At 42.7% G+C, this 144,179-nt stretch overlaps 3 protein-coding genes and 1 long non-coding RNA gene across 7 annotated transcripts in view; all 4 read right to left on the bottom strand.

Annotated features, from left to right (window-relative positions):
- Positions 1 to 7,841, bottom strand: part of ABCD3 (ATP binding cassette subfamily D member 3) — a 73,915-nt gene extending 66,074 nt beyond the window's left edge. The window contains exons 1-2 of one of the 2 annotated variants that reach the window (XM_068110464.2): positions 7,510 to 7,841; positions 1,608 to 1,644 (exon numbers count right to left, since the gene is read on the bottom strand). In XM_068110464.2, the coding sequence (XP_067966565.2) occupies positions 1,608 to 1,644; positions 7,510 to 7,649 (177 nt within the window). In that variant the 5' untranslated portion in view covers positions 7,650 to 7,841. The remainder of the gene's footprint in view (positions 1 to 1,607; positions 1,645 to 7,509) is intronic. The other variant, XM_068110474.2, reaches the window with a different exon arrangement.
- Positions 7,842 to 18,801: 10,960 nt separating this feature from the next.
- Positions 18,802 to 22,282, bottom strand: LOC144890449 (uncharacterized). The gene is made up of 2 exons (XR_013622316.1): positions 22,250 to 22,282; positions 18,802 to 22,121 (listed from the first exon to the last, which is right to left on the bottom strand). It is a non-coding gene; the product is annotated as an uncharacterized LOC144890449 (long non-coding RNA).
- Positions 22,283 to 29,005: 6,723 nt separating this feature from the next.
- On the bottom strand, positions 29,006 to 87,183 carry LOC137423356 (tissue factor). The gene is made up of 8 exons (XM_068110413.2): positions 87,171 to 87,183; positions 77,345 to 77,508; positions 72,577 to 72,670; positions 45,394 to 45,502; positions 40,279 to 40,460; positions 35,463 to 35,638; positions 31,676 to 31,829; positions 29,006 to 29,309 (listed from the first exon to the last, which is right to left on the bottom strand). Exons 1-8 carry the CDS (start codon positions 87,181 to 87,183, stop codon positions 29,152 to 29,154), a joined length of 1,050 nt encoding a protein of 349 aa, XP_067966514.2. The 3' UTR covers positions 29,006 to 29,151.
- A 29,773-nt stretch (positions 87,184 to 116,956) lies between these two features.
- Positions 116,957 to 142,693, bottom strand: CACTIN (cactin, spliceosome C complex subunit). Of its 3 annotated transcripts, none has more exons than XM_078771151.1 (10): positions 141,661 to 142,659; positions 140,584 to 141,597; positions 139,438 to 139,533; positions 139,194 to 139,339; positions 137,366 to 137,528; positions 137,083 to 137,200; positions 121,086 to 121,275; positions 119,419 to 119,541; positions 119,026 to 119,327; positions 116,957 to 118,350 (listed from the first exon to the last, which is right to left on the bottom strand). In XM_078771151.1, exons 1-10 carry the CDS (start codon positions 142,399 to 142,401, stop codon positions 117,860 to 117,862), a joined length of 3,384 nt encoding a protein of 1,127 aa, XP_078627277.1. In that variant the 5' UTR covers positions 142,402 to 142,659; the 3' UTR covers positions 116,957 to 117,859. The 3 variants fall into 3 exon arrangements, with proteins under 3 accessions (XP_078627277.1, XP_078627279.1, XP_067966500.2); XM_078771153.1 differs by having other exon boundaries at positions 140,584 to 141,649; positions 141,713 to 142,547; XM_068110399.2 differs by having other exon boundaries at positions 140,584 to 142,693.
- Positions 142,694 to 144,179: the final 1,486 nt, after the last annotated feature.

Here is a 144,179-nt window from a genome sequence, read left to right as displayed (position 1 = left end):
AAGCCACGTAATATGTAATGGACTTTGAACTTGGATTCCAGCATCAAGAACTTTGGGTTGAAATAATGCAAAACAGGCCAACCCTCGATTAAAGTTGGGGGTGTTTGGCATACTTGGCACACTTGCCAAGCGCGGGTAAGTCAGCAGCCATTGGATTCAACCCCACACCAGTCAATTGGGAAGGGGAGAAGTACTTTGTTTTACCATGACAAAACAGCCAGCTCTGATAGCAGCAATGCTGAATTAGCAAGTAAACGATTTATTTGACATCCTAGTTCAAGGTCCAAGCACAAATAAATGTGAAGAAGTGATAACAAGTGATCAAACCTATTTCAACCATCACAGCAAGCAAGTATCGAAAGGAAATTGAAGGTAATTTAACAAAATTGCCATTTACGTAACCACACTCAAATGTAATATTGGACTTGTGGTTCACTACAAACAGCTGCGACAGTTAAAAGCTAGCTTGGGCCCAACTTGGCCAGGTGTTCCACCCTATACTTAAACTCATTTGGAAATGTAACATTCTGCTCGCATCGGCCTACTTTTATGATTTCAAAGGTCCCCATTAATCCCGCCTGACTGTCGGCTTGGCCAACAGGGAAATTCGGCCCAAGAATTTCATGAAGCGGCTGGCCAGGCCTGACTGTTGACTGAAGGTGGCAGGAATGTGCAATTTGTTCTGGGTGCTGTTGATAACCTGCTTTATAATCGCAAGTTATCATTGATCATCACTGGCAACGGTACCCACCCTATGGGCGAGGCTTCAATTGGGAAGCCCCAATGAAAAGGAAAAATATCAGAAATTGGAGGCTTTTTTATTTTAAACGATTCATATAAACATCCGTTGAATCATATCACGTGCAAATCATCAAAATCTAAACAGTACATGGCGCCCAATTTGAAAAAAGATTGAATTCTGCAAAACGGAAGCGGCCGCTACACGTCTTTCTCAGTCGCACGTTTATGTGTGAAGAGTGCGCGCCGAATCTGTAACACGGAAGCGGCCGCTACACCTGTTTCTCAGTCGCTTTGCACACGCTGCCGTGTTACTTCGGAGCCGCACGTTCATATAGGAAGAGTTCGTCAGGAGTAGATCTACTCTCTCCTGGTACGTAGAATAAACAGTATTTGTAGAATTTCAACAAAAGCCACATCACTGTTCATATCGGTAAATATTATTCCCTCGTGTTTGGAAAAACTGGAAAATTGGAAAACTTGGAAAAACAATAAAGCCTATTTTACTCCCAGGAGTCCCAGGAATACCCACCCAAAATATTGTTGCGATCGGTTGAGCCGTTTTTGCGGTACCTTCGAACGGACGGACGGACATTTGGTGAATTATAGTAAGATTATGAGCACTGTAGCCATTCCGCAGATATAGCATCCGACGTTAATATGATCTACCTGCTTGCACCTGCAAGCTCAGTGGTCATGACGATGTGTCGGGCCTGTATCACTATAAAATCATCTGCTAGGTCAAACGGTGCAAAAAAAAGTGCGATAACACCACAAGTCAGATTCTGAAGTTACATTGTTCATGTTATTATGTTATTATGTTATTCTCATAAATAAGAAGGCAAGCTCAAAAAAGGCATCATACTGACCAACAGAGGTAACGAAGGGTTTGCATCTTTTGTTTTCCTGAGGGGTGAGAGAGGGGTTAAGGGGAGGGATATTAAAGCAGATTCCATGATATCACAGCCTCCATATTAATCATTCATTCAATAACTAAAGAAGAATCTTTATTTCACATTATGAAAAGGAAAGGACCTTTCGGACGACTTCCCCTCCCCCCCCCCCCCCCCCCTTCTACGATGTCTATGGTTTTCAGAAAGAGAATTGGGGATTTTGTTATCACCTGTAATACCACCTGGCCTTGTGTTGGCTTAGTGGTTAGGGTGTCGGCTTGGGATCCTAGGATACTGGGTTTGAATCCCGGTCGATCGCTGAATTAACGCCAGGCGGGTTGACTCAGCCTGTCATCCTTCTGAGGTCGGCAAATTGAGTACCAATTCACTGGTAAGTCCCTGTGTGTCGCAAGAGGCGACTAACAGGGTTGGCGGCAGGAAGGGCATCTGGCCATAAAAATTGCCTCAAAAAGGGGACCACGGTGCGCGAAAAAGGCCAACCCCTGCTCTGCGGGGAAAAATGGCTTCTAAAGGTGGTTCTTGTAATACCACCTCAAATCAAGAGCAACGCCATATGACGTCACATAGTTCTTCCCCCTACCCTGAACTTCCGGGGCAATGAATTACTTTACCGTCTAAAACCTTCCCGGACACACCCGGAGAACAACCAGTAGCTTTCAACTCATTCCTGGGCTCCTGTTTGGGCCTATGCAGATTGAGGATTTGCCCACGCTTTTGACATGGCGGTCATCATTCACTTAAGGCTCCTGTTTGGGCCTATGCAGATTGAGGATTTGCCCACGCTTTTGACATGGCGGTCATCATTAACTTAAGCTTGCGACAATAAGACTACAGACAGTTAGAATTCCTTCTCGGATGCTCCAGGAAGTAAGAAACTCCTTGCCTGTTGATCACCTGGCTTGTTTAGAAAATCGTAGTGGTTAACAACCTGTACAGGATGACCCAGTAATGCCATGGCTTTTATGATCAGGCCGCAGGCTTGTGACCTCTCCCATCCACCTCCTGCGTATAACATGAGCAAAGTCCCTGGTGCATTTGGGCTCCAGACTTCCATTGCAATATTTATGATTTCCTGATGGATGTTGCTCCTGTAATGCATTGGAAACTTTTATGCATACGTGCAATGCCCGCGCCTTCAACCACTTTTTTCCTGGGTAAGAATCTATTGTTACGGACATGTTCGAGGGGGGTAAAATGGGGAATAGATTAGGATAGGTATTTTATAGTGCGTGTTATAATAAGTATGATGTAATTCCTGTGACAGATATTGTGTCGAGAATGAGTTTGGAGAATCGTCATCTCCACTGCCCCATAGTTTGTGGCCGAGCCCCGCGTTTTCCCCTTCACTGCAATCTTAAACCCTTGCCCCGATGTACATCTGTCCCTTTGTGTACCTTTCCAATCTGAGCAGCTTTCAGCAATCAACGGCCAACAATGTGGGCTAAAAGTCCCGATAGGCTGCGGACATGACCGTATATGGACATCTGGCACACACAAGGCCAACTGACCATGTGGGTATGGACTTTCCCTGGCTTACCAGCCAATCAGTGCAGTCCATCAATCAGAGCGTCATTGGCCATGTCAGCCAATGGGTGTGTGCCACCCGCGGGACTTTATAAAAGAGCGTACACATTGGTGCGTGTGGTTTGCAGTTACTTCACGATCCCTGCTGCTTGTGGTTGGTTGGTTGCTCCTCCCTACTGCTTTTTGGTACCTGCCAGTTTCGTCAAATAATCTCTCTGTCACATGTGCCCCAAGTGAGTGGACAAGATTAGTTGTTTTTGTCCATCGAGGTTCCGAAGCGCGCTGGGTGGGTGTATTTATAATGTATTCCTTCGTTACAGTCGTGATTGCTGCTCTGAGGCCATGCTGTTCTTCCTCCTCATGCTGTTCTCTCCCCTTTCTTATTGGAGGACCCATCGGCATTGGCCCAGGATCACTGCAGCTGATTACACTTCATTGGCTATCTAAAACAGTTATTTCCCTCTTCTTCCTCTTCATCTTCTTTACCCATTTTCAGTGCTACGCCACAGAATATGGTAGAGACGGATACCACAAATATAATGAACTAGCCGAAACCCGTGGAACATCCACGGAAGGGAGGATGTGGTGTATGGATAGAGTGTACCATTATGGATGGCATAGGGGATTTGCTTGTCCGAGTAAGAGTTAGGAAGAAAGATGAGAATGAAGAGTGCGTATATGAACAACGATCGCCGACACCGGCACAAATGCATGCTCTGGATTGTCCAATCAGCGGACGGCTTGCTTCGCCTTCGCCCAACAGACGCCAATACGATGGCGTCGTAAGATGGCGTCGTATCGGCAGTTAATCGGATGCTTTTGGGCCCCAACGTCGGCTAATTCAGATTTTTCGAGTATGGCTGTATGTGATAAACAAAGAGCGCGGTTCGTAGATCGTAAATCCATTAGTGCCGTGGGCATCGGGTCACTGGGTGCGGCGTAAAAGGGATAACAAAGTCGAGTCCTTACGCTATTATTATATAGATGATATTTTTGAGCTTCCTGCTAACTTGTGTGTGGTCGGCGGGAACGGGAACCATTGGACTATGAGCATCGGCTTATTAACACATTAGACAGACAATATTTGAGTTCGCGCACTACGTCACGGCATTCAGTGAATTGTTGACAAGCTCGCTCGGCTATTCCTGTCGACGGATTCGCTACGGTCGTGTGTCCATAAACGCCGATTCACCACAAATTAACCTGGCGGACATGGAGACCTTTCCACCCCCCTACCCACGGGTGGTGCGACCGTCACACTGGTAGTGAGGAATGAAATTCAGATTATGGTTCGAATCCCAACACCATTACATTTCAAGGATCATTTCTCTCCAGCACATTTATATTTTCGGACATCCTGTCTGAAAGATAAGAAGGTCATGGGACCTTCTAATAAATTTTATTTCGGCCCCTGCAAAGCTGGCAATTTATAAAGCAAGGAAGACAAATATTGACAATATAGAGTTACAAGGTAGTTCTACATACCTGAAAGCTTTGTTACGCTCACATATAATTTCTGAGTTTAACTCTGGAAATATTCAGAGATTCATGCCAATTTGGACTCTTAAATGACACACTTTGTCGTTTTTATCCTCATGGCACTTTGCTTTTGTCAACTTGGTCCTTGTATTTACCTCCGCCACTGAAGGTAGACAGAGGTTATGTTTTCACCCCTATTTTGTCTGTCTGATTGTGAGCAGGACATCTCAAAAAGCTCCAGATGGATTAGGACAAAGCTTGGTGTACACTGTACAGGTTGGGTATGTGACAAGGATGAATTGATTTAATTTTGGTGAAGATCTGGATCCTAATACTACGATTACCTCCGCCACTGAAGGTGGGCGGAGGTTATGTTTTCACCCCCGTCTGTCTGTCTGTCTGTCTGTCTGTCTGTCTGTGAGCAGAATATCTCAAAAGGCTATGGACGTATTCGAACGAAGCTTGGTGGACAGGTTGTGTGTGTGTGTGTGACAAGGACGGATCAATTTGATATTGGTGAAGATCCGAATACAGATTCAGGATACGAGAATTATTTAATTTTGAAGTGATCCTTCACCATTGAGTGATAGGGCCAAAAACGATATATAGAACAATATTTCAAAAAGTTATGGTGGAGCAGTTGGTGGAGCAGTTGGTGGAGCAACAAGAACAAGCCGATTAGATTTTGTCTGGGATACAAAACATAAACCGTTTAGCCTGGCAGAGGTATTCGCTCTACCGAGTTGTCAACTGCAGTTGTGACTATGCACTGGCAGTAGATGAGAAATATTTTAAAAAGCGACACTAAACAGACAGTTTCTGTCTTGCTGAGGTTTCTTGTGTCCTGAGCACCAACCTCTGCAGTCACGTACCTTCTAACAGAACTACTACTACCACTACTACTGCAGCCCAATTATTCCCACCTCGTTGTGTGGTTGGAGCTGATTCAGGCCGAAATTTGCAATTTGTTCAGGGTGCTGATGATAACTTGCTTAGTCTTCTAAGACCAACATTGCTGCCCTAGAGAGGGTTCAGCATACGACTACTAGATTGATTCCGGGCCTAGCTAGCCAAAGTTATGGGGAGCGGCTGAAGGGGACAGGACTTTATAAATTAGAAAGGAGGTGCTTATGAGATCTGATGTGAAGGTTATAGAGGGAATAAGTGTAGAAGTTTTTCAGCAGAATAGACACTGATAGGACCACCGGCCATGGGATCAAGGTAAAGAAGAGGAGACTTCGGACAACATTAAGGCGGAGAGTAGTTAATGCATGCAATGGTGTGGTTGATTATGTTTTCGGGTTGTCCATCCGTCCGTGCGGGCTAAACCTCGTTTTTCTCAGCAACCATATGTCCGATTGAGACGAAACTCTCAGGGTAGGAGTGACACCCATGCAGAATGTTTTTATGATAATTGTGACGTCATAGGGCACGTGGTATGGCAGCCATCTTGGATTAAAACCAAACAACTGAAAAATTATTTCTCGGGAGCCGCTGAATGGAAAAATTCGAAACTTGGCACATTGTCAAGTACTCCCAATGGGGGAACAAAAACATGTTAATGATGACATCATAGGTGAAGTGGTATACCAGGCAAAAATGTATTAATCGAATTCCTTATACTAAAAATCTGAAATTGCATGCACATGATCTCTGACCCGTTTGTATTGAAATATTAAATTTATGACATCATAGGTCACATGGTTTGGCAGCCATATTGGATTGAAGGAAAATATTAAATAATTATATCTCTGAAACCGCTCACCCAATCGATGCGAAATTTTACAAATATCATCTAACAGCACTGTTGCATATAGTTTGAAAATAATGATGTCATACTTCACGTGGTTTGGCAGCCATCTTGGATAGAAAAACGAACCTTATCCGATCAACACGAAACTTCACAAACGTGATCCCCTACCCATACATATGCAGGGTGATGGCGTCTACCCATTGTGGGACTATGCGGAGGCATATTGGCGACACAGTCGCATTGTTCTAGTTTCATATGGAGCCTATGGCTGCTGGTTCCATCATCTTCTGGCAGCGCGGATGTGCCGCTGATGCAGTGCCCCTGTTACCATGGAGCTGGTACTCATTTTGCCGACCTCGGAAGCATGACAGACTGAGTCAACCCACCTGGTGTTATTCATCGGAACAACAGGGGCTTGAACTCCAGGACCTAAGATCTTAAGCCAGCTACCTTAACCGTTAAGGTAAAACCAGGCTTGCAGGTATGGTGTGGATAGGTGATGGTAACTAGTGTTGGTGTAGCACAGGCATGATGGGCCGCATGGCCTCCTCCTAGTTATAAGATACAGTGGGATATTTAACTAATACAAGCAGTCGGGATAACCAGCTTAACGTGCCACGTTGCCTTTTGCGATGCACTCACCCCTTGTTAAGCACCAATGTGATAGTTCATACTCGGGTCGGGAATCTAACCTCGACTGGACAGCTCAAAGGTAAGTAACCTGTATGCACTACCCCGTCCCTTTAATTTCACACTGAACACCAAATAACTTTCTTTTAAGGTGTTGGAGTATTATCGCAGCCTCTAAAATTGTAAGATACAATAAACCTGTCAGAGTCCACCAGGTATGAAACGTGGCGATCAGGTGAGGCAGAGCCCGAGCGGATCGTCCCGTTATGACGTCATCACGAGTTTTGCGAAATCCTTTTGGTTCTTTATACGATGAATGGAGACGTTTAACCCACTGAAAATGGCTTCATGTGCAGCACTACGAGAGTCCGTGCGCGGGATAGTGATTTCGGGACGGGTGGACAACGGGGAACGCGGAAGATCAAGGGATCTCGGCGTTCGACGTGCTCAAGACCCGCGTGTTGTCCTTACCTGTCCCTGTGGCGGCGCCTCGCGCGGACAGCGATGAGGAGCGCGGCGGCGGCGGGAAGAGCAGCCAGAACGGTGACAGGAACCAGCCTGGGGTACAACAAGGGAGAAGGAGGGAAGAGCAGGCGGCTTAGAATCGCCATTGTGGAAGGGAAAGGGAACCGAGGCGAGATAAAGAGTGCACGAGATGATGGGGAGATGAGGAGGAGGAGGGGCTGGCGGCGGGTGAGTCGAGGATAAAAAGGATATGGCGGCGGAAAGAGCTGCAGCGATTGAAAAAATAAGAGAGAGAAATCAAAATGAAGAAAAAACGAGAGAATAATGACAGAAGAAAATTATTCGAAGAAGAATAAACAAAAGAAGATGAAGACGCTCGTAACGAGGGGTGGGCGTGTCATGGGGGCGGAGCCACATCAGCTTCACGTGACCATTCGACCCTGCCGTTCAATGCGATGCTTAAATATATAATTATATAGGCCGATAATTTTCACTCCAATGGTGCTCGTTTCAAAACGGAGTTTTTTGTTCGTCACCAAGCATAACTTTTCGCGACTTATAGTACATTTTCTACTCAAATGAGCTCTGAATACGACAAGAGTTACTAACTACAAGTTAGTTGTAGTTAGTTCAGTTACAAGTTAGTTCAGTTGTATTATCTGATAAAATTATCGATCCGAGCTGTTGTTTTGGGCCTTGGTCGAACGTGTCATGATGTACTCGACCCAAGCGGTGCAAGTTTAATAATTATTAAAGTTCACTGAAATATCGCACGTAAATGCTCAGTGATGTTCAGTAAGTAAAAACGTGGCCAGCAGGTGGTGTGTTCACCGTTGGTTAAGTGGAAGGACACGAACACGGTCGTAAGAACCACCGGGACGCCACACCGTTCACTGCAAGCAGCTTACAAGACGAAACTAGAAAGCATCTGAAAAAGTAGAGCCTGTCCACGTCCGTTTGTACTCAGACGTCTTCTTCTTCCATATGCTCAAAATAACGAAAAGAGCAAAAAAAAAATTACAAGATTTAAGTTCATGATTTTATGCAACCTTGACCTTTGACCTTTTGATGTAAAAAAAAAATTTAAACAATCAGCTTTTCTCCATGCTCATCGCGGTACACACTGACACAAAACAGCAGAATGGCTCCTTTTCTCTAATCAAACAGGTTGAATGAGTGATTTCTTTTAATGCAGGCACCTGGAACTCACCACAGGTGAGTTCGATTTAAAAGTAAAGGAGAATCACCTGCTTGAAATCTAATTATTTCTAACAACTTCAAAAACGTGCCAACAATATTGTCCGGGCCATTTTAGGATTTCTGTGTGGAATGAGCTAAGATTTAGTAATTTTTTCAGCTTTTTTTGTTTTTTTTCCCTCTGCAAACCAAAGAAATACAGGTGTGGATACCAAAATATGTTTTAATTTCAACAATTTTCTGGAAGAAATGGTGCGTTATTTGAAAAAAGCACAAGGGTGCCAATATTTATGGCCACGACTGTCTGCAGGTATTCTGCGAACACAGTAATCAATTTCCCAGACGCAGTTCAATTTGATCAGAAATAGAAGATATTTTGGAATGGGAAAGAATAACAGGTATGGTGCACGATATAATACAAGGGGCAGCCCGAAAAGGTGACATGGGAAAAGGTACTGGTTATTTACAGAATTACACCAGGTGTAGACAGTCAGGTAGCATCGTTTCAGAAAGCCAGAGGAAACGTAAGGAGGATTTCAATGTGTATTAAGAGTGGGATTGTTTCTGGATGAAGAGTTGGTGTTTAAAGGAGTTTAAAAAATGCAGGGAGGGGTTTCCAGTTTCAAAATGGCTTTCCTTGAGGAAAGTGGTAGTTGGGACAATCAATACTTTAAATAGCATTGGATCGGGACTTAAAAACCTAAGGGGGAGAGAGGTACAGGTACGTCGAGAGGTACAGGTACGTCGTTAGAAGGGCTGAAGTTGAGACTGGTTATTGTGACCTGTAAGTATTTTGTGAATTGAAAATGAAATGATACAAATGTCATTTTACATCAAGTGTTGTGAAGGATAATATCTCATGTGTTTCTGGAATCCTTCCTCTCCACCCAATCATTCCACACCCCTCTTCCCATTCCTTCTCCCTCCTCTATAGGTCTGTGTGTTTCTCACCCTCACTCCCACCCCTTCCATGAATTGGTTACTTTATTTAGATTCACTTGCAGGGTTTTGGACAACATCGAGGCATGATGGGCCAAGTTGCCTCCTCTAGTGTGTGTGTGTGTGTGTGTGTGTGTGTGTGTGTGTGTGTGTGTGTGTGTGTGTGTGTGTGTGTGTGTGTGTGTGTGTGTGTGTGTGTGTGTGTGTGTGTGTGTGTGTGTGTGTGTGTCTCCATCATAACCAATTAATGTTAAAGTACCAGGCCGAAGGGAAATAGATATGGCAATGCACGAAAAAAAGTCTCAACTTGAAAATCATATCCTTCCTTCACCACTCATTGAATTTCCAACATGAGGAGAAAGAATCATCATGGGAACAATATGAGATTTATTATTATTACTATTATTATTACTTATTTCGACAGATGAAGTACAATTAAGAGGTGAGTGATTAAAATATCCATTTTGTGTTTAAAACATGAAAGTGGATGATGATACACCTTTATCTTTTCTACACCTGTTAAACCACCCCACCCTCAAACATTTGTTTATGTATCGATCTTGCCCACCCCCTGCGTTCTCCCCTACCCCTCATCGTTACCTGCATCCCTGGTTTGACCGTCTCAGTCTACTTTCTCCCTCCACCCTGCTATTGGTATTTTCCCTTTCTTCTGCTGTTCCCTTTATGTTATGTTCTGCTTTGTTCTGTGTCCTAGCTCTTCCACGAGCCTAGACCTTGTGTGTGTGTGTATGTATATATATATTGTTGCAGTTTTGTAAATAAAGGCAACCTCCCCCCCATAGTTAGTCACACCACAACATGTAGCCTCCCATAGTTAGTTATTTCTTATTAAATGTGAAGTATAGTCTCCTTCCCAGTGTTAGTATGCGTTGAGGCAGGCAGGATAATGGTAGGCCTCATTGCAGCCTAAAGTGCCTCATGGGCCTAGGCCAGGCCTTGCAGGCCCGAGGGAGGAGCTGGAGGGCGTGACCGGTGAGCAGCAAACAGCCAATGGGAGCTGAAGGGAGTGGCCGAGGGTGATCAATAAGGGGCTGTCACGACACGTGACCCCAGGCGGCCAATGGAGGCCCGTGGAACGTTTGAGTGGGGGGTGTCGGGGGGGCTATAAAACCCGGTCCGGACTCCCCGCGCTCTCTCACTGACTCGCGCCAGGCTCCTGCATATAGACTCTCTGGCAGGCTAACGTTCTCTTGCAGATGCTGGCTGACACTCGCTCTGCCCCGCTCTCTCTGCCTCGCTCTCTCTGCCTCGCTCTGACTCGTGCCAGGCTCCTGCATATAGACTCTCTGGCAGGCTGACGTTCTCTTGCAGATGCTGGCTGACACTCTCTTGCTGGGCTCCTGAGATACACTGTTCTTCTTGTCGGGTTCCTGCTACGTGCACGTCCTTGATCAACGCCCCTGCCGCGAACATCTCCGGCTGTGCTGTCCCGGGTTGGAGCGATCCTTGGGGGTTTCCGTCCAACGAGCCCGTCCAGGCAAGCTGCACGAAGCGGCCGCACTTTGTGCGCATTACCCTCTTCCTTCCCTTCCCCGGACGAATCTGGGGGCCTTTGTCTGGGAACCTAGGTAAGGCCGCTAAGATTCTCTGCTTTGTCCCTTTTCTGTGAATACTGTACATTGTGAATAAATCCTGTGGTTTGGTTTCCAACCTGGCCGTCATCGTCCTTTCCACATTGGCCTAGCATCGCCCCGAATTAAAACCGCTCAATCGGGTTCAATAGTGTTAACGGCACGAGTTGCGCGACGCACAACCGCTCGGGCGTCCAGTATCAGCGTGACTCGTGCGGGGTTCAGTCCCCGTTCTCACAGCTGCGTGTGTCGAAGGTACTCGGGTCATGACCGTTAACCCTTCCGTGCGTAGCTGCAGGCTCGGCGGCTGGAATTGCTTCGCAATCCGTCCACCACGAGTGTAGTGTGGTTGGCGGCCTCGTGGACTCGGAGTTTGAGGGGGAGCAGGGCTTAACCCCCCCTTATTACGTTGACGAACCCGAGATCCGCAACAAAATTGGTGTCAGGAGTGGAATAGAACCCTGGGAAAAAAAATTGGTGTCCGGGAGTGGGATAATTGGACCTGGAGTGCGCTTCACATACTCAAAATTACGAGCGAGTGGAAATTTAGTTTAAAAAAAAAAAAATTGAATTCGAGCAATGGCAGGCCAAGATGACCAGGTGCCGGTGGGAATAGAAAATGTGGACGAATTAATGACCCAGGACCAGCAGGAACAATTGTTAGAAAGGGGAGTTGAGGGTGCAGCAGGAGGAGGAGAAAATGGCAGCGCTTTGCACGCGGCAGCGGAGGCCGAGCCCGCTGTGCAGGCCGGGTTTAACATTGAATTATTCTTAATTCAAATGAAAGCATCCCTGGAGGTGCAAATAGAAGAGTCGAGATGTGAAATGAATAAAAAGAGCGAGGAAATAAACTGCAACATGAAAAAGATGAGGGAGGAATCCAGGTGCAACATGGAAAAGATGAGGGAGGAATCCAGGTGCAACATGGAAAAGATGAGGGAGGAATCCAGGTGCAACATGGAAAAGATGGGGGAGGACATTGAGCGTCAGATGAGCAGGGAGGCAGCAGTGGTACGTGACGCGGTGCGAGGAACACGTAGAAGAGAAAATAGTATTAGTAGGGGTGCACCGGGAAATAAAGGAGGGAGAAGAAGGAATAGTGGAAATTAAAAAACACACAAGGAGACACGGAGTGAATCAAGGGAGGAAGTTATGGAATGTGTACAAGGTTTGTGTTCGCACCGGGATGACATGCTTGCTGACCAAATGGAAAGTTTGCAGGTGCTGGCAGAGACACGGGGGAAGGAGAGCCCCGAGGTGAGTTGCAATATCGGGAATGTGTTTGGTGCGAACGGGTGCTCAGCGAGCTTGGGAGAGAGGCGAGACCCGGGCGGTCGTGAAGGGCCCATTGTGAGGGGTGAGACTGACACGGAGTGCTTGGAGAGAGAGAGTGCACACCGGAGTGTGTGGAGAGAGAGTGTACACTTTAAAACTTTAAATTGGCACCCCTTTATCCAGCTCCAGAGCTCCAGAGCATTACTTGGTTCCTCCTCAGAACACAAGGGTAGTCCAGCATGCACACGAGATTTTTTGAATGCCCCTTATTTTGTATTGCTTGGAATTTTCTACAAGCTATGGAATGTCCCTTATTTTCTATACTTTGCCACATGGCACATACCCTTATATAAAGGGGCCTTTTCTATGCCTCTGGCATTTTACCCAAGAATACCCATCAAGCCTGTTGTCATTAATTTTATTAAAATGTCGAATTTATGTTTCATTTACCTGACTTTACCTTTAAATGCATCCACAATGCAGAAGTAATGCCATAAATGAGTTAGGTGAGCTCAAATTAGTTGGGGAAACATGTCATAATAGTTTCTATGACAAATGCTTCCTGTGATATGGGTCAGCCATGTTTTCCAAGATGGCCGATGGCAGCCATCTTGGAATTTAAGATACAACTTGTGCCTTTGGATAATTTTCTTTTTCGGGCACTAAGGAACTTTTATGCCAAAGGGGACCTTTGCATCATGACTTGAAGTTAACACCCTATTTTTAGCACTTAACATGTCCACTATTTATCAAAATGAACATCATTCCAGAATCCCGATCAACGGACATCTCCGATCGATGTTCGAGTTCAGAAAGTTCAATTTGGAGCCGGAACTGAACTCATTCGGGAGAATGGTCTTAAAAATGTGTTTAAATTCAACCCTGGACGGCTGCACTCCTGGCGGTTCACAGGCAGGTGATTCATCCATGTGTTCATCTTCATCTTCGTCCCTCGGATGGACATTAAGCCGGTCATCCTATGTGCTGCCATTAGTTGGTGAACGTTAAAGAACCCACGGTGTCCTTCGCGAAGAGTAGGCAAGCTGTCATCGGCATTCTGAACAAATTACACATTCCTGCTGAATCCCACGTGGCACTCCTGTAAATAAGGTAAAGCTAAAGGTACGACGAGCATGTGTTGGATTATCGGGACCACGTGACACCAGGATAGTTCCACCGACGTATTACGTCATCGTACACATACAAACGTGATAAAACGTCATCACGACATGGAGTATTAAAGTGTGATTGAAAAGCCTGATCCACACCCAGATAACCCAGTTAATAACGTGTGTCCCATCATTTCTGAGTTGATTCTTCCAGTGAAGTGAATCACGTTTAAAGACCATTGTTGGATACCTGGTTTAAACGTGTACACTGGACACTGGCTGTTGGATACCTCTCCAAGTCCCAATTCCCTCTCCTTGTACAACTCCATCATGTTCGATCGAACGAAGCGGATTTGGTTTTATCTGAATCCCATAAAACTGCATGGACCAACCAAGGGATGACAACTCAAAATGTTAATTTTTGTAGCTACGTCACCGAGCTAAACAATCTCTTTTTCAAATGTAAATATTGGTAATACTTGTTTTAGAAAAAGATAATACTTGTTACCACGCTTATTTCTTGTGTAGAAATTATGTGTGTGAATTTCTACTCAGGTGTGGTCATACGGTGGTTAGATGTTTGCTGACAATCTTCCGTCTCCGTTACGCTCGACTAGCGTAGCGAAACAGGAGTAAAGATGGATGTTCCACCGAGATGCAGCCAATGCCCCCCAGAAGCTGATCGAAGGTCTCGGTGGGTAAACCCGTTGTGCAATGTTGACTTTCAGGAGATGAAAATACCAATGCTTCGAGGAGATAAGAGCGGTGGTTAAAACAAACTAAATATTCCACCCACAAAAGCAATTTAAAATGGCGGGAAAAACCCCCCCCCCAGGAAGTAAGAAAAGTTTGGAGGGTTTTCGTGAACAGCAAGCGGGTGATGAAGTAGAGCTCTGCTGATAGGCCCAAGGGAAACCCAAGAACAGTGAAGTACAGTATTTACCCGCTCCACGTCATCACGCCTTTTAGCTCCAAGCCCCCCGATAGAGTCCGCATAAAACAAACCCCCTTCTTCTTCTCCCTCGTGCTTCGTTCTCTCGTACTGAAAGAGTTGATTGGTTGTTCCTGGTTTTAAACCACGCCCCACTAACCGATCGTTTTCTGGCAGAACATCAGTTTGTGAGGAACGAGCTTTGTGAATTGGGTCCATCTGCACCGTCTGTCCATGTAGAAAATGAAAAATATTTGTGAATTGATTCTGTCTGCACCGTCTGTTCATGTAGAAAATGAAAAGTCTTTGTGAATTGATTCCGTCTGCAGTCTGTTCATGTCGAAAATGATTCATGCAAAACTAGAAGTCACTACACTTACACTTGATTTCCAAACATTTTAAACCATGTCCAAAATTGCTACTATTAGACCTACATTTCCCAGAATGCCTTGCGTGGAACAATTAATCTCGCCGCAACATCCTCTGCGTCAAATAAAAGGCGATCGAAACACGATAAATGAAATGTAGTCAGGGGCAGCAAAAGCAGAAAAAGTTATCCCTCTGGAGGAATAGAGGCTCACGCTTTCCGGTATGGCATCTGCGAAAGCTCCTGGACTACATGGCATCCCTCGTGAATTTTACAAAACTTTTTGGGACATTATTGGACCTGATATTTGTAAGTGCTCCAGAAAAGTTTTCAAGCTGGGAAGCTTCCCCCAAGTTGTAGACAACTGGTGGTCTCCTTACTGCTGAAGGAGACACCCAGCTACTCCATAATTGGCGTCCTCTCTACTATCCTCCAACTCAAAGATATTCTCCAAAGTCTCTCTCCTCTATTAAAATCGGTCGTTCACTCGCTGGTCCACCCTGATCAAACTTTTGTGCCTGGAGGATCGATATCCGACAATATCGGTGATATTCGTGACATTTCTGACGGGTGGGATTTCTGTACAAAACTACGAACCTATTCCTTATGGACCAATAACATGCCTTCGATGGTGTAGAATCGTAGATCATAAATATTTATTTGCTGTTTTTAAGAGTTTTGGTTTTGGTAAATGAGCCCCTCCACGCATGCGCTGTGTGCGTTTTCAATGACGCGCGTCTGCTAGCACAGGCACTTTTAACCTGCCATTGCTGGGGAGAAATGTGTACTTTAAATAGTCTTAACATAATTAAGCATTTAAACGAGTAGCAATTTAAAAAATGGTTTAAGCCGTAATTGCTGTGTTCCAGGATGCAAATCGGACTTGCACAATAAATGTGTGGATAAGACAAAAGTGTTAAGTTCCTATCATTTCCTGTTAATACAAGCCAGTGGCTGCAGTGGATATATAAAACACAAACAAAACAAACTGCAGTGGATACAGGACAGGGGAGGGGTAGAGTAAGATGAGGAAGAGGAAGGGGAGGTAGGGAGAGCTGTTGATAGTGTGTCAGATTTCAGAAGAGCTAGGAGAAAGGGAAGGATGAGGACAAAAGGTTTGATGGTGATTGGGTGTGGTACAGCTGAATACCTTGTGTCCCAAACCCATCTCTCTCTGTACCCACCGCACCCAGTTGCTCCTGGACTGTGTATTTCTCTCCTGACAAGGTGGAGAAGTTTATGTCAATCCTCAACTGATTCTGCAACTGGCCCAGACGGCATCAGCCACGGGTCCTAAAATCCTGCTCTTCCGCTCTTTCACTCCCTCTCTCTTCTCTTCACCCTCTTTTGCTCAAGGGCATCTGCCTTCAGTTTGGAAATCAGCCAACATTACCTCTGTACACAAAAAAAGTGCAAAACAGATTCTTGCAACAACAGACCAATCAGCCTGCTCCCAATTATCAGTACAGTCATGGAATCCATCATTGCTTCGGATATCAAATCCTTCCTCTTCTCCAATGGCTTGATATCTGATCAATTTGGTTTCAGACCTGGTCACTCTACTCTGGACATGCTGCTTCTGCTGTCTCAACAATGAATGGAGGTCCTCAATGTCAAACAGGAAATTAGAGCTGTCTCCCTTGACATATCACGTGCCTTCGATACGGTCTGGCATCCCGCTCTGCTCACCAAGCTCTCCTCCTATGGTATCTATGGAAATTTCCATGCATGGCTTGCGGACTTCCTCTCTGGTCGCAGTCAACGTGGGGCCCTGAATGGATTTCTCTCATCTCCCCTTCCTGTTCAGGCTGGAGTTCCCCAAGGCAGTGTTCTGGGCCCTGTGCTTTATCTGGTCTTAATAAATGATCTCTCCGACTCTCTGGAAAATCATCTCAATCACTTCGCTGATGACCACTCTCGGCCGCTCAATACCTCATCCCTCAGATCGGCATTCTGAAGCCTCCTCACTCTCTGCAGACCTGAACAAAATCACAGACTGGTCAAACAGGTGGAACATGTCTTTCAATCCTGACAAATCTCACACTCTCACTTTGTCTCTCCGAAAAAACTGTCTGGACAACCCTCCCATCTACTTTCTCAACAATCCTCTCCAAGAAGTTCTGTCACTCAAGCTCTTGGGTCTCACTATCCGCCATTATCCTTCCTGGGAAAACCACATTTCCAAGCTGGCCTCCAAAGCTAGTCACCGACTGGGCATCCTCCATCGTGTGAAATCCTTCCTTGGCGCACCTGAGCTCCTCACCACATAAAAGGCTTTCATCTGCAGCTCAATGGAATACTGCTCTCCCCTCTGGGCTGGTGCTCCTGCCTCACACCTAGCTCGGCTTCACACTGTTGAAACCAAAGCTTTCAGAATCATTGGAATCTCCCGCAATGAAGCTGATTGTGAGGGCCTTTCACCCACTGACCGCAGGCAGATTGGTGGTTTTTGTCTTTTACCGACTCCTCTCCGGCCTAGCTCCCGCAGCTCTGTCCCCCAAATATTCCTACAGGTCGCACAAGATCTGCCAGCAGCCCTTTTCTGGTGAAACTGCCAAAATCAAGACTCTGCTCACCTTCACTCTTTCATTCCTCTTTTCTCCCGCTTCTGGAACAAACTCCCTCACTCTCGTCAATCCCACTCCTACCTCCAAGACTTTAAAACAGCTGTTCACAACCATCTCTTATCTTCCCACATCCAAAACCTTCATCTTTTCTACCCCAGATCCACTTTTCTGAAATGCCGACTTCTTTCCTGGAAGTCCTAGCTGCGTCCATGTGTTTTATACTTCTCCCACCCCCACCACCCCCTTCCCACGCCTGCTCCCCCCAAACCCTCTCCCTCCCACAGTCCTCCCGATGTCCCTGCTCTCAAATGTTGTACTTGTGTGCTTCCCCCTCTCTCCCCATCTTGTCTCCCGCTCCCTTTATTTTATGTTTCATATGTCGGTTTGTCTTTCTGTGTGATTAATGTTCGCTCTTACGCGAGCCTTGATCTTGTATACAAAAAAAAACAAAAAAAAAAACCTGGCTTGGAGGTGGATTGTGTGAGACTGGGGAGGTCTCTGTTCCACCTCCTGAAACCCCAATATGGAGATAACCAATAGATGCGAAAATGTAGTCCAATCCCTTGTGGGCCCAAAAACCAAACATACAATATATTTATAACAGCCCTCAGCTTCCAACATGATTAATAGTAAATGTAATTTTAAACTTTACCATGTGCATTCACAAGCCCCAAATGTGTCCTTCACATCAGTGTACAGAAGCGCACAAACCAGATACATCATCTTCCTATTTTCCTGGTGCAAAGTGTCCTTTGACAGAGATGGTAACTCTTATTTGGTAATGACGCGCAGCATTGCCTTTCCAATTGCTGATGTACATTAAATAAATGACCTCAAGCTTGACATGTTCACAGGAAGTCCGACAAATGGTCGAGAACTGTCGGGGGTTTGTCTAGCACAAGTTCCTCCACAAACCTGCACGGTTGGGAATTTGGAGTAGGAGCAGTTGTCCGTTCGGCCAGCAGAGAATGTTCTCCAAGTCTTTCGTTGTGCAGAGGCACGGCCCTTTCTCTCAACTTTTCAAGTATTTTCGGCTTCTTTGTGAGCCATTTCAGGAAATAATCCTCATCTCATTCACATGTCTCACACAATGGTGCCCAGAACGTTTGAGGGGGTTTCGGCACGTGTGCAGAGCATTCTGGGGCGAATCACTTCATTTCAAAAAGGTCACATTATACTTACTCAACACCCTTGATTTCGGACAAATAATGAATGTGTCAAGGTGATCTATATCATGGATAGTGCATATCATTCTTCCAGCAGGAAAAAAAATTAAAATATAAAGTTGCACAAAGTACTAAAGTGACTACAGCACAATCACTTGAAAGAAAATAATAAAATGAGTTTATTAATTCACGTTACTACTAATTCAGTGGTGAAAACTGTTTCTGGAATAACGTTTCACCGATGACCACAGAAGCAAATAAAATGTGATATTTAGACACCGTCACCATTATAAACATCAAATATTCAGACAAAAGGGATAATACATTCACATCCAGCACAAACCAATATAAAGCACAAAAAAGATCCCACTCTCCAAGCTCCAGGTAATACAGGATATTTAATTAATCAGATTTAAATAAAATCTTTGAATTAGAATAATGGGTGACGTATGGTGCAGACGTATGAAAAATTTGACACCGACACCAAAATAATGGAAAATACATCACAAAAATTAATTTTATCAATATTATTGTACATGTAGACATATATATATATATACATATATATATATATACATATATATATATATACACACACACACTAATGGAGCCTACCTGTCATTTCGCTGACAGACGAACTAGTCGTTCTGTTTGCCAAAATGAACTTACCCGTGCGAAGAGTGCTTTAACCTCAACGATGCTCAGGTAAACGAAGGAATTTTAATACCCTCTTCCACCACTAGGTGGCACTACACATTTACATAGAGAATTTACACCCCTCCCCTCCACCCAAATCCCCATTCACATCGCCTATGTATTTTCTAACTTTCATTTTTAAGAGCCACCCTAAATTGAAGGACAGTTTATAGCTGGGTCAGGATTCAAATCCAGGCAAGACAGCACCTTGGTGAGGCCAACCTGCCACCCCAGCTGGCTCCATGATGAACAAACTTCAGGTTGAGTGAGCTCTTTAACGTTTTCATTTCTTACTTCACATCATTAACGTCAATGGTGAAAATCACAACGGCACACATCAACAGAGCTAAAATATATATATATATAAACACCAATATATGGACCTCCAGTGCATTACCACAAATGATAATCCCAACTGTTCACCTGCCAAACAGAAAAACCTGGGGCACATAAAGGGAGGAAACCAAAGCAACTTCCCTTCAACTATTTTACTCTGTTTTCACATTCTGTTACAAAAAGAAAAACTTGCAAAAATAACATTCAACATTCACGATAAAGGCCTAAAACCCAGCTATCAAACAGCAAGTTTTTTGTTTTTTTTCAAAAGAAAACGTCTAATAGTTTTCAGCTCCACAGGTGCCCCCAATTCCCAGCACAAACAGCAACCCAAACAAAAATGTAATGCCACTAGAATACTGTACTCGCATTTCTCCAGCCTAACACCACATTATACACACACACACACACACACACACACACACACACACACACACACACACACACACACACACACACACACACACACACACACACACACACCGGAGTGATCAACAGAATGGCACTCAGGAGAGCATCCTTTTGACCTCAAAAATAATTGGTGGTTGAATTCGGTTACCTGAAATGCAGATCGTCTTCAAATTTTAAAGTTATTCTAATGAAAATTGACAATTTTAGAAATGTGGCCTATGTTGACCTTTTGGCCTATGTTGACCTTTTGGCCTATGTTGACCTCAAAAATTGTTGGTGGTTGGTTTCAGTAAGCTGATATGCAAATCCTATTCAGATTTCAAGTCAATGGGATGAAAATTGAGGATTTTAGATATTCCAAAACAAGTGGTTGACCTTTGGCCGAACACGAGAAACAGAAAAATTAAAAACACCTCAAAACCACAAAACACGAAAATAAAAACATTTAGCCACAAAACACGGAATTAAAAACACTTCACAGCCACAAAACACGACATTAAAAACACTTCACAGCCACAAAACACGGAATTAAAAACACTTCACAGCCACAAAACACGGATTTAAAAACACTTCACAGCCACAAAACACGGATTTAAAAACACTTCACAGCCACAAAACACGAAATTAAAAACACTTCACAGCCACAAAACACGACATTAAAAACACTTCACAGCCACAAAACACGAAATTAAAAACACCTCAGCCACAAAACATGCAATTAAAAACACTTCACAGCCACAAAACACGGATTTAAAAACACTTCACAGCCACAAAACACGGAATTAAAAACACTTCACAGCCACAAAACACGACATTAAAAACACTTCACAGCCACAAAACACGACATTAAAAACACCTCAGCCACAAAACATGCAATTAAAAACACTTCACAGCCACAAAACACGAAATTAAAAACACCTCACAGCCACAAAACATGAAATTAAAAACACTTCACAGCCACAAAACACGACATTAAAAACACTTCACAGCCACAAAACACGACATTAAAAACACTTCACAGCCACAAAACACGGAATTAAAAACACTTCACAGCCACAAAACACGGATTTAAAAACACTTCACAGCCACAAAACACGGATTTAAAAACACTTCACAGCCACAAAACACGAAATTAAAAACACTTCACAGCCACAAAACACGAAATTAAAAACACCTCAGCCACAAAACATGCAATTAAAAACACTTCACAGCCACAAAACACGGATTTAAAAACACTTCACAGCCACAAAACACGGAATTAAAAACACTTCACAGCCACAAAACACGACATTAAAAACACTTCACAGCCACAAAACACGACATTAAAAACACCTCAGCCACAAAACATGCAATTAAAAACACTTCACAGCCACAAAACACGAAATTAAAAACACCTCACAGCCACAAAACATGAAATTAAAAACACTTCACAGCCACAAAACACGAAATTAAAAACACCTCACAGCCACAAAACACGACATTAAAAACACTTCACAGCCACAAAACACGAAATTAAAAACACTTCACAGCCACAAAACACGACATTAAAAACACTTCACAGCCACAAAACATGAAATTAAAAACACTTCACAGCCACAAAACATGAAATTAAAAACACTTCACAGCCACAAAACACGGATTTAAAAACACTTCACAGCCACAAAACACGGAATTAAAAACACTTCACAGCCACAAAACACGACATTAAAAACACTTCACAGCCACAAAACACGAAATTAAAAACACTTCACAGCCACAAAACACGACATTAAAAACACTTCACAGCCACAAAACATGAAATTAAAAACACTTCACAGCCACAAAACATGAAATTAAAAACACTTCACAGCCACAAAACACGGATTTAAAAACACTTCACAGCCACAAAACACGGAATTAAAAACACTTCACAGCCACAAAACACGACATTAAAAACACTTCACAGCCACAAAACACGACATTAAAAACACCTCAGCCACAAAACATGCAATTAAAAACACTTCACAGCCACAAAACACGAAATTAAAAACACCTCACAGCCACAAAACATGAAATTAAAAACACTTCACAGCCACAAAACACGAAATTAAAAACACCTCACAGCCACAAAACACGACATTAAAAACACTTCACAGCCACAAAACACGAAATTAAAAACACTTCACAGCCACAAAACACGACATTAAAAACACTTCACAGCCACAAAACACGACATTAAAAACACTTCACAGCCACAAAACACGAAATTAAAAACACTTCACAACCACAAAACACGGAATTAAAAACACCGCAGCCATAAAACACGAAATTAAAAACACCTCAGCCACAAAACACGAAATTAAAAACACTTCACAGCCACAAAACACGAAATTAAAAACACCTCAGCCACAAAACATGCAATTGAAAACACCTCACAGCCACAAAACACGGAATTAAAAACACCTCACAGCCACAAAACACGAAATTAAAAACACCTCAGCCACAAAACATGCAATTAAAAACACTTCACAGCCACAAAACACGAAATTAAAAACACCTCACAGCCACAAAACACGGGATTAAAAACACCTCGCAGCCACAAAACACGAAATTAAAAACACCTCACAGCCACAAAACACGAAATTAAAAACACCTCACAGCCACAAAACATGCAATTAAAAACACCTCAGCCATGAAACACGAAATTAAAAACACCTCACAGCCACAAAACACGAAATTAAAAAACACCTCACAGCCACAAAACACGAAATTAAAAAACACCTCACAGCCACAAAACACGAAATTAAAAACACCTCACAGCCACAAAACACGAAATTAAAAACACTTCACAGCCACAAAACACGGAATTAAAAACACTTCACAGCCACAAAACACGGAATTAAAAACACTTCACAGCCACAAAACATGGAATTAAAAACACTTCACAGCCACAAAACACGGAATTAAAAACACTTCACAGCCACAAAACACGAAATTAAAAACACTTCACAGCCACAAAACACGAAATTAAAAACACTTCACAGCCACAAAACACGAAATTAAAAACACCTCACAGCCACAAAACACGAAATTAAAAACACTTCACAGCCACAAAACACGAAATTAAAAACACTTCACAGCCACAAAACACGGAATTAAAAACACTTCACAGCCACAAAACACGGAATTAAAAACACTTCACAGCCACAAAACATGGAATTAAAAACACTTCACAGCCACAAAACACGGAATTAAAAACACTTCACAGCCACAAAACACGGAATTAAAAACACTTCACAGCCACAAAACACGAAATTAAAAACACTTCACAGCCACAAAACACGAAATTAAAAACACCTCACAGCCACAAAACACGAAATTAAAAACACTTCACAGCCACAAAACACGAAATTAAAAACACTTCACAGCCACAAAACACGGAATTAAAAACACTTCACAGCCACAAAACACGGAATTAAAAACACTTCACAGCCACAAAACACGGAATTAAAAACACTTCACAGCCACAAAACACGGAATTAAAAACACTTCACAGCCACAAAACACGAAATTAAAAACACTTCACAGCCACAAAACACGGAATTAAAAACACTTCACAGCCACAAAACACGAAATTAAAAACACCTCACAGCCACAAAACACAAAATTAAAAACACTTCACAGCCACAAAACACGAAATTAAAAACACCTCACAGCCACAAAACATGAAATTAAAAACACTTCACAGCCACAAAACATGAAATTAAAAACACTTCACAGCCACAAAACATGAAATTAAAAACACTTCACAGCCACAAAACACGAAATTAAAAAAACTTCACAGCCACAAAACACGACATTAAAAACACTTCACATCCACAAAACATGAAATTAAAAACACTTCACAGCCACAAAACATGAAATTAAAAACACCTCACAGCCACAAAACACGAAATTAAAAACACTTCACAGCCACAAAACACGAAATTAAAAACACTTCACAGCCACAAAACACGGAATTAAAAACACCTCACAGCCACAAAACATGAAATTAAAAACACTTCACAGCCACAAAACACGAAATTAAAAACACTTCACAGCCACAAAACACGAAATTAAAAACACTTCACAGCCACAAAACACGGAATTAAAAACACCTCACAGCCACAAAACACGAAATTAAAAACACCTCACAGCCACAAAACACGAAATTAAAAACACCTCACAGCCACAAAACACGAGATTAAAAACACTTGACAGCCACAAAACACGGAATTAAAAACACCTCACAGCCACAAAACATGAAATTAAAAACACTTCACAGCCACAAAACACGAAATTAAAAACACTTCACAACCACAAAACACGGAATTAAAAACACTTCACAGCCACAAAACACGAGATTAAAAACACTTCACAGCCACAAAACATGAAATTAAAAACACTTCACAGCCACAAAACATGAAATTAAAAACACTTCACAGCCACAAAACACGAAATTAAAAACACTTCACAGCCACAAAACACGAGATTAAAAACACTTCACAGCCACAAAACACGAGATTAAAAACACTTCACAGCCACGAAACACGACATTAAAAACACTTCACAGCCACGAAACACGACATTAAAAACACTTCACAGCCACGAAACACGAAATTAAAAACACCTCAGCCACAAAACACGAAATTAAAAACACCTCACAGCCACGTGATTTAAAAACCTCACCACCACATAATTCAAAATACCTCACCACCATGGGATTCAAAACCACCACCACGTTATTAAAAACACTTCACAACCACGGAAATAAAAGTTTCAGGGAGTAGTTCAGTGACAACACACTGCCCAGATATGTAGATACATAGATAAATAAACCTGAAAATCGCAGAACCAGAATTATTTTTTTGGTCTGGGAAGCTCATGCGAGGTTTCTTCTTCTTCAGCCTCACAACCCTGGGTGAATATGCGATATTTTTTTTTTTAAGTTCGAATTTTGCCAAATTTGTTTTATTCGTTTGTTAATATACCTCAGCCATTGACAAATCTGGAATTATAATTTTATTTGAGGTTCAAATTAACCCAGGACATTGTGTCAAACGATGCCTGCAAGTCTGTACATGTGATAAATAATTAATCGTCCACAGTCGAAGACTTCTTCTTCACACAATAACAACTTCCAACTTCCAGACCGTACATGCAATCATCTTCAAATTTTGCACACTTGTTACTCTTCATGACTTCTACTACAGTATGAAGTTTCACGTCGGTCAATGAAGTGGTTCAAGGGATATAAATGTTTTTATTATTTGCATTTAATTAACGATATCTGCCAAACCACGTGACCTATCGCAAATTCCAGAAAGGCATTTTAGTAGACTGATATGCTGAACAAATTTGTGAAGTTTCCCCTCGATTGGATAACAAATGAGGGAGGAGCTAGGTTTTAAATGTTTGTGCTTTAAAAAATCATAACTCTGAAACCATGTGATGCATGACGTCATGCTCGCTGACTTTTTTTGTTCGTCATGGGTATGCGATTCTGCCTGCAAAGTTTGGCCTCGATCTGTTCAGGCGTTTTGGAGAAAATTGGATTTTAGTGTTTTTCACTCAAAACAATATGGAGGCCGAACCGTGACCGGTGACGTCATAATTACCATTAAAATATTCTGCAGACTGAGTGCCTCCTATGGTAAAAATTTGCTCTCAATCGGTCCAATTATTGCAAAGAAAATGGTTTTTGAAGGAAAACAGAAAAAAAAATTCCCCAAAAAACTTCCTGGATCCCGAATAATTTCCTGAGCTTCACCAAAAACTAATCAATTCTTCCTTATCCCAAATGCAATCATCCCACCAACTTTCATCCAAATCCGTTCAGAACTTTTCCAGATATCTTGTACACACACACACACACACACACACACACACACACACACACACACACACACACACACACACACACACACACACACACACACACACACACACACACACACACTACTCCCTGGTGGGAGTAATTAATTCATGATATTGAAGTAAATCACATGCATTTTTATTGTTTGTTTTTTTTACTGATTTTTTTTTATTTTTTTGCAGGCAGAACACTTAAGTAACCATGTGGAACTGATTGGGTGAAGAACGCGCTTTCGATATCAAAGCTTTTTACAAGAATAATGATAGTGCAACTGCTGCACAACATCAATTCAAACTCCATTTCAATGTTCAACGTCCTGGAAATGTGCTGTCTGTTCGTGCTATCAAGTTATGGGTTCAGAAGTTTGAGAGGACCAGTTCAAGTTTAAAAGAAAAACCGCCAGGAGCACCCAAATCAGTAAGAACGGCACAAAACATTGAGCGTGTGAGGGAGTCAGTTTTGAGAAGCCCGCATCGCTCCAGCCGAAAGCATGAATCATCCTGAAGAATTTCTCACACGTCACTATGCCGCATATTGCATAGGATTTAAACTTTTATTCCGATAAAATTCAAACTGTCCAGGAATTAAGCCAAGATGATGATTGCCCACAATAATTTTTGTGAGGGAATGCTTTAATTTATGGATGGAAATGAAAACCAAAACATTGCTAACAATTTGTTCATGTCTGATGAAGCACATTTTCATCTGTGTGGCTATATCAACAAGCAAAATACTCGTTTTTGGGCAGCCGAAACCCCAAGATAAATGCACACTAAACCATTACACAGTCCCAAAGTCACAGTGTGGTGTGCACTTTCGTCGTTCCGCATCATAGGGCCTTACTTCTTTCAGAACAATAACGGAAATGCTGTCACTGTAGCTCGATATACAGATATGGTTTATAACTTCCTCTCCAGAGAATTAAACAGTTTTGCAGAACTGAGCCCAAAGACGTGCTTTCAGCAAGATGGTGCAACCTCCCACACTGCCAGAGTGTCCATGACTACTGTAAGGGTGCTCGTTCCAAAGCATGTCATTTCCAGAAACGGCGATATTCCATGGCCAGCGAGGTCACCCGATTTGACTGCATGTGATTATTTCTTGCAGTCATATCGAAAGGACAAAGTGTATGTTAACCGTCCACAAACTCATGAACTTAAGGAAAACATCAGCTGCAAAATCAATGATATTAAAGTGGCCATGGTGCAGAACGTCATGAATTAATTGGCGTCCAAGATTGGAGGAATGTGTCAGACGAAATGGTGCGCATCTCCTAGATGTTCCTTTACATAAATAAATGGCATGTTTTGTACTGCGCTTTCTAGTAATAATTTGTTTTGAAATAAAACTTTTTGACCTTTACACGAGTGTTAAAAATAACCACATTTGTGACACCCTGTGTGTGTGTGTATGTATACACACACACACACACACACACACACACACACACACACACACACACACACACACACACACACACACACACACACACACACACACACACACACACACACACACACCTTCAAGCATACTGTCCCAAACAAGGTGTCATTTTCCTCTCCTCCTCTCCATACCATACCTCACAGCTTTTGTGATGGTCTGACTTACATGACTGCTCAATGTTTCTTACCAGATTAATAAAGCAATACAAGACGATTATGGCTGCACTGGCATTCATTGTGTTGCATACTTCTTAATAATATATATATATATATATATATATATATATATATAAATAGTAAGTAATTAAAATCCAGTGTACCTTTATTAACCGTGGAAAAGTTTGCATTCATCGATTTGGTAATACAGTACCAATCAAGTTACATTCAAGAAAATGCTACATATAGGTAGGTCTACCTTGAAAAACGTCTGGATATTTTCGTCGTAGTCATTGTAAAATGTAAGGATACTAAAAGTTGTCACGTGCATACAGTGCTAAAGGGGTTTGTGGGGTTTTTGCCTTTTAAATTAAATCTCAGTGAAATATTGGAAACAATTAAGGCTGAAAGATTGCCTTTTCTTTTTGTGACAGTTTTTAATTCCAATGATGTGCTGCAATGGCTCAAAATTGATGCATGCCCTCATTGGATGTGTGTCTTGTTCAATAGAGGTTGTGTAATGGCCATTGGGATGGAGGGTGTGTGCGTGTGCAACATTTATCAGTAGAACATATCCTGACCCATTAGCTTAAGTGGGATTCAAAGTCAAAAACCCACGATTGCCTGCAACTTATCCGAGCGTACAACTGGTAGGGTCCAAACTGAAGGGTTCCTAGACATACGCGCTACCAGCCTGTCCCCATGAAGGTACAGTACATACGAGGGTATTTTGGGCATGTAATGTTTGTAACAATTATTACCACGATCGAGTTACACCTCTCGAGTGAACCTTAAACTCCACACTACAACTAGCAAAGCTATAAAACGTGTATAAAACTGAGATTTTAAAAGACACACACACACACATATATATATATATATATATATATATATATATATATATATATATATATATATATATATATATATATATATATATAATGTGCGTGCATATGTATTTACAGACTTTAAGAGCTTTTTACAAAACAACATATTCAGATAACCACAAGACTGCAAGGATGTGATGACAAGATTACCACACTCTTTACAATGCGTTGGTGCTGCTGAAGCAGTTTCTTAGCAAGGTGCATGACAGGTGGTTTGCCAGCCAGGGAAGAATTTGTAATTCGTCCAGGGTGCCAGCGAGAACCCCCATACTCTTCATGAAGGACACCGTGCGGGATCTTTAAGATCCACTAGCACGAACAGACTGGACGCCCAGTCTAACATTCACCTCGAGGGATGGTGCACACATTGAAGAATCACCCTGTATGCAAAACACCAAGATGGCAGTTATAGCTGGGTCAAGATTTAAACCCAGGCTGGACAGCTCAACTGGCAGTGCGCATACCGCCAGGCTATCCTGTGAGCCCAAGGATGTGATAAGATGCTTGTGAGGAAACAGGCATTTATGAAGCAATGTCAAGATTAGATGAAATGACCAGAGATGACCGAGATGTAATGAAGCGACAAATGTGAGGTGGTGGTGGTCTGGAAATGAAGCAATGAAACAGGCCAAACATGTTTGTACATCTTAGTGATGACATCTTGGAGTCAAAGGAGACCAATGGTCAATTGTCAAGCACAAAATCTTTAAGCTTAAGATTCTCTGGCTGTTCTGTCTTCTTGTCTGATGACTTGCAACAGCAGTAGAGGGCCACGATCAGTATCACCACTGCAGCAACGACCACAAAGCCCACCAAGATGTATATCCAGGCGGAGAATTTATCTGCCAAGGTTTTTCACTACTGGTTAGCGGGATGAAAGGTGGATTACAAAAGCGAACAGCAAAAGTGGATAAAACCTACAGGGTGACATATTCCATCAACTTTGCTTTTTGCATAATGCCAATGCACATTTTGTGGTTAAATTTCCATTCAATAAAGACACTTGTGTTCAAACTTCAATTATGAGGTGGAAATATGGTGAGGGTCAGTCGGTGGTCCGTCCAACTGATCATGAATCTGCTGCCCACCACCCACTATACCACCACAATTCTAGCTTGCTTGGTGAATGGCCAAGAAAATCAAGCACGTCAGACGTTCATCTACTGTAAGAATCCTCAAGCTTGCACTGATGAATAAGACATTCTTTTTTGTTTGTACACAGCACAAGGCTGCGGGTTAGCATCATTGCCTGAGGGCACGACTACCGCTGATGCAGTGCCCTCTGCTGGTTGGGGCAGAAATTTGTATTTTTTTTTCAGGTTGCCAGAGATAGTTCTCCTACTCTTTGCGAAGGACACCGTGGGATCTTTAACATCCACCAACGAATGCTGGCAGAGGGATACCCAGTTTAACGTCCATCCGAGGGCCGCACTCGCAATGATGAATCACCCAGTCTGTGAAACACTAGGATGACCATTTATAGTTGGGTCTGGATTCAAACCTATAGGCCATCCTGTCAGCAATAGAGATTGAGGGAAGAGAAAAAACCCCAAAAAAAAAACCAGGGAGAAATTGCACAAAACAAAGAGAAAACTAGAAAACATCTGAAAATGCAAAGCCCGTCCACATCCATTTGCAATCTGACGCCTTCTTCTTCCATATGCTCAAAATAACGAAAACAGTTTTAAAAAATATATACAAAATAAAAATTGATGATTTTATGCAACCTTGACCTTTGGATCTAAAATTTTAAAAAATTAAAAAACCAAAAAACAATCCACTCCTACCTTTTGATTAGTGAACCAATTCAGTGAACCGATTTGCAAATTATTTAAATTTCAGGACAATGGATCAATGTTTCATCCCGAGTGACGATCCGTGACAAAAAGCTTTCACCATCAGCCTCGTAACAGGAGAGCAAATCTGAACACTCCTCTTTCCGCAAAGTTTTGTGATCGTCGGTTAGGCTTCGTGGAACCCAACGTGCACACACTTGAATATAATATGGCATCAATAATGTTGTTCGTTCCTGATTCCTTCTCCGACACAAGACATTCAATAACAGGCCGTTGTTTAAAACGCTCATCACCACACAGCGCCATTTTGACGACCCCCTGCGCATGCGCTAGAAAACGTATTGTTACGTGGCGCTGCAGTAGTAAGCAGGACATTCAAAATTAACCACAGAATAAGTTGCAGACATTTCCTGTTCATTTTGACTGAAGTATAAAAAGTGTTGCAAAACTTTTTGGGTAACCCTCGTATCTAAAAAATAAATAGTCTTGTAGCTTTTGAGTGGTGAACAAATTAATTGACCCAATATGCTAATTCTTAAAATTTCAGGTCAATTGGATGAAAATTGATTGTGATGCTGACCTTTGACCTTTTGACAAAATTATTAATTTGCCTTCTCCGTATTATCATAATAAAGCTTTGGTGAAAATTTGATGACAAAACTCAAATGGTAAAAAGTTAACAGACAGACACACAGCGATTACAAAAGCCCATCCCCTGCACAATGAAAAGATAGGAAAGCAGATTGGAATGTAGACACAATTCCATATTCTCGTCTGCCAAAAAGCACATTTGATGGCTGGATTGAAACGGATGTTTGAACACAACTTTCATTGAATGGAAATCTGTGCAAAAAATGAAAAGCAGGTATGACAGTCAAAGCTCAATCTGCAGGTTTAAAAATTCAGTCATTAATAACTTATCATCCTCCCCCTCCCTCTTGCTCTTCCTCTTCTTCCCCACCCCAGAAAAAAACAAGTAAATAAATAGATTGATAAAAAAAAGAGGAAAGTAATATGGTAATGTGCAGTAAGATTCCACTCCCCCACCTCTTTTCCAAATAAGGAGTTGTGGTCATGATTGGATGTTGCGTATCCTGAATGTGCGCACATAGGGGGTCCTGGGCTAACATAGCTAGCAAGAAATTTCAAATGATCATTACAAAGAAGCAAAGGATTGCAAACATGCGGGTGGGGGCATCTTACCCCACATTATGCATTGAAAAAAAATTGATGCAACTTTATAGCCCCGCCCCCTCCTCCAATAAAATACAACAACGTTTAATCTCGTGCAAGGTTCAAAGTGCCTGGGAAAAACCACATTTTTTGCCATGGTGATAAACCAAAAATGGTGATGGGTTTCTCTACCATTTTGTAACCATTTCCAATGCTATTTAACCCAAAGTCTCTCTCACCTCTGTGTCTGCCAGAAGGTGTGAAACAGACGGCATCACTTTCCAATCCCTTCCTCTTCTCTTCCCCCAATACGATCCTGGCAGTTGCACAGTATTGGGAGGTAGGATCCACCCCCGGAAGTACGAAGAATTCTTTACTGGAAGTAAAGGTTTTCTGCACAGGGGATTGGATGGCAGAAGGGATATTCCATTCAGGTGACGCAGATGATTATTGAGAATGAAACAGCAAGTCCTGATGTAAACAAGGACATTCTGCCCATCGGTCCTGCAGGTCATCAATGTCATCAAAGAGCAGTCAAAATTTGCTTATTACAGTTTTTGTTTATTTTTAATAGACATTTAGGCTCATCATGAAGGAGCTAAACGGTAGAGGGCAGCATGTTTACCGATGAGGGGAGCAGGGACAAATACATCGCACATGAGTGGGGATGAGTGGCAGAAAGGAAAGCTGGGATGTGGGAGACTGGGTCGACGGAAGTAGGAGACGGCAGGAATGGGCATGGGGGAAAGCATGAGTTAACGATAGACCGCATTCTTGAAAGCTCGAAACAACAGTCACAGGACAGGAATATGATTCAGTAGGAGAATGAAGGTGCGTATTCAGTTTAGAACTTGGGAAGGTAACCGGATGTGGGATTCTAGAATTTCATTGGCAACCTGGGCAGGTTGGAGTAGGAAGGGACAATGGGTTGAGAGGAGCAAGTCCAAAATTGAGTCAATAGAACACAAAGTCTGCTATCCTTCCTGTGGTGGGTGAAACCTTGGGACTCAGCCTCCTGTCAAGATGTACTTAACTTGGAGAACCCTCGATTCAGTCGCCTCTAGGGGAGTAAGATGGGAAGCAACTGTACCAACACGGGATGGGCAGCTATTGCCGATGCCTCTTCGCAGTGGTTGTACCTCCCCGCTTCCTCCAACACAAGTTGGCGGCCATATCTTCCCCATTCTTCCCTGCTGCCCGGATTTGTCAGAGCAGCGCGGTCATGGTCAGAGTGCCGATCAGTCCCCATGGACTGGCCTGGCCCTTCCTCTTTGTCTCTGTGATGGTGGGGTATACTATCCCGGATGTGGGGGTAGGGGGGTCTCTGGATCGTTCCTGGGAGATTAATCGGCTGTCTACGTGCCACAGGCTTGTTCGAGAGAACTGTCCGTGGCTATACAACAACACAGGACAGGGGAGCCATTCTCCATGATACTTCAAATGAAAGCCTTGTACACCAACGAGCTGTGGGTGACACAGGATGGACTTAACTCTGCGGAGATTACCGAGGTGCTGGCCAGCCTTTGAGGCCATTTTGTCAATGTGGTCAATGTTTGAATCATGACAGGAAGTGGAAAATGCACCCAGTGAATCTGGTGAATCACATGTCAAGAGCTGTAAGAGGTGCCTTGACATTGGTGAGACAAGTGGTTGAGTGAGGTTGAGCAGTTGGGCCCTCTACTTGTACAAGTGGTATGGCATTCACATAGATGCTACACATAGGCCCTCTCTCATAGACCTATTACCTAATCAGTATCTGCCTAGAGTAATGATGATCGATTCTTAGAGGTCACATTTTCTACCCTGGTCAGTCTCACGCTTGTTTCAAGTACGATCAACTACACTATCAGGCTGGTCCCCATGTGTGAAGTGGTTGAAGTGAACTAAGGGACATGTTTCGAAATTGTGCGCTACCTGTGTAATGTAACTTGTGTGGTGCTCCTCAATGTCTTCATTAACTGCAGAAAAATCATTTGTCAATAGAGTTTGAATGGATCAAGACGTCCTTTGGGCAAGTGCTTGAATTCCATCTTGGACCATGAAGAAGGAGGAGAACCTTGCAGATGCTGCAAGGCAGTTGCAGGTTGGGTTTGGATAACTGGATGGATCTGCAGCTTTTCCCTTTGAGTCTCAGTCTTTTACATGGGTTGCACCTTCTGGGTCCAAAGACACCTCTTCAACGGTAATAGAAGCCGTGGCCTCATCTTCTTCCATTTTGATTGGGAGCATCCTATGCTAGCAGAAGTAAGGTCTTCAGAGGAGGGCTCTCTTCATGATGGAGGTGGAGAGATGGAGCCTGGCTAAATAGTGAGTGGCATGGAGGATCGGTCTGAAGAGCCATGTCAGGAGTTGGATTGGTTTATGGAGGTTGAACAGGAGATTGGCGAAGACTGAATCAAATGCGACGAGCAATGAGTCGGTGGCATCAGAGACTTGTGGAGTAAACGGAAAGCTACTATGAGGCCCTCCTTGAAAGGCACAGTCTCAAATTATTTCTGTAACATTCAAAAAGAAATGTGCTGGCACCACAGCCTTACTTTGTGCTGTGGAGGAATGAATCCCTGGCTGTTTAGGCTGCATTAACCAAATCTAACTGTGCACAGATTATATTTATATGCCCAGACACCTTTCGATGCCCAATATTGCTCGTGTTAATGTCCACTGCATGTACAATTGGATATGTGCTGCAGTGTTCACCCAGTTTTGTTTATTAGGTGTGGATATTTATTTTACAAAGGAATGTGGTGGTGAGTTGCAAGATTACAATCATTGGACCAGTCAGGCGCCAGGAGTGTTTTTGGCCAGCTCCATTTTTACCTATTTGCTTAGCATTATGCGAGGCAGGCCAGAACACATCTGGTAAATCTCAAGGCTGAACCTCTCAAACCATTCTCCTTCCTTAAAATCATGCTAGTGCCTTGTGAATTCTGTCTGGTGTACAATTCCCCTTAATCCCCTCCCTCACGTCAAATAGCACTACTGGGGACTCTGCTGGAATATGGTAGAATGTGTCAACTCATCGTTTCCCTCAAAATCTCATACCCAATCCAACTTGCTGATGTCAATTATTTTCTGTTTTCTAACGGTATGATCCCTGGCCATCAGTTTGGATTCTGGTCCGATCATTCAACTCGGAATATGATGCAGAGCTCCTCACGGCAAAGGTCGGAGGCCCTAAATCTCAACCAAGAGGTTTGGACAAGCTCCCTGTACACATCATGGGCATTCTGCTCCACTTGCCAACCTCAATTACTATGGCATACAAGGCCACCTTCATACCTGGATTTCTAGCCGAGAGGTATGCGTACCTGCCTCTAAACTGTCTAGCTTGGGTTTGATTCCAGGCCTGGATATAAACTGTCCAGTGGTTTCCATGTAGGATGATACGTCTATGTCCCTCAGATGAACGTGAAAAATTAGTGTCCCATCTGCTAGCATTAGTGGACGGATGTTTAAGATCCCGTGTTGCACCTCTATCTCCAGAGTCGACCAAATAGCAAAGCTGGTCTCCAAATCAGGTTGCACACACGGCATCATCAATCTTTCCAAACCATTCCTTGAAAAATGAGAACAAGCCGCAGCCTACAAGGCCTTTGTCCACAAGTCAACCGAGTACATCTTTCACCTATGGACTGGCTCCAACATCCTATATTTCTCTTGGTAGCTGTCTCATTCTGTGCCATTCAAAGTTTTCAACATTGGAATCTCCTGAAATGAGGCCAAAACGACGCATTTCTCACATCACGTGGTACAGGTGATGCGCTATAATGCAGGGGCCTCTGCTAAAATCGAATCAGAATGGTAGTATCTAGCCAAGTCTGACCCCTGTCAAGGTTCAAACTTGCACTGATAGTTCATTAGCTCAGACATCTCATTTTGGAATTCATGAGGAGTTACAAGTAAATAAATTCAAAGTACAGTAATCAAAAGGATTCAATTTTAAATATATAGTATTACCCTAAGTGAGCTACCCACTGCTCCAAAGGTTTATTTATTTAAAAACAAAAAAAAATTCAATCCCAACACCTTGCCACTGCTCCCATCTCTCCAGTATTTCAGCTCATAGGTTATGTCAGGCAGAAGCTCTGCGAGAGAGGCCGGTTGATTGTTGGGTAACTCCAGCTGTATCTGTGGGGCCTGCACGTAGGCCCACAGTGTCCTGTTCACCTCATCCAACTTTGCTGCTGGTGCTCCCAGTATTGCTGCATAAAATAAATAGCAAACCAATGTTCTCCAGACATCAATTCAAGTCACTGAAGCAAAACTAAATACCTAGGAAGACAGGAGAGCACAATATTAATTTTCATGCTGTAGAATGTAAATGTTCATGGTATTGATCTGTGAAATGTAAACAGACAGGGTGTGACGTTCATTTCAAATAGTTTTCCTTCTGCTCATACTTTTGGGGTTAATGAATGACGAGTTACCACTTACTGTATGAAAGTAAACCAATTCACAGCAAACAAAAGTATTTAACTTTCACCAAAAGAGATTAGCACCATACATCGAACCAAGAAGTTTGGTCAAATTTCATACAATCTGCTTTGCATCAAATCCAGGAATTATATACCTTCAACCAACTAAGGACTTCGTATAAATTGACTGATATGTAGTTGTTCGTATCAGAAACTTTGACCACTGGATTGTTTGAGCACTGTAACAGATCAATTGATGACAGATCAATATCTCATCATCTATCCTACAACATGCATTTTAAGGCCATTTACCCTGCTAGAGGGGGGTTAGCCTTGCAGTCCCCATGACTTTCTCCATTTTGCCATATTTTCTATATCTCCCCTTGTTAACCCACCTTGCCCGCATTTCTTCTTCCACCACCTTTAGCCAAGTCTTTCTCGGTCTTCCCCGTCCTCTACTTCCTTCCACATTCAATTCCATCACGCTTCTCAACCAGTCACTTTCATCCTTCCTCAACACATGACCAAACCATCTCAACCTGTTCCTCTTCACAGCATCCATCACAGGCTCTATTCCCATAATCTTTCGCAATTCATCATTTGTCTTCCTCTCTCTCAACGATACTCTGCATATCCACTGAACCATTCGTATTTCCACCCTTTCCAGCCTTCGTTGCTGCTCTACATTCATTACCCATGTCTCGCTCCCATAAATCATAAGACTTCGCATACATGCAGCATACACCTTTCCCTTCAGCTTCAACAATACTCCCCTCCTCATCAGCACGCCACTCAGTTCCCGAAACTTCTTCCATGCACATCTCACTCCAGCAACCGTTGCCGGGTCTGATCCACCTTCTCCATTCAGCATGTCTCCGAGGTAGCAAAATGTTTTCACACATTCCAGCTTCACGCCATCTCCAAGAGCCAACTCAACATTTCCTCCATCTGCAGCACCCTCTGTGCACACCTTACACTTGAATGTAGCTGCCACACTGGTTAATGACCCTCTCAGACCACTACATTTTTGATGAACCCACTCAGCACACATTGTACATTGAATTGAGTAGACTCCGACACCCTTCCTGCACACAGCACACGGCCACTTCCCAGTTCTATCCACCTCACCACATACTTTACCACTTGCCATCACCTATGTCTTTCCGATATTCACCTTCAGACCTTTTGTCTCCATACATTCCTTCCACTTGTTCATCTTCTCCTTCAGTCCATCCATACTTTCCGCAATCAACACCAGATCATCTGCATACAACAACTCCCATGGTAAGCCCTCCTTTACATTCCGAGCCAGCACCTCCATCACAGCTACAAATAGTAGTGGACTTGGTACCGACCCCTGATGCACTCCCACCTTCACCTCAAACTCAGCACTGTTCTCGTCCTTCGTCCTTACAGCTGTGCGCGCTCTCATACATTGCCATCACTACTCTGATCAACCTGTTCCTCTTCACAGCATCCTCCACTCCTAACTTCCTCAATGCCCATGTCACAACTACACATGGAACCCTATCGAAAGCTTTCTCCAGATCAACAAACCCAAGAAACAACGTCTTTCTCTTCTCCATGTACTTCTGCAACTGCCTTACAATAAAAAGCACGTCTGTCGTTCCTCTTCCTAGCACAAATCCAAACTGCATTTCGTCGATCTTCACTTTCTTCCTTATCCTCCTCTCCAACACCTTCATTCCATGCTCCAATAACTTTATCGCTCGGTACGAGCCACAGTCCAGAGGGTCACCTTTCCCCTTGTATAGAGGGTAGAGGGACAAGGGTACTCAGTTCCCAAGCCACTGGAATGCGGCTTTCTTTCACCGCCAGATTACAGATCTCTGTCATTCGCTTCACACCCCCAACTTCCCGCGTCGTTCAACATATCTCCCACAACTACTGTCAGCCCTCCTGCTTTTCTACTCTTCCTTGCGTTTATCGCTTCCTCAACTTCCCTCTCTGCCGGTCCTAAAACTGGGTTACTCTCGATGTTGCCGTCCCATTCATTCTCTGCATTCAACATCATTTCCATATATCTCTTCCATCTTCCTTTAATTCCATCTGGGTCCACAACGATTTGTCCCACATCATCCTTCAAGCAACTCACCCCCATCACATCACATCTCTTTCGCTATCTGCTTTGCAATCCTGAATAACGCTCTCTGACCCTCTTCCGAATCCAAGCGTTCTCCGAACATTTTCCTACATGCCTCCTGCGCCTTTGCTACCTCTTTCTTTGCAGCCTTCTTACTTTCAGGTTTTGCCTTTTCTGCCCCCATACCCTTCGCCTTCTACCACTCCTTGAACTTCTTCCTCTTCTCATCAATCCTCTTTCCAACTTCATCATCCCACCACCATGTTTCTGAGTCCTTTAGTCCATCTATATACCTCACCAATGGCTCCCAACAGACTATCTTTCATTGACATCCAACCACTTTCAAGCTCAACCACATCATCCTCTGCCATACTCAGCCTCTCTTTTAATGCCTCCCTCACTGTCATTCTCGGTTGGTACTTCACCCGCCAAGCTCTCCTCGCACCTTTCACCCTTATGTCGCAGACAACCAAGTGGTGCTGTGAAACAGCCTCCTCCCCCAGGATCACCTTTGTGTCCCGGAGGTGCCTTCTATCTCACCTACGCACCATCAGGTCATCAACGGTTGTCGTCGACCCACCTGACATGTATGTAACAAGCTTATTATCCTCTTTCTGGAACTGAGTATTACAAATCAACAAATCAGCTCAATCAGCAAACTCCAAAATCCTTTCACCTTCTCCATTTCTCACCATATCCGTAACCCCCATGAACTCCCTCAAAACCGTCCATACTCCTTCCCACATGTCTATTTAGGTCTCCTCCTACCACAACAACTTCCTCATCTTTCACGTTTCCCATCAGCTTCTCTATTGCACACCAGAACTTGTCTTTCTCTTAATCGCTCCGACCAACCTGCGGAGCATATCCCGAGATGACGTTCACCAAGAGCTTTCCAATCATCAACCTTTCACTCACTCTCGTCACACTCACCACACTGTCTGCAAACTCCTCAGAAAACAGGACACCAACACCATTCACGCCCTCCGGGTTGCCACATAAACTTGCCACATAAACTCATATTTCTGTCCCTGCCTACCGCCTACCCTTCACCATTCTCACACCACTTCCCTTCCATCTCGTCTCTTGCACACAACATATGTCCACTCTTCTTCTGACCAATACTTCCACCACTTCTCCTGATCTCCCTGTCATTGTCCCTACATTCCATGTCCCAAACCTCAGAAGCCGATCTACACGTCGGGCATCAGACGTTTCGTCGTCATAAATGGAGTGATTTCCACCCTTGCTTCGATCGGGTTCCTCACCTTGAGTTTTGACGAGAGGGAGTGAGGTCCCCTACGGGGTACTTCGGGCTGTACCCTGCCCATATGTAGTTGTAATTGTCATGGTTCCCTTTGAGGCAATGTTTAATGGCCGGATGCCCTTCCCGATGCCCGGATGCCCTTTTAGTCGCCTCTTACGACACGCAGGGATACGGTGTACCTATTATAAACCGGGGTACACACTGGTCATCTATCCTAAGAGCTCAATTTTTTCGGATGCCATGCTGACGGTTCCATGATCAAATAGACCTGGTGGTACCAATCTCCTCTCCTTGCTATGTTTGAAACAGCAGATACAGCAACTATGTCTTGTATAGCCATGCGTTTGGCCCTTCTGGGCCAAGGCACATTATGTGTATTACGCAAAAGTACATGCAACCCTGTCTTATTTATTAAATATTTATTACTTGCAAAATGGAAGATTCTTCAACTATATTTGTTGGTCTTGTGCGTTATTCTGTTTGTCTGTCAATTGCCTACAGGTCACAATTTTAAACCGATCTTCACAAAACCTCACCAGATGGTAGAGATGGTCATAAGGAAGAAGCCTATTGATTGTGGTCAAAGGTCATCTTGAGGTCAAATTTCTAAAATTGTCATTTTTCATCCGATTGACTTGAACATTGAACAGCAATTACATAGTGCATCGCTGAATTGGGAAGCCAACGATTTTTGAGGTCAAAAGGTCAAAGGTCACCTCTAGGTCAAACATCTAATATCAATTTTCATCTGAAAAATGATCAATTCTAATCCAATTGACCCGAGCTTTGACAAGATAGGCAATTTAAATCTTAATGAAATGGACAATTTGATGTATCCATGGCAACTCTTTTTGTGGAAGGGTGAATTTTGCAAGTATTGTGCGCTCATGACATCTTGTTGTTTCGTTTGTTTTCCAGAAGGGGAGAGGGGAAGAAGAAGAGGAAAAGGTAAAGTTAAGGAAGAAATAGGGGAAAAGTGGAAGAGGAAACCAAAGTAGAGGAGAATTGAAGAAGTAAAGTTTTAATAAAGGGAAATCCATTTCCCACGTGTCTCACTGTCTTTATAAGGGATGAATTCCGTTGTGTACTCCCAAACGGAGTAGATCACGTTTTTTCGTTGAACACGTACTCGCGCGGTGTACTTCGTGTGCACATCCGTACACAAGCTTGTGACATCACACTCGTGCACTCGGGAATCCACGCAGGCAGCATTTCCTTTCCAAGAATGCCAATCATGCCTGCATCACACCATTCCTCATCAGAAACATCTTCATAAACAACTGAGCAAAATGCTTCATCATGCTTAAATTTTGTTTCAGATTGTTATTTGAGAATTTATGGCATTTATGAACAAAAACAACAAAAAGATGAAGTTGGAACGTTGCTCAGTCACCTGACACATCGAACCCCAGGGATGGCAGATGACCAAGCAGATGGCAGATGTATCCGTTTCACATTGCCACATTTCACATTTGTTTCACATTTGCAGATGTTTCACATTCCTTTAACTGAACCTGATTTCAGGATCACTCCTCCTGAAAAATTACATCTCAATATATGGTATTTAATTGCAGGAAAATATAATCGCACCACGTTCGTCCAATTTAACGAATCCAATGATTTTGAGGGCCCAGCTTTCCACGGCATCGAGGGCACGGTATGATCGGCTGGATCGCCAACCCAAAGGGGAGAGCAGCACTCCAAGATGCAAATGAAGGCCTTGTAGGTTGTCAAAATTTCAGACCTTAAATAACAAAGGATGCCAGTAATCAGCTGGCTTTGAAGGACATCTTGGAAATATGGTCTGCCCAAGAAAGATCATGGCTGATTGTGAGGACCACAGGAAGAAAGTTATAAAACTCCACAGGAACAATATGCCTCACAAAAGACAAGGTCAGGTCGTCACCTCTTGATGTCCATGTGTATCGGAAGAACTTGCAAGTACGGCAAGAGTTACGGCTGAGATAGACATATCCCAAAAGGCAACTTGCAACAGAAGTACATCGTGCATCGTGTTCAGGCTCTTCATCCTCGTTGGTTCCACAACTTGGGGTATCTAAGAATTTCACATGCCGAGTGATTCCTTCTGTTATAGCTCATCTTCAAGTAAAATATGTACAGAACGTGTTGCAAAATTTCGCTGTGACGTTTTTGATGGCATAACAGACTGTAGTTGAGGATACGTTCACCGCAGTCTGCTTCAAATGGATTCCTGGATATTTTGCAACGTCCAACCACTCCACTCGATGGACAGCCTTTTTGAAAATGTGGTTTAGTTTTATCATGTAAAATGCTTCCTCCTCCTTGATGCGATAATCGACATCTTTGCAAAACGTAAATGAGGCAGAGAATGGTTGATAATATTTTGCAATGTTTTCCCGCTAGCACAAGACTGTTCACAGTAACACGATCCGACCAACAGGATACCTGCCACTCACTTGTGCTGCTAGTCTCATATCCAATCATATCTACCAACTTAGAGATCTTATCTCAACTTTAGCGCACTTAACTGTGTTTAGGTTTCCACTAACCACGACAGAGGGATCAGTCTTTTACCACCAATTTTACTTGTAACTTTATCAGCGTGTGTGCTGTTAGCACCTCAACATTAGCAGGAGAGTTATTAGCCCCCTTGGACATGGTCTGAAATGGGAGCTTATGGATTTGATCTTGTCCGCCCATCCATCCATCCGCAACCATATATTGGAGATGTATGGACCGACTTTGTTCATACTTGGCACAAAGACAACACATGACGGTATACATTTGCATATCATTTTGTTTCGCGATGCGATCAAAGATGGCCGACTAGCGGCCATTTTAGTTGTGAAAACCCCGATATTGACCACGTCAACTATTTCTCGGACATGCATTTACCGATCCTGTTCAAATTTGGCAGACAGATAACGACGAGATACATAATCCCGTCACTTTCTTTTGACATAATATCCAAGATGGCCGACTGGCAGCCATTTTGTTACTTAAACGTGTCCCCATGCATTTCTCGGACATGCATGGACCGATTTTCTTCAAACTTGGCACAAATACAATACATGAGTATACATATGCAGAAGATTTTGTTTCATCATCCGACCAAAGATGGCCGACTGACAGCCTTTAACTCCATACAGCAAAATTACAAAAACCACAGCAGGGTCTATAACATTGTCATTTTCTTCTCGTTTCAAGTAGTTAGACATTTGAAATAGCATTCCTTTTCTTAAATACCAGAATTATCCCAAGAACTTGAAATATTCCTGTTGCAATATGTTGCAATGACAACCCTGCTCAAAGAAAGAAAAGGAAGGAAAAAAACAATTAAAATAAAAAAAGGACTAGGAATTTTCTGGGGATGGTATTATTTCGCCTTTTGCATCAGAAACTAAACAAATTGCACAACGTTTGGGACGAATAATAGTGTCACGTTGACCACCAGGGGCCTCCATCTTGCAAATTTAATGAAGACTGGTCAAAGCAGGCAGACCTTTTTGACCAATCAGGATGGATCATTGCATCACCTCGTTCTTAAGCATTTGCAATGCTGAAACTGCTTTTTGACATTCCTTTTTGTCAACACTTCAATTATTGCAAATAAGGAAACGTATTGGGATTTTGATATTTTAACTAGAAATTTCAGACATGAAACTTTGCTCCCATGACTAAAAAAAAAACAATCAAATTTTGCCAGGTGGACCCAAGGCCTACAGGAGATGACACCTCAGCAACTGCTTTTATGGGCAACAATATTACTCAAAAAAATGAGATGTGGGTAACCGAGGCATTGGGAGTTCACTAAACTTGCCGCAATAATGGCAGAGTTCATCAAACTTTTCCATTCAGGCACTGCGCGGGTGATATACCATCCTGTAACAGGCCCAGACCCGGGAAGGGGCGGTGGGGCGTATGCACCCACCCCCACCACCCATAATTATCTTTAGTCAGGAGACTTCATAAGAAAACAAGGGAAAAAAATGCAAATGTAGGCCTTCCTTAATCATGCCTCACTTGTAACTTGCACAAATTATGCAATCTTGTTACAACCTGACCCTGTCTCCTTCTTGGTTAATGTATTTCACTGAATACTTGTGTTAATGCACCGTTCATGTAAAAGCCAATCACATTTAAGTATACAAGTTCACCTGGTGCATTGTACTTTAACTCAAACTTTGATCAGTATTCAATGACTTCAATCAATGACATAGTATTTGATATGCTGATGCTGTGTCGACATATGGCCTGAAAACACCCCAAAATAACCCATTGAACTCTACTTGACACTTTTGCCTTCTGCGGTAAAAGCAATGACGTGAACCCCATCCCGCAACGGGCATGATGGTGCGGCATGCATCCCATCCCACAACGAGCATGATGGTGCAGCATGCATCCCATAACAGGCATGATGGTGCAGCATGCATCCCATCCCACAACGGGCATGATGGTGCAGCAAGCATCCCATCCCACAACGGGCAGGATGGTGCGGCATGCATCCCATCCACAACGGGCATGATGGTGCAGCATGCATCCCATAACGGGCATGATGGTGCAGCATGCATCCCATCCCACAACGGGCATGATGGTGCGGCAAGCATCCCATCCCACAACGGGCAGGATGGTGCGGCATGCATCCCATCCCACAAAGGGCAGGATGGTGCGGCATGCATCCCATCCCATAACGGGCATGATGGTGCGGCATGCATCCCATCCCATAACGGGCATGATGGTGCGGCATGCATCCCATCCCGCAACGGGCAGGATGGTGCGGAATGCATCCCATCCCGCAACGGGCAGGATGGTGTGGAATGCATCCCATCCCGCAACGGGCATGATGGTGCGGCATGCATCCCATCCCATAACGGGCATGATGGTGCGGCATGCATCCCATCCCATAACGGGCATGATGGTGCGGCATGCATCCCATCCCGCAACGGGCAGGATGGTGCGGCATGCATCCCATCCCGCAACGGGCAGGATGGTGCGGCATGCATCCCATCCCATAACGGGCATGATGGTGCGGCATGCATCCCATCCCACAACGGGCAGGATGGTGCGGCATGCATCCAATCCCACATGATGATGAAACCATCAGGTTCTCAGCAATCCAACTTGAAGCTACTGCCTGTGTAAATATACTGTGGTGCCCAAGCAGATCTACCGTTGGCACCCCATCACATCACTCACACATTAGCCAAATCGATTGGAATTTTGTTCTCGAAGAAGATGAAAGCCAAGTTGATCATTACATTGAAGTCATTTTTTAATATTTTTAATATTGGGCATGAACAACCAAGAAAAAAAAAATCCCCATCATGACTGTACATAGTGGCCTTAACTTCGCTTTACCTCAGACCGAGTCGCTTTACCTCTGCTACTTTTCTCGCACGTCTCTGTCTCGCCATGCAAGGTATGCGATAACTCACTGATGTGGGATGCAGTAGGAAGTTAGGCAGACAAGGTGTTGGTGTTTAAGAGCGGTTGGTTGCTTGTGTTTGGATGCATGAAATAGCACACAGGCAAAACAATTGCTCAAGAGTAGACAGACAGCTTTCGTGGAAAACTTTGGAAAACCATCTCAACCAGATCTAACAATTCCAGACAACTTCGTGGGGCTCCGTCAAGTAGAAAGTGTCGACAAACCGATATGGGCCAATTGAAGATTTGCAAGCGCCAATGTCCCGACGAGCAATCGAAAACTCCGCAAAAAAAACTCCAGGATCCACGAGTAACCCCCCGCCTGGTTAAACTTCCAAAATCCAGGCTTACGAACCTCAACTTTTGTTAGTCTTCTCTTCCATCTGTGGAACCGCTTTCCTAAGGATATTCAATCCCTATTTTCCCTTGATGGCTTCAAGCGGGTAGTGCACGTACCGTATCTCATGTGACGTCATACCCCATTCACAGCCGCTATCTTTCGACCCAACCCTTCTACTTCCAGGTTAGTGTCCCTTCTATTCTGCTCATCATTTGCCTTGCTTGGGTCCATCTTTTGCTCCACTGTCAGTTCATTGCTCCTTTTACCCTCCGTCATCTCAGTTTTCCATGAGCCTCCATTTTGTATTGAAAATAAATAAATCACACTCAATTGTTCAAGTGTAATGCAAACCATGAGACTGATCAACATTTTGTAAAGTCAATAGAGCAATCACAAACGTCAATACAATAAAAGGCACTGACCCTTTAATTTCTGCAGTGTAGACAGCGGAATCTTCGACAGGTGTCCATTTCACAATTGTTTTCAGGTTGATGGAAAAGAATGTTGGTGAAAGTTGATGGATCGGAGAAGCTGCAAAAATCATCATCGTCAGACAAAAGCTTCTTCCTCAGGAGTGTCCTTCATCCAAAAATAGACCACAGCTACAATATCTACATCACAGGCCATTGTCAACACAACGATGCCACTAATGGGGAGGTAAAGGGCATTTGGACCACCTGTGCTTGTGATACACATCCATTAGAATAGCAAATGAGACTTACAAAACATTAGAGGAACAGCGGAACAACCAAATGTAACATTCAGGAAAGTATAACATGTACACATGTTAAACATGGGACAATATGCCATTACCATCATGTATATTAAATGAACACTTGTCAAAATCACTGTCTTAGTCTTTCGTGTGCAGCACACGGCTGCAGGTAACATTTGCTGGGTCGCTGATGCTGTGCCCCCTGTAACTTAGGGCAGGAATTTGTAATTTGTCCATGATGCCGGCAATGGCTCGCTTGCTCTTCACAAAGGACACCGTGAGATCTTTATCCACAAACTAATGCAAACGTCCATCCGAGGGATGGCACAGCCATTTATGAATCACCCTGCCTGTGAAACACGGGGATGACAGTTTTTTTTTATCTGGGTCGAGATTCGAACCCAGGCTAAACAGGGCAGATGCAAGTATGAAAATATCTTAAAATACCGTTACTGTGGTAAAATGGCCACCAGGGAATGGATTTGAAGCTAAATATTAAGTGATAGAAATAGATACATGAACAATTGATATGCTTAAAGAATCACAATACAAACCCTTCCCATTGCAGTTACAGATCATCAACCATGGTCAGCCATTTTGGTTGGCAGTTGTATAAATGTCCGCCTCCAGAGTGCTCCAAAAGGTCACCAGCTGTGTGTTGCCCGAGTGTTGTCCAATATCTGTCTTTGTGTGCGATTTACGTGACTACCATGATCAACATGTATGTGTGTGTATATATATATATATAGTTAAATTATCAAGTGACCACTATATTCGTCATGTGTGTGCGTCTGTGTGCGTGTGTATGTGTGTGTGTGTGTGTGTGTGTGTGTGTGTGTGTGTGTCCGCAGCATAACTACCCGATGATATAATCCGATCTTGATGAAACTTGGGTGAGAGGTTGATATCATGATCTAGTTGTGTCCTGCCTAGAGTGGGCGTATTGCGCCCATTGTGGGCGGAGCCACACCCAAAAAAGATGTCTTTTTAGGGGTTAATTGAGTTCAAGCTACATCTTCTCCGAGGGGTTTGGTGGAATCTGCCAGGGGTTTCGATATTTTGTTAGGCCAATGTCATGTGTCTAGCCCCACGGAGCTCGATTTTTCATTTTTTTTTTTTTTTTTTTTTCCTTTTTTCATTTTTCACCGAATTTTCGGTATTGTGCAGCTAACTAACCTCATAACTGATTATACATTATTTTCTATCTCATTTCAAGGTCAGTAACCTTCGTTTTGACATTTCCGGGCCTGGCCTGTCCGGGCCTGTTTCGGTTTTCTGTCCTTTGTCATTGAATACCGCTCGCTCGTGAACCATCGTCGTCTCCTGACTTGTGTGTGTATATATATATATATATATATATATATATATATATATTTATTTTTTTTTTTTTTTTTTTTTTTTTAACATCGTAATATTTTCAGCTTATTTTCTTTTCTTTTTTTAATTGAAATTCACCCTAAACAAGGCCGAGAGCCACTACATGTGAAGGGCTACAGAGAAAAATAAATAAATAAATAATGAATAAAGAGAAAAAAAACCTGGCAAAACCTTCACCTAACCCTGGAAACAAAACCTGCTCGACAGGACCACTGCGCAGGAGGGCGTAACTAGATAAAGAGAGTATTCCGTATACAATCTCCATTTATCCTTGGTATTACAATTTTCTCTGCAATACATGTCCAAATCCGACGTGTGCTTTTGTCGGTTGGCAAATGGATGCCAAAGTGCTGCCATAAGTTATGAGACGAACATCAATCAAGAGGCTTTTCCTCCTAGCCATGAGGAAATGGTCTGGCATCAGAAAATACCAGCAGACATTAGTCCGTTTCTACATAGGTCACGGCCAGCATTAGACTTTTTCCCAGTGGCTTTCCTGCTGCCACCTGCTCGACTCTGGAAGTCAGAGGGAAAACCTTTTTACAAACCCCTTCCTTGTACAACACCTGACAGAGTAAGTGTTTACGTCACCGTGTATTTGCACAAATTTCCGACATACCTGTTTCACCACTGCAGTAAAAATTAATTGGAGTTGAAGCCCTGAAAAGGCCCAAAAGGGTTATTGCATAAAAGGAATAAACCCCATTAAACATTTGTCAACGATTCGTAGAAACGCGTGGGAAAGTACACGACGTCTGTGGTGATGGAGATTCATTCGTTGGGAATCTTCGATCGTCATGTGCTCACCCATCTTTAGCTGGACCATCTTTGGGGCTCGAGGTGACGAGCTCTAGAATTTCCCAGCACCACTCGGGTCGTTAAACTTCTCAAACTATTCATTTAAACATGCAGACAGCAAATACTGAATGTACAAACAGAGGGTGCAACAAAGAAAGTACAATCCACAGACACAACAAGTAGAACAAGAAAACAACCTGCGGCACAAATAAACTTAAGGATATTCCACTGTGGGTATAAATATGGCCAAAAGTACAAACGTGGTGAAACATGATGGGGGATTAAAATCAATGCGTGTGTGACTGGCTGCATGTGCGTGACAGCGTGTGTGTGACTGGCTGCATGTGCGTGACAGCGTGTGTGTGCGTGACAGCGTGCGCGACTGCGTCTGCGTGACAGCGTGTGTGAGCGACTGCGTCTGCGTGACAGCGTGTGTGAGCGACTGCGTCTGCGTGACAGCGTGTGTGAGCGACTGCGTCTGCGTGACAGCGTGTGTGAGCGACTGCGTCTGCGTGACAGCGTGTGTGTGCGCGACTGCGTCTGCGTGACAGCGTGTGTGAGCGACTGCGTCTGCGTGACAGCGTGTGTGAGCGACTGCGTCTGCGTGACAGCGTGTGTGTGCGCGACTGCGTGACAGCGTGTGTGTGCGCGACCGCGACTGCGTGACAGCGTGTGTGTGCGCGACTGCGTCTGCGTGACAGCGTGTGTGTGCGCGACTGCGTCTGCGTGACAGCGTGCGTCTGCGTGACAGCGTGTGTGTGCGCGACTGCGTCTGCGTGACAGCGTGTGTGAGCGACTGCGTCTGCGTGACAGCGTGTGTGAGCGACTGCGTCTGCGTGACAGCGTGTGTGCGCGACTGCGTCTGCGTGACAGCGTGTGTGTGCGCGACTGCGTCTGCGTGACAGCGTGTGTGAGCGACTGCGTCTGCGTGACAGCGTGTGTGTGCGCGACTGCGTCTGCGTGACAGCGTGTGTGTGCGCGACTGCGTCTGCGTGACAGCGTGTGTGCGCGCGACTGCGTCTGCGTGACAGCGTGTGTGTGCGCGACTGCGTCTGCGTGACAGCGTGTGTGTGCGTGACAGCGTGCGTGTGCGTGACAGCGTGTGTGTGCGTGACAGCGTGTGTGTGCGTGACTGCGTGTGTGTGTGCGCGACTGCGTCTGCGTGACAGCGTGTGTGTGTGTGCGCGACTGCGTCTGCGTGACAGCGTGTGTGTGTGCGCGACTGCGTCTGCGTGACAGCGTGTGTGTGTGCGCGACTGCGTCTGCGTGACAGCGTGTGTGTGTGCGCGACTGCGTCTGCGTGACAGCGTGTGTGTGTGCGCGACTGCGTCTGCGTGACAGCGTGTGTGTGTGCGCGACTGCGTCTGCGTGACAGCGTGTGTGTGCGTGACAGCGTGTGTGTGCGTGACAGCGTGTGTGTGTGTGACAGCGTGTGTGTGCGTGACAGCGTGTGTGTGTGCGCGACTGCGTCTGCGTGACAGCGTGTGTGTGCGCGACTGCGTCTGCGTGACAGCGTGTGTGTGCGCGACTGCGTCTGCGTGACAGCGTGTGTGTGTGCGCGACTGCGTCTGCGTGACAGCGTGTGTGTGTGCGCGACTGCGTCTGCGTGACAGCGTGTGTGTGCGTGACAGCGTGTGTGTGCGTGACAGCGTGTGTGTGCGTGACAGCGTGTGTGTGCGTGACTGCGTGTGTGTGCGTGACTGCGTGTGTGTGCGTGACTGCGTGTGTGTGCGTGACTGCGTGTGTGTGTGCGCGACTGCGTCTGCGTGACAGCGTGTGTGTGTGCGCGACTGCGTCTGCGTGACAGCGTGTGTGTGTACGCGACTGCGTCTGCGTGACAGCGTGTGTGTGCGCGACTGCGTCTGCGTGACAGCGTGTGTGTGCGCGACTGCGTCTGCGTGACAGCGTGTGTGTGCGTGACAGCGTGTGTGTGCGCGACTGCGTCTGCGTGACAGCGTGTGTGTGCGTGACAGCGTGCGCGACTGCGTGTGACTGCGTGACAGCGTGTGTGTGCGTGACAGCATGACAGCGTGTGTGTGCGTGACAGCGTGTGTGCGCGTGAGTGTGTGTGCGCATGACAGCGTGTGTGCGTGACAGCGTGTGAGCGTGTGCGTGACAGCGTGTGCGTGACAGCGTGTGTGAGCGTGTGCGTGACAGCGTGTGTGTGACAGCGTGTGTGTGACAGCGTGTGTGTGCGTGACAGCGTGTGTGCGCGTGTGCATGACAGCGTGTGTGCGCGTGTGCATGACAGCGTGTGCGCGCGTGTGCATGACAGCGTGTGTGCGCGTGTGCATGACAGCGTGTGTGCGCGTGTGCATGACAGCGTGTGTGCGCGTGTGCATGACAGCGTGTGTGCGCGTGTGCATGACAGCGTGTGTGCGCGTGTGCATGACAGCGTGTGTGCGCGTGTGCATGACAGCGTGTGTGACAGCGTGTGCGTGACAGCGTGTGCGTGACAGCGTGTGTGAGCGTGTGCGTGACAGCGTGTGCGTGACAGCGTGTGTGAGCGTGTGCGTGACAGCGTGTGTGAGCGTGTGCGTGACAGCGTGTGTGAGCGTGTGCGTGACAGCGTGTGCGTGACAGCGTGTGTGAGCGTGTGCGTGACAGCGTGTGCGTGACAGCGTGTGTGAGCGTGTGCGTGACAGCGTCTGCGTGACAGCGTGTGTGTGCGTGACAGCGTGTGTGTGCGCGACTGCGCCTGCGTGACAGCGTGTGTGTGCGTGACAGCGTGCGTGACTGCGTGTGACTGCGTGACAGCGTGTGTGTGCGTGACAGCATGACAGCGTGTGTGTGCGTGACAGCGTGTGTGCGCGTGAGTGTGTGTGCGCGTGAGTGTGTGTGCGCATGACAGCGTGTGTGCGTGACAGCGTGTGTGCGTGACAGCGTGTGAGCGTGTGCGTGACAGCGTGTGCGTGACAGCGTGTGTGAGCGTGTGCGTGACAGCGTGTGTGTGACAGCATGTGTGTGCGTGACAGCGTGTGTGCGCGTGTGCATGACAGCGTGTGTGTGACAGCGTGTGTGTGACAGCGTGTGCGTGACAGCATGTGTGAGTGTGTGCGTGACAGCGTGTGCGTGACAGCGTGTGTGAGCGTGTGCGTGACAGCGTGTGCGTGACAGCGTGTGTGAGCGTGTGCGTGACAGCGTGTGTGTGACAGCGTGTGTGTGACAGCGTGTGTGTGACAGCGTGTGCGTACAGTAAACGTTTATCTTTACCTCCACCATCAAAGGTGAACAGAGGTGATGTTTTCACACATGTCTGTGTCTGTCTGTGCAGGATATCTCAAAAAGTTATGGATGGAATTCAGACAAAACCAGGAGTTAGGTATGTGATGAGAACCATCGGATTAGATGGTTCAGTTCCAGATGCAGATCCGGTCTATCAGTGGGATACAAAAACTATTCAGTCTGGCAGAGGTACGCACTCTCCCGATCGCCATTCTCGTTACCCAAAGCATTTATTAGACCATAAATCAGTCATAATTTAGAAAAGTCAACATTATACAAATTAAACATAATTGCATAAATACGAAAACATAAATCAGGGTTGTACAATGTGAGACAGGCTCATGAAAATAAACTTTGCAATTTCACTTTTATGGGATGTATATAGGTTTTATGAATCATACAATAAACAACACGTATATATCGATCGATGATAAAAGAAAGGTATGCAAAACTATGTGTGCGTCTGTCACCAAGGGAGTGTCTCACATCGAATCTTTCAAGAGGCAGACAAAGTTTGAAACTTCTCAAACTACAATTTTAAATAAGCAATTTGAATGAGTCACTGCTGAGTTGCTGTTATTGTTGGGCCACATGTTTATATAGTCCTTCAACGGTAGGCCATAAAACATGTTACTCAAGGCGTTTCGACATGTACATTAGGTTCCACCAAGTCATAAAGCAAATGACCCTTTGGGCCAGTATCCTGTCGAAATTCCAAATTCCTGCATCAGAGTTTATGGCCTTGCGCAGTGTGCTCTCTATGCCAGAGATTTGACGAGACGCCTGATGAAACACGTTTGGTTTGAAGCAGCCTGCTGTGGGAAGAATTGCAGAACCAGGAGGCATGAAGCAAGTGGGAAGAAAAGCTTCAGGCAATGGGACCCACATGTGGTGAACCAACAACAAACCCCATGCACCACACTCGAGGCAACAGATATCAATCCTGCCCAAAAATCTGAGACTACGTTATTGAAATGTGCCAGATAGCAAGCAGAGATAACCTCGGTAGTGGAGATTGAAGCACTCTAAATGAAGGCCTGATAGCGGTAAAGAATGCCCAGTTGTTATCCTGCTGTCAATGCCAGTTTGAAGATGTCAGACTGAGACAAATCATGGATAATGATTACATTTCAGTGACCTGAACCAGACAAGAGTCAAACTGACAAACTTAAGGACTCCATGCTGTCCAAGTCCAAACACTTGCATCTTGATGCTGCATTGTCAAGCTCAAATCTCATCCACATATTGAACTTGTTTCGAAATAGCAATCCTGATGCCCTCATCTCAAAAGTGATTTTTTTTATTTTTTTTATTTTTTTTATTTTTTTTATTTTTTATTTTTTATTTTTATTTTTATTTTTTTTTGTTTGTTTCTTTGTTTGTTTGTATACAAGATCGAGGCTCGTGCAAGAGCGAACATTAATCACACAGAAAGACAAACCGACACATAAAACATATAACATAGGGAGCGGTAGACAAGATGGGGAGAGAGGGGGAAGGACACAAACACAACATTTGAGAGCAGGGACCGAGAGACATGGAGACATCGAGAGATCTGAGAGAGGGTGAGGGCTTTGGGGGGGGGGGGCGTGGGAAGGGGGCGGTGCGAGAGGTATAAAACATATGGACACTGCCAGGACTTCCAGGAAAGAAGTTGGAATTTCAAACAAGGTGGATCTGGGGTGAATTAGCGGGGGTAGAAAAGATCAAGGTTTTGGATGGGGGAAGATAAGAGATGGTGGTGAACAGCTGTTTTAAAGACCTGGAGGGAGGAGTGGGATTGAAGGGAGTGAGGGAGTTTGTTCCAGAGGCGGGAGAAAAGAGGAATGAAAGAGTGAAGGTGAGCAGAGAGCCGAGATTTCGGCAGTTTAACCATCAGAGGGTTGCTGGCAGATCTTGTGCGACCTGTAGGAATATTTGGGGGACAGAGCACAGAGAGAGCTGGGGGTGCAAGGCCGGAGAGGAGTCGGTAGAAGGTAAACTTGCAAACTCCTCTGAGCCATAAACATAACAGAAAACCACATTTTTGGGGCAAAGGTTGGGTGGGGGGGGTGGGGGGGGAGGGGTTGGAGACATTACATTCACCAAGAGTTGTTAGCTGTTGGCTAACTCGTAGGAAATACTTAGCCAAAAATGGAAATGGCCGAGGGTGACACTTGTTGATAACACTCCTTCAGAATTTGGTGCATACATGGCAATAAAAAATTTAAAGTAATAAAGTAATAAAGTGGGACAAATCGTTGTGGACCCAGATGGAATTAAAGGAAGATGGAAAAGATATATGGAAATGCTGTTGAATACAGAGAATGAATGGGATGGCAACATAGAGAGTAACCCAGTTTTAGGACCGGCAGAGAAGATAACTGAGAAGGAAGTTGAGGAAGCGATAAAAGCAATGAAGAGTGGAAAAGCCGGAGGGCCAACGGGAGTTGTGGGAGATATGTTTAAGGCAGCAGGAAGTTGGGGTGTGAAGAGAATGACAGAGATCTGTAATCTGGTGGTAAAAGAAGGCCGCATTCCAGTGGATTGGGAACTGAGTACCCTCGTCCCTCTATACAAGGGGAAAGGTGACCCTCTGGAGTGTGGCTCGTACCGAGCGATAAAGTTATTGGAGCATGGAATGAAGGTATTGGAAAGGGTGTTGGAGAGGAGGATAAGGAAGAAAGTGAAGATCGACGAAATGCAGTTTGGATTTATGCCAGGAAGAGGAACGACAGACGCGCTTTTCATTGTGAGGCAGTTGCAGGAGAAGTACATGGAGAAGAGGAAGAAGTTGTTTTTTGGGTTTGTTGATCTGGAGAAAGCATTCGATAGGGTTCCACGCAAAGTATTGACATGGGCATTGAGGAAGTTAGGAGTGGAGGAATGGTTGATCAGAGTAGCGATGGCAATGTACAAAAGAGCGTGCACAGCTGTAAGGACGAAGGACGGGAACAGTGGTGAGTTTGAGGTGAAGGTGGGAGTGCATCAGGGGTCGGTACTAAGTCCACTACTATTTGTAGCTGTGATGGAGGTGCTGGCTCAGAACGTAAAGGAGGTTTACCGTGGGAGTTGTTGTATGCAGATGATCTGGTGTTGATTGCGGAAAGTATGGATGGACTGAAGGAAAAGATGAACACGTGGAAGGAATGTATGGAGACAAAAGGTCTGAAGGTGAATATCGGAAAGACGAAGGTGATGGCAAGTGGTAAAGCATGTGGTGAGGTGGAAAGAACTGGGAAGTGGCCGTGTGCTGTGTGCAGGAAGGGTGTCGGAGTGAACTCCATTCAATGTACAATGTGCGCTGAGTGGGTTCATCAAAAATGTAGTGGTCTGACAGGGTCATTTACCAGTGTGGCAGCTACATTCAAATGTAAGGTGTGCACAGAGGGAGCTGCAGATGGAGGAAATGTTGAGTTGGATCTTGGAGACGGCATGAAGCTGGAAGGTGTGAAAACATTTTGCTACCTCGGAGACATGCTGAATGGAGAAGGTGGATCAGACTCGGCAACGTTTGCCCGAGTGAGATGTGCATGGAAGAAGTTTCGGGAACTGAGTGGCGTGCTGATAAGGAGGGGTGTGTCGCTGAAGCTGAAGGGAAAGGTGTATGCTGCATGTGTGAGAAGTGTTGTGATTTATGGGAGCGAGACATGGGTAATGAACGTAGAGCAGCAACGAAGGCTGGAAAGGGTGGAAATGTGAATGGTTCGATGGATGTGCGGAGTATCGTTGAGAGAGAGGAAGACAAATGATGAATTGCAAAAGATGATGGGAATATTGCCTGTGATTGATGCTGTGAAGAGGAACAGGTTGAGATGGTTCGGTCATGTGTTGAGGAAGGATGAAAGTGACTGGTTGAGAAGAGTGATGGAAATGAATGTAGAAGGAAGTAGAGGACAGGGAAGACCGAGAAAGACTTGGCTAAAGATGGTGGAAGAAGAAATGCGGGCAAGGGGGTTAACAAGGAGAGATGCAGAAAATAGGGCAAAATGGCGAAGATTGTCATGGGGACCTCAAGGCTAACCCCCACTCTAGCAGGGAAAATGGCCTTAAAATGCATGTTGTTGTGTTGTAAGGCAATACAATTTTTAAAAGGATACAATTCCTCATTGACGACACAGCCCCCGACAGCACCTTTAAAAATAGTACGTGTATATTTTGTATTTAAATAAATACATAGCGAGGTAGTGGAGATGGTAAAGTGTATAATAAAAAATGGATAATTCAAAATTTCACATTGGAAATGGTGAAACGTATATAAATAAATAAACGTCAGTAGCGGTGACAGTAAAGTGCATATAATAAATATTGCAAGGTGGTATGCCCATAATATATATTGTAAAGTGTGTGTACATATATATATATATATATATATATATATATATATATATATATATATACACAGACTTGGCATTTAATATGGAATTTATTTTTTGTGGGGGTGAACTTACTTTTCAAGATGACTTAGAACCAAAAGTTCATTGGAATTATGTTGAAATTATTCTAGATTTTGTTAATGTGACATTCAAAAGAAACAAAAACCACATTTGACATTTCGAAACAAATAAATTGATCCTTCAAAGTGATGTAAACCGATATCGAACTCAATTCACGGACAGTACTGTGTTAAACTTCTGTACGTTTTCCAGAAGTATGTCTTTATTTTGCACATTAGCCAAAAAAAATTTCTACAAAATCAAAAGCTAAATTATGACTGGGATTACGGCCAGTAAAATTACAGTTCAGTACTTCGTGTAACCCCCACAAGCATTCAGGAGAGCACGTACACGTCGAGGCATGCTGTTCACGAGATCTGCCAAGGTTTGGACAGGAATCGCTTGCCATGCAGTGACAATACTCTGCTGCAATTCACGCACAGAGGTAGGCTGCTGGTCCAAGTTGTCGATTTGACACGTTAATTCTGCCTACAAGTTCTCTATCGGATTCATATCCGGGGACATGGCAGGCCACTCCATATGCTCTACACCACGGTCAGCAAGAAAGTGTTGGATCATGCGAGCACGATGAGGCCATGCATTGTCATCTTGGAAGACAAAGCCTCCTCGAAAGGCTGAACGAGCAAATGGAAGCAATGTTTCTTCCAGAATGACCCTGTACTTGAACTGGTTCAGGTTTCCATTCAGAACAACCAGGTCAGTTTTTCCCCCTGCATGCAAAGCAGCCCAAATGGTCACCCCACCACCTCCAGCTTGAACTCTTGGCACTATACAATCTTCGTTGTGGGCTTCGTGCACTTGTCTCCGCACTCGGATGCGGCCATCTTGACGATAGACCAGAAATCTAGACTCGTCACTGAAGGTCACGTGATTCCAGTGTCCTGGCTGCCATTGACGGTGCTCTCTGGCCCACTGCAATCGGTGCTGGTTGTGTTGTCTGGTCAGGCGTGGCTTACTCAGGGGATGCCTGGCACGATAGCCTGCTTGAACCAGTCGTTGGTTGACTAGCCTTCTGGATACAGGCACATTTGTCAGTTGCTGGCCACTCAGCGCCAAGCCGATTAGCTGACTTGGTACGGCCATTGCAGACTAACCGGTGCAGCTGGCGATCATCTCTTTGTGGTTCTGCGTGGACGTCCTGGCCTCGGTATTGGAGTAGGGACACCCCTCTGAGCATTTCGTTTCAGGATCTTTGACACCTGACCTTGAGTGATGCCATACTGCCGAGCAATAGCACGCTGTTTCATGCCAGAATTTCGTAAAGCCACCACTCCATGACAAACAGCATTGTCAAGTTGACGGACCATCTCCAGAGGAAGCGGCAATAACTTTTGTAGACGTGCAGCAGTTGTTTTCAACTAATACAGAACGCAACAACCCATATATACCCGATTGTGAAGCCAATCGTCAAATTTACCTGTCCTTACATTTTGTCACACCACCTGTGATATAATCCTGTTATTGACTTCTTGCTGCAAAAGACAATCAGTGACATGGTAAAAAAATATTCCATATTAAATGCCAAGTCTGTATACATGTGTGTATATATATATATATATATATATATATATATATAAATATTTCAAGGTGGAATATTTGTAGTGGAGATGGATGGTAAAGTGTATATAAATAAAGAATGGTGCTGTACAGTTCGGTGCTGAAAATATAATCCTGTACTGTTGTTGTAAAAAATTAAATAATTGCCTCAATTCAAAAATAAAAAATTGTGGCCAAGACTTGTAAAATCACGTGTCCATCCAAGAATTTCGGCTCCCATCCCAAAATCATTGGACTTACCAGATGCTCAGATGTTATTGCAAACATGATACATGTACCGAATATGCAAGAAATCTGCCCAGTCATTTTCGCGTATAGAGTTTCTGGACGGATGGACAGTTCATCTCAAAATTTAAACTCCTAAACTTAATTATGGATAAAAAAATTAAAAATAAATCTTCTGATCCGATTTAAAAGGTCAGTTTGAGAAACGAAAATTGATTTTTTTTTCTTCAACGGTCCAAGGTTCTTTTTTTTCTTCTTTTTTTTAACGATCCAAGTTTCTTGTAGAAGTTTGCGTATAATTTATAAGAAAGACATTCAAAGACACCAATGCACTTTAACCCCAGGGACAACAGCAGACAACTAAAAAAAAATGTAAAATACTGCATGGAATTTTAATGTGTTGGTTGCTCTTTAGTTTTCAAAGAAGGCCGCTTGCATGACATACCTCCCTCCACCCCCCCTACGTATATGCAGACCTGGCCCTGTGCAGGCGTTAACCCACCTATCCCCAGATTTGAGCTTTTGTCATGAAATTCAGCCTTTTGAGAATATAATTGAGAACTGTGCAAACTACTCCCCACCCCCCTCCCCAATTTGTACATTTCATTTTTCTCCGATATCCATCGTATCCATCCTATCCTACCCCAATCCCCCCCCCCCCCCCCCACCACCACCACCCCCGCATTGTCCCCTACACCTCAACTTTACCTCCATATCCCTGGTTTGCCAATCCCCATTTATTTTCACCCTCCGCCCTGCTGTTGGCATTTCCCTTCTTCTGCTGGTCCTTTTATGTTGCATCCTGATCCGTTCTGTGTTATAGCTCTACCTTAACTTGACTATACAAAAAAATAAGAGAAAACCAATTGATAAAGTTTACTTCCTATTTTTTTGTCAAGTTTAGTTGAAGTACAAAGCAGATGCTGATGGGCTTTGCATTTTGAGATTCTTTCTAGTTGTTGTCGTTACTTTGTTTATGGGGCAGAAGCTGCTGGGCAGAAGCTGGTGTCAAAAAGCTTCCAAGAAGACAAGACCACTTGCCATCGACATATAGTCCTGGCAGGAATTTGAAATTTATCCAGGGTGCTGAAGATAACTCGCCAACTCTTTGCGAATGAGCCCGTGACCACTTTGCCTTCCTCCAACTAATGCTAACAGAAAGGACACCCAGTTCAATGTCCATCTTAGGGATGGTGCACACACTGGTGAATTGCCCTGCCTGGGAAACACCGGGATGACAAACGATAACTAGGTCGAGATTCAAACCCAGGCTAGACAACTTAAAGTGAGCGTGCACACCTCTTGGACTATCCTGCCAGAGACACTGATGTCAAGTGTGGAAAGAATAAACAGAAACATCCTAACCTTATTGGGTTAGTACATTCATTGCATTATAGAGATGAGAAAGGGGGAAAATATAAATAAATAAATGGAGAAATTTGGAAGGAAATCAACGGAAGTAGGTCAAAACATTATTTTCACTGAAATATACTTGATAGCACAGCCAAAGATAATTGTTGTAAAGTCTGTGATGATTTGTGGCTCACATTCATAAACTAGAACAGCACTCGGTAGAGCGCATACCTCCACCAGGCTGAACAGTTTACGTTTTGTATCCCACCGATAGGTCAGATCTGGATCCAGACCTGAACCAAAATTTAATCATTTCGACCTTGTCAAATACCCAACCTGTCCACCAAATTTCGTTTGAATCCGTCCACAACTTTTACATATCCTGCTCACAGACAACTAAACAGACAGGGGTGAAAACAAACTCTGTCCACCTTTGGTGGCAGATGTAATGAGACAATGTGCATCTGAATGGTATCTCAATGAAACACTCCATTGGATGCAAGTATTACGATTGTGCATACCTTACCCAGTTACTCAAAACGTGGTTGGTTTGAGACAGAAGTGCAATAAACCAAAGTTTACATGAAAAACAGTGAATTACAAATTATGCAAAGAGAAAAAAAAATGCAAAGGTCAAGAATGACAGTAAAAATAAAAATAAAAATAATAATAATAAACCTGAAGAGCAGGCGATTCCATTGACAAGGAGCCATGCAACAGAGAGGTGTACCAGCATCATTGCAACCGTTTCAGACGAGTACCTGCGTCACAATAAACAACAAGAAAGAGCAATCAAATTGCAAACCCTCGCCAGGATGTATTTTCAGTGTTTTCAAGGCTTTTGTGTTAAAACAAATATGGCGGCCGAATCACGTGACCGATGACTATATTTTTTCCCCCCCCCACTAATTTATTGCTAGATTATGCTCAAAAAATTTGATCTTGATCGGATGAAGTTTTGTACTTGTCAAATTATGATGTCATAATAGAGGCACCTATGACATCACTAACATATGCTATTCCACATGGAGAGTTCTTTACAATGAGCCATGTCTCAATTTTTTCAATTCAGCACTTTCAGAGATATAGAGGTGCAAATGTTTGTTTTTTTCCAAGATGGTGGCCGAACATGACTTATGACGTCATAATTATCATTAAAAAATTATACAGGTGGAGTTGCACCTTGTCAAAATTATACAATGGTGAAAATTTCCTGTCAATCAGACCAACGGTTGCAGAGAAAATCATATTTATTCTGTGCGGACAAACAAACAGACTCGTATGCAATACCCTCTCCTCAGGCGAGGGTAACAATAGTCAAGGGTTACATTATTTTGTGGTTGAACATCACAATATTCTCACTGGTAGGTAACTTCACTCGACATGACCGAATAGGCCTCCGATGTCGTAGCCTTGGTGGCTCTGATGCAACTAATGCCAAATGCTGAGTCGGGGAGTGCTGAGACATTTATTGTCTCAAACAGCTTACCACTATGACATTGCATTTCCCCTGTAGAGAAGTATTGAAGAAGAAGAAGAAAAAAAAATAATAATAATAATAATAATAATAATAATAATAAATAAATATATATATTGTTACAGAACCGGAGCACGGCACTCCCGTTAGCAAGGGGGGGTTAATCCCCTTGTCTTGTTAAGCTGGCCGTCTCCATTCCTGGAACTACCCTGCTCCTTTGTGGGATGGGATTGGCCAAGGTGATTGGTCAAGGGATTCCCGGACACCTCTGCCAATCCCTCCACAAAGAAGGTGGATGGCCCCGCTCAAATCCCGGACAAGATGGAGTTTGCCGAGCGGTTTAGCAATCCGGATTTCCGAGCCGTTAGCAATGGACTAAACCCGATTAAAAGCGGTTCGGCCAAAATCGTGCCACAGATACTCAATTGAAAGAAATCACGAAAGCGATCAGACGAGAAAGAAACCAAAGAATAAGAAGGAACAGGTATTTATTAATTATTTACAAAAAAAACCAAAGGAAGAGCAGGAACGAAAGTAATATACAGAAGAAGAAGAAGAGAGAGCAACTCATCTACACAGGCTTAACTTATCCCCAGGACAATACAGACAGCACAAACTCACGTACACGAATGGGAATTGCAGGCAGGAATGGCTGGAAGAATGAGAGGGGCAGACGGTCCACAGAGCGGGCGGGCAGGGAGGTCCGGGGATCGCAGCACGCCGTTGGTGTCTCGCGTGCACGCCCTCGCTTAGGTTCAGCGGCGAAAACCCGGTCGTCAGCGCTGGTTCTTCCTCCTCGGTCATCAGCCTCCTTCCGCGTCTCTCCATAAGCAGTCCCTCGCAGTTCCTCGCAGTTCCTTTTATTGCTGTCGGCCGTATCAAGCCGCCAGCTCTGATGACACGCCTACCGGTTGGCTCACCTCGGTGCTGGTTGGTTGGTAAGGGCTCTCTGACTCCACCTTTGATGATGAGTTGGTGCCACGCCCGTGATCCGGTGGCTCCTCCCCCCTTCTTCTCCGTTCTTGGCCTCGTGCGTAATGGAGTTTTGGCGGTGTGATGCCAACAAAACAGCCCAATGCAACGGCGGCGAACGCCGCCTTACTGGCACTTTAAAGAGACGATTGGGGAAGTTGAAGGGGGCCTATCTTATTTGATTGATGCAACGTAGTCAACTATTGGAATCACAGCCTTACCTGAAACACATAATAATGAAATAACTAGAAAGAGGGCCTATGATTCGCTACGTGTTGCAATGTGGACTAACTAGGGGACGACCTTTGACCTTTACAATGAATGGAGGTATTTACAAAAAGAATTATTTACAAAGGGGTATATTTACAACAATTTACAAGTGCAGGGTTCTCAAAACCCTAACAATATATATATATTGTTGAGGATTTGAGAACCCTGTGTGTAATTTGCTGTAAAATATACCCTTTTGTGTGCTGCAAATATTCCTTGTAAATACCTCCAAGTGTAAAGGTCAACGGTCATCCTTAGTTAGGCCATCGCACACACGTAGCAAATCATAAGTTTCCCTCAGTAGTTATGTCCTTAGTAAATGTCAGCATAAGGCTTCGTTTCCACTAGTTCATTGCGTTGCATAAATTAAAGAAGCATAGGCCCATTCTCCCTTTGAAAGGGTGCGGGTGGTTGTTGGCATTATCCCTCCACAAGACGCCATTGTTCCATGTGGTAGACCCGGGGAAGAAGGGCGTGGCTCGGCCATCGTCACTGGGAGGCGGAGCCAGGAAGAGCCCGTGCCCACCAATCGGCACTGCAAAGAGCGACCCGGTAGGCGTGCCCTCTTAACCCGCGGCTTAATCTAAAAGCGCGATATAAAAACGCGGGCGGAAGCCTTTGACAGAGAGATGCAGATGGAGATGGTTCGTGCGCCCTGCTCGTTGCTGTACCTCGTCTGTGCTTGAGCCCGCTCACCGCCTCGCTGTGCTGCCTTGCTCTTGACCTTGCTCTTGAGCCTTCTCTGCGGAATCGGCGCGTGGACGCTCGAGCGGGGAAACCGACAGAGCCATTGGCCCCGGACCTTCCTGCCACGATCTCTTTGGGCCGTGCCCCCGCCCTGCCAGGATTCGAATCTGCCATTCCTTTCATCCCCCCAGTCATGTGAGTCTGCTCGTTGTCCGTCCTCTGTGTTGTCTTGGGGTTTTAAGTTAAGCCTGTATAGTACAAGCTAGAATTGCTCTGTGTCCTTCTGCTCCTTCCATTTCCCTGTATATTACTTTGATTGCTCTTTTCTTTGGGTTGTGTAAATAATTAATAAATATCTTCTTCTTTACCTTTGCCTTCCTTCTTTCTCATTCGGTCGCTTTAGCGATTTCCAAATTGTGTACGTGGCGCGATTCGGCCAACGCATATGAATTGGGTTTAGCCTTTCGATAAACGGCTCACGCCGCAGTTCGCTTCGCTCGGCGCAACCAATCCATTACGCTGTGGCCGTGAGCGGGAGCATTTCCTTGCGTACAGAGAGGCGCTGGTATTTAGGTCATAGGACGGGTGGGCCTAATACCCTACCCAGCGCTGACCGGGCGTGACGTCATACCCCCAGGACCACGTCGGTCAGTCATAGACGAGGGGATTAATCCCCCCTCGATAAGGGGGGGAAAGAGGCCGACGTTGGGTTCCGTAACAATTGGTGCCAGGAGCGAGATTCGGACCCGAAGTGCGTTTCACGCACTCAATTACGAGTGGCCAAAATTTTATTTTATAACCACTAAATTTTAAAATCGTGCCATGGATAGTCAAGGCGATCGGGTGCCGGTGGGGGTAGAGTTAGAGGGGGTAGAATCGACCCAGGACCCCAGGGGGGAGGAGAGAAATGAGGATGTGGTTGCGGGGGTATCAGGTGCGCAAGATGGCGCCCTCGCGCACGTGGTTGCAGAGGCACAAAATGGCGGCGCTGCGGTAGCCGCGCCCGCGGCACAAGTGGGAGGGATAGACGTGCAAGCCCTCATTGCGCAGCTGCAGGCCGCCGTGCAAATGGGGATGGGAGAACAATTGGAACGAATGGAAAACAGAATGGGGGAGAAATTGGGAAACCAACTTGTGGGATTGAGGGCTGATAGTGAGCAATTGGGAGGCCAAATTGGGGCAAAGACCAAAGGGGGAAGAGGTCACCCCCCTCAGGGCGCAAACCAAGGCGTATTGGGCTCAGTGGCAGACCCTGGAATTGAAGGATAACATCTTATATCGCAAGTGGGTGGAGGTTCCCTCTGAGAGAACTTCCTGGCTGGTGATAGTCCCTGACAAATTTAAGAACGTCATATTACAACAGGTGCATGGTACCCGCTCCGGCGGCCATTTGGGCAGGACAAAGACTACATCTCGGGTCCGCCGGAGGATCTATTGGGTTAATATGGGGCGCGACATACAGGACAGGTGTCGGAGATGCGACGCCTGTTCTGCCAAAAAGGGACCAGCACGGAGGATGAGGGCCCCCCTTCAATTACACCAGGTGGGGGCCCCCCTTGAGCGGGTGGCTATGGATATTCTAGGACCACTACCCCGCACCCGCCAAGGTAATAAGTACATCCTTGTTGTAATGGACTATTTCACTAAGTGGCCGGAGGCCTACGCCCTCTCCAACCAAGAAGCTGAGGTTGTAGCGCAGGCCTTCGTGGAAGGATTTGTATGTCTGCACGGAATTCCACAGGAGCTGCACACCCACCAGGGTCGAAATTTTGAAAGTCAATTGCTAAAAGATGTGTGCAGACTCCTGTCAATTCGGAAAACCAGGACCACGCCCTTGCGGCCACAATCTGACGGGATGGTGGAAAGATTCAATCGAACATTGATCCAACAACTGGCATTGTTCACCACCACCCGTCAGGATGACTGGGACGAACATCTCCCGTACTTGTTAATGGCCTACCGAACTAGCCAGCACGGAGCCACCGCATGCAGTCCAGCGTTGCTTATGTATGGGCGTGAGTTGCGGGCTCCCGCCGACTTGCTAGGCGGTCCCGTGCCAGACACCACAGATACACCACCGGGGGAGGGTTACGCACGTCACCTGGAGGAAGGCATGGAGCGGGTCCATGCCTTCGCCCGCCGCCAGCTCCATCTGGCGGGGGCCAAGATGAAGCGCAGGTACGACCACCGGAGCCAGGGGAGTCAGTACGCTCCGGGGATGAAGATTTGGTTCTTTAATCCCCTGAGGCGGAAGGGTAGGTGCCCAAAACTCACCTCCCCCTGGCAAGGCCCAGGAGTCGTCCTGTCGCAAGTCTGTGACATGGTCGTTAAGATCAAAATGGGGCCACGGGCCCTCCCTTGGATCGTCCATGCCGACCGTATAAGACCTTATGCCGGCGAGCAGGCGCCCTCGTGGATCGCCTCGGCTCTAGATGCCGAGGCAGGACCCGGTACCTCTTGCGACGGGGGCACATGTGCACTAGCTAGGGGGTTATGGCAGTGAAAACTAGCCCAGGAGGGTTAGGATAATGGTATAGGGACCTTGAGATGACCATAGGTAACGGTAGAGGTAAGTAGCGACCTTGGACAGGTAGTCGGGGACATAGAGAGGTTAGAGTGGATGATAATGATGTGGGATGTGCTTAGTTTAAAGGGAAGACGGGGAGCACCAAGTTAGCAGGGCACCAGGTAGATCAGATGATGCCGTGTGTTTGAGGATCGAAAGTGTATGGAGCAGTGTATGACTGAGTAGTGGTGATTGTGTGTTGTTGACCGAATGGTCCTGGAGGAAGGAGGGTGCAGGAAGCACCAGGAGTGATGGCACAGGTGTGCAAATACAGGTGTATGGAGCATGGTTGTATGGAATAAATGGTCTGGAATATATGGAGTATGGAATGGATGGTGTGGAGTGAGTATGGTGGAAACTGTGGAGTGGAGTGGATGGTGCGAAGGTGTGTATGGGGAGGATGGACCCCATCACGAATACCTGGGGAGGGTAGTTTAAGAGTTAGGTAGAGGGTGTAGGTAAATTGTGGTTGGATATTGGCATCTGTGGTGCGTGGTGGAAGAATGGCGTTTGGATGGGTGCATTAGTGACGTGGAAATGGCTGGGCGTGTGGCCTGTTAGTGTATGTAGTTAAATGGGCACTCCGCCACCGAGGATGTCGGCCAGGTGAGGCCGCAGGTGGGCTCTGGGAGCCGTTAGAGTTGTTGTGGATGGGGCACAAGGATCCAAAGGACGGACCCGGGTAGCCCAGTGCCAGAGAGGGCACCGAGTGGGGAGAGCACCAGAGGGCCTTCCCCAGTTAGATAGGTTAGGGTAAGGAGCAGGTAAACTCTGAGGCAACTGCAGTGGTGGAGGTGTGCAGGTGGGTAGACCTGCTGGGAGAGCCACACGACCCAGTCCTGAAATTGTGCAAAGGCACAGGGAGTTGAACCGGGGGAGTGACACCCCAAATTGAGGGAGCACCACAGTTTGGTCAATGGGAATTTGGTTCTTAAAACCACATAGAGTAAGATGGCCAAGGATTGGCAGGGAAAGACCCCGGGTAGTGTAAAGTGTGTTAATGTCATTTAGAAGGTAGATAGGATTGGAATCTCCTCGCACCATCTACATCCACTCACCTGAGGCGATGACGTAACTCCACACCATGCCATGTTTTGATTATTTTTTGTGCCAATGTTTGGCTTGTGGGACGCATCATGACGTGGGTGTGACATTGTACTTGTTTGTTCCATCTCTTCCTCCTTATGAGGATTGATGATGAATTGTTGATGGCAAATTTTGGTCAGAGGGATTGTGGTGACGAATTTGGTATGTGGGAGATATGGGGAAGACGTGACGGTAGTGACGAATTTGTAAATGTGTAGGTTTTTGTAAATACGGGGAGGGGCAAGGTGGGGTAGTGTAGGTCACATGTGGGGGGGGCGTACGGTAGGGACGAGCTTTCTCACTTCGCTCTCCGTGCGCACCTCGTTCTGCATTACCTTGTTTGATGTGTACCCTTGCGCCCTGACCCATTACTCACCTGTCTTCTGTCCCCCTGTCTCCCACCCGAGGACTGTGCTCTCTGGGCAATGAGAGGAGTGTGCGGAGAGGTCGCGTCCGTGAGCCCGAACCCCCGCAACCAGCATGCTTGCATTGATGCACCACTTATGGACCGCCGTTCTGCGGCCAAGCACAACTTTATGGACCCCACGTTTTGGGGCCTGGCACCTCTGCTGGGGACCGGCCATGGTGGCCAGGTAATCTTACTTGCGGCCCAGGGTAAAGGTGGCACCTATGCCAAACAGGTGGACCACCCTTAGTTGGCCCCTGTGGCCCTAAATAAAAAGACGCGTTGGTGCCCTTTTATTTCCAAATAGGCCGCAAGTAGAGAAAACATCAGGAAGAACATCGGCCCAGCAGAGAAGAAGAAGACCACCACCAGTTGTTGTTTTTTTGTGTTATTATTATGAACTGGTGACTGTTGCACCGAATGGTGCTTTTGGTGCGGTTTTGGTGATTGGTGCTTATTGGTGCTGGTGCATCGATGCAATGCATGCTGTCTCCTCCCTCCCAACAGGAATTTCTTTGTTTCTCTCCTGGAAAATCACAGGTCCTGTGTTGCAGTTTTGTAAATAGTCAAAATAACGTCACTGTAAATAATGCTCCCTCACCATTCATGTTTAGTTTGAGAATTAATTCCGCAATTCGGTTAGCTGTGGGTGTGAACTGTTAGGCAGGGTGCAACGCAATTAGCGGGACATATTTATTTGTGTTTTAAAATTGTCGCACTCAGGGTCAGGTTAATTGTAGAGGGAATTACACCTACGTGCCACACTAAGCTAGATTTTTATAGGCCCGGGACGTGCCTGAAGGAAGGAGGGTGCAGCGTTGAGGATTTGAGAACCCTGTGTGTAATTTGCTGTAAAATATACCCTTTTGTGTGCTGTAAATATTCCTTGTAAATACCTCCAAGTGTAAAGGTCAAAGGTCGTCCTTAGTTAGGCCATCGCACACACGTAGCAAATCATAAGTTTCCCTCAGTAGCTATGTCCTTAGTAAATGTCAGCATAAGGCTTCGTTTCCACTAGTTCATTGCATTGCATCAATTAAAGAAGCGTAGGCCCATTCTCCCTTCGAAAGGGTGCGGGTGGTTGTTGGCATTATCCCTCCACAAGACGCCATTGTTCCATGCGGTCGACCCGGGGAAGAAGGGCGTGGCTCGGCCATCGTCACCGGGAGGCGGAGCCAGGAAGAGCCAGTGCCCACCAATCGGCACTGCGAAGAGCGACCCGGTAGGCGTGCCCTCTTAACCCGCGGCTTGATCTAAAAGTGCGATATAAAAACACGGGCGGAAGCCTTTGACAGAGATGCGGATGGAGATGGTTCGTGCACGCTGCTCGTTGCTGTACCTCGTCTGTGCTTGAGCCCGCTCACTGCCTCGCTGTGCTGCCTTGCTCTTGAGCCTTCTCTGCGGAATCGGCGCGTGGAAGCTCGAGCGGGGAAACAGACATCGAGTCATTGGCCCCGGACCTTCCTGCCGCGATCTCTTTGGGCCGTGCCCCCGCCCTGCCAGGATTCGAATCTGCCATTCCTTTCATCCCCCCAGTCGTGTGAGTCTGCTCGTTGTCCGTCCTCTGTGTTGTCTTGGGGTTTTAAGTTAAGCCTGTATAGTATAAGCTAGAATTGCTCTGTGTCCTTCTGCTCCTTCCATTTCCCTGTATATTACTTTGATTGCTCTCTTTTCTTTGGGTTGTGTAAATAATTAATAAATATCTGTTCTTCTTTACATTTGCCTTCCTTTTTTCTCATTCGGTCGCTTTAGCGATTTCCAAATTGAGTGTACGTGACGCGATTCGGCCAACGCATATGAATCGGGTTTAGCCCTTCGATAAACGGCTCACGCCGCAGTTCGCTTCGCTCGGCGCAACCAATCCATTACGCTGCGGCCGTGAGCGGGAGCATTTCCTTGCGTACCGAGAGGCCCTGGTATTTAGGTCATAGGACAGGTGGGCCTAATACCCTACCCAGCGCTGACCGGGTGTGACGTCATACCCCCAGGACCACGTCGGTCAGTCATAGATGAGGGGATTAATCCCCCCTCAATAAGGGGGGGGGGGAAGAGGCCGACGTTGGGTTCCGTAACAATATTAAAACCCTTTTGCCACCATCATTAAATGGTTGGAGACCATGGGGACAATTATTCATCATTAAACCACTGATTCAAAAGCTCGATTCTCTCTACTGTCGAGTCTAACCCAAACCCAAGCATTTACCAGTATGGTCGTTTATAGATCGACATCATTTTCGAGATAATGTAAGTAAAAGATCATGGAGAATAAAGCAGCAGATTAAGGCGTTTAAGTAAACACGGAAGTGTGGTAAAAGTCATGCGGACATTCAAGAGAAGCACAGAAATTACTTGAAAAGGTGGGGGGAAAAAGTAAATTAAAAGGTCTTCAACGAGAATGGAAGACGATATCACGTGGAGGTGGGCTGCAAGATTGAACTAGTGGGAGAGGAATGAATACAACGTGGGATGTTTAAAAGGTTCTACAAATGACAAGATCGAGGCGCAATGGACCATGTGGTGGAATAGGGTAAAAAGGCAACAAACTGACAATGCGACAGTGGGGCAAAAGTTGGACAAGGGAATGAAAGAACAGAAAAAGAAGGAGAGAAGGAAACACAATAACCTGCAAGTAAGAGGGTTGGGTAGGTTTGATGGATGTAAAAAGATCACAGGAAGGGGGCTGAGGTGAGCTACATGTAATGGTGGTGTACCACCTGCTTGATATCCCAGAAGAAAAAGCACCAAAAGGACAGCTTAAGGAGCGTGGTGGACAGTTTGAGTGTATGACAATGATGAATTGATTATATTTTGATGAATATCCAGATCTGGACACTACAATATTTAAAATGATTGTTCACCATTGAGAGACAGGGCCAAAAATGAAATACAGCACGGTATCTCAAAAAGTTGTCAATCGATTATGACAAAATTTGGTTGACAAGTTGGTTCAGCAACAAGAACAAGCAGATTTGATTTTGCTTCAGGTCAGGATCCAGATCCGACCCATCAGTGCGATACAAAACGTAAACTTAAACCTGGTGGAGGTATACGCTCTACCAATGCTTTACATAAAGTCTGTTTGCACTCACCATCTGATACTGCAATCGCAGGTTTAAAGCAATGTATATATATATATATAGAAATGAATAAATAAATAAAAGAAAAATATAAAATAAATAAATTAAGACCGAAGGTCTAACAGTGGTGTAGCTGGGCTTGTTTGATACTTCAGTTGGAGGATAGTGTGACCTGGGTGGGGATACCAGTTAGCAAATAATGCAAGTATTAATTTATTTATTTATTTTTGCATTGAGACACTGGTTTATTCTATGTTTCGAGTCGACAATGAACCAACCACACACCGCTTCAATCTAGAAACTTTGTAATAAAGGGATTGCAGTGTTACGATTATATTTACTATATTATTAGTTTTAACGTTATTATTATTATGAAAACAATACTACTGTATTAAGAAACTTGGGCCAATTTCTCCGAAGCAGCCTGAAGGTGAGGCATGAAGCCTAAGGCCTATAAGTATCATGTCATTGGAAGACCCGTAACGCCGATGCTTTCGATATTTGATGGTCATTTTAACAATCGGTTTGTTTGTGTTTCACACTGAATGAAAAATGTAAAGGTAGAGCATGGCGATTGTGATATATGACAGGTTTGACGATATGTTTGGCCTCAACGAAATTGGAATCAAAATGGCGGTGTGCAGAGTCGGCGCCAAACCGCTGTAATGGCATCATATCACCCCCGTCATGTGACCAGATCCTCTGCTCTGATTGGTGTACGTTTCAGGGGACATACAGACATACAAACACTGTTCGAGACAGCTTTGCCCTATGGTCTACTCCATTAAAAAAAAAATATATATATATATATAATTAATAATGTCGATTAATTCCCATCATTGAGATAAAACCAACACTGGGGGATGGCAGGGAGGCAGAGGTACACACTCCCCTCCAAGCTGTCTAGTCTGGGTTTGAATCTTGGCCCAACTATAAACTGTCGTCTCGGTGTTTCAATGTGTGTGCCGTCCCTCTGATGTTAAAGTGGGTGAACCATCTGTTGGCATTAGTTGGTAGACATTGAAGATCCCATGGTGCCCTTCTCAAAGAGAAAGTGAGCTATTGCTGGCACCCTGAACAAATTACAAATTACAAATTCCTGCACCAACTACTGCTGGAAAGGCAACGGCAAACCACCCAGCATAAACTTCCCAAGAAACTGCTTTGATAGTACTGGACCTGCCTTCGGACAGAACACCAGAAGATGAAAAGAACATCGACATCACTTAACGGCTTGTCCTGCATGTGTTAAATACACATGCTCTTCCACAAAACAACGCTACAGATAAATAATTCGACCTCCATTGTAAACTTTTGACCATTGGAATTCTGAGAATTGTTCCAGCTGTTAATTCCCTGCTTGAAGTTCTTTATTTATTATTTTGACTTATGCGATGAAGCTTTGCCAACTCAATAACATGTCTAATTCAACCCTTGAACCTCACCATGCCTACTTTAATTCCCTCTCTCCCACACTCACACTCCCCGTCCCATCCCATCCCATCCCCCAACCTTCTGTAGCAAACAACTATTCATCACCCCACCACCAGGCAGGGAGAAGCAATTATGTGTGCACCATCTCTTGGATGGACATTAAACTGAGGATCCTATATCTGCGAGCATTGGTTGATGAACATTAAAGATCCCAGTGTCCTTCGCGACAGAGTAGGGTGAGCCATCGCCAGCACCATGAACAACTTCAAATTCCACCATCAGGGATGCCTCTTCGTGGTGGCTGTACCACCCCCCCCCCCCCCCACCAACACAAGTTGGGGGGCAAAATCTTCCCCACTGCCCAGATTTGTCAGGGCAGTGCGGTCACGGTCAATGTGCCAATCGGTCCCCATGAACCGGCCCGTTCTGTGTCTGACTCTCCCTCTACCTCACAAATGGGGGGAACTGCAGCAGCAGCACATCAGCACCCCAAGCAAATGATGCTACTTGCAGCCAGGTGCTGCACACTAATAAATAAATAAAAGACATCCACCACCATTTCAAAGTCTCAACCTTCTCCCCTCCCTTTGCTTATGTGTTTTTTTTTTGGTTTTTTGTTTTTTTGTTGTTGAGAGTGAAGAAAGTGTCGTTCTGACATTCTCTCAACCACCAAACCCATCAAATGAGACCACATACTGCATTGGAGTCCTCAGAAGGAACCTAAATAAGCAAAGATTGTCATCAAGCGGAACCGGGATAAGATTTGGGTTTTATCTGCTACTCCTCTACCCATAAACCCATCCAGGCGCAGAGAAGTGAGAGCCTTACAAACATTATTCACCACACATGCACAAGGCGAATAGCTGGGTTGAGAAATTGCTTCACTTTGTCTGTGATCGAGGAATTATTTAATTTTCATACAATTTATATTTTGACCACTAGAACAAGAATCAGAACACAAACCTGCAGTTTAGCAGCACTTTGGCTCTGAAATTGGCAAGATGTATGGAATTTCACCCCGATCACACATGCACAGAGTAAAGTAAGGTAATTACTTCAGTTTGTCTGACTAGCAGTCAAACCAAATTGAAAACCAAAACCAAACCAAACCAAAACCAAACCAAAAATAAAACCAAACCAAAAAAAAAAAAAAAATCATTCAAAACAGGAAACGTTTTCAGGAATCACATAAAAGGACAAACAACAGACACAAATAACTAATTGAATGCGTTAAGGTGGTGTAAAAGACGATGCATCAGCGGCAGTGAAACTTCTATTTCAAAGTTTGGTTGTTTTTCCAACAACCTTCAAAACCCTTAATTTATTCAAATTGAATTATATATTTGAATATTGTAGAACACAAATAGTCTTGGCACTTTCAAAAACCTTCCGTTTAGCAAAACCTGGAAACAATATTTATGCAATCTCATGCCCCGAGGGCAAAGTAATTGAAGTTACTGACATTCAGCAAAATTAAATATGGCGGCACTTGGCACCGTTTTAGTGCAAAAACGCAGAGCAAGAGCTTTTTATGAAGACTGTGTGGGGTAGGGTGTGCTATGAACTAGTTTGTCAGAATTCACTTCTCTCAAGACAGATATAAAGAGCAAAAGAAATAAAAAGAGTAACATGAACAAAAATAAAAGAAAAAGCAAGAATTTGCATGAATAAAGAGAAATTTGAAAAAGTAGAAGGAATTGTGAAAGGAACGAAGACCAAAGATGTCTGAAATAACCCGGATAGATAGATTTCAACAGTTACCCAACAGGTGATCAAGTACGGTGTAACACTCAGGAAAACTGACGGTCTCATCACAGCTGTGTAACAGTCACATCCCACAGGATGCAAAATACAAACGTGTAAATCAGACAGTTCAGAAACACCATCCATCAACAATCAGTAAATACATGTTGCACCAATTCCGGTTGCCAATTCAGTACGTACCTCTTTCCAGTGGGAAGGTGGCCTCTTCAGGTGGCAGACGGAGTTTGTGGACAATTCGACCTCGTGGCCGTGACCAATTCTCCTGTAGCGTATGCTGGGAGAACAAACCAAATATTAAGTTGCGGAGCAAGCTGAACATTCACAGCAGATGTGCAGACTAAGTAACAGACACCAAAAACCACAACACCAGGAATGAAAGTTACTGGGAAAGGATTTACACAATATTTATTTATAGATGTACAAGTGATGGCAAGTCGATACGTTGTGCAGACCGATATGAGTAATGGCCTCCTCCCTCCTACGTTGAAGATCCTTGTAAAGGTGCATGTGTGTAATATAGTTATACTAGTGGGGTCACCCGTGGGAATCCCACGGGCATGGACGTGTGTGACATTTAGACATCTTCATTTAGTTTGCTGCAAATTCAGTTTTACAAAATGGTTACTGGAAATTTATCAGATCCACAAATGATGTAATCTACACAATATATTTACATCTGATAACATGTAAATGCATGTGCATGCACATGGGAAATACAGTTTGAAATGTGTTACACACCACACACACCACACACCACACACACTTCCCCTCTCCCTCCACCCTCCCCCGCCCGGTACTTCTGCTAGTAACTAAAAATAAAAACGAAGAAATATCTCTCAGCAATTTCCCGTCTGTTAATTTATATATTTTACATATGTGAATGACACGTCCATGCACACGTGAAATGAACATGTGAACCTTTACTTCCGGAAAATAATGTTGAATGAAATAAGAACGAAGAAACATATGTCGTTTTGTGACGACTGTCATCAAAAGTAAAAGTAATATGTCTTAACGGAAAAGAAAAAGCGAATTTTTAATATATGTCGACATTTTCCCCGTCTGATATTTTAGGCGGTGTATTTTCATGTATCATCGTGGCGCGATATCAAATTAGAGTTGAAATAAACCTGTGTGAGAGAGAAAGACAGCACGGGCCTAACTAAACAGGCCTCAAAGCTATTCGAGTTAATAAAATGGTGGATATTTGTTTATATGAAGCCTCTCCAAGAATGGGTGGAACTACTCTGTCTGTCCGGGAGTGTGGCTTACTCTGTTTACAGACAGAATCACCGTAGCCTATTATAATATAGATTATGTTCGATATTCCAGGAGCAAGTGCGAGCCACTTTGTACCTGATTTTCCCCGCTTGTGGCGATAGTAATCCTGCTGTAAAGATAGCTGCCCCACTAAAATAATTCAGCAGCGAGGAGTCATCAGGATTTCACTTGAAAATGCTAAACGATGACATCCTTTGGAGAACGACTGCACAATATGGTCTGAATGTGGAAAATGTGTGTGAATGGCATGCACAGATTCAAACGGGGAAGGAAGAGTGTGCACAATTAACAACGGCCTGGGCAACCTGTGCTGTGACAAAGGACGTGGTAGCCACGATTGACAGACTGAGTAGAGAGGACAGATGGGAATCAATTGCCATCAGCGGATGCCAGAATTACACTGAGGAACACAAACAGATGCATTCGCGAATATGCCGGAGTCATCTCTAGCGATGTGAAACAGGAAGCGGCGATGCATCATCACCACACAGACTAAACATTATGAACCTGGGTGAATGGCTATCTATGCGATGGAAACATCCATCACCACAGACACCAAGAGTGGTCAAGTTAAGTTCAGGTGGCAGGAACGTGATGACGACAATATTCTGGGATGAGAAGGCTGTTTTTACTTCACTAACAAGTGCAATGTATGCCGTAGTATCGGAAACTATATTCAAAGTAGCAATGTGTACGATATGTCGGGGAGGAAGGGGGGCATTATAATGTCTCATAATGTGATATCACAATTAAATTACGTCATGCTTACATGAAACATGCATTGTGAAAAATATATATTACTAGCCTATACAATTTTGACACCTCTATCGAAGATCCTGCAGGTTTGCCGTCTTGGTGTTGTACACTTTGACAACCCCACAGAAAAGAAAAAAAATCAAGTGGGGTTATGTCTTGATCGTGGGGGGCCAGGTGGTTTGGTCCGTCTCGGCCAATCCAGCGATCTGGAAATCTTTCATTCAAGACGGCTCGAACGGCTAAGGCCCAATGAGGGGGAGCACGTCCTGTTGAAAAATGATATCAGGTTGTAGGTCATCAATCTGTGTGAAGGCGAATCCTTCAAACATGTTCATGTAAGTTGTTGAGGTCAATGTAGTCTCCACAAAGAAAAACGGACCCACTAAACCATCATGGGGAAGGCCACACCACACTTTGCACTGTCATGTATGTGTTTGATGACCACATGGGTGTTTTCAGAGACCCATATCCTCACATTGCACCATTCGACCTTCCCTGATACATGAAAGCAAGCTTCGTCTGTGAAAATGACCTTTTGTAGGTAATCTTCGTCATCTTCTATGCGAATGAGAATTTCCAAGGAAAACACTTTGCATTTGAGTCTGTCATTTGGTTTGGGTTCCTACAGCATCTGAACCTTATCGGCATAAATCTTCCATCATTTATTCAAAATTCTGTGTACAGTGGTAGTTGGTAGTCCCAGTTCTCTGGATTCGCGTCAGAATGATTTTCTGGGACTTTGTTGAAATGATTCATGCACTCGTTCAACGTCTGCTGCACCTTTGCTTGGTTGACCGGTACTTTTCTTTTTCTGACAACTTCCAATCTCCTTAAACTTCTTGCACCACTCTGATACTAGTCCACGATGGCGGATTCCTTCCATACCTTGTATGGAAACCATGCTGCACTTGCGTGTCGAATCTCGTCTCGAACCATTCGACTCACTGAGCTTTCCCCTGTGGCGTCGCCATTTTCTTTTACATTAAACCACCAGACCAGAAAATAAAGAAAACTTTATGGGAGTTTCTCTATCATATGAAACAAAGGGTATCGTTGTATCATTTGTGGTACTAAATATATTAATATAGCAGGGGTGGGCACAAACCTTGTCAAGAGGTTGAACTACCACTTAAAGTTTGTTACCTCCGCCACCAAAGGTGGATGGTTGTTGGGTCACGATGCTTTGTTGCCCTCAAACATTTCCTGAAGTCCTGTTTCTCTTGGGTAAGGTAAATATTCATCATTTCTTGTTGAAAGATAATATTCATCTTCTGCTTCTTTTTTTTTTCTTTTTCTTTTTTCCTTCACCGTCACTTTCACTATCGTCATTATTATCTTCATTGTAGTTAATAACCATGTCAACAATGTCTTCATCAATCATCTGGCAGACCACAGGTGCTTCACCGTCGCAATGTATCCACTTTGTGACGTCATCTTCATGCAACTCCTTGGCGGTCACTTCAGAGTGCATACCCTTTGCATAACGTATCAATTCTACTGCGGAAACATTCTCACTTGAAAGTTTAAAACCTTCAAAGTCTTCAGGTTGCTCAATATCATCAAACATGGTAAGTGGCCACAAGTTAGGCCATGCATTTTTGGATGTTTTTTTTGGCTTCAGAGTCCCATTTGCAACTGTCCAAATACAGATCTTGATGGTGAACTTCTTGAATGTGACAATCACACCAGCCGATGAATTGGTATTCAGCAGGCGACGCACTAATTTTAATATTGTTATTTTTATTGGTTAGAATTTTGGATTTGAGAGTTTTCACTACATGTTGTTTGTTTGTTCGTTAAACGTTTCCAAACCCCTGCTCCAATTTTCCAGAACTGTACCGCATTATTTACACATGTGGAAAGTAAACATCACAATTAAAACTTTCAGTTATTAATCAGATTGATGCAAAAACATGAAATAACTGCGCTTTGGATAATCCAGTTCCATAATAGTCACGCACCCCCAATCCTCCGCACTCCCCCATTAGTGGAGTGAGGCTTGCACCTCCGCATTTGCTATTTCAAAGGTTATATAGAGCTTTGTCGGGAATCTAACAAATAGTTATTAAATATCTATATACCTAATGCAGAATGGGAAATGAATATGCAAAGGGTCCACAGTCTCCACTGAGCGTAACGAATGGGAGGCGGAGGAGGGGGAGGGAGGGGGGGAGGGGGGGGCTAGAAACTGTCATCTTGATGTTTCGCAGGCAGGATGATGAGGCATCGATGCGAGTGCTGATCCTGGGATGAGTGTCAAACTGGGTGTGCCATCTGCAAGCATCACTTGGTGGACATTAAAGATCCCACGATGCACTTGAACAGAAAAGGCAAGTTATCACCAGCATCCTGAACAAATACAACATACTGTCACCTTCAGCGAAATGTCAGGTCTGACGAGCCGGTTGGTGAAATATCACACACGACCTATCACACTAGGTGGGAAGAATTGAAGAGCAATTGTTTATTTTATAATTTTGCATTTTTTGAAATGCTAGCAGTAGCAATAGATTGGTCATTGTAGAAAAGTGCCCCCCAATCCTATATACCCCCCCCCCCTCCCCTCCCCATAAATATTTCCATGACATTCCCAGGTCCGAAACGCTGTCATACTCCAGTCACGTGTCTTTACGTCGAACAGTTAAAAAAACTTTTTAAATAAACGGTCACGTCCCATGGGCCCTTCAGCCCCGGAACACCCTTAGATTGCATATGTAGTTTGTAGATAACATCTTTATATAATAATAAAAGTGGTGTTTCGTTTAGAGCTTCGAACGAACTTTTACCGTACGTAGTAAAAGTGATTATCACAATAAAGTTTCTGTTCTCACATTAAAAAGTAACAATTAATTAGATGAAACTTCACAATCCCCTTTTTTCGCCTTTCCCGTAACTTGTATCGAGTACCTACCGAAACGTGTCTGAAGATACTCCTCCTCTTGTGGTACAGAGGTCTCTCCACCTGTCCACCTGCCGGCTTTGTAGCTCTTCCCGCCCGCTCGTCCCGGCCGTGAATCTGCCGCTGTGTTTGTTCTTCACTCCGATCATCGTATTTATATGCAACCCTTGCTGCACCTGCAAATCCTTATGCACCGCCCCCTTCTTCCCTTCTCCTTCTTCTTCACTCCAAGAAGCTATATTATATATATATATATATATATATATATATATATATATATATATATATATATATATATATATATATATATATACAGTAAGTATATATATTATTTTTATTTTTTTACTTATTTTTTATTTATATATATATATATTTATATACATATGTATATATTACAGTATTTTTTATTATTATCGGAGTCTCCGTACATTTATCTTTCCTTTCTTCTCTCTCCAATATTGTAACACAATGTCCTCAACAAGTACTAACTTCATGTGTCAATGGCAATTTGAAGCCTTTTGTGTCGTCGTCTTCGCTCTTCGGGACACCTTCACCGATCTAACTTTACTCCTTGGCACCGAACACTCCGTACTTTGCTTAACAGGTGAGATCGATGGGCGTGGTACGCACACCTGTGCCAAGGTACAAGCACGGACATCCCAACCTGACGGATAATTTATGAATCCTCCGTTCGGTGCCCCCGGGGCGCCAACCTGCCATGTATACACACCGTAAATCCTCTGATGTCTCGATCTGATCAATTATAGGATCATCTTCGAGAGAACAAACACATTGAAATGGAGATGAAAGGAACGAATCACAAGATGGCCGCTTGTCTAACGAGTCCACGACGGTCTATATAGTACGTACTATGTATGCAAACACAGGAGGAATTGGGAACGGGTACGTAATAAGTATATATGCGTACGTAATACGTATACGTGTGTCCTGATATTAATTCTGTGTGGCCTCTGGCCTGCAACACCAGTCAGCCACGAAATCCATGAATAAGACCATTAGCTAATCTTCTTCTTCATTTGCGGCCGCCATTTCTTCGACGTTCTTGAGGGGTCATGGCCAGGGGATGTTTTTGGCGCAAGCCTTTCATGAACCGGCTGGCCAGGTCTGACACTCGACGAAATTAGAGCAGGAATTTGTAATCTGTTGAGGGTGCCGGCGATAGCTCGCCTGCTCTCAGCGAAGGACCGTGCTGTCTTTAATGGCCGCCAACTAATGCTGACAGACGGGACATCAAGTTTAACGTCCATCCGAGGGACAACATTGATGAATTGCCCAACCTGTGAAACACTGGGATGGCGGTTTATAGCCGGATCGGGATTCTAACCCGAGTGAGACAGTTTAGAGGAATGTGCGCACCTTTAGGGCCGAGGCCATCTTGTCAGCTCCACTCCACTCAGGTGTGGAGGATGACAGTGATGGGTGCAATAATGCGTGGATGAGGGTGGAGGCATTGATGACAGACAAAGATATCCATGGTAATTGAAAAGGAAAGTTGTGATGTAGTGTGTTACCTTTCTTTATACGTGGTGTGGAGACGGTGGCATTGATCGGGAGACAACCACATAGGCTGCAGGTTTGCGAGAACAACTGGGTCAGGAGGATTGTGGGAGTGAAGAGGGTGGATAGAAGGAGAATGGATGAACTGAGGGAGGAGATTGGTGAAATTCTGGTTGAGATGGGAGATGGACACTTGGTGCAGATGGGGGAAGAGAGATTGGCAAAGAGAGGGGATAGGTTGAGGGGACAAGGTAGGAGGAAAAGAGGGAAACAACAGTTGAGATGTGAGGATTGTGTGAAGAGGGATATCAGTAAGGTTGGAGGGTGGAGAGGGTGGAGAGGACAGAGGGGAGTGGAGGAGTACCGTGGTCTAGGCAGGACAAGAGCTTGGTACCATCCGGCCCCACTTCTTATAAGGGGAAGTAGTAGTAGTAGTAATAGTAGTAGTAGTAGTAATAGTAGTAGTAGTAGTAGTAGTAGTAGTAGTAGTAGTAGTAGTAGTAGTAGTGGTGGTGGTGGTGGTGGTGGTGGTGGTGGTGGTGGTAGTAGTAGTAGTAGTAGTAGTAGTTGCAGCTCCTTCTCCCACACCCGTTCAGTTCTTCGTCACTTCACACTAAAGACCTTGAACTTGACACCTCATCGTGAAGCTCCCTCGGAATGTTACTTATAACATTCCTTTCTACAGATAATTATTAATCATTCCTGCAGACTCCTGATTGGTGAATTCCTGATTCCTGATATCATTCCTGATTGGTGAATTAATCCTGTATAAATTTGTCGGCATTACAGGGCCGAGGTGCAATTGAGGTGCTAACGAGGATCGTGTAAGGGTGAGGGAGAGGGAAAGAGATAGGGAGGAGGAGATGGAATAGGGAGAAGGTGGGGGAGAGAGACAGGGAGCAGGAGGGATGGGGGAGTGAAAGGCAGAGGGAGTATACTTTCACATAACACTTGATTGCATGTTTTCAAATTCCAAACGGTCTTTAACAAGCCCACACAAGCTGCTGATAAGGAAGTGTCTCTATTAGGAAAAAAATGTTTTACCTTTAACCTCGTACGTGTACCTGGGGAAGGATCATTCACGATATATACACATGTTATTGGGAATGTAATATGATAATCAATTTATAACGTGTACACACGATGGATAAGGTGGGCGGGACTCAAAGGGGAACATGAAAATGAGGAAAAGAAGAGCAGGATGACATGAGAGAGGAAAGAAGGTAGGGAAGTGGAGGATGAGTTACGAGAGAAGGGAAAGACAACTGGGAGGAATATGAAGTAAGGAGAGGGAATTAGAGACATGCTTGGAGAATACCTGGATGGAGGAGAGCAATGGTTAACATTCCTCGAGAAAGTTATAGCCCTCAATGTCATTGACTTGTTTTCTGTTATTCATTCTCTTAACATTAAGCACAGTAAGTGATGAGAGTTCCTACGGCAATATCATTCAATCAGTTGTCACACAAAATTTGGAATTCCTGTCCTACGAGATTCTTGTTGTCTGGTGTACATTGTAAATCATGGCGAAGTTGTCATTTTTCTTCTTTAGTGTCTGAGGTTCAGGTACCAGCTTGTTACCTACAGTGCCTACTGCCTGTAGAAAGTCTACACCCCTTTCATAATTTTCACCTTTTGTTGCCTCGTAGCCTGGAATTTCATTGCACTAAATAAGACTTTTTCCACCTTTATTTGCACATTGTAACCCACAACTTCTAAGTGAAAAGCAAATTCTACAAATTTCAGAAAATAACTTAACAATACAAGACTAGAATATCTTGGTTGGATCGGTATTCACCCCCCTGAGTTAATACTTGGCGAAGCACCTTTGACAGCAATTACAGGTGTGAGTGTTGGGATAGGTCTCTACCAACTTTGCACACCTCGTTTGGGCAATATTTTCCCATTCTTCTGTACAAAACTGTTCAAGCTCAGCCAACTTGCATGGGGAGCGTTGATGTACAGAAATCTCCAAGTCATGCCACAGATTTTCGACTGGATTTAGGTCGGACTTCTAACTGGGCCACTCGAGGACATTTATATTTTTGTTCCGTAGCCACTCCAGTGTAGCTTTGGCTGTGTGCTTCGGGTCGTTGTCATGCTGAAAGGTAAACTTCCGTCCCAATTTCAGCTTTCTTGCAGAGGGCAGCAGATTTTCCTCCAGAATTTTTCTGTATTTTGCTCCATACATTTTCCCTTCAATCCTGACAAGTGTCCCAGCCCCTGCTGATGAGAAACATCCCCATAACATGATGCTGCCACCACCATGCTTCACAGTAGGTATGGTGTTCTTTGAGTGATACGTAACATTTTGCATTTAGGGCCAAAACGTTCCATCTTGGTTTCGTCAGACCACAAACTTTTTGCCATATGGCTTCAGAATCTCCAGTGTTTTTTTGCATACCTCAAACAGGATTCAAGGTGGACTTTTTGAGTAATGGCTTCCTTCTTGCCACCCTACCGTACAGGCCAGACTTGTGGAGTCCTTGGGATATTGTTGTCACATGCACACAGTGACCAGACTTTGCCATAAAGGCCTGTAGCTCTTTCAAAGTTGCCATTGGCCTCTTGGTGGCCTCTCTGATCAGTCTCCTCCTTGCTTGGTCATCCAGTTTGGAGGGACGGCCTGATCTAGGCAGGGTCTTGGTGGTACCATACGCCCTACACCTCTTAATGATTGTCTTGACTGTGCTCCAAGGATATTCAAGGCCTTTGAAATATTTTTACACCCATCCCATGATCTGTGCCTTTCCACAACTTTATCCTGGAGATCTTTTGAATGCTTTTGAATGCTTTTGAATGCTGAATGCAAGCTTTTGAATTTGAAAGACTCATGGTTGAGTCTTTGCTGTGAAATGCACTACCCATCAGAGGAAAACTACAGGAACAGCTGATTTTATTCTGAAATAATCAGAATCAATACAATTTAACACAGGTGGAGGCCAATTAACTTGTCTGATTTTGAAGGTGATTGGTTACACCTGAACTAATTACCTCCGCCACTAAAGGTGGATGGAGGTTATGTTTTCACCCCTGCCTGTGTTTGTCTGTCTGTGAACAAGATATCTCAAAAAGTTGTGGACGGATTCGTATGTGACAAGGACGAAATGATTAGATTTTGGTGAAGTTCCGAATTTGGATCCGGCTAATAAAAATTTTTCAAATCATTCTTCACCATTAGGAGATCAGGCCAAAAACGATACATAGCAGGATATCTCAAAATGTTGTGGATGGATTTGGACAAAACTTAGTGGAACGGATGGGTGTGTGACAAGGACTAATCGATTCGATTTTGGTGAAGATCTGAATATGAATTCGGATGTGAGCATCACTTTATATTTTAAGGGATTCGTCACCATTGGATACAACATGCATTTTAAGGCCATTTTCCCTGCTAGAGCGGGGGTTAGCCTTGCGGTCCCCATGACAATCTTCTCCATTTTCCCCTATTTTCTGCATCTCCCCTTGTTAACCCCCTTGCCTGCATTTCTTCTTCCACCACCTTTAGCCAAGTCTTTCTCGGTCTTCCCCATCCTCTACTTCCTTCTACATTCATTTCCATCACTCTTCTCAACCAGTCACTTTCATCCTTCCTCAACACATGACCAAACCATCTCAACCTGTTCCTCTTCACAGCATCAATTACAGGCTCTATTCACATCATCTTTCGTAATTCATCATTTGTCTTCCTCTCTCTCAACGATACTCCACACATCCACCGAACCATTCGCATTTCCACCCTTTCCAGCCTTCGTTGCTGCTCTACGTTCATTACCCATGTCTCACTCCCATAAATCATAACTCTTCTCACACATGCAGCATACACCTTTCCCTTCAGCTTCAACGACACTCCCCTCCTCGTCAGCACGCCACTCAGTTCCCGAAACTTCTTCCATGCACATCTCACTCGAGCAACCGTTGCCGAGTCTGATCCACCTTCTCCATTCAGCATGTCTCTGAGGTAACAAAATGTTTTCACACCTTCCAGCTTCACGCCGTCTCCCAGATCCAACTCAACCTTTCCTCCATCTGCAGCTCCCTCTGTGCACACCTTACACTTGAATGTAGCTGCCACACTGGTTAATGACCCTCTCAAACCACTACATTTTTGATGAACCCACTCAGCGCACATTGTACATTGAATGGAGTTCACTCCGACACCCTTCCTGCACACAGCACACGGCCACTTCCCAGTTCTTTCCACCTCACCACATGCTTTACCACTTGCCATCACCTTCGTCTTTCCTATATTCACCTTCAGACCTTTTGTCTCCAGACATTCCTTCCACTTGTTCATCTTCTCCTTCAGTCCATCCAAACTTTCTGCAATCAACACCAGATAATCTGCATACAACAACTCCCACGGTAAATCCTCCTTTACATTCCGAGCCAGCACCTCCATCACAGCTACAAATAGTAGTGGACTTAGTACCGACCCCTGATGCACTCCCATCTTCACCTCAAACTCACCACTGTTCCCGTCCTCCGTCCTTACAGCTGTGCGCGCTCCCTCGTACATTGCCATCACTAATCTGATCAACCATTCCTCCACTCCTAACTTCCTCAATGCCCATGTCAATACTTTGCGTGGAACCCTATCGAATGCTTTCTCCAGATCAACAAACCCAAGAAACAACTTCTTCCTCTTCTCCATGTATACACAAAGAATTAAGTTAAGCACCCCTACACAAAGAATTAAGTTAAGCACCCCCTAATCCTGTCCTGAACCTGAACCCCCTCGAGCACGTTTGGGACATGTTGGGACGACAAATTGCGAAGATGGTCCCTCCAATAGCCAATCTGGATGAATTGGAACGTGCATTACATCGGGAATGGAACAACCTGCCACAGCAACGCATACGACGGCTTACAGGGTCTATGAGACGTAGGGTTGAGTCAGTGATCCGATCACGTGGGTCCTACACACGTTATTGACGCAAAGATCGCTAGAGGTCTTCTCAGAACAATGACTGTACGTTAGAAAACATAAACGTCATCCACACTGTCCGTGATGGACCTATAGCTCCATACTTAAATTGAGGTGAAAATATGCCTAAAATTCGCAAAAAATTTCACCTTAAATTATTCAGAATAAAATATTGAAAACGGCATGATTGTTATGTTTTTATGTGACCATGATATCACTTCTCCAGAAAATATAGCAATATCATGGGTATATTACACTGTTTTGACGACAACAAACTTGTAATGTGCGAGGTTGTAAAAAAACGTGGGGGGTGCTTAACTTAATTCTTTGTGTATACTTCTCCTGCAACTGCCTCACAATAAAAAGCGCGTCTGTCATTCCTCTTCCTGGCATGAATCCAAACTGCATTTCGTCGATCTTCACTTTCTTCCTTATCCTCCTCTCCAACACCCTTTCCAATACCTTCATTCCATGCTCCAATAACTTTATCGCTCGGTACGAGCCACACTCCAGAGGGTCACCTTTCCCCTTGTATAGAGGGACGAGGGTACTCAGTTCCCAAGCCACTGGAATGCGGCCTTCTTTCACCACCAGAAACACAGGTGGAGGCCAATTAACTTGGTGTATGATTTTTAAGGTGATTGGTTCAACCTGAACTAATTATCTCCGCCACTAAAGGTGGATGGCGGTTTTGTTTTCACCCCTGCCTGTGTTTGTCTGTCTGTGAACAAGATATCTCAAAAAGTTGTGGACGGATTCGTATGTGACAAGGACGAAATGATTAGATTTTGGTGAAGATCCGAATTCGGATCCGGCTCGTAAAAAATTTTAAAGTGATTCTTCACCATTGGGAGATCAGGCCAAAAACGATACATAGCAGGATATCTCAAAAAGTTGCGCACGGATTCGGACAAAACTTTGTGAACAAGTTGGGTGTGTGTCAAGGACTAATATCGATTCAGTTTTGGTGAAAATCCGAATCCGGATCCGGATACGAGAGTTTTTTTTAATTTCTACGTATATCTTCAACAGCCTGGTGTTGGTTTGGTGATTAGGGTGCCGGCTTGGGATACCTAAAATACTGGAGTTCGAATCCTGGTCGACTGCTGAATTAACGCCAGGGTGGTTGACTCAGCCTGATTCATCCTTCCGAGTTCGGCAAATTGAGTACCATGAAATGGGGTGAATAGGGACAGCAAGGTGAATAGGGACACAAACTGAAAAAAAGTTCGGAAACTTTTTTCGCTGAAAATTGATAACCATACTGATTTGTTGGTATTTGGGTTGAAAGTGTTCTCTTGTTTTTTTAAAAAGCAACTTATAGTCCCTATTAACCCCATATATGGGTTAAATAGGAATAAATAGGATTTTTATGGCTGTCCCTATTCACCCCGTTTTACGCGTGAATAGGGACAGTCACTAATACAAAAAAATAATAATCAAGAAATAGGGCCAGTTTGGAGAAACTTTTTATCCCATATTTTTTTTCATTGGCACCGTGGTTTACATTATGGGTGCATATTATGTGCGTCCATCTGAGCTATCAATTTAGCAATAAGTTGGAAACTCAGGATTGTTTCTTGATTATTGTTTTTTTGTATTAGTGACTGTCCCTATTCACGCGTAAAACGGGGTGAATAGGGACAGCCATAAAAATCCTATTTATTCCTATTTAACCCATATATGGGGTTAATAGGGACTATAAGTTGCTTTTTAAAAAAACAAGAGAACACTTTCAACCCAAATATCAACAAATCAGTATGGTTATCAATTTTCAGCGAAAAAAGTTTCCGAATTTTTTTCAGTTTGTGTCCCTATTCACCTTGCTGTGCCTATTCACCCCATTTTACGGTACCAATTATGTGTGTGTCGCAAGAGGTGACTAACAGGGTTGGTGGCAGGAAGGGCATCCGGCCATAAAACATTTCTCCAAAAAAGATAAAACATTTCTCCAAAAAAGGCCAACCCCTGCTCTGTGGGGAAAAATGGCCTCTAAAGGTGGGTCTAAGTGTATCTTCATCATTGAGTGATAGCGACAAAATGAATATCTAAGCATGATATTTCAAAAAGTAATGGACGACGTATGACCAAATTTGTAGATGAGTTGGTTAGGTGACAAGAACCAGCTGATTTGATTTTGGTTCAGGTCCGAATCCAGATCTGACCCATCAGTGGGATACAAAACGTAAACCATTCAGCCTAGCGGAGGTATGTGCCCTACTGAGTACCATTCTAGTTGTGAACACTATGTAAAATGTGTGCACTCCCCCCCCCCCCTAACCTAAAATCATGCATTTGCACCTTCTCCCCCTCCCCCCCATCCACTACCCAACCTGTCAATTACAGCTGCATGTCCTTTTTCAATGGAACCTGTCATTGGGCCAGTTAACGTAGTTTGCCATTTTCAAATGGCAGTTGTTTGCTTCTACCTGGGTTACAATTACTGTGCAGTTTAACTACTAGGTGCACACCTCGGCTCCATGATACCTCAATAATTAAATACAGCACATAGCCTGTCCTGCAGACCCCTCTCAGTGATAGGAACCAGGCTGGTGTTGCGGTATTCGAACAAAACCATATTACTTGCAAAGGCATCCATGTATTCCCATTTTCAGGAAAACTGTTCATTCCTCTTTTGGTACAAAACTTTTGGTCCCCATGGCACCCAAACCTGGGTGGATGAGAACGGTAAGTTGGAAACTCCATGTAGATGCACAAAATGGTAAGAATACCTGGTTACAATATAAACACAAAACTGCCACTCTGACACAGAAAAGGTGATTGAGGGGTAGCATCCTGCCAGTCGGGGTGGTGATGACATGACCATGCAGGTGATTTAATGAAGGGGAACAAAAGGATATCTGCAAAAAGAAAGACCATAACCCACAGGTAAGAGGGGTGTGAGGAACAGTGGGATTCTACAGACTCAAGAAGGTGTACACCCAGGTGGGAGCAAAGACAATTGGGAACAGTTCAAGTTTGGCCTTAATGCATATTTGTCACATCATTGGACCTACTTACATGGTGACGTCATTTGATTCATCTTCCAGTAATGTTCAGTTGGTTGTTCAATGAGATTTGTAACGTCCACGTGAGCTTCTCACGTGGAGCATGGAGTCATGTCTTGTGTAAACTCCTTTATTACCCAATACATATGAAAGCATTCCTGGATAGTAACTACAGAGCTGTGGAGAGAGCTAATCATGCTTTCAACCAAAAATGCTGTCATTATGAGAATCTCCAGGTGCCCACAGATTGACACATTCTTGCTATCACTACGAAAGAGGTGCATTCTGCAGTTAGGTCGTATCGAGTATAAGCCAAAAATGGTGTTCAGTTGGATACAACATTGCACAAAATGGTTTTTGCATCAACTCAATGTCACATTCTTACCATGGCGTGCCATTCGTACTCAACGGACCACTATCACCGATTCGCTTCCGTGGATAGGGCACCATAGTCAGACTCGAAACGTATTGTTAGAACAACTTCACCTGTGAAAACCCAAAGTTTGGGTTAGGAGAGAAATTTGTTTCAACCTATGTTGAGATGCAATGACGAGGACTACCGTTCCATTACAGACGAGCGTTACCTTGTAGGAACGAGTCCGAAAGTCTAACAGCGGCGTAGCCGGGCTTGTTTGATACTTTAGTTGAAGAGGATAACATGAGCTTGGTGGGGATAACAGTTAGCAAATAATGTAAGTTTTTTGTTTTTTTTGCATTGAGACATTCTATGTTTCGAGTCAACAATGCACCAACCATACACCGCTTCAATCTAGAAACTTTGCAATAACGACAAAGGGATTACAGTGTTACGATTTAATATATTTACTATATTATTAGTATTAACGCTATTATTATTACTAGGGCATTGCCCGTACTATATCTATATCTAAAATTATATCCCCCCCCTCTATTTACATGAAATGGTTTGGTCCAAAGCGAACGGCTTGCGAGTACGGTGACAATCCCCCCCCTCTATTTACATGCAATGGTTTGGTCCAAAGCGAACGGCTTCCGGAGTTTGGTAAAGAAATCGCCATCGCGTGCACAAACGCGCAGGAAAGCGAATGAATCGCAAATTCGGTTTTATTAGTTTTAAAACATAGTTTAACGCCAACATAGTTTGCAAACGTGAAATAAATGAATACGCTCTCAAATGTGCCATCCGAGGCAGAGTGTGTCCTCCACGTTCGGCACACGCGATCGTTCGCTGCTCTCTGATTGGTTGAATCGTTTTTTGGACATAAGTAGTGTAATAATGTTGCTTCTGGGACACCTCCGTTTAACATGTGAAATCCCTATCTAATGTCATTTACCCCCTTGTCTTTTTCAAAAATCATAAACACCTCTATTTCTCCCACCCTCATCTTTATGAACCTTTTGTCTGTAGTACCTATCCTTAATGTTGTTCATTAGACCACTCAAACACTACAAATATTTGTTTTCTCTTATAGACCTATCATCCTTCTTCTACATATCATCTGGCAGATTAATCTTTGACCCACTCAAACATTGACCCATTCACTTCCATATTAATTCTTTCCCTCCCTCATTGCCCCTAAACACCTATATTTCTCTCACCCTGTTCTTTACGAACCTTCTAACCTTTTGACATGTTATCCTTATTCATTAGACCACTTAAACACCTGTGATCCTTCTGACCTCATGGACCTTTTAACCTTTTACTCTTAATATCATCTGGTGAATATAACCCACTCAAACAACGACCCTACAAATATTTGTTTATGCGTGGGAAATAATTTAATTCTCCTACAACTCTCTTCACCATCTAATATATTAACAAAAAATATGTTTGAGTTTGGTTCTTTATTAAGATATTTTAACTGAGCTAAGATAAAATGGTAAACCTCCCTCAATGTTCTTGCTTGAGCGCCTCCAGTGCCACATACCATTTTTAAATTAAAGTATATATTTTCCTGACAACCATCAAAGTTTTCCGTCCACTCAAAAATATTTCCATCTTTTTTACCCAATTCACCGGTATTTAAATTAATTCTCTTATTTGTTTTGTGAACTTTTTTACCAGTTGCCTTTTCAATTATACCTATTTGATATTTTTCACATTCATTATGTTTTCCATTTATATACCAAGGTTGATTACACCTCCACTCTTTAGTCTGGTTGATACTTGGTTCTATCATTTATATAATAGTAAAAAAGGCGGCGGTAGCCCGTTAAAATCCCCAACCCCCCCCCTTTTTAACTTATCACTTATATATATCTTATCACTTATATATATCTTATCACTTATGTATATCTTATCACTTATATATATATCTTATCACTTATATATATATCTTATCACTTATATACTTATATAACCATAAGGGAGACTATCAATTCCATTTTCTAAAATAAACCTCTTATCATCAAAAGCCCCCAATGCTTTCTTATTTATCTCTTCTGAATATAATTGATGTTTATAACTTCTTATTCCATTAATCTTTCTAAACTCTTCTTTCTTTGTTGTTAAACAGTTATAATAATCCTTAAAGTTTATTGTTTCTTTAATAACATTTTTCTTTACACCTTTTAACTTCTTATCAGTCTTTTCAACGTTATTCACAATGTATTTATAAGCATAAGCCTTTGACCTCAATCCCACAAATTCACTCATAACATTTCCTCCTAATTCATCCTTGAACTTTCCAATCACCTTTTTATTTTTAGAAGAGAACAACTCACTCTCTGGACTGTAATTACTCGTGTCATAGATATTAATGTCTCTTTTCATGTCTGAATAAACATCGTTGGTATTAATTTTCAAAATAAAACTATCTGTATCCATATAAAGTAGATTAACATCATTTTGATATTTCTTCCTCAAGTTATTATAAAAGTAATCATACATTAATGACTTTGATAAATCAAGAATTGTTGTTCCAATATAAATAGGTTTGTTCATTTCAATACTCTCTTTAATCAAATGGATCGCACAAAAGTTCTCAGTAAAGACCTCAGCTCGAGTAAAACTCGGTCTATTAATTAATTTTGATGCTTGTTCCCAAGATGTTGATAGTCTGATATTTTGTCTTTTCCTCACATTCTCCATAGTCTTACCAAAGACCGCATTATTCATCAATTTATAAAAGTCTTTCTCAAAATCTGTTTTTGACTCTGTTCTTCTTTGTGTATTAAAATCAATGTACCCCTTTAACCAATGACTTTGATTGAACTTTAGAACCCTATGGATCTTCTCTACTCTTAGACCTTTTGATAAATATTGTCGCAAATTTCTTTGGTGTAGAACATAATTTTTCTTCTTATATAATGTAGTAAGTAATTTTTCTGTTGATTCACCTATATCAAACGATCGTTGATAATCACTCAACCATTCTTTCTTTGGACTTGCTTTCTCACAAGCAAATGGGAGATCTTTGTGTAGGTTATGGAGTTCCTCTGGATATTTTAAATCAATTTCAAAATAATAACCAACTTTTTCTTCATCCAATTCTTTTTGTGTAGAGATACATACATCTTGTAAAACGTTTTTGTAGTCTTTTTCCTTTACCCATCTAAGTTTTCCATAAGGAAGAGCCTGAGACATTGCCCAGCCATACAGGTTGTTCGCGTCATAGTACATCAAGTAAGAACTCTCTTTCGTTGGATCATAATTTGGAAGATATTTGTTATTTGCTTTTGCGTATCTACTCGAGCAGACTTGTGAAATTCCACCTCTTTTTGCCTTTTCAATCATCAAAAGCATATCAACATCGGTTATCAAATCCAAATCTTGTTTTGTCATTTTCAACATCGCACTCCAGGCCAATCCAGGTGCTGTGTAGTAGTGAGCAGGATCCAATCCATATCCAGTGCGACAAACAGATCTAAAGGCTTCAAATACATCGGCCAATAAAAGCACATCAGTTTTGAGATACAAATCGTGATACTCGCCAAGATTCTTGATGTTATATTTTTCCCAAACATTTTGTGCGTGTACATAATCTTTATCAGATATATGACTATTATTTAATTTGTTATAGAAATTTTCTTTTGAAGGAAGTTGTGTTTCATTGAATCTCTCAAATGAGTCCATATAGTCATAGGGGTAAATTCCCTTTTGTGTTAGAAAATCTTTATCTAAAAAATACTCTGAAAGACATGGAAACTCTTTTAGATTTTGAACCAAGTTAACCAATGGACTTGCCATGAATTTAAATGTATCAAGAAATCTGATATGAGTAATAGGAGATGTGTGAATTGTTTTTGTGAATGAAATGTATTTCTGATCCGTGTTTGGAATTGCTGAGATACTTCCAGAAGTCTTTGAGAGTTCCTTGATAAATAGATGTGTATCATAATGAGCGTTGTTATGAAGAAAGACAGGAATGAAAGAGGGGAGTTGATAATTAATATTACAACTTTGATGAGCCGGACCTCTATATTTACCAGTGAGATGACAATGGTCTCTAACCTTTAGACCTTTACCAATTTTCTCCTCACAAATATGACAGACATTGTTTTTTATAAATTCCCTTTTTTCTTTACTTGTTAAGGACATTGGTTTATTGGTTTCTCTCATTATCTTGGTTAATCGAACACAGTCTTTTTCTAGTCGTTTCACAAACTCCTCTGGGGTATTTGAGCCTCTATACATCTCTAACTTGTTATATTTATCACCAACGGATGATTTGATATAATAACAAAAACCACAAGGAGTATGTTTTTGATATTTATTTGTGTATGATTCTTTTGGATCTTGAGAAGCAGTATCAATTTTTTCTAAAATACTTTCAAAATCAGCATATATAACAAATGGATGTTTGATCTTTTTATTTTCATCTTTGAATGTGATCTTTGAGCCTTCTTTAGGCATATTGATTACCGTTGATTTATGTTCGCCACAATAATTTGAATGTTTATCTAATCTTTCTTGTGAATTGAAGAAGTTAAGACAACGCAAACAAATATATATTTTATTTGTTCTCTTACAGACTTGTGGTTTTATTAATTTAGCAATATCTTTGATGTATGTATAATGTGAATTTTCGTCTGAATTAAAATATAGAAGATTAATATGAGTTTGTTTACAATTGTCAGAAAGCTTTAAAACCTGAATGTTGTTTGTTTCTGTTAGACCATAAACATTAACTGATAAATTATTCATCTTTTCAAATTTAGGAATATCATTTAAAGTCATCGGAAACTTTAGATCTTTCGTATTTAATGTATTCTCATATTTTTTATAATGAGATACTCTTTCATCATGAAAATGTGGAGGATGTAAGTGTGCTAAAATAGACCAGAGAAAACATTTATTGTCTTTATTTTTGATATTGATAACTGCTTTTCTATTTTTGATAACACTGGGTAAATCAATGTAAGAAGAAGCTTTTAGAGGATCTGATTTAAGAATATGAATGTCTATGTAAATAATTTTTCCTATATTGAATCCACTTCCTACGATTGAATTATCCACATCTTGCTCTTGTTTAATAAGTTCATCATAGACTCCTGATGTTTTAAAATCTTGATATGAAGATATAAAGTGTGGCTCAGTTCTCATGTATGGTGCATCTATAACTCCTTCATCCTTTGTCATTTCTAATTTTACTCCCATATAAAATTTAAGTGGTTTCATTTCCTTTAGTGTTTTTTCAATCAACGTTTGAACAGCAGGTTTAACTATTTCTACAGCATCAACTATAGACTCTGGTTCAGGAGGTTTGAAGTTAAAGACTCTTATTTTAATATGTCCTTTGAATGCTCCATCAGAGTTTTTAGTTGTGATAAAATTTGATAAATGTAGATTTGTTTTAAGATGTATTTTGAAGCCTTTCTTGAGGATATTTTTATTACATGTAGAACAGTGTTTTGTTTCAGGTGGAAGAGGGGAAAGTTTGTTTAAAATGTTGTATGTATGTTTTGCGGTGAGAATATGTTGTTTATAATATTTTACTTCCTTCTCGCAAGTATCACAATAAACCATATTTATAGCGTGAGAAAACGTGGTGTTTTATATATATCACTGTGCTTAAAATAAAACACTTTTGAGCTTTACAGCTCCGTTTTATATATATCGCTGTGCTTAAACTAAAACACTTTTTCACTCAGAATCATCTAAGTCATAACTATCACATGAATACTCAGAATCATACTCAGAGTCATCAATAAAGCTACTCTCATAACTATCATTTGAGCACAAACTATTAGTATCATAACTATCATCTGTGTTCAATGAAATACTATCATCACCATCGTCCAAGTTCAATGAAATACTATCATCACTATCGTCTGAGTTCAATGAAATAGTAAAATCTTCACTGCTGTATTGACTCATATTTAATTAGCAAGAAAAATATTCCCATCAATATCTATATACTTTCTTTCATTAACAGATTCAATCTCTACAATTTTTATATCAAAAGTTATCTTTAAATAATCTCTAACTATCATAGAACGAAATGACATTTCACCAGAAATATTAACATCATTCATTTTACTTAGATCTACACCCTTTGGATTATTAAAGAAAATACAAATGTCTCCTCTAGAATTATTAATGGTCTTATCATTCTTTTTCAAAGTATCGTGGTCAATCACTTTTTCAAGCTTTGAATAAATTGCCAGGAGTAGAGGAGAAACTTTTGTTAGATTTACTTTAATGGATGTCTTTCCAGGTATAGTTAGAGCTCTTCCTTTAAATGAAATAGAGGGGCTCATGTTATTTTCCATAACTGGTTTTACCCAAAAATTTCCATATTTATCTTTGTTCAATTTAACATCTTTGACATATTTTTCTATATCTTCCACCAAAGTAGAGATTGATTGAAATTTGTCTTTTGTGCTTTGAAACATTGTATTTATTAATGAATAAACTTGCGTTTAGTTTAAGTAAAAATTTACCACATAAATATGATAAGTTCTGAAGGATATTTAGAATTTCCAGACTCTCCATATGATAAATTAGAGAATTGTCCGGCTTGTGATAGAGTGGGGCTTAATGATGAGGATTCATATAAACAATGTATTTTCTGTGATTTAATTTTAATTAATGATAATAAGAAATATAAAAAAATATATAACTCTTTTAAATTAGAACCAAAAATGAATTACTTTACAAGATTAATAAGAGAGATGAATGTTAAGTATTGTGATGATAATACACCATTTCTTTCAAGGGAAGAGACTAATTGTATTGAGGAAATGTATAAGGGTTTAATGATATTTATTATTCAAAATAATTTTAATGGAAATGTTAATACAAGATACTATATAAATAAAATAATGGATTATTTTGAAATTAAACCCGAACTCAGGATAAAATATAGAGTTTCTCAAATAGCTCAAAAAAAGTTGGATAACTTGTTTTCCAAATATATAAATGAATGATTTTTTACCCGTTTGGGAAAATAAGATAAAATTTAATAACCATAAAAACATTCCAAATTCATTGAGATGTCTAATAGTTGGTTCAAGCGGATGTGGAAAAACCTGTTTACTTTTAAAGATGCTCCTTGGTTCTAATTTTTTAGATTATGATAATTTAATAATTTTTACAAAGTCAAGTTTTCAACCCGAGTATCAACTACTCTCACAGGGTTTTAATGCGGGTCTTAAAAAGGAAGACATTATCGGTTTATTTAAACTTCAAAACAAACTAAATGATTATAATATTGATGATATAATACAATTATTTTGTGATACACAGAAATCAAAATCGAAACCCATAACTTGTATTCTCAGTGATAATACGGATGATATACCTTCACCTCAAGATTTAGATAAATCAAAAAAGAACCTTGTCATCTTTGATGATTGTGTTAATGAGAGAAACCAAACAGTAATGGATAGCTACTATACAAGAGGGAGACATTCTTCTTGTAATTGTATATATCTTAGTCAATCATATTTTCAACTCCCTCGACGTTCAATAAGAAACAATGCCAATACTTTTATTTTATTTAAGTTAAATTCAATAGATGTAAATAATTTTTGGAGAGATAATTGCTCTACGTTATGTAGTAAAAAAGAATTTGAAAAGCATATGAAACACACGATTGGAAAATATAAATATATTGTTGTGAAACAAGATGAGATACTAAATGATATTTTTCAATAAATAAATACAGAAAATGAATACTGAAGAAAGAGAAAGAAAGTTTAAGGAACATCAACAATTAGTTTCAAAAGTTGTTAAACAACAGGAAGAGATAAAGAAGAAACGGAGACAGAAACTAACTGGTGAAGAAGCCTTTGAAAGAAAACAAGAGAAATTCTTTAAACCACTTTTGAAAACTCAACACCCTACAGTTCCCACGGTAGAATTTACTCCAAAAAAACTTCAAATGCTCAAAGATTTTAGTCAGATAACAAAACAAGAACTTGGTGAATTAGAATATGATGACGAGGGATTATTTCGGAAACTTGAGCAGGTAAATCAACCCCCTAATTATGTTGTGGAAGCTCTTCAAAACAATGAATATTCTGCGGGTTCAAAAACCAGAGCAGGTCTCATTCCAACAGAAGAACCAGCAGTGTTTCATCTTGTGGAAGAAAAGGTATTGATATTTAATGATGAATTGATGTTCTTGAGTTCTACTCAACCAAATGTTAAATTAACTCCAAGATTAATGTTTCTTCTAACAAACCCCGGATTCAGCGGTTCAAAATATTTTGAGGAACCACTTGATATGGAAAGAGAGGAAGATAGGGTATATATTGAGTTGTTAAATACACTTGATTATGGAGTTTCTGTTGCTGGTAAAAGTAAGAAGAATGAGAAGGAGAAACATATTATTGATGCTTTAAGTAAGCTTGGTTCGGGTGTTAGTTTTCTTCCAAATGACCCATCACAATTAGTTAATAGGCTATTATTGTTATTAGGTAGTAAGAAGGCTGGAAACAACAATTGTTTTAATGAATCCTCAGCCATTTTAGATCAGTTGATGAACATGAAAATAATTAATAAATGTCAATACAAAGATATTTTATTAGATATTAAATAAGATGAGAAGCACAATTCTTAGTTTTAATTTCACAACGAGCGATTACACAGCTTCATTCCCTTACCCACTACAACTTGACCCCCTTACCTCATATGAGGCATCTTTGTTGTCAATGGAAACTTACAATACCCTTTTTAATATCACAGAGAAAAACAACAAGTTTAGTTATAATCCAGGCACTGCCTACAAAACTATAACTGTTTCACCTGGAGCTTACGAGATTTCTCAAATATCTTCAGAAGTCTCTCGCCTTATGAAAGAAAAAGGTGATGAACCAAAAAATATTGTAATAGATATTCAAACACACACTTCAAAATCAACTATTAAACTGAAAAATAATTATAAAGTTGATTTCACGATTGAAAATTCGTTCAGAGAGCTATTGGGTTTCTCTTCAAAAAAGATTGAAAATAACGGGACGTTTTACAGTGATAATGTTATCCAAATATCCTCCGGTATAAATTCAGTATTAATTCATTGTGATTTGATTGATGGTGCTTATAACGATGGAATAAGAACAAATACAATATTTTCATTCAGTGCATACTCAACCCCGATTGGTTATAAATTTAATATGGAACCAAAAAATCTTGTCTATTTACCTGTGTCAGGAAAAACCATATACAGAGTAAATTTTAGGATAACCGACCAAGATAATCGTATGATATCCTTTAATGATGAAATTATATCCATCAGAATTCACCTACGTGAAGTTTTTCAATAAATAAATAATGGTTATTGTAAGAAAACACGAGTTGGGAAAATATAAAATAATTACAGGGGAGGGCATGTTCCTTTCACCAGACTATACAAGGTATGTGGGTAAAGGATACTATAAACCTAAGAGACAACGGGGTGTGGGTCATCAATTTCGAAATAAAGGAGATGGGATAATTGATACTCTAATGGGTATTGGTTCAACCATTCTTAAACATAAAGACCTAATTGGTTCAACTGCTTCTCTCATGGGAAATGTAGCAGGTGTTGTAAAGAGTATAAAAGATGCTCAAAAGGAGTCCCATAAATTACAAGCAATCAAAGAAATTAAAAAAGGTAAAACTCAACTATCTTCACAAGAACGACAAAAAATCATTAAAATACTTGGGTCAGGGTTTCAACAATTTTAATACTATATAAATACAAGTATGGAAGCGATTGATAGTATCTATGATTTGGATGATACGATTATCATTTCAAACTCTACTAAAAAGGAAGACTATTTTAAGGTAAATGCTATTACAGGAACCGACTGGAATTCAAACGGAACAAAAAGTTTTGAAATAAATAATCAACAAACTTACTTGAATATAGCTGATAGTTTCTTGCTGTGTAAATTTAAATTCACTAAGGCTGCGAATAATACTAATGCTACACTCGTAAATGATTTCTTCTGGAAAATGTTTGACAGTGTTCGCCTGTATATTGGAACACAAGAGGTTGAAGCGGTTGATTATGTCTCTGCTACATCTGAAATGATGAAATTTACACTATATTCGTTTGGTGATAGAATGGGTAAGGGAGCTGTTGAAGGCTTTATTCCTGATATGTCAACGGGAACAAACACAGACCCTGGTTATAGTCAAAGGAAGTCAATGTATAATGATGACGCAAAAGCTGAGAATAGTTTTACCGTAGCAGTACCTCTTAAAGGTATATTTGGATTTTGTGATTATGATAAAGTTTTGTATGGTCTTAAAATTAGATTTCAACTACAAAGGAATGATAATGTAAATAGATTGCTTTTTGGGGCTGAAAATGCTTTTGGCGACAATAATAAATTTGTTATTAATGATTTGTGTTGGTATATCAATGAATATACTCCTAATCTTAAAACGGAGGAGATGTTAAATAGAAGACTTAACTCAAAGAAACCGCTAAATGTATCATACCTTAAAAGAAGATGTCAACACGTTAAACTGGAACACACTACCTACACTTGGAATTTGGGTGTTCTTGAAGGAAAGCCACGATACCTATGGCTCATTTTTTAAAAACCAGATGGAGAGGAGGGTACTAATAAGAATAATGCGCTGAGTGATAATGCTAAGGTGAAACAACTTCGGGTTTCTCTTGATGGCACATTTTATCCGCGAGATAGATTGGAAATTGATTGGGAAAAAAATGATTATGCGGAAGCCTACAAGTCCTACCAAAAAGTGTGTGAAAGTAATGGTAATAATGATCCTATTTTGGATATGGTTGCATTTAAAGGTTTATATACAATCTACGCAATTGACCTGAGTTCTCAAAAGGAAACTATAAAGTCTAATCGAGTGGATACTTCTCTATACATTGAAAGAGGGGAGAATGAAGAAGTTGATGCTTATTGTTTGCTTTTGGAGGAAACAGAATTACAGATTAATACAGATAATGGTGTTATGATTAATATCACATAGGTTTTTTCTCATAAATAAATGGTAGGGGTATATGTTAATCAAATCAATCTTAATAAATTAACATCTTGTATTCAAAATCAAAAGCCTTGTATTATTAATGTTAATACAATTCAAAGAAAAGGAGCTGTAAGAATTGATGTTTTACTCACACACACACAAGTAAAAACACTAAATGATGTTGGATCACTTAAAATTAAAATGACGAAACCTATGTTAAAGAAATATTCAATAGACGAGTCAAGAGGAGGATTTCTCCCGTTTCTAATTCCTTTATTTGCTGGTTTAAGTGCGGCGGGAGCATTGACTGGTGGTATTTCAGCAGCGGTAAAAACTGCTAACGAAAGGAAGGCACAACTAAAAGCTCAAAAAGAATTGGAAAGACATAACAAGGAGTTGGAGAAACAAATTAGTGGAAGTGGTGTAATTGTAGATTTTGCTCAAAAACTTGAAAGTCTACCTGATAAAGCTAGATTGTTGGTTGGTGATATGCTTTCCTCTATCGCTCAAGCGGGTGTTAAACTAACTAAACGGGGTAATGGATTGTATCTTTCTCATAAATAAATGGATAAATGGTTTAAACAATTTGGAAAGAATACAACGTCAAATATAGAACTAGCCAAGTATTGTAAAACACAAAAAATTGATAATGTGGTAATCTGTATGAGAGATGAATTAATACATATAAATAAGAATACAAAGAATATTATTATGAATTTAGACACACAGAATGGTTCTCATTGGGTTTGTATTCATAATAGTCAGGATAAATATTATTTTGATAGTTATGGTATGCCACCACCTGTTGAAGTAATACAATTCTTACAGAATGGTGTTTATCAAACATTTCAAGTTCAAGAAATTAATTCTAAATGTTGTGGTCAATTATGTTTATATGTATTATTTCAACTCAACAATAATGAAAATTTTTATGATATCATTTTTAATCTAATATAAATGACTTATGTTGGAAAAGATGGTTCTATCTTTGGAAAATCCTCTCAGGATATTGATTTATCAAATTATTATACAAAGGCACAGGCTGAACGACAAAAATATAGTGTAAGTAAAAATATTAATATGAAGAATACTTATAAATTAATCAATTATCCAAACCCTACAGATGCGAATGACTTAATTAGATTAAGTGATTTATCACAATATATATTTTTAAAGAAAACAGCACGTTTTGTGAAAGAAGTAAAATTTACAACCACAACACCTGGTTATACTGACCATACACCTTTCCTCATTGAATTTAACTACCTGCTTACAATTGAATTTTATAAAGAAGGACATTTAGTTAATATGCGAATTAATAAATGGGGGTATGATATGCCTGATTTAGGGTATAATTGGTCTTTTTCAATAAACATAGAAGACCTACATGATTTAAATCAGTCTCGTAAAGAAGAATATTATCCACTTGGTGAGGATAAGGATTTATGTGGAAGTACAATTAGTAAACAACAAATACGTGATTTTAAGAAAAGAAAAATATATGATAGTATAGCGATGGTTCGCATGACAAAGAAGGAAGGTAATGAGATAAGGATAGAAAGCCGAGGAATACAAACCGATTTGGTAGTGGGAAGATGGGGTGGTATTACCTGTCATAATATTAATCTCACATATATTTCTGATACATAAATGGCAGGAAGAAGACTACAAGAGAATTATAATTTTTGTATTCAAGGATACCTACAAGAAAAGGGTGCTCGGTATTACATACCTTATGATTTGGAGCATATACATGGGAATTTTGTCATTAAAAACTGGCCTTATACTGATATTGTTAAACCCACAAATAGAGACTTGTTTAAAATATTAAATAAAAATGAACTTCTCAAAGTTATGAAATATAAAACTCTTTTAGAAATCGTCAACAAATCTTATTGGTATCCTATTATGAGAAAAATAATTATAGATACAAGAATATCTCAAAATCCAGATGAGTATATGTATAATATTCTTTGGGGTTCAAACTCAAGGGTAGCAAGGGATGAGGAAGGAGTTGAAGAAGAGAAGGAGGAAAGAGAGAAAAAGGAGAAGGAGGAAAGGGAGAGGGAGGAGAAGGAGGAGAGGGAGGAGAGGGAGAAAAATGAGAAGGAGGAAAGGGAGAAAAGGGAGAAGGAGGAAAGGGAGAAAAGGGAGAAAAAGGAGAAGGAGGAGAGGGAGAAAATGGAGGAGGAGGAGAGGGAGCAAAGAGAGAGGGAGGAAAAATATAAAAAGATGGAAATCATTGAGATTCATAAAAGATTGAGTGTATTAAAGCAAATAAATCAATCTCAACGCACCGAAGAGGAAATTAAAGAATTAACAACTCTTATGAAGATAATGGTTTCAAAAATAAGAACGTCAATGTCTTCAATTTCAGGGAGGAGATTTAAACGAGAAAGTGGTGAAGAAGAAGAAGAAGAAGAAGGAAAAGATTATGTGATTGATGATGTTGGTGTCATTGACTTTAGTTAGTTTTTATTTGTAAATAAATGGAGGAGAGAGTGAAGGCATTCCTTAGGATTCTTTATGTTTTAAAAATAAAGATTGAAATGTATATGTTGAAAACCAAAAAGGTTTTGATACTCTGTCGGAATTTTTCTGATAAATAAATATGAGTTATTGTCTCAAATGTAAAAAGAAAACTAAATCTAAAAATATCTCTTATGTTAAAGCTAAAAATAATAGAGTTTATCAAAAAGGAATATGTCAAGTATGTGGCTCTAAAAAGTGCCAATTCATCTCTCCTAAAAGAGGAGGAGACATACAAAAGTTTCTGTCAGGAAGTAAATTTACAACAACTGGAATTCCAGGGGAATTACACCTTCCAGGGTATTCTTTCTGTGGTCCAGGAACAAACTTGGATAAAAGATTAGATGAGGCTGACAATCCTAAACCTTGGTCTAAACCTACAAATAGGGTTGACGAAGTGTGTATGAAGCATGATATTGCTTATGGGAAAACCACTACGTTGACTGAAAAACATAAAGCCGACAGCGAAATGTTGTATAATTTGTCTTTGATACAAAATCCAACGTTGAGAGAGAAAGTTGATAGGTTTATTGTGAGAAATTTGATAAATGCTAAATTGAAACTTGGTCTTGGTTATTCCTCAAAAAACTATTAGGCTCTAATGATGTCATCAAGACTGAGGAGCTTTTGGCTGAAGAATTACACAAACCTATAATCACAAAGTTTAAAAGAAGGAAGGTTTATTCTAAATACACTGACCACATATGGTCCGCTGATTTAATTGAATTGAATAATGACAGGGGATACAGGTATGCTTTAACCGTTATTGATTTGAGGAGTAGATTTGCCTGGGTTGTCCCTTTAAAAAATAAAAGGGGTGATACTTTAATGTTAGCCTTTAAGCTAATATTTGATCGGGATAAAAGGAAACCAAAGAAGTTATGGACTGATGAGGGAACAGAGTTCTATAACAAAATATTCATGAAATTTCTTAAGGGGAAGGGTATTAAATTATACAGCACCTTTAATGAAGGAAAGGCAGTTGTTATTGAGCGTTTTAATCGTACTTTAAAAGAGAAATTATATAAAAAATTCACACAACTCGGTTCTCAAAAATGGGTGTATTTAATTCAGGATATTGTAGATAATTACAATAATACAGTTCATTCATCAACACAATCAAAACCATCAGAAACATTTACAAAATTAGAATATGAAAAGGAGATTAATTTGAGAAAGCCCAAGTTTAAAGTTGGTGATATTGTAAGAATATACAAATGGAAAAGTCATTTTGAGAAAGGTTATACACAAAAATGGACTCGTGAATTATTTAAAATCATTGATGTAATGGATACAGTCCCTTGGACCTACAAATTATATGATTTAAATGGAGAAGAAATCTTGGGTTCATTTTACTCACAAGAATTACAAAAAACACAAGTAAGCAGATAATACCCTTGAAAATAATAAATAAATAAATAAAATGTAATGGGGATACGTTTTTAAATCTGTGAACCCCAAACACAGAATCCCACAACTTTTTAGTTGGGGCTTAACTTTTGTGTGTGTATAATGGGGATACGTTTTTAAATCTGTGAACCCCAAACACAGAATCCCACAACTTTTTAGTTGGGGCTTAACTTTTGTGTGTGTATAATGGGGATACGTTTTTAAATCTGTGAACCCCAAACACAGAATCCCACAACTTTTTAGTTGGGGCTTAACTTTTGTGTGTGTATAATGGGGATACGTTTTTAAATCTGTGAACCCCAAACACAGAATCCCACAACTTTTTAGTTGGGGCTTAACTTTTGTGTGTGTGTGTATGTGCGAGTGAGTCATAATAATATACAAACCCTAACCCAACCCAAGCCCTAACCCAACCCCATCCCTAACCCAAACCCATCCCTAACCCAACCCATCCCTAACCCAACCCCATCCCTAACCCAACCCCATCCCTAACCCAACCCCAACCCTAACCCAACCCCATCCCTAACCCAACCCCATCCCTAACCCAACCCATCCCTAACCCTCACATTCAAAATCCCAACCCTAACCCAATCCCATCCCTAACCCAACCCCAACCCTAACCCTCACATTCAAAATCCCAACCCTAACCCAACCCATCCCTAACCCAACCCCATCCCTAACCCAACCCCATCCCTAACCCAACCCCAACCCTAACCCTCACATTCAAAATCCCAACCCTAACCCAACCCCATCCCTAACCCTCACATTCAAAATCCCACCCAAACCCTAACATAATCTTTCTTTTCTTCTTTTTTAAATACGTATTTCTTTTTTTTTTTTCCTCTTCCTCCAATTCTGTCTTTCAAGGCTTTTAAGTTTGAAGAAGTAGAAATGGGAAGAAAGAATTTTCCAGCATTTTCTTCCTCGAACTTTCTTGATATTGCTTAAATCAAGCGTCATTAAATAAAGAACATTGTTCATTGCTTTAGAATCCAAAGAGTCTCCAAGAGGAACCCCACAGGTAGAGTCTCCAAAATAAAACCAACTTTCCAAGTTCCCAAGGTATAACCACATTCCTGTTGAGCCTCCAAGATAGGTATCACATTCCGAGTCATCAAAACAAAACCCCCATTCCGAGTCTCCAAAAATATAACCATCTTTCCAAGTCCCCAAGGTAAAACCACAATTTTCAGAAATATTGGGGGTTTCCGTGATAAGTCTCACATAGTATAACTGCGGACCATCAGGGAAAACTTCCCTTTCCCAATTTTTTAGGGTTTCTATGATGTGTCTCACATAGTATAACTGCGGACCATCAGGGAGAATTCCCATTTCACAATTTTTTAGGGTTTCTATGATGTGTCTCACATAGTATAACTGCGGACCATCAGGGAGAACTCTCCTTGCCCAATTTTTTAGGGTTTCTATGATGTGTCTCACATAGTATAACTGCGGACCATCAGGGAGAACTCTCCTTGCCCAATTTTTTAGGGTTTCTATGATGTGTCTCACATAGTATAACTGCGGACCATCAGGGAGAACTCTCCTTGCCCAATTTTTTAGGGTTTCTATGATGTGTCTCACATAGTATAACTGCGGACCATCAGGGAGAACTCTCCTTTCCCAATTTTCAGAAATTTGTGGGTCTCCAATGTATGACTTGTATTCTGGCTCATCAAGGTAGAACTTGTTCAGTGGGTTTTGTTTTGATAACTCACAACAAGTATCATCATGGTAAAACTCTTTTTCAGGATTTTGTGGATCTCCAAGGTATAACTCTTTGGCTGGGTCATCAAGGTAGAACTCGTTCTGGGGGTCTTGGTTGTTCAAAATGTCTTCAAACAAAAAAATAACTTCATCCCAAGTTGTGTTAAAAGCAGAATTTTCATTTCGTATCTCAGATACAATTTCCTGTGAAAGAAAATAACAATGTATTAATTTAATACAATATTTTTTATTTGTATAAATCAAGCTCTATGAATATTAAAATAAACTTTGTTAACTCTTACACGAGTCTCATCTTAAAAAAAAAAAAAAAAAAAAAAAAAATAAATAAATAAATAAACAAACTTACCTCCATTGATAAGAGGTTCGAGTCCAGTTCATCAATCTGAAGGTTGAGTTCTACACAGGTAGTAGGACTCCATGGAATAGCAAAGTTATCCCATTCCATTTCGGCATAGTAGTCCATTCTCAAGTGAAGCAGAAAGCGTGTTTGAAAAAGCCTGTGTGGTCGGTGCCTTTTATAAGGACTGGGTGTGTCTTCCTGTGGAAATTCCCTGGGCGTGTCTTAACTGGAAATGATGTGATGGAAATTCCCTGAAAATGATGTAATGTATTACCTGGAAATGATACAATGCTGAAGAGTTTATAAAGTGGGTGGGACTTAGCAAAAGTGGGAGGAGCTTAGCAAAAGTGGGCGGGGCTTAGAAAAAAGTGGGCGTGGCTTAACAAAAAGTGGGCGGGGCTTAGTAAAAAATGGGCGTGGTTTACCAAAAAGTGGGCGGAGCTTACCAAAAAATGGTATGTGGCACTGGAGGCGCTCAAACAAGAACATTGAGGGAGGTTTACCATTTTATCTTAGCTCAGTTAAAATATCTTAATAAAGAACCAAACTCAAACATATTTTTTGTTAATATATTAGATGGTGAAGAGAGTTGTAGGAGAATTAAATTATTTCCCACGCATAAACAAATATTTGTAGGGTCGTTGTTTGAGTGGGTTATATTCACCAGATGATATTAAGAGTAAAAGGTTAAAAGGTCCATGAGGTCAGAAGGATCACAGGTGTTTAAGTGGTCTAATGAATACGGATAACATGTCAAAAGGTTAGAAGGTTCGTAAAGAACAGGGTGAGAGAAATATAGGTGTTTAGGGGCAATGAGGGAGGGAAAGAATTAATATGGAAGTGAATGGGTCAATGTTTGAGTGGGTCAAAGATTAATCTGCCAGATGATATGTAGAAGAAGGATGATAGGTCTATAAGAGAAAACAAATATTTGTAGTGTTTGAGTGGTCTAATGAACAACATTAAGGATAGGTACTACAGACAAAAGGTTCATAAAGATGAGGGTGGGAGAAATAGAGGTGTTTATGATTTTTGAAAAAGACAAGGGGGTAAATGACATTAGATAGGGATTTCACATGTTAAACGGAGGTGTCCCAGAAGCAACATTATTACACTACTGACATAGCTCGGTAAGTAATTGTCCGATTAATATGAAACCTTGAAAAGGCACATCCTCGGGTCCCCAGCAATATACCTGGCAAGTTAAAAGTATATCGGACCCGTGGTTGTCGAGAAACAGCGGTCACAGACAAACAAACGTACAGACGTACAAACGTACAGAGATTACTGGAATTATAGATAGATTACAAAAACAATACTGGAGAACAGAATTAAGATAAACAAAAAGCAGTATTAAGAAACATGGGCTAATTTGTCCGAAGCAGCCCGAAGGTGAGGCATGAAGCCTAAGGCCTATAAGTACTGTGTCGTTGGAAGACACGTAACGCCGACGCTTTCGATATTTGAAGGTCATTTTAATAATCGGTTTGTTTGTTCTTCACAATGAATGAAAAACGTCAAGGTAGAGCATGGCGATTGTGATAAAAAAAATTTTGAAGTACTCGAAGTCTCTAATCTGTTTGTCACCATGGAAGTGAAGAGAATGTACCATTGAGACGCTGGTTTCTTCTATATGTTTCGAGTCAACGATGAACCAACCATACACCGCTTCAATCCAGTAACTTTGCAATCACGACAAAGGGATTGCAGTGTTACAATTATATTTACGATATTATTATTATTATTACTAGGACGTGCCCGTACGTGGGTGCCCGTTCCTTGCCAAAAAAAAAAAAAAAAATGTCTTCGCCCATGCATGCATGGGCGTGCCCATGGGCCCATGGACGTGCCCGTAAGTGCGTGATGTGACCGTACAATGAATGTATCGTCCCGACGCCGCAGCTCGGATGGCGCTGCAGTTAATCGGGCCTGTATCGGCAGAGTTATTATAAACGTGTACTACAATCGATCGTACCTTACAGCGTCTGCTCGCCACGTTCAGCATCAGTACGTCGTCACTATGACTATCCGTAAGTCCGGAAGTGACGTCCTCATTTGACTGTCCGGAAGGTCGCATATCGCAGTTACGATGAATCGCAAATTAGTTTTAATTAGTTTTAAAACATAGTTTAACGCCAACATACCGCCAACATAGTTTGCCAACGTGAAATAAATGAATACGCTCTCAAATGTGCCGTCCGAGGCAGAGTCTGTTCGGCACGTTCGGCACACGTGATAGCTCGCTGCTCTCTGATTGGTTGAATCGTTTTTTGGACATAGCTCGGTAACTACTTGTCCGATTAATATGAAACCTTGAAAAGGCACATCCTCGGGTCCCCAGCAATATACCTGGCAAGTTTCAAGTATATCGGACCCGTGGTTGTCGAGAAACAGCGGTCACAGACATACAGACATACAGAGATTACTGGAATTATAGATAGATGAAAACGATACTACTGTATTAAGAAACCTGGGCTAATCTGTCCAAAGTGGCCTGAAGGTGAGGCATGAAGGCATGAAGCCTAAGGCCTATACATACTGTGTCGTTCAAAGACCCATAACGCCGATGCTTTTGATATTTCATGATCATTTTAACAATCGGTTTGTTTGTTCTTCACACTGAATGAAAAACGTTGAGGTAGGGCATGGTGATTGTGATATATGACAGGTTCGACGATATGTTTGGCATGAACGGCATATAAATCAAAACGGTGGTGTGTGGTGTCAGCTGTCCAATGCCATAATGACATCACATCACCCCTGTCATGTGACAAGATCCTCAGCCCTGATTGGTATACGTTTGTGAGGGACATACATACATACAGACACACAAACTGTTCTAGATGGCTTTGCCTTACGTGCTACACCGTAAAAAAAGTCACAACAGAGAAAACAAGTAGAGGACATGTCATTAATGAAATTCCTTTTGTTCACAAATAGACCTGGACCAAGAAAAAGAATAAATGGTGGAAATTATTTCTGCCTCTGCATTAATTCTATTTACTTGCTATTATCATGTAGAAGGAACAAATGAGATACCGATTCACAGGTTGTGCTGTAAAGACCCACGCAGCATTAAACTTTATGTAGGCCAGGGGCCGAACCCGATTTATAGTGGTCTTGGGTACTTGGTCTACGAGAAAACTTTCATTGCTGTCAAGTGTTTTGGCCCATGTGGGTAGTAGTGGGGGGGCCTATTTACTCAATTTCAAGTTCGTGTGCAGTTCATGTTAATTTTGGCCAACCACTGTAAATGTATTCTACTGGGTCCTACTAATCGGAAAAATGATGTCGTCATTTTTTCCTGTTGACCTTTAGTGACCTTGACTCAAGGTCAAAGTTCAAACGTCATTACAGTGACCATACTTCATCCAAAGTATATAAACCATGGTACCAAAATGTGGTAAATTTCACAAGGAACATTGATTATGACATTTGTTTTGTCATTTGCCCTCTCAGATGTTTGCAATATGCAAATGATAAGCAAATGACCTAATTAGAGAAAAAATATGCATAATTAACATATAGTCTTCACCATACACGTAAATCCCATCACTTCGCATTATTATTGAATGCCAATCATTAGTTACATCTCAAATGTGTTCTGCTGGATCCTAAACTGGAAAATATGTTGCTTATCAAAAAAAGACGGGTGAAACAAACTCCTATTGAACTTTTTTGCAAATTCTTTACGCATAGTTCCGCATCCGCAAGATGGCGGCCTCCGTTGGAGCGATTTGGTGCGTCAAAGCTTCGAAATTCTCAAAGGTCCAGCAAAATCTGGCTTTTCAACATAATACTTACGCGTTCATTGACAACACCGGCTTCGCCGGCTATAACCCACACGGGTTGGGTTAATAACATGGCCCTTCCTGGCGCTAACATGGTTTATTTCGTGGCGAACTTTTGAAAGTCGCTCATGCTGTTTAACACGAAACTGAAAGGGAGGAAGCCCGGGTTGTGCTCCTTTTCCAAGCAGCTAGCTAGCGCTTGCCAAGCCAGCTGTTCCTTAAGGGTTTTGAATGGGAGTGTTTGCTCGAATGCTTCAACCACTTGGTGATCTCTCCACAAGAAACTTGGTAAATGAACACACACCCAATGTTCTTGAGATCCGACCATAGATCGACTGTAATCTATATACCCCAAAAAGGAATGACCCTTCCTGCCCCTCCCGGAGTCTGCGAGTGTACTAGTTGATAGAAAATGCACTTATTACCTGTGCCACTGAAGGTGGATGGAGGTTATGTTTTCACCCTTGTCTGTTTATTTGTGAACAGGACATCTCAAAAAGTTGTGGACAGATACAGATGAAATTTGGTGCACAGGTTGGGTGTGTGAGAGGAACGAATTGATTGGATTTTGGTGAAGATCCAGATCTATTGAGTCACATCCTAATCACTAATGAAAACAGCTGAGACTGTAATGACACGTAGTAGAGAGAATACCTCCGTTAGGCTGAACAGTTTACGTTTTGTATCCCACAGACAGTTCAGATCTTGATCCGGAGCTGAACCAAAATCGAATTGACTTATTCTTAAAACCTACAGAACTCATCACCAATTTTTGTACTAATCCGTTCACAACCTTTTTCGTGCAATATATCGTTTTTGATCCTATCCCTCAATGTTGAAGAATTGCTTTTAAAATTCCCTGATTCAGATGCGGATCTCCACCAAAATCGAATCAATTTGACCGTGTCATACACTCAAGCTGTCCGCCAAATTTCGTCCGAATCCGTCCACAACTTTTTCAGATATCATGCTCATGGACAAACAGACAGGGGTGAAAACATAACCTCCGTCCACCTTTGGTGTCAGAGGTAATGATGTGATATAAATATACTCGTGAATACAGATGTTTATTCGGATGGAAAAACTTTAATTGTCAGTTTCTACCAAATATACTGACCACCTATAAAGAAATGACGGTAAACCGCATACATATGGATGAATCTGCCTGAAAATATTTGCCAGCCTCAATAAACCATTAAAAAAACCAAGAGAAAGCAGGCAATGGAGATGCTGGATATTGAGAGACAAATATTCAGTAAACTGGCAGCCATTGATCAATCTCGAGATGTGGACATGCAAAACCTTTTGAAACTAGATGGTATTCATAGAATACTTACCCTGCGCAGTCAACTTATTGCAAGCCAACTCTTCTGTTTTTGAGCATTTTTTCTTTGATCCAATATGGCTGCCAGACCACGTGATTGATGACATCATAAATTTATATTCTCTCATGTAATTATTGCATAGATCACGCTCAATACATTTCAAACTGATCAGACAAAGCGTTGTACTTGTCGAATTATGACGTCATAAGGAAGGCACCGATGACATCATCATTAACATATCTTATTCCCCAAGGGGAGTACTTAACAATGAGCCATGTTTCAATTCTTTCCATGCAGCGGTTTCAGAGATATAGAGGTGCAACTTTTTCGGTTTTTCCAAGATGGCGCCTGTACCACGTGACCTATGACGTTAAAATTATCATTGTAAAAATCTACAGGAGGAGCCGCACATATTCTGAAAATTTTGCATCCATCGGACTAACAGTTGCAGAGGATTTTTTGTTTTAATCATACTGATCAGATCAAGTGTTGTACTTGTCGAATTATGACGTCATAATTAAGGCACCGATGACATCACATCAACGTATCTTATTCACCATGGGGAGTACTTGACAATGAGCCATGTTTCAATTTTTTCCATTGAGCGCTTTGGGAGATATGGAGGTGTAACGTTTTTCCAAGATGGCGTCCGTACCACGTGATCTTTGACGTCATAATTATGAATAAAAAATTATACAGGCGGAGGCACTCCTATGGTAAGATTTCGTGTCAATCGGACCAACGGTTGCCAAGAAAAGGAATTTTAAATGCAGACACGTACGCCACACGTACACAACTGAATGCTTAATCCCGCTTTTCGCTTCGCGAGCGAAGGGCAATAAGAATTATCTCCAGTTCTTCACACACTTTCCAACCTGGATGGCTCAATGAGAAAGGCACAGAGCAAATACCTTATGGTTCGAGAAAGACCATGCTCTGTTGGCCTCCCTGAGTCATGTGGAGCAACATTTGAGTGTTAGTCTTGATAATGCTCATTTGAATGGTCTACAGACATTGCCTCCTGGAAAACATTTGGAGAGTTTTATGATCAGCCGTAGAGAAGAATCCTTGGAATGGAATGCTACTTCAGTCAATAATCCATTAAAACAGGAGAAAGAGTCCACAGAGGCAGTTGTCGCAGTGTACAGATGCCAGAAATTCAAAATCCTTCACGGATGACACCACTTCAAAAATAACGGCTGAAGATGATGTCAAATGTAAAGAACCAAGCAAATACGGCAAACTTTATGATGGAAGACGGGATTGTGAAGTGTGAGGAGACACTTGTGTTGAGTTGTGAACACGATCAGTCCAGTACTGGGGTTCCTAATCCCAGTTTGGATTTGGATGTAGCATGTATGTGTCTGTGATACTGCTCAACACCTGGAGCCCATGAATTGTTCTTGCGGAATAGCTCCGGTCGTTAGAAGAGGTTTGTGACAATGCACATGATTTCAGCAGAACTCGGAGAAGACATGTCGCTGGTATTTCCTTCCATTCATGCATTCAGTGGAAGCGACTTGGCATGAGCTTTCAACGGAATTATTGGAAAAGAAAGGTGGATGAAGACAGTCTCAGAGCACCCGGAACTGATGGATGGATTTAAGGGTCTTGGTACAGATGCAACTCAGGTAGATCACCCTGCAACCGAAGCACCGTATACATCTCGTGTCCATTATGTACTCTGGGAGAGACAAGGCATTCCTGGATACCGTTCATTATATCTTGTTTCCAAAGAAAGAACCAAGACAAGTGAAAAACTGCTTCCCCCAATGGAGTTTTCAATGAGCATATCATGAGTGTGAACTACCAGGTACACACTTGATCAAATGCTACAGTCTAGCAGCATCTCCATTGAACAACAGATTGAATTTTTTTGGAATACATCGACGAGGCTCGTGGAAGAGTTGGTACTCGGACACTGAATGGATCATGATGCAACAGGACAAAGGGAACAGCAGAGAAAGAGGTGGGAAACACCAACAACAAAGTTGAAAGCCAAGATAGAGGGAGACTTGGACAAGAAATGGTGTCGGGACGAATGAGGGGCAGGAGAGGATGCATGAGGTGGACAAAATGGATAATGAAGGAAACTTTCAGGAGGGAAAACTGGAAATTTGAAAAGAGGAGTGATTGGAGTGCGGTGTTCGGTGGTTAGCGATCATAGAAAATATCCTGGTTTTGAATTGGGGGTGATCTGAGATAGTGGTGAACAGTTGCCTTGAAGACATGGAGGAGAGAATGGAGTTGAAGAGGATGTAGAAGTTGGTTCCATAGGTGGGAACAAATAAGTGGAGGTGAGCAGTGATCCTGGATTTAGGTCGTTTCACCAGAAGGGGGTTGAATGTGACCCGTGTGAGCCCTACAGAAACCTGGGGGATAGAGAGGGGAAAGCGGGGAAAGAGCAGAGGGTGCAAGACCAGAAAGGAGGTCGTAGAAGGCAGAGAGACCACCGACTGGTCTGCGATGGAGAAGTCATATGCCCATAGACTCAACTTCACCTTGAGAGATTCCGATAATCTTGAAAGTCTTGGTTTCCATGGAATCAAGCTGGGCAAGATGTGAGGCAGTGGAGTCAGCCCAGAGGGACAGAGTATTCCATCAAGCTGTGGATGAAGGTGGATAGGAGTTCAGGTGTGCCAAGGAAGAACTTTGTACGACGAAGGATGCCCAGTCAGCGAATGGCTTTTGAGACCAACTTTGTGAGACCATCTTGCTAATGGTGAGACCCAAGAGTTTGAATGACTGAAGTTCTTCAAAAGGATCGTTAAGAAAGTAGATGGGAGGGTTTGCCAGACTAATTTTGGAGAGAAATAGTGAGATATGTCAGGATTGAAAGACATATTCCATGTGTTTGACCAGCTTCTTTTTTTGTCAAGGTCTGAAGCGAGAGAAGAGGCTGCTGCCTACCTGTCTGAAGGATGAGGGATATCATGCCAGAGGGTGAAGTCATCAGCAAATAGATAAAGAGGATTGTCCAGATTGAAAATCAGGAATAGGACTCGTCCGAGAACACTCGACAGACAGTACAGATGAATTTCATACAGAGGAGATGAAATTATTCCATTGAGAGACGCATGTTGGCTATGAGAGTAGAGGAAGTCAGGAATCTATGTGTAGAGTTGACCTTGGATGGAATAAAAGAGAGTTTAGACTTTAGAGAGAAAGGCAGGATGCCAGAAGCACAAGATATGCCCAGAGAGATGGCCCTGGTCTCATGTGTGACATTAAGAACCACCATCCACTGTTGGGTGAGTAGAAACAGCAGGTCCAAGGTGGTGACCTGATCTGAAACCAAATTGGTGATCTGAGGTGAGGTTGTTGGAGAAAAGGAAGGATTTCATATGAACTGTGATATTGGATTCCATGACCTTGCTTATGATTGGAAGTAAGCTGATAGCTTTGTAGTTAAGCCTTTTTGTGTAATGCAATGATGTTGGTGGACATCCAAGCAGATGTAAGATGACCCAGGGCAAATTATAGGGTGACAATGGCAGAGAGGATGTGCAGAGCAGGTATTTAGGACATGTGTGCTGATGCTGTTTGGACCAGTTGCAAATAGATACTAGATGGGCCACCGACAGCAGGCCACTTAATTACTGCGGGCAGTTATGACCGGGATCCAATATCTGCCCCGCTTTGATACAACCCCACTTTGATCAGACACGTGACCCTTTTCATCCTCTTCTTCTTTTGCTTAAAATGTTTTTTTAAGTTCTGGCTGCCAGACCGTGTGACCGATCATGTTGAAATTTTAATCATGTATTCCTGTTGACGACCAGATCATACTTGTACAGCTTGACTTGAATAGCTTTGGCACTTTCAGAGAAATACATATTTCTTTATTTATTTTATTTTGATCCAACATGGCAGCCAGAACATGTGATCTATGATTTATTCAAAAACACCCTGGTATCCCCAAGGTTTGGGGAACATGTGTGTGAAGTTTCCACTCGACCTGTCCAGCCATCCTGGAGGAGTTGAATTTTAATGGTTTAGTCTTCAGAAAATCATAACTGCCAGACCATTGACCTATGAGGTTAAAATTTAAACCTTATATTCCCCCAAGTCAAGTAGATCATGTGCATGAAGTTTCACATCAATATGTTTAGTGGTTCTGGAGGAGTTGAATTTTAAACTTTGTATGTTCAATCCAATATGGCTGCCAAAACATGTGACCTATGACATAATTGATTTACATTCTCCTCATATTGTTGTGTAGAACACACTCAAGAAATTTCAAGCTGATTGGATACAGCATTGTATTTGGTGAATTGTGATGTCATAATGAATGCACCAATGATGTGATTGTTAACAAAAAATATTCCCCATGTGGAGTACTTTACAATGAGCCATGGTTCAATTTTTTTTCCATGGAGCAGTTTCGGAGATATAGAGGTCCAACGTTTTTTTCGATTTTCCAAGATGGCGTCCATATCACGTGACCTATGACATCATAATTATCACTGAAAAAAGTCTACATGAGAAGGCGCATACTATGGGGAAAATTGTGTGAATCAGACTAACGATTGCCGAAAAAAATGAATTTAAAATGGAATAAATGTGCAAAAGTGCGGCGAAAGAAACAAACAGAACAGAAACAATAGGTATATCCATCCTGGAAGGATTGGATCCCTAATTAGATGAGAATGGCCACCTTTTGCAAGAGCTGATAACCACCAGCTCACCAACTGGCCATCACCTCTAGATGCCCTCCTAACATTTTCAAAGTGTGGCTGCAAAAGGGATTGTGGTACCAGAAGTTGTAAATGCCGAAAAGATGATAATAACTGCTCTGATCTATGTTTATGTATCATTGGCCTCGTTCTAATGGTCGATGGCCTCGTTCTATTGGTTGTACGAGTTTTAACAAGTCTTACAGGAGCTAATTAAGGTGAAAGGAAACAACGTTATTGGTGTCTTTATACCGCATGATCCCATATGGGGGTTCCTTGAAATTTTTTTTTATCATTTATAGTCAAAATGATTGTTGTGAGCAGATTTTCACATTACATATGGTTATGGAGACATTTCCTAGTCAAAAAAGAAAATAGGGGAAAAATAGAAAAAAAATACATGCAGAAATAGATTTTTCTGCATTTGAAAAAATATATATTAAATAGCCAGTTTTGAAACAAAATATAAGATAAAAATATTTTAAAACCCATTTTTGAGACAAAAAATAGGGGAAAAAAAAGATTCAAATATATTTTAAATAGCCAGTTTTGGGACAAAAAAAAAAAAGAAAAAAATAGGAGAAAAATATTTTAAATAGCCATTTTTGAGACAAAAAAAGGGGAAAAAATTGGATTCAACTAGAATGCCACTCAGTCGAACGCATACTCCCGCCGTGGGTTTAAGTTGGAATAATACGTTTTGTTTAACATCCCCTCTCCCCAAAACAATAAATGAAAAAGAAAGTAAGCCCTAACTGGCAGAGAATTAATTTTGATATATCTCGGAATTCGAGGAGAAAAACATCATTTAAGAATAAGAATAAAAGCTTCAATGCAGTAAAACAGAAAAAAAATCTTTCCCAAAAAAATTCCCCAAAAAAATTCCTGGATCCGGAATAATATCCTGAGCTTCACCAAAAACGAATCAATTCTTCCTTATCCCAAGGGCAATCATCCCACCAACCTTCATGCAAATCCGTTCAGAACTTTTCCAGCTATCTTGTTCACAAACACACGAACACAGGAATATACGAACACACACGGACGGACACGATCGAATGCATTACTCCCTGGCGGGAATAATAAACCTGAAAATCGCAGAGCCAGAACCAAAATTATTTATTTGGTCTGGGAAGCCATGCGAGGTTTCTTCTTCTTCAGCCTCTCATAACCCTAGGTGAATATGCGATCTTTTTTTTAAAAGTTGGAATTTTGCCAAATCTGTTTTATTCGTTTGTTAATATACCTCAGCCATTGACAAATCTGCAATTATAATTTTATTAGAGGTTCAAATTAACCCGGGAGATTGTGTCAAACGATGCCTGTAAGTCTGTACATGTGATAAATAAATGAATCGTCCACGGTCAAAGACTCTTCTTCTTCACGCAATAACAAGTTCTAGCTTCCAGACCGTACATCCAATCATCTTCAAATTTTGCGCACTTGTTACACTTCATGACTTCTACTACAGTATGAAGTTTCACGTCGATCAATTAAGTGGTTCAAGAGATATAAATGTTTTTATTATTTGCGTTTAATTAACGATGTCTGCCAAACCACATGACCTTTCGCAAATTCCAGAAGGGCATTTTAGTAGACTGATATGCTGAACAGATCTGTGAAGTTTCCCCTCGATTGGATCACAAATTAGGGAGGAGCTAAGTTTTAAAGGTTTGTGCTTACAAACATCATAACTCTGAAACCATGTGATGCATGACGTCATACTCGCTGACTTTTTTGTTCGTCATGGGTATGCGATTCTGCCTGCAAAGTTTGTCCTCGATCTGTTCAGGCGTTTTGGAGAAAATTGGATTTGTTTTTCACTCAAAACAATATGGCGGCCAAACCACGTGACCTGTGACGTCATAATTACCATTAAAATATTCTGCAGACCGAGTGCCTCCTATGGTGAAAATTTGCTCTCAATCGGTCCAATTATTGCAGAGAAAATGGTTTTTAAAGGAAAACAGAAAAAAAATCCCCAAAAAAATCCTGGATCCAGAATAATATCCTGAGCTTCACCAAAAACTAATCAATTCTTCCTTATCCCAAGGGCAATCATCCCACCAACTTTCATCCAAATCCGTTCAGAACTTTTCCAGATATCTTGTTCACAAATACACGAACACACACACACACATGGATGGACACGAGCAAATGGCGGAAGTAAATATATTTTGAATAGCCAGTTTTGGGACAAAAAAAAAAAAATAGGAGAAAAATATTTTAAATCGCCATTTTTGGGACAAAAAATAGGAAAAAAATGAAATACAAATATATTTTAAATGGCCAATTTAGGGGCAAATAGGAAAAATTGGTTGGACAGCTGAAGGACCACACCCACATTTGTCATGACTCCACTCAACATGACCATGGCACCCAGGTGAAATATGGCCGCCATCCTGGTTTTCTGGTGGGCCGAAGACATCATGCCTTTAGGCCTCTGCTGATTATATACTGGCGGGGTTTGTTGCATCACATTTCCATTAGCTTTGTTTGGGTTGAGTGTTACTCATGATGATGCCCCACAAAAAAAATAATCAAGTCAACGTCAAATAAATATTATTAGTAAGGTTTAATCAAGCCTGTGTAACTAAAAAGAGCGTTACATAATTTTTGAAAGGCCCCACCCATACTGAAGTTACACAATCTGTGACTTTGTGACGAATCAGCTCATTCTAATATAACCGTGTTGGAGGCTGCCATGAGTGAGACGTGTTGAGCTAATCTTTTAATAGCGCATCAAATGTGCATTTCCAAATCTTGCTGTTCATCTTTTAAAAGTGCTTTAAATGCACGTTTCCCAATCGGCACATTACCAGATCGTGTCACAGGTTGTGACCACAGTGTGGTCATTCTTGTTTTTACTCTGCTGGTCAGTCAAACAAAATAAAAAATCATTCCAAACAGGCCACTTATTGTTTTTAAGTATATTATAATGGGCACAAACAACAGGCACGAATAACTAATGTTACTTGTTAAATAAGGTGGTGTATAAGACTATCAACAGTGGTAAATGTCTAAAATCTTTATTTTATTTCAATTGAATTATATACATGAACACTGTCGAACACAAATAGTCTTTTTGACACTTCCAAACGGTTCCGTTTAGCAGTAATTGGACAAAATGTTGCAGCGTTTTACGTAATCATGATCGATCAAATTTGCTGCTCGTAGACTCTGCCCATTCCCTTGTTTCTCAAGACAGCCCGGGGTAATGATTTCATTTGTTTCAGTCGCCCTTTCATCCCAGAATTCTCCATTCGTGTTGTCTGATGACAAACAAACCTCATTTCTTAAGATATGTGCGTCACCCGATTCCCACCTTCTCTCATGTGCAAACTGTTCGGCCCAATTGGTAAATCCCTGGGAAAAACCCAAAAATGGTTGTCAAACCCATTTTTAAAGACGAGCGGGATACAGATCCCATCCAAGGGGAAAAAAACTACGTTTGTCTGCTCGAGCGGTCTCATTTAATTTTGGTCATTTGTGATGCATATTGCTTCGGTGAGGCGGGTCTGCATTTGCATCCCCGTAGACACGATAATATTACATTTTAATATGAAATAAAAGAAAACACAACAGGTAGCTGCTTCAATAGGAGCAAGTTCAGCTTCAATTCCAAATGCAGGGAACTGATCATTAAAACGGTGAGGTCCGATCACACCAGGGCCAGTACAATTATGGTGGTTACGCCACTGAATATTGAGGGGGAGGGATTAAAAGTAGGGAAAGAAAGCAGAGTAGAAAAAACAGCCAAAACCATACACTCGTGCTTACAGTCGAGGGATGAGAAAACAAAATAATATGGCTGTAAATGCTAAGTAAACTAGCCTTGGTCTCAATGTCATCACATGTTTTTGAAGAGCCCAAAAATCCCGCTTTGTGATGGATTTCTTCCCAAACATAGTCCATTCTAGCGCCGGTATCGAAAACGCTTGAAGTGGAACCATAGTTGGAAAATAGAGTTTGCAAACTGGCAGCGGAACCCATGCCGGTGCGAATACTCCCACTCTCGGTTCACGATCTTGAACGCAATGTCCTCGTACGGAGGGCCTGCTCGGAAACGGAGTATCGCAAAGTCCCGGTTGTCGCTGCACGACTCCAAGAAGTACTGTGGCGTGCTCTTCTTGTCAATCAGGTCAGGGTAGAAGATGTTGAACTTGTAGCCTTGCACTATCTTTGGAGGCGGATTGTCAAAGTCGTAGTGCGTCTGGTTGTACTTGTTCCACTCAAACCCAGTGTGAACACGGTTGAAAAAACGAGGTTTGCGTGGGCGATATTTGTCCGACCATAAGTAGAGACGATCGGACACGGGAACCTCCACACTGAACCGTGCCTCATCCGCACACATCCCTTCACGAGCTTGCCGCTCAAATGCCTCATCTGCACTTTCGTCTGCACGTCCTGCAGGTAGAAAGACAAAAACAAACATAAGAGGATTAGACAGAGGGAAGACTAATAAAGTAACGGTAAAGGTAAAGGCCTTGTTCTTTTATCACAATATATTAAGAAAGAGCAATCAGAGATTGCAAAACCTCACCAGGATGTATTTTCAGTGGTTTTAAAGGCTTTTGTGTTAAAATAAATATGGCGGCCGAACCACGTGACCTATGACATCATAATTATCATAAAAAAATTATACAGGTGGAGTTGCACCTATGGTGAAAATTTCCTGTCAATCGGACCAACGGTTGCAGAGAAAATCATATTTATTCTGTGTGGACAAACAAACAAACAAACGGACTCAAATGCAATACCCCTCTCCTCAGGCGAGGGTAATTATAAGGATAATGACATTTAACACTGTTGGGCAAGTTTGTTAAATATTGTTATTGTTATATATTTATTTACAATCATGTTTATCCTGGTATTCCTGTATCGTTTTAAGGACTGTTCTAGCCATGAAGAAATTGGTATAAAAATTGCGAAATTTCATGAGTGCGTTTACCTACAATCATTGCACCATTTCCTTCACGGCTGCATAGCCCCAGCCCCAAAACTGATACATGAGTACCAGAATACATAAAAGACTGCATGGTTGGCAAGTAGCAAGATTGACCAGCAAGAAAATGCTCTTACCTGTGGCCAACAAACGGCTTCGAACGAAATCTAGCCGAGCTTCATCCTCATCAGGGTCGCGGATATCTGCATCCGAGGGCAAGGCTGTTGGATCGAGGCGAGGAGGCGTGTACCCACCAGCCTCGCACTCTTCCATGCTTTGCTCCAAAACATCTTGTTCTGTCAATACAGACTCGGTACCAGCTGCACCAGAATTGGTGTCCCCAGTTTCTTCACCAAAAGTTGTACTCTGATCCTCGACACTAGGTTCAGCAGGTCCCTTCACTTCAGTATCTTCCGTAAGAGTCTTGTTTGTGTCGGATCTGGGAAGGGTACCAGAAATGTGATTTCACGACTGAAAGATAAAAGGTCAAATGGTAAGACATAATACTGGGATCAACCATAAAAGCTTACCGAGTAATCTCTTCCTCTTCTTCTGTTTTAATTATGGGGAAGAGTGGAGCGCTGGCAACTCCCTGCTCCTGCTTCAGCTTGAAGAGCTTCTGTCTGAGCACAGCCTGGTGTCGCTCACGAAGACTGCATTTGCACAAAAATAAAATTTAGGTAGAGTCGAGCCATTAGGTTGAAACACGTATTCAGGAAAAAAAAAAAAAATAGCAAGGCACATGCAGTATAGCCGAACAGGCAAATGATCAGCCACCAGAAGCTCCAAACCACGAAGCACTTGTCTTTACATAGTTACACATCTGCTTGACATGAATTATTCAGATTACAGAGCAGATCTCATTTACTCAAACTTCAATCCAATAACATCACTAGTGTAGCAGCATAGCAAACCTGTTGTGCATTTTGTGATATAAGCACCAAATTTGGCACACTAGTAGACTATCATATTATGAAATGATCTGGATATTGGGCCATCTCAGATTCAGAGATTTGATTTTTGCAAGATTTCGATTCGATTGGGATCGAAGAGAACACCTTCTTCGTCTTCTGTACAGTGAAGTTGCCAGCCCTGAATTCTCTGGCTACATCTGGGTGCTTCATTGGGAGTGCAACCGTGTCCCTCAGGTGAACAGGGACCCACCTGGCATAGTGTGTGTGGTCTAAGGCATGGAACCATGGGACCAGTTCCGTCAGGGCATCAAGGTACGTCGTGAATGAAGCCTGCCGCAGAGAACGCACGTAGACCAGTACCAACATCTCTAGTTCCAGCACAGTTGCCCAGTACTGAAAGTTGGGAATGTCTTCTCCTCTCTGGTGACACCAGTCTTCGAACTCAGGCAGGTCTTCTGCATCATCAGCATATGTCATACATTGGCGTTCATACGCACGGTGTTGCAGGATGTGCAGTGCCGCTGCAGTGATTTGATGAGCTCTTCTTGTGCGGGTGACGTGGGCAGCTCGTAGGAAGGAGTCGGCCGTCCCTGGCGTTGCAATCTCAGCTTGCAAAATCTGCAAATCTTGCAAAAATCAAATCTCTGAATCTGAGATGGCCCAATATCCAGATCTTTTCATAATATGATAGTCTACTAGTGTGCCAAATTTGGTGCTTGTATCACAAAATGCACAATTCTTTTGAATATTTGGGCTAAGCCGCCCCACTACACAGCAATATTTGAAGTTGAGACTGTAGGATACCTTTCCAACATAGTTCAAATAAAGAGGGGTGAGGTGTAGTCTAATGGATTGTTTCCCCTCCACCACTACTCCCACCACCTCCACCTCACCCCTCCCCCCTTCCCAAGTGAATCAAGCTCCATGAAAGAAGAAAAAAAAAAAAGGCACAATTCCTTTTATTGTTATCAAATTCCTATTTCCACCATATCAAACCTCCTATTCTCAATGTTATTCAGGCTCTGCTTGTGTTCTTCATACATAGCATGCCTAACTATCCTTACTGCAAAAGTTCAACCAAATGACCGCTCAGTTCAAAAGAACATGGGCTGCAAAGGACACAATGTGTAGGGTATGTAGGATGAGAACACATGGGACAAGCAACACAGAGGCAACACACAGGCAACACACAGGCAACACACAGGCAACACACACACACACACACACACACACACACACACACACACACACACACACACACACACACACACACAAACACACACCGTGCACGAGCCATGTAAGCCCTGAGCTGCTGCAGAAGAGACTCCCAATAGCCGATGTCAAGTGCCTGTCCGCTCAAGATCTTGTTCTCAATCTGCGCATTCAATGCCTGCAGCTGCCCATACGACTTGCCCTTGAAAACTCCTTGAACATCCCCGCTTACAGACGGGTTGATTCCCTCTCTACGATCGCCTGCACAAGAAAACACATCACTGTACCCGCTGTTGCACTCCAGGCAGGTTGGCTATGATTCAAAACAAACATGTTTATGATCATGTTTTCATTGCAAACACAGTGCACTCTGCATCATACCGATCCACACAACGACCAACTTAGCTTCCTCAGAAATGAACACTGAAACTGCTCAACTACACACAAACATGAATAAATGCAATTCAATTCAAATTAAAAACTACGAGCAACGGTACCCGCCCTATGGGCGGGGCTTCAATTGGGAGGCCCAAATGAAAAGGCAAAATATCAGAAATTGAAGGCTTTTTTTATTTTAAACGATTCATATAAACATCCGTTGAATCATATCACACGCAAATCATCAAAATCTAAACAGTACATGGCACGCATTTTGAAAAAAGATTGAATTCTGCAAAACGGAAGCGGCCGCTACACGTCTTTCTCAGTCGCACGTTTATGTGTGAAGAGTGCGCGCCAAATCTGTAACACGGAAGCGGCCGCTACACCTGTTTCTTAGTCGCTTTGCACACGCTGCCATGTTACTTCGGAGCCGCACGTTTATACAGGAAGAGTTCGTCAGGAGTCGATCTACTCTCTCCTGGTACGTAGAATTTCAACAAAAGCCACATCACTGTTCATATCGGTAAATATTGTTGCGGATTTGAGAATCCTGTGTTTTTTTTTATTGTTGTAAGTGTCATGAATCTTGTTGTAAATATCACCCTCCATAGTGTAAGGGTCAAAGGTCGTCCTCCTAGTTAATCCATATACATGCACGTAGCAAATCATATATCCTTCTAAATAGTTATCTCCTTATTCTATGTAGTTTAAGGCTCTGTTCCCACTAGTTGACACTGCATTGCATCAGATGACATAAAATAGTTCCCTTCCATATCCCAAAGCCTCCATTGCCAACTGCATTGGGCGGTTTTCTGCAAAGCCTCCATTGCCAACTGCATTGGGCGGTTTTCTGCATTTGCCGCCATTGCCATGTGCTCCAGCTCGGAGAAGAAAGGCGTGTCTCCACCTCGTCATCAGAGGGTGGAGCCAGGAGAGCCCTTGCCGACCAACCAAGCACGAGGGGTTTGGCTTGAGAGGGCGGAGAGATAACGATCGGGGAGGTTCGCGAAGGTTCGAGGGTGTGGCCTATATAACCCGTCACGCGACGCCCCCAAAAGAGCTGCGTGATCCAGGAGATGAGAGAGGGATGTCCCATGAGCTTTGAACCACCGCAGCTTGAACCACCGCAGCTTTAACCACCGCAGCTTTGAGCTTTGACGGCAGTTTCGACCGTGGCCGCGAAGGAACGCCGCCGTGCGAAACCGATCGAGAAGGGGCGGCGGCTGCTCACTCCCGGCCCGACCATGCTCCGGTTCCAGTTGAACCTTCCTCTCCTTCCCGCCATTCGTTCCTGCCTTCATTTCCCATTCGTGTGAGTCTGACCGTCGTCTGTCTTGTCCTGGGGTTAAGTAAGACTGAATAGGTAAGCTAGTAATTGCACTGTATCTTCTGGTCCTTCCATTTTTTCTGTCTTTATTTTATTATCTTTCCTTCTCCTTGGTTCTTTTGATTGTGGAAATAATAGTTAGTAATAAATTATATTTGTATTTCCTACCTTCGTTCTTCTTCTTCATGCTCGTCCGGTCGTCTTTGTGATTTCCCCATTGAAAACCTGTGGCGCGATTTTGGCCAACGTTTCAGGATCGGGTTTAGTCCCTGCTAATGGTTCGTGCCGCGGTTGCTAAACCGCTCGGCAATTAACATCTGTCCGCGGTCGCGAACGGGGTTGCACCCCTGCCTCTCCGGAGGGAGCTGTGCAGCTTCAAGACCACGTCGGTCAGTCATAGACGAGGGGATTAATCCCCCCTTGATAAGGGGACAAGAGGCCGACGGAGAGATCCGGAACAATAATATTCCATCGTGTTTGGAAAAACTGGAAAACTTGAAAAAATTGGAAAAACAATATAGCCTATTTTACTCCTAGGGGTCCCAGGAATACCCACCCAAAATATCGTTGTGATCGGTTCAGCCGTTTTTGCGGTACCTTCGAACGGACGGACGGACATTTGGTGAATTATAGTAAGACTAGCGGGGTCACCCGTGGGAATCCCACGGGCATGGATGTGTGTGACATTTCGACATATTGAGTTAGATGCTGCACCTGCACATTCAGTTATATAAAATGGTTACTGGCAATTGATCACATCCACAAATGATGTAATCCACACAATTTATGTACTTTACATAACGTTAATAGGAATACATGCCCGTGTAGATGGGAAATACAGTTTGTTTGAAATAAATCACAAATATCAGAAGAAAGTTTTTAAAATTTAGAACTATTCTCACTCAGAGTTAAACATCACCGTAATATTATGCGGTTGCTTCAACGTTTTCGGTGAATTATATGTCATCACTCATCATTGTGAGATTTTTTTGGAATTTCTTTTTTTGAAATGAGATTTTTATATTTAAAAAAACGGCAAAAAAGCATCAGAACAGCTGTGAAACAGCATCAAAACAGCAGTGAAAAAGCATCAAAACACTATCAAAACAACAGTGGAAAGCGTCAAAACAGCAGTGAAAAAGCATCAAAACAGCAGTGAAAAAGCATCAAAACAGCAGTGAAAAAGCATCAAAACAGCAGTGAAAAAACAGCAGTGAAAAAGCATCAGAACAGCAGTGAAAAAACAGCTGTGAAAAAGCATCAAAACAGCAGTGAAAAAGCATCAAAACAGCAGTAAAAAGCATCAAAATAGCAACAATGGTCCGGTGATATTTCAATCACCGCAACTAAATGTGTCGGAGTAATTAACTATTTTCCTTCGTGCCCTCCTTTTGTTGCCTGAATGGTGTCACTGCAGGACCTCCGGGTAAACAACATTACGGGTGAAGATTCCACTGTGGCCATTACTGACTACCTTTACCTTGACATCCTCAAATCGTTTAGCACGCAACAATGCAACATATAATTGGCCATGGCTGAAGACGTGTTCTGGTAAGTAAATCCCAACTTTGTGTAATGTTTGACCTTGACTCTTGTTTATTGAGAAAGAGAATGCCACACGAACTGGAAATTGATGGCGTTTGAGTACGAATGGTAGTGTTGTATCGGAAGGTGCAATACTAATCCTGGGTATAAATGTGCGTGTTCCTTTGTGACTGCCAGAAATTATTTCTCCATCTATTATGTTTGGCAACAATCTTTTAACAACCAATCTTGCACCATTGCACAGTCCCTGTTTCGGATCAAAGTTACGGAGTAACATGATGACAGCACCATCTTTGAGACGAAGTTTGTGCAATGGCATTCCAGAAGGAGTTAATTGATTTAGGAATTCCATAGGATAATTTAGTGCCTCTTCAGGGTCATCACAGACAATGGAATCAGCGCTGAAGTACGTCTTTTCTTCCCCAGGAAATGCATCCAGTATCTCATCGTTGATCACAAATGTGGATTCATTCTTTGGACACAACACGGCTCGTTGTGCCAGCGCATCATAGTTTGAATGGATTTCGTTCAAATTACCGAAAACAGCCTCTGCTAAAGAAATGTTGTCTTCTACACAGATACGATCAGGCAGTCGTATTAAATCTGAGTCAGGAATTGTTTCCACAGTCCCATTTCCAACCGACAGTAACCATTTTGAGAATTCTTCGTCATCATTAGCTCTCATGTTTGATGTTAAGTTCAGCTGTTTGAACTTTGGCCACAACTTGCTACGCTTGATGCATGTGGCGATGATTGCTGCAGGTGCAGCGTGAGGTACAACGGGCAAAACCTGCCTGAAGTCCCCACCAAGAAGTAAGACCTTTCCACCAAAAGGAATGTTGTTGCTGGTTACATCCCGGAGACATCGATCAACAGCCGCTAAAGCATATGCTGGAGCCATAGGTGCTTCATCCCAAATGAATAGGTTGGCCTTCCTTAGAGCATCTGCATCTTTACTCGTAGGTGATATGTTGCATGTGGAGTTTTCCAAAATGGGCACTGGCAATTTAAATCGATGGTGCGATGTACGGCCCCCTGCTAGCAATGTTGCTGCAATGCCCGAGTACGCCATTGGAAGAACCAAACGACACTGGCCTCGCAAGATGTGCAGAAGCGTATTATAGAGAAAGGTCTTGCCACTTCCGCTCGGTCCATCAACGAAAAACAACCGGTTGCCTGTGTACTGGTCCCTACAATGAACGGCCTGTAGGACCTCATCTACAATTCTGATTTGGTCATCATTTAGTAGTTGTCTGTTGTTTTCACCTTTTTCATGTTCATCTCCCGGTACATACTGATAATCATCGCTCGAAAGATCTTCAACAGTGTCTGGAGGTACTGGTAACTGAAATGCTTCCAAGGTCTGTCCATGTCTCAGGAGGAAGGACTGTATTTCTCGCAATGCCATGAAAATACTCTGTTCCAAGATATGGCCGCTGTGCACAAAATCTTCACAAAGGTCGTTTTTATATTTTTCCCACAGTGCCGACGTGTCTGTTGGTGTGCAGAATATGCATAGGGTTGCAAAAAGAGATCTCAATTGTTGTGGCATGGCAAAGATAACTCCATCAGCTAAGGACCTGTCCCATTCTGTATCATTCTGTATCATCTTCTGTTAAATGTAATTTCCTGGCTGCATCCTTGTATGTTTCACAAACTGCTCCATCTACGGTTCTGAGATCTTCAAATGATGTTTTACCAGGGCAGTGCAGCAGGAGTACACGAAGATGAAAGCGCTCAATGTCCATAGGGCTTGCCGAAACCATGCGTCCGATAACCTTGTTGCCGCCCCGGCGTCGAAGTTTCCATGTCTTTCGTCCATCTTCAAATACGTAATATTTTGGAATGTCATGGTACAGATAACTTCGTGCCTCAGGGTCTCTCTGGTTTAACTGAAACAAAGCTGTAAGTGTTGTACCCCTATGTTGTACAATGGCTTCTTCCTCGTTACCATCCCTGAACACAACAGTCTGCAATTCAGGTAAGTGTACCGCAAGTCTGGTGATGGAATGGGACTGTTTGTGCATTTCAAATTCCATCAATCTCCATGCTGCCTCTGGGGCACTGACATATCTGCAGTCCAAATAGGTCTTTATTTCGTCCACCTCCACTCTCCCACGCTCTCGAATTTCGATGCTGGCACAGTCATGTCCCTTGTACACATATTTAAATAAGTACTTTATACTCTTTATGCTTGCGCAAACCTCAATGTTGATATGTGCTCTGTACTTCTTCAGTAAATAAGCATTGAATGGGACCACATATTGGCAATCAACATCGGTTCCATGAACGGTTATGGTGGGTCCATTTGGGGGACGCTTGTAAAGGGCATAGCCATCTATGCTCGCAAGTGTCTCTGCAGCATACGCTTTTGGAAAGCCTTTACTGCACACTCCATCTTTCACACAAATCGAATGGCGATTTAAAGTGCCACACGGACCATGTATCATGTGAGACTTCACCAAGGAATGGATCTCTGGTGACTCATTTGAATTAGGAATTTGTGCGGAAACAATTCTGTCAATGTCTTCAGCGGTTCAAATTTTATCTTCTTGGCACAGCATGAGTAATATGTGGGCATGCGGTAGGCCACGCTTCTGATACTCGACGACGTAGAGAAATGCACGTACTTTGCCCAACACGTGCTTCTTCGTTATATCGTCGATTAACTCTTTTAATTTCAGATGAAACACGCGTGCCACTAAATCTGGTCTGCCTTCAGCTCGTTGGTGTTGTCCGATGTTTTCTTGTATCTCTGTCCATTTTGGATTACACGTGAACGTGATGAAAAGATCTGGTTTTCCGAATTTGCGAACAATGGCCATAGCATCTTGGTAGTTCTGCTGCATAGCTCTTGGACTCCCTGCAAAACTCGACGGCAAAATGACGATACGACCGACGGGATGTTGGTTATCAGCAGCAACGTTCTGGACGTGGTCCAGTAGTCCTCTGTATTCCATGGCTCTAAGGGTTTCCTGATTTTGTTTGAAGTATTGCAGTCGATTTGCTTCTGCCTTGCAATATCCGTCGACAACATACTGCTGGAACAATTTCCCCGAAGAATGGATAGTGCTGAATTAATTTCGAATAGCCAGTCGGTAGGCATAGAATTCACGATGAGTTACCTTGTTTCGAACCGCAGTCTGTCGCTGGTGAGGCATGTTTATCATCCATCCAGGCTCGCCATGTGGAAAGAGAATGGGATATGTCATGGGATCAATGTGAGAGGAAAATGGAGAGAGATTGTGTAAGCCCTGGTCATGCAAATGAACCTGGAAATCCCTGTTTGCAGGTGGTTCACCATCTTGTCCACTAACGAAGACAGCAGCAATTTCATCAGCAGTTGGTATGTTGTAACGTCTTTGGTCGTCTGCACACAGTCGACGAAAATGCATTTCCAAGGTAGAAGGGAGGCGATCTTCAAGGACAGCTTTCCTGATTTCTTCCTGTTCACGCTCGAACATAGTCTTGTAACATGTGACATAAGGATTAACGTCAGATAGTATGTTGTGCAGTTCTGCCATCAATTCTTGCAAACATCTGTGATTCTCAGGTCGATTCATACGTTCCTTTGTAGCTTGAGCTGTATCCAAAATAAATAATTGTGCAAATTGTGCTTGTTCATGTACATGTGATGGATGTAATGGACCACAGCGATGGTAAATTTGACCGTGGATTTTGAAACAGTATGGTCCATTTCCTGGAGGAGATGAGATCTGAGCACCCATTGATGCAAAAGCTAATGCCGAATTGTAATTCCGGATATTGTCTCGGAAGTTGCGACATTTTCCATCATCACCCTGATAAAGTTGTTGCAGTCGAGCAGGTACGGCAAATAGTGGAGGCAATGTAACTTTTCCTTTGGAACAACACAGTGTAAATCCATCCCCTTGTCCTGTCGATTCATTTGTGAAATGGTGTGCAGAACAGTACACACATGGTGACGTCATTGGACCGCAATTATGCTCTTGAACAATATTATCGGATACTTCGGCCGGATTCATTATGGCTGCGGTTGTATATGTTTGCTGAGCACTCCAACGTCTTTGTTGCTCAGCATGCCGTGCGAGTCTGTGTTGGCGTTCATCGACGGTCTCGTTCTCGCACCTCATCGTTGTTGCAGCAGCATCCTGTGCGAGTCTGTGTTCATGTTCCTCAACTGTCTCGTTCTCCTGTCTCATTCGTTTTCTTGCTGCATCCTGTTCAAGTCTGCATTGACGTTCGACGACGGACTCGTTCGCCCTTCTCATTCGTTTTCTTGCTGCATCCTGTTCAAGTCTGCGTTCTTCATCGACTGTGTCATTCATTTTGGAAATGGAAGTTTCCACGCAACGCATGAATTGTCACGAGTCAAGAGGAAGTGTCTCGAAAGTGTATCAAGTGTATCAAGAGGAAGTGTATCATCAAATGACAAATAAATTACATTGTGAAAATTAAACATTTCAAATAAACCTATTTAAAGTGTATGCGCAAATAACTAATAAATAAAAAAACGAAGAAATATCTCTCGGTAATTTCCTGAACCGTATTTTAATTCCGGCTAATAATGTTGAATGAAATAAAAACGAAGAAATATATGTCGTTTTGTGACGACTGTCATCAAAAGTAAACGGTGAATTCACTCGGTTTATTCGGTTCGGCTCGGTTCACTCGGTTTAAAGAAAAAGCGATAATGTCGAAATGTTGCCGCCTGTGTCATGTTGGGCGGTGTATGATACTTGTTGGCTGTTGGGCGGTGATATGGTGTATTTTTAAAAATATATCTCTGCGTTTTCCCGCGTTGCTGACACCGAATCTAAAACCATGAATAAAAATGAAATCAGATGGTGAGTTAGATTGGAGATAAAGGCGTGAGAGAGACTCGATGGCCTTGAAGTTACAGGCCTTTGAGAATTCATTTCGTTCTATAAACGGCAACTTTCATTGGATTTTCTTCCCGTTTTTTTTCAACCGAGTCTAAAACTATGTTAGCGACTGTGAAAAATGAAATGATATATCGAATTTGATTTGAAATAAAACTGGGAGAGAGAGCAAGACACCACGGGCCTACAAAACAGGCCTCAAAGCTATGCGAGTTAATAAAATGGCGGATATTTGTTTATAATTATATGAAGCCTCTCCCAGAATGGGTGGAGCTATGGGTGGAGCTACTCTGCAAACCGAGTAAGCCACACCCCGGACAGACGCCCAACAGACAGACAGACAATCTACGGCTATTATAATATAGATATTCATTATTTTTGGCGTGAATTACATCATAAAATAAAAAAACAAAAGATTCATTTAAAAATCATTACACCATAATGTATATATTTATAGCTACACTATGATACTCTCTAATTTGGCTGTCCGTCCGTTCAGGGAGGGGCTTCCCCTTTCTGACTCAAATGGCTTTTTCTAAACTCTAATTCGATATCAGATTTCATTTTTCATAGTCAGTAAGATGGTTCAAGACGTTGCAAAGAACAGAAAGGAAAACTGGACGGAAGTTAGTGTTTTTGAACAAATATGCATTTGGAATAAAATTAAGGCCTGTAATATAAAGTCCATGCAGCCTCCCTTACAACTTTATCTCAACTTCAATTCACAATCTGATTTTATTTTTTCATATTCGCCAAGATGGATTAAGACTCAGTTACAGCAAAAGGTGATAAATCAGACAAATATTGGTGTTTTATTGGCAAAAATAGCCCCGAGTGGACTGATGGTCAGTTCAGACCACTTCCGATTTGGGGGATCCCCTGATCCGAAATGAAAACATCTAAGACCGGGAGATCCTGTGGACAATCGAGTACAAGGGCTGTATCGGGTTTCAGAGCAATCGGTTGGTAAATAAGGGACGAGTAGGGATCAGAAGTTTCAGGAGGTAACCTCCCTACATCCGCCTTTGACTCCCCCCTCCCCTTCCCCTACCTTCTCCCTCCCCCTCCCCCCACCACTGCCTTCTCCCACTACCTCCCCCCACCCCGGGAGCTCCCATGATCCGAATTCGAAAAACCCAGAATCGCAAAATGCAAGACAGAGCGAACTTGCGGACCATAGAGCAGAAGGGCTGTATCGGGTTTCAGAGCAATCGGTTGGTAAATAATTGACAAGTAGGAATGCGAAGTTTGGGGTTTACCCCCCCCCCCCCCCCCCAGAGCCCCCATGACCCAAAATCAATAAATCAAAGCCCAGGCAACTGTGTGGGCAACTGTCTTGTATTCATGGGTCAAGTTTCAGAACAATCAACCGGGTGATAAGGGAGGAGTCGCAAAAATAGCAAAAAGTTAACGGACGGACAGATGACCGGACAGACAGACATCCAGACATCACGCCCCTTCTTATAAGTTCATCTCTGAGAATCGACATGAGATGACATAAAATGCATTTCAATAGCCGTTTTGAATGTATCTGGTCAGACGCGACATGGGCAGAGAGGGGGAGAGGAGGGCTGAGGAGGGAGAGCAGGGTTCCCGACTAGGGAATTAGTTATTTTTATTACTGAGTAAAACAAAAGTACAGCGACTGAAAACAGAAGTTGGTGATCAAACCGTAGTCTAATTATATTTTTTCATGTTCCCAAGGTGTATATAAAGAGTTTACTTTAGCTGAGGTAACACTTTTCCTGCTGTGTAATTAAACAATACTTTGAAAAATCTTTGTATGTAATAAATTGCACATGTGAACCAACTATGGAATACAATAATTATTGAATAATATCGTTTGGTTTCATTTTTTTAAAACTTAAATTGATGTATGTGGGAAAATTACACGCCCAGACCAGGAATCGAACCCAAGTCCTCTGGAAAACTGTACCAGTGCTCTGTCATCTGAGCTATCTGGGCGACCCTGACTGAGCATGCAATTTTCCCACAAATATGATTGCTGCTCTTCCTGTCAATCCTTCCGGTGTATATGAATAAATAACGTTTTCTCATATCTCTGTCTCTCACTCTGAAACCCCCCCCCCCTCACCACTTCCCAACCCACCCCCCCCCCCCCCCCCCCCTCAGCTCCCCACCCCCACCTCCCACCCCCCACCTACTCATATTCCTGTCACGAAGGGACTTGTGTTACCCAGCAACGTTGGGTACCTTTGCTAGTAAGGAATAAAAACAGAAATGCTGAGTTTCCAGCATTTGTTGCGTGTGTGTCTTTGTGTGTTTGTGTGTTTGTGTGTTTTCATCGCTTGTGCATTTCATTTGTCGCTTTTACAAGTGCCTCTGGTAGAAGAGAAGCAATGAAGGGAAAATGACAAACCAATTCATATTTGCTCCGAACTGAGAAGGAAACTTTCCTTTTTGTAGTCCCGTTTGCAAACAGGCTGACAGCCCGTGATTGATGCGAAAGTTATTTTAGCGAGACATGATTGTTAATTTAAGGATAATTTCCTTTTTTTCAGTGAAAGAGAAGCACGATTAAAGCACCACCAAGATGACGATCCCTTGAACATGATGCAATGACATTAATACTTTCCCAAGAATTAACAAACATCAGATTTAAAAAATGGCGCTGGAATGTAAATTGCACTTAAATTAACTCTCCCAGAACTGGACAAACAGCTTTGATTAAAAACAGTTTTCCATTGGGATGGCTGGCGGGGTAGCCTAGCGGTACGCACACTCATATATGAGCTGTCTAGCTTGGGTTTGAATCCTGAACCAGCAATATACTGTCATCCTGGTGTTTCACAGGCAAGGTGGAGCTGACAGGATGTCCTAGCGGTATGCACACTCGCCTCGGAGCTGTCTAGCCTAGGTTTGAATCCTGAACCAGTAATATACTGTCATCCTGGTGTTTCATAGGCAAGGTGGAGCTGACAGGATGTTCTAGCAGTATGCACACTCGCCTCGGAGCTGTCTAGCCTAGGTTTGAATCCTGAACCAGTAATATACTGTCATCCTGGTGTTTCATAGGCAAGGTGGAGCTAACAGGATGTCCTAGCGGTATGCACACTCGCCTCGGAGCTGTCTAGCCTGGGTTTGAATCCTGAACCAGTAATATACTGTCATCCTGGTGTTTCACAAGCATGGTGGAGCTGACAGGATGTCCTAGCGGTATGCACACTCGCCTGGGAGCTGTCTAGCCTAGGTTTGAATCCTGAACCAGTAATATACTGTCATCCTGGTGTTTCACAAGCATGGTGGAGCTGACAGGATGTCCTAGCGGTATGCACACTCGCCTGGGAGCTGTCTAGCCTAGGTTTGAATCCTGAACCAGTAATATACTGTCATCCTGGTGTTTCATAGGCAAGGTGGAGCTGACAGGATGTCCTAGCGGTACGCACACTCGCCTCGGAGCTGTCTAGCCTAGGTTTGAATCCTGAACCAGTAATATACTGTCATCCTGGTGTTTCATAGGCAAGGTGGAGCTAACAGGATGTCCTAGAGGTAGGCACACTCACCTCGGAGCTGTCTAGCCTAGGTTTGAATCCTGAACCAGCAATATGGTCATTCTGGTGTTTCATAGGCAAGGTGGAGCTGACAGGATGTCCTAGCGGTACGCACACTCGCCTCGGAGCTGTCTAGCCTAGGTTTGAATCCTGAACCAGTAATATACTGTCATCCTGGTGTTTCATAGGCAAGGTGGAGCTGACAGGATGTCCTAGAGGTACGCACACTCACCTCGGAGCTGTCTAGCCTGGGTTTGAATCCTGAACCAGTATTATACTGTCATCCTGGTGTTTCATAGGCAAGGTGGAGCTGACAGGATGTCCTAGCGGTATGCACACTCGCCTCGGAGCTGTCTAGCCTAGGTTTGAATCCTGAACCAGTAATATACTGTCATCCTGGTGTTTCACAGCATGGTGGAGCTGACAGGATGTCCTAGCGGTATGCACACTCGCCTCGGAGCTGTCTAGCCTAGGTTTGAATCCTGAACCAGCAATATACTGTCATCCTGGTGTTTCACAGGCATGGTGGAGCTGACAGGATGTCCTAGCGGTATGCACACTCGCCTCGGAGCTGTCTAGCCTGGGTTTGAATCCTGAACCAGTAATATACTGTCATCCTGGTGTTTCACAGCATGGTGGAGCTGACAGGATGTCCTAGCGGTGTGCACACTCGCCTCGGAGCTGTCTAGCCTAGGTTTGAATCCTGAACCAGCAATATAGTCATCCTGGTGTTTCACAGGCATAGTGGAGCTGACAGGATGTCCTAGCGGTATGCACACTCACCTCGGAGCTGTCTAGCCTGGGTTTGAATCCTGAACCAGTAATATACTGTCATCCTGGTGTTTCACAGGCATGGTGGAGCTGACATGATGTCCTAGAGCTGGGGTGGGGAACCTCCAGCCTCCGGGCCGTATACGGCCCGCGAGACCGTTTGATCCGGCCCGCGAGGCAATTCATCTATCTATAATTCCAGTAATCTCTCCTTTTCAAGGTTTTAAATTAATCGGACAAAGGGTAACCAAGTTATGGCCAAAAACGATTCAACCAATCAGAGAGGAGCGAGCTTTCACGTGTTGTAACAGTCAACGAATGCCGAACGTGGCGAGCAGACGCTGCCTCGGACGGCACATTTGAGAACTTATTCATTTATTTGACGTTGGCAAAATATGTTGGCGCTAACAGAATAATTGCCATCAAATTAAAACTAATTTGCGATTAATCGTAACTGCGATATGCGACCTTCCGGACAGTCAAGTGAGTTCCGGACAGTCGTAACTGCGATATGCGACCTTCCGGACAGTCAAGTGATCGCGTGATCTCATGTCATCATTTCATTCAGTATATGCAAACATGGCGACTAACAAGAAAAGAAAGGTAGATGCGGAATGTCGCGCTTTCCAAGAGAAATGGGCAAACGATTATTTATTTGTGGAAGTCAAAGGCAAGCCAGTATGCCTAGTTTGTCAGGAAGCGCTCTCGGTGATGAAAAAGGCCAACCTCGAGCGTCATTACAGCTCGAAACATGCTAAACTGGACGAGTTGAAAGGACAAATGCGCTTGGATAAAGTTAACGTTCTTCGGCGGAGTTTTGGTGCTCAACAAGCAGTCTTCATAAGACCACAATCTGACCGAGACAACACTACGCATGCTAGTTTTGTGGTGAGTGAGCTAATCGCTAAGAAGCTGATGCCGCATTCAGAAGGAGAATTTGTGAAGGCGTGCCTTGTTGCCACTGCGGAGCTGCTCGCACCGGACAAAGTAAAATTGTTCCAAAGTGTCAGTTTGTCTCGAAGAACTGTCTCAGATCGGATTACTGACATGGCACAAGATATTGAGAAAACACTGAAGGACACCGCAAGAGATTTCCAGTTTTTCTCTCTTGCCTGCGATGAGACAACGGACATAACAAACACCGCCCAACTAGCCATTTTTGTGCGGGGGATTACAGCTGAGTTTGATACGAGGGAGGAGTTGCTGTCTTTGCAAGCCATGCATGGCACCACCAAAGGTGAGGATTTGTTTGAGCAAGTTGTTTTGGCTATGAACAAATTCGAACTGCAGTTTGACAAGTTGGAGCCCCAGCCATGGTTGGCGCGCAAAAGGGATTGACTGCATTGTTCAAAAAAGAAATGAGTCGTCTCAGTCTCGATCCAAGTGAGTTAGTTGTATGCCACTGTATCATACACCAAGAGAATCTGTGTGCACAGTCCCTGAAGCTCAACAATGTGATGACAACTGTCGTTTCCACCATAAACGTCATCAAAAGCAGAGGGCTGAACAGCCGCCAGTTCAAGGAGCTACTGAGTGAACTAGAGTCAGAGTACGGAGATCTGGTTTACCACTGTGAGGTGCGGTGGCTGAGTCGCGGAAATATGCTCACACGGTTTTACTCACTGAGAGAAGAAGTGAAACAGTTCATGGAGATTAAGGGGAAACCTGTCATGGAACTCAGTGATAGCAAGTGGCTGTGTGATTTGGGCTTCATGGTGGACATTACCAAGTACCTGTCAGAGCTGAACGTCAAGCTCCAAGGTCCCAACCAGCTTCTCAGCTCTCTGCAATCACATGTGAAATCATTTGAAGCTAAACTAAAGCTGTGGCAAGTGCAACTGGAAAGGGGAAACACTATCCATTTTCCCACTCTGCAAGAACAAAAGCCTGCTGTGACATCTGAATATGCTGCTGAGTGTGCAAAACTCCTCCAGGCATTTGGAGAGAGGTTCCAGGACATGAAAAGTAAACAAAGGGAACTGAACATATTTGCCACGCCGTTTAATGTGGAACCAGCTGATGTGCCTGACAACCTACAACACGAAATCATTGAGCTGCAAAGCAATGACGAGCTCAAAGCTAGGTACAACAACCTCCCTTTGCTCGAGTTCTACAAACTGTATGTACGTGCTGAGGATTTTCCCATTCTGATGAGACATGCACTGAAGTTTGCATCACTGTTTGGGACGACCTACAGCTGTGAGCAGTTCTTTTCAAAACTGACTCTTGTAAAGACTCGGTTCCGCTCAAGACTGACTGACCCAAACCTGCAAAACCAGCTGCGAGTAGCATCATCATCACTACCACCTGACACCAAACGCCTCGCCAAAGAGAAACAGTTCCAGCCATCGCATTAGGTGAGTCCGATATATGTATTCAATAATTTAGCATGGCCCTCGAAGGATGTTCTAAAAATCGAAATGGCCCTTGACAGGAAAAAGGTTCCCCACCCCTGTCCTAGAGGTACGCACACTCACCTCGGAGCTGTCTAGCCGAGGTTTGAATCCTGAACCAGTAATATACTGTCATCCTGGTGTTTCATAGGCAAGGTGGAGCTGACAGGATGTCCTAGCGGTACGCACACTCGCCTCGGAGCTGTCTCGCCAGGGTTTGAATCCTGAACCGGTAATATACTGTCATCCTGGTGTTTCATAGGCAAGGTGGAGCTGACAGGATGTCCTAGACTCTAGAGGTACGCACACTCACCTCGGAGCTGTCTAGCCTGGGTTTGAATCTCAGCCGAACTATAAACTGTCATCACGATGTTTCACAGGCAAGGTGTGCTATATAGCTCAGGTGGACATCAAGTGGGCCTCCTGTCTGCCAGCATTCATTGATGAACGTTAAATATCCCATGGTGTCTTTCGTGAAGAGTGGGCAAGCTATCACTGGCACCATGACCAACGTCCTGCACTAAACAGCAGAGGGCATTGCATCAGCAGCTCAGCCACGCTCTCAGCCAATGATGCTACCCCACAGCCTCGTGCTTTATACAAACGAAGACAGGAACGGTGATTCATAAATGTTTGTCCTCAGATAGACGTTAAACTTGACGTTCCATCTGCAAGCATCGGTTGGTGGACCTTAAATATCTGGGTCTTCTTCGTGAAGAGTAGGCGAGCTATCTCCAGCATTATGAACAAATTCCAAATTCCTGCCCTGACTTCCTGCATCAGATTGGCCCAGGATTGTAACCCCAGCCAAGGAAACTGTTTTGGCAGAACCCATGCTGTTTGTGAAGCATCGTGCACAAGATAAGACATCGTGACCCTATTCAGCCTTGAATAAAACACGGTCAGATTAAATCTAACACTGCTCCCAAAAAATCGACATGATTCACCCTTGTACAATATATTTGATAATCAGAGATAATGCATCACCACACCCCCTCCACCAACCCTGGGACATGAAAGCACAGAAGAAACAATGGAAAGGGTGTTGTTGATCTTTAAAGACCGAGTGATGTTTGGTGGGATTGGTTCACAGCGCAAAGTGGTGAAAATTTAATAGTTTCATACCAGGCACAATGTTAAATGTTAAAAAAAAAAATTTCTTTGTGAAAAACACGATGCTGCTAAGGTGTTAAAGGGTGAGGTGTGCAAACATAAATAGCAAGAAAAGCTCGAAATTTGAAATTAAAGTTCAGTTCAAGATTGTCTAGGTGTTGTACCAGGTCCAAGTCCCAGCTCGGCTTGAAGCTTGCGGAGACGAGTCAGCTCGTCCTCTGTGATGATTGTCATATCTCTCCAGAAGTCCACATTCTTCTCCTGCTCAAGCTCTATGTATACCTGTACAAAAATAAAAAGTAGACTTGGGTCGCTCTAATAGATTGCTTCTCGGCTCCTCATTCAAGAAATACCATAGTTTACACATATTACACAAGTTATGCTATTAGGATCAACCAGATGTTGGTTTTTTTAACGACAGTTTGAATGGCATGAAGTTGAAGATACCTGGATGTCCTCCAACAAGTCCTCCAGATCTGTGAGAGCAAGTCCTGCGAGTACACTGTATGGTTCATGCATCTCCAGGGCCAGATCATCATCCTCAGCACTGATGTACTTTGCCAAAAGGTCTATGGGCTTGGCACGCCCATCCTTGATACGGATCTTGGACCTGTGATAGAAGGTAATGGGTGGATGAGAATAAATAATTAACTTGAGGGTTCATAAAACACCTTACCGTGCAGTCATGAGAAAAATGGGAGATGGGCGAAGTCTGCAAGCAGCAAATTTCATTGGTCGAGATAATGAAAAATGTCATAATATTTTGTCCATGTACTGCTAAATGGAAGGTTTTGAAAGTGCCAAGAAGGCAATTTGTGTTCGACAGCGTTCAATAATATTATTCAATTGAAATTTAAAAAAGATTTTAAAGGTTGTAGAAAAAAATTCGGAGGTTTAACGCCACTGATGCAGCGTCTTTTACACCACCTTTTCAACACGTTACATTAGTTCTTCATGCCTGTTGTTTACATCCTTGATGACGTCCTTAAAACAGTAAGTTCCCTGTTCGGAATGATTTTCGATTTTGTTTGACTGTCAGACAGGCAGATCGCGAATAAATAAATAAATAAATAAATAAATAATCTTCTATATCATTATATAAAAGAACGTTTTTGTTTGTTTGTTTGTTTGCACACGCTAATCTCCTGAACGGTGAAAGATAGGAGGAAACCTCTGATACAAAAAATGTTGGGACGGGCCCCGGGAAGATTATAGGCTAGGTGACGAGGTTGGCCGAGGCCGCCGAGGCCGGGCTGGGCCAATTTCACAATTAAAAGCTGAGCTGAATTATAGTAGTCAATCTTCTATGGCCGTGAGTAAAAGCTGAATTATAGTAGTAAATTCATTCAAAAAGAACCAAAAATGTTGGGACGGGCCCCGGGAAAGTTATAGGCTAGGTGATGAGGCCGGCCGAGACGGGCTCGGCCAGGCTGGGCCAATTTTACAATTAAAAGCTGAGCTGAATTATAGTAGTCAATCTTCTACGGCCGCGAGTAAAAGCTGAATTATAGTAGTAAATTCATTCAAAAAGAACCCGGGCAACGCCGGGTGCTTTCGGCTAGTAATAAATAAAAATCGCACCCGTGTCTGAAGGAAGTGATTCAGTTTGGCATTTTTTATATGAAGTAGGCAAAGCCTAGAAACAAACAAAACCCATTAGAATCACCCTTTAGATTCTTAGAACTACCATTTAGAACCTTCTAGAATTACACTTTAGAACCCTCCAGAATGAAACACGGTGAGGTTAGAAAGATTCTTCTTCATTTTTGCCGGACAGATGGATGGATGGAAGGAAGGAAGAACATAGCCAGCGGCTTCATGGCTTAAAAATTACCTCACTCCTCTCTACGCACGTGCGATTCGGACAAACTCAGAGCCAAAGCAATGGCAAACAACAAGTTCGTTTTCTGATCCACGTTTCGATTCGTGTTCAAAATATAATATTCAATCGAAATGAAGTCGTTCTTCGATCATAAACTGACGTTTGTGGACAGAAAGACAAAGTGAACCAATTGCTTTTCACTTTGTATATGCAGGGTAAAAATCATATAACATACAGTCCAAAGTAAAAGGTGGCTAAAGGTGGTGGAAGACGAAATGCGGGCAAGGGGGCTAAAAAGGGGAGATGCAGAAAATAGGGCAAAATGGAGAAGATTGTCATGGGGCCCGCAAGGCTAACCCCCGCTCTAGCAGGGAGAATGGCCTTAAAATGCATGTTGTTGTTTGTTGTATACAGTCCAAAGTAAACAAGACCCAAGTCGACAAGCAGTGGCACCTGAGTTTGGCCTGCTGGAGGTGGAATGAGTCCTCCTGCTCCTCCCACTGCTTGAAATGCTCGGCTTCCTTTTCACGCTGCAGCAGCTCGAGCTCCTGCTCCCTCAAACTCTGCTCGCGTTCACGCTCCTGCCTCAGCTCTTTTACCTGCAAGAAGGAAAAACGTGGTTTATATCGCTTTTGCTGCGCCATCCATTGCACGAGTGCACCAAAAATCTCCCTCTCTCACACTCGCACCATTCTACCTTCTGTAGCTCCAGACGGTTTTCTGCCTGGATACGTTTGTTTCGATCTTTCTTTTCCTTGACACATAGGTGCGCGATGCCTTTCTGCTCCAAAGCCTGGACAAACACACACCTTGTGATTTCAGAGATGAAAACCAGGAACATAATTCCACGTGCATGAATTATGGCGTGCAACAGATTTCAAAAAAAGAATTAGAGGAACAGAAAACAATGGTCTACTTTTCGAAATGCACTGTGGGATTTTTGGAGTCCAAAAGCGAATGCGCACACAGGACAACTAGCTTAACAGCCCTCTGAAGAACGACGCCCTCATTGATGCAATGCCCTGCATACGAAGCACGGTGATGGTTTATGAGTGGATGGAATTAACAGAACATCGACAGAAGTATGCCAACCGCCATGGGAAGCAAGGAGAAGCCGACGTTTCAGGAGTTCACCCTTCGTCGGAGCAAAATAGGGGCAGCCCGAAATGTCAAATTGTGCCTGCACGCACGGTGGATAGCGTACTTTGATGAAAGTTCAATTGAGTTGATGCACCGTTCTAACTGTCCGAGGGGAGGAAATTTCACCCAAGTGTTGTACAAACCAGTTAGTCAGGCCTAAGGTATGCACACTCATGTCTACGTAGTCTAGCCTGGGTTTCACCGACCCAGCTATAAACCGCCATCCCGGTGTTTCACAGGCAGGGTTATTCATCAATGTGTGTGCCGTCCCTCGGCTGGACGTTAAACTGGGCGTCCCGTCTGCTAGCATTAGTTCGTGGACATTAAGGATCCCACAGTGTCCTTCACGAAGAGTGGGCTTGCTATCTTCGAAACTATGAACACATTCCAAATTGCTGTCCTAACTACTGCTGGGAAGGCAACGGCAAACCATCCCGTATAACAACGCTTGCCAAGAAACTGCTCCGGCAGTACCGAGCCTGACATTCAACTGAAGGTGGTTTGTGTAAGATTATTTCATTTGTTCAAGGTACCAGCGACAACTCGCATACTCTTGGTGAAGGACACAATGACGGCCAATGTCCTCTGATGGCATCAAACACCAGATTATACAGGTCCAAGTCACTATCCTATTGGACAGGAGTGAAGCTGCGTGTAGTAGCTGGAAAAAGTCACTTTAGTGGTAGAGGACATGCAATATCACCTTGTGCCAAAAGAAAGTTCCTAAAAGATTGTTGTCCCCAAATGGATTGTCGGCATTTGTGTAGCCCATGTATTCTTCACTCCATCCCATACGTTGTCTCCGGCGTCTCTCCTTCGCCTCCCTCTTGGCGAGTCGTCGTGCACGCTTCTCCTCGGGGGTCTCCAATGCCTTCACCACTTCCCTCTCTCTCTTCTGCTCCTCCTTCAGCCTCTTCTTCTCAGCTGCTGAAAGGGACGTTTTTGCACTTCTGACTCCAGAAGAGTCAGAAGAAGAAGAACGGGATTCGGAAAACCGTTGGGCCAAAACATCTCTGCAATCCTCTTCAGCCTTTTTAGGATTTGAAGATGTTGAGTCTTCAATGTTGGCCATTTTCGATCTCCGAGTTTCACGCACCGGTGAAGATGACGGAGACCTACGCCTGGACCTACTTGAGACCTCTCTTTTCTTATAATCCTTTTCTCTGCAACTCTGCCGGCTTAAGTGCTCCTCTTCTTCTTCTGTGCTGCTGTGGAATGATTCTGAAGATCTATGCTTTCGATTCTTCTTCTTCATACTCCTACTTGCATTCTCAAAATCAACATTTTCCTTCTGCCTCTTTCTTTGATGGCTTCTCCCTTCTGAAGAGGATTCTGACCCGTCTTTGTGTATGCTCTTCCCAAGTCTTCTTTCTCCGGATGAAGATCGATACTGCCTCCGTTCTTCCATTCGGAAGCTCTCCCTGCCTCTCTCACTCCCAGATGAATCTTCTCGATTCTTGGGCAATTTCCACCGGCACCGTCCTCTGGTTTTCGTCCCTGCAGAAGAGCCGTCAGTTTCTCCATCAATCTCCATCATGTCTTTCGCCTCGCCAGGGATCCTCTGCGAAGATTCGCTCTTCACATACGTCCTGTCATCAACGTGCCTCTTCTCTCTGCCATCCCTCTGCTTACGAGACCTCTTGTCCACCTCTACTCTGGCACTTCTTACATCATCATCATCATCATCATCCCTCTGCTTACGAGACCTCTTGTCCACCTCTTCTCTGGCACTTCTTACATCATCATCATCATCCCTCTGCTTACGAGACCTCTTGTCCACCTCTTCTCTGGCACTTCTTACATCATCATCATCATCCCTCTGCTTACGAGACCTCTTGTCCAGCTCTTCTGTGGCACTTCTTACATTATCAGCCCGCTTACGAGACCTCTTGTCCACCTCTTCTCTGGCACTTCTTACATCATAATCATCATCAGTCCGCTTATGAGACCTCTCATCCACCTCTTCTCTGGCACTTCTTACATCATAATCATCATCAGTCCGCTTATGAGACCTCTTATCCATCTCTTCTCTAGCATTTCTTACATTATCAGCCTGTTTATGAGACCTCTTGTCCACCTCTTTTCTGGCACTTCTTACATCATCATCATCAGTCTGCTTATGAGACCTATTGTCCACCTCTTCCCTGGCACTGCTTACATCATCAGCCCGCTTATGAGACCTCTTGTCCACCTCTTTTCTGGCACTTTTTACATCATCATCATCATCATCATCAGTCTGCTTATGAGACCTCTTGTCTACCTCTTCCCTGGCACTTCTTACATTATCATCAGTCCACTCTTCCTTTCTTAAACACTTCGTCCTTTCGCGAGATGAACTATGCGAGATCGTTGGCCGTTGCCTTGTATCTCGCTCGTCTCTGCCTCGTTCTCCCTTCTCGCTCTTCACGTACCTTTGTTCTTCCTTCTTCCTCTCACTGCTTCCTCTCCTCTCACGCTTATACCTTTCGCTCACGCTGTCCGAGTCATATTCCGAGTCCGTGGATGACCCGGACCTCACCATCACCTCTTTCTGCCGTCCCTGCGGCCCAGCAGGCCGCAATGTTGATCCAATGAGCGGACCGGAAGCCTCTTTTAATCTTACTCGTTTAATTTTAAACCCTGTGCCTCGTTACTGCTGAACTTTCACCTCAAAGCGGTCACTGAAAAATATCACCGCCCACTGCGCTGCAATTCAAAGGTTACGCCATATGATATTGATATATATACACAGCCACCACGCCAGCAATCAATATCATTGCCTAACTGAACATGGCGACTTGGAACTCCTTCCCTTATTTAAACTCCAAAGGCTTTTTTGAAGACTACGTAATGTATGGTTACCGTTATATGCTGAAAAATTAAAATGCATTTATAACCCGATAGGTGTGTTATTAAAAAAAGGCTTACAGTACTACAGTAAACCTTCAACCTGGCGCTAACTATACCGTCATGGTCATTGCATTGAACAAAACCAAATAAGTAATTACAGTGCAATAGCTTGATTTACGGTGCAAACATATTAAATATCAGATACTTGGTACGACAACCAAGCGTAGAAATTTGTGGTTAGGCCACATCGTAAGCATTTACAAAAACGTTGTTCGCCTGTACAAATGATCGCTTCAACTTCAAGCGACGTCGTCATCTATTTGTTACTGTTAGGTATGCCAATATGATTCTCGCACCGGGGGTCTGTTCCATATACCTGAGAGTTTATAGAGCGCTTGCCCAGTGGCTTAAACACTCGAGCAAGCACTCCAACAAAACGGTGTTAAGGAACGGATGGCTTGGCAAGCTGATTATTTCGCGTACGCGAAATGCGGGGTTAGGCAATTTGTTCATGTCAGTGTGTCTGTAAACATCAGTTTATGATCGAGGCAACGTGTTAGATTAGGTGGTGCAATCACTGATCTCTACCCTAACTGGATAGCAGGGAAATCTCTATTTGAAGCCATTTGTCCGCCATCTTTGCACTCCCATGAGTTCCCACACGCTGGATCGTAACTAAGGTGAATGATGCCACTTACCGATGAAATGTGATTCCTCTGCTTATTTGATCACGACCGTCACGGTTTTTGAAAACGGAAGCAGCACACCATGGCATTTCATAAATACCGTAACAATGATTTTTTCAACCCGAGAATTGACTAAAACTAAGTAGTAATGGAAAAAAACGAAGGAAGAAGGTGGAATGCTTGAAGCAAACTGTATGTATTTGTATTGACGCAAACGGGATTTTCTCTGTTCTGGGCGAAGTAATATGGCGGATGTAGAAGTGATATGGCGGATATAGAAGTAATATGGCGGATATAGAAGTAATATGGCGGATGTAGAAGTGATATGGCGGATATAGAAGTAATATGGCGGATATAGAAGTAATATGGCGGATGTAGAAGTAATATGGCGGATATAGAAGTAATATGGTGGATGGAGCACTTCCGGACTGCCCAACATATTAACGTTAGGCACCCTGTCCAGTTAGTATAGCGATCAGTGATCACCACATCAAGGATACTAGAGCAGAGCAAGATAAACAACTCATCCATAAACCCATACAAAAGTGACTTGAGCACTGGGGAGGAACATCCGCCATTTTAGTAAGCAGCTTCTCGGCGGCGCTCCATAACAACCACGTCGCTGCAGGGCAACCACGTTACTCCATGACCACAATGTCGCTCCATGGCAACCACATCACTCTATGACGATCACGTCGCTGCATGGCCACAACGTCGCTCCATGGCCACAACGTCGCTCCATGGCCACAACGTCGCTCCATGGCCACTACGTCGCTCCATGGCC

The sequence above is a fragment of the Myxine glutinosa genome, chromosome 1, assembly GCF_964187855.1.
Source record: "Myxine glutinosa chromosome 1, kmMyxGlut1.1, whole genome shotgun sequence".
NCBI lineage: Eukaryota > Metazoa > Chordata > Myxini > Myxiniformes > Myxinidae > Myxine > Myxine glutinosa.
Note: the sequence above shows the minus strand (reverse complement) of the source record. Positions and strands in the feature narration are given on the sequence as shown.

Excerpts from the sequence above, each read along its gene's own strand:
- CACTIN (XM_068110399.2), bottom strand. The coding sequence starts at position 142,401 with ATGGTGAGGTCCGGGTCATCCACGGACTCGGAATATGACTCGGACAGC. Across the intron at positions 139,534-140,583 it reads GAACTTTCTTTTGGCACAAG|GCTTTGGAGCAGAAAGGCAT; the intron begins GTGATATTGCAT and ends GTGTTTGTCCAG. Across the intron at positions 139,340-139,437 it reads ACCGTCTGGAGCTACAGAAG|GTAAAAGAGCTGAGGCAGGA; the intron begins GTAGAATGGTGC and ends TCCTTCTTGCAG.
- LOC137423356 (XM_068110413.2), bottom strand. Across the intron at positions 45,503-72,576 it reads CACCTTCCCACTGGAAAGAG|CTTCTCCGATCCATCAACTT; the intron begins GTACGTACTGAA and ends TGATTTTTGCAG. Across the intron at positions 35,639-40,278 it reads ATTCATCCCTTATAAAGACA|CAATACTGGGAGCACCAGCA; the intron begins GTGAGACACGTG and ends TATTTTATGCAG.